At 34.7% G+C, this 144179-nt stretch overlaps 2 protein-coding genes across 2 annotated transcripts; one reads left to right on the forward strand and one right to left on the reverse strand.

Moving 5' to 3' along the window:
• Nucleotides 1–32510: 32510 nt before the first annotated feature.
• On the reverse strand, nt 32511–35454 carry LOC120627122. The gene is made up of 5 exons (XM_039894979.1): nt 35320–35454; nt 34630–34749; nt 33836–34021; nt 33402–33558; nt 32511–32694 (listed from the first exon to the last, which is right to left on the reverse strand). Exons 1-5 carry the CDS (start codon nt 35416–35418, stop codon nt 32636–32638), a joined length of 621 nt encoding a protein of 206 aa, XP_039750913.1. The 5' UTR covers nt 35419–35454; the 3' UTR covers nt 32511–32635.
• Nucleotides 35455–45033: 9579 nt separating this feature from the next.
• On the forward strand, nt 45034–121248 carry LOC120627098 (homeobox protein abdominal-B). The gene is made up of 6 exons (XM_039894946.1): nt 45034–45060; nt 75746–75809; nt 102390–102481; nt 109221–109267; nt 114535–115134; nt 119804–121248. The coding sequence occupies exons 3-6, from the start codon at nt 102471–102473 to the stop codon at nt 120193–120195; spliced, it is 1050 nt and encodes a 349-aa protein (XP_039750880.1). The 5' UTR covers nt 45034–45060; nt 75746–75809; nt 102390–102470; the 3' UTR covers nt 120196–121248.
• The last annotated feature ends 22931 nt before the right edge of the window (nt 121249–144179 follow it).

The raw sequence follows: 144179 nt of genomic DNA on the forward strand, positions 1-144179 counted from the left end.
GCAAAGAACAGTCAAACATATGCCATATCACCCTATCTAACGGGTACATAGGTATAGGATATAAGTGTATTTAACCCTAGAAATAGCAAGAACAAGCCCATTTAATAAAAAAAACAATAATATAAAGGTCATTAAAATTCATATAAAACTTAAACTCACATTATTCGGTCAGTCAAAAGTAAATGTGGATTGCCTCGCTTTAGCACCCTCAACTTATCAAGTTAAAGATAAATTGTGGTACCTGTTCAGATGATAATATAATACCTTACCTAGTGCTAAAAGCATTCCTAAAGTAAAGGTCAGTTACTGTTCTTTTGTTTTTAAAAAAGGTTAAGGCTACTTATCAACGTACGTATTTATTATACTAGACAATGAACAACCATTTTACTCCTAGACATTTTGGTTCCTTTCAATGATAATATGTAACTTACTTCTACTGTGAAAATCGTTGATTAGGTATCAAGACGACTGAAAATCTATATTATTTATGAAATACATTGCTACAACACAGATAGTTTTAATTAACAGCCAAAAAGCTGAGAACTTATTCTTAAGAGTTCGATATTAGTTTATAATTACGGATCTTCTTTATTTTTCTTAGTCGTTCAAACTGAGCCAAATGGCCCTGGCTACTACTTGGTTGGTGTAAGTAGAACTTATATAGATTAAAGGTTTCCGTCTACATAGATTCTATATCTTACTGTCTTCTGTGCGACTGTCTAAGTATCTAATTACATATACTTACTGGTAGTCACAATTAATGCGCGAAAATAAGTAATTAAAACTTTTCGACCTTATTGCAGTCAAAATATTTAGACTATCGGACTTCTAGGTCAGATTATCCTCAACTACTTATTCTGAGTAATTTCGGAACGAATTGGATTGTTTTTCTCAGTTCCCCGATTGGATGTATTTCAACTTTTATTGTGTCTCGAATCCCGGTCGTAAACTTTAATACCGAACCCGACTACTGCGACCTTCTCTATAGCTGATGTATATTTGTTTGTGCTTATTAAAAACTTCCTTGTATGTATTCAAATACTTTTAAATCTTCCCGGAAGGCACAATTATTAACCCTTTTGTTTCAAAGTTCAAATTGTTCAACTTCGTAGCGTAGGTACACTGTAGCGCTCTTGGCGGAATGTTTGTTAATGAAAAATCTGAAGTGCAGAATTTTCTTTTGCGAAGCGACTTCTGCACACTTCACTGATTTTGGAGAAATTTGAAGAGACTTTGACGTTTAGTGTTTCGATGCTTACTTAGGATAACGAATTGAGGAATTTCAAAATGCATTACGCGCTGGCCACGAATTATCGCGAGGAGCGAGTGGCGAAGCGTCCAAAGACAAAAAAGGAATGGAATATTTTATTTATTTATTTATTTATTCGATATTATACCAAGTAGGTAAATTTATTCTCATTTGGCTGTGGCTTTCGCCCAACTTGTCATCAAGGGCTAACAAATAGTAGAAAAAAATACAAAAAAGCAGCAGTTGGTCCCAGCCCTGAGTCTCCATAGCAGGTCAGTTTGCGAAAACGGGGGTTAGTCCCACTTGATTCATTGAAAGTTATGAGTATATATTATGTTCGTCATTCGTTTCGCTTCCATTACGGAATTAGTAATCAAAGCCGTTAGAGTGTAAGCAAACAGACGTTCTGCTCAAACATGCGAGAATTGCGGGTTCTTCGCGCCACATTCCTGACTTCCTGAGTGTATTGACTCGAATTCCCCATGTACCCATTACAAAGCTACGAGTATCTGCCATTACTAAGTACAGATAGAAAATAACATATAAATGTCCTATTTTTATAGGTGTTCAATGTTCATAAATTTTTAATGACACCTATTAAAACTAGTTGACGGCCGATTGGCGCAGTGGGTAGTGACCCTGTTTTCTGAATCCAAGGCCGTGGGTTCGATTCCCACAACTAGAACATGTTTGTGTGATGAACATGAATGTTATTCAGTGTCTGGGTGTTTATCTGTGTATTATAAGTATTTATGTATATTATTCTTAAAATTAATCATCAGTTATCTTAGTACCCATAACACAGGCTATGCTGTGGCGCTAGATGGCGATGTGACACTACACATTTCGTAATATATTTATTTTGTATTTATTTATCCTAGTGTTATTTAATACCTAGTAGGTTTTATCGCTGTTTTATATCTTAGAAGAGTGTAGGTCCTAGACCACCACGTAGACTAAATGCGGATTGATGATCATGTTTTCTTTTTTTATCATTATGGAGAGCAGTGAGGTTCAGGAATATTATTTATTTATAATGACCACCAAAAAATATATTTTTCTAGGTTCAGGATGATTTTGTTCACCCTGAAAGCAAAGTTTCTACGTGTAATAAAATTGCTTTAAAATATCGGTACCCCGGACAGGCCGACAGAAGTCCTACCTATTAGGCTATCACTGCTTTTAAGCTTTCGATCTTTTACTTACCTAATTGATGTCAAACGTTGTTAATACGAAATTAAATGTAAGTATCAGGTAAGGATTGTTGCCTATAGATACTGAAGTATTCTTAGGTACCTACTAAGTTCAATAGTTCGAAAATAGTAGTAGGAGGATGTCTCATCATCACATTAACCCATTACTGGCACGGGTCACTACGCTTAATAAGAAGGAGTTAAGGGGGTAGTCCACCACGCTGGCCCAGTGCGGATTGGTGGACTCCACACGCCTTTGAGAACATTATGAAGAACGAGGCATGCAGGTTTCCTAACGATGTTTTCCTTCACCGTTGAAGCAAGTGATTTAATTAATTAAAACGCACATAACTTTGAAAAGTTAGAGGTGCTTGGATTCGAACTCGGCCCCCGAAAGTGAAGTCGATCTCCTACCTAACGCGCTATCTTCGCTTTGTAGGCTGTCTATCACAAAGTTTTCTATTCCAAATAGAGTCTGTCTTTAATGTTGTTTGCTAACGCTACTTAACATCTGTGCACTGACTTGTATGGGTTAAAACAGACTTGTGTTTGCAATTCTTGCTAATTGCCGCAGAGTCTTTCAGCTGATCTTACACCTCTCAGCGTGGCTTACTACGTCGACTATTTGCATACCTAATATACATGCAATACTCGCCTGTGGATCGTTGGGCGAATCGAAAGCTTCAATTTAATACTAAGTTACCTGCTTTGTGTAAATAATTTGCAAAAAGCAGATAACTTAAGATTGTTATTCCGACAATGCGCACTGAGCCAGCGTGCTGGACTACGGTCTTAATCCCTTCTCATTGTGGGAGGAGACCCGTGCCCTGTAGTGGGCCGTTAATCGGTTGATATGATGATGATGAGATAACTAAGGATAAAGTTGTGTAAATAAATTAATATTAATATTATTTTGTAATATTCCGTAAAATATATCAAACATTCCTAAGCTAAATTTGCGAAGATCATTCCAACCTATACGTTGCAATTTATAATTACTTCAATGTTTAAACACAACCACCTTTAGATCATAGGCAGACGCAGCGTAGGTCGGTAAACGCAGCGTAGGTCGGCCAACGCAGATAAGGTCGGCCAACGCAGTGTAGGTCGCCCCCAACGCGGTGGACAGATGACATCAGGCGAGTCGCTGGGAGCCGCTGGAGGCAAGCGGCCCAGGACCGTGGATTGTGGAACTCTCTACAAAAGACCTATGTCCAGCAGTGGACGTCCATTGGTTGGAATGATGATAAATAATGACTTTTAGATCTTCCCAATGCACGCTTTACGGATTATACGGTATCTTAAAGTTGGTCCGTGGACCATACTTTTAGATGTTGATTTTACAATTCACTTTATCATAAATTACAGTCTATAACAGTCCATTACTTGAGTAAAGGCCTCTTCCAAAGGAAGAATTTGCCTAGGCAGAGGATTTTTGAATTTGCCTTGGATTTGTCAGTAGAAGATAGAAGTAGCACAGAAGCTGCTGCCTATTCCACACTATATTCCCTTTGTACGGCACCCACGGGAAGGGGTATACCGTATTCTGATATGCCATGGCACCCTTTCTTTAGCTATAAAAATTATAGAAATAATTAGTTACCCCGTGTAGATTTGCTTGGTCTTCGCGGAGCATAGCAAATTAAGCTTAGAAGTGTTCATTGTTCATCATGGAATTCCGCAAAATAACACCTACTAACATTTAAAAAGTTATAATATATTTCAAATAAGAAAAAAAAAACAGAAAACACTAGAAATGGTATCTTGAATAAATTTTATATAATTGAAATATTCCACCACATGGCACTCTTTCTTTAGCTATTAACATTATAGAAATAATTAGTTACCCCGTGCAGATTTATCGGGTTTTCGCGGATTATAGCAAATTAGGCTTAGAAAGGTTCATTGTATATCATGAAATTCCGCAAAGTAACACCTGCTTACATTTAAAAAGTTATAATATGTTGTAAATAAGAAAAAATATCAGAAAAATTAGATATTGTTATTATAAATAAATGCCAGTACAATCTACATAAACATGGTACCCATTTAAATCTTTTTTTTTCCGGTGGAGTCAACAACCAAATATTATGATTAATGCTCAACTTAGCTTCTATTTTCACATTAACCTATGTTTTTGTTGGAATAAAAAAATATCCCAAGGTACCAAGTACCTACCAAAGAGTGGGAAAAGTATTTGATTATGTAAATTTTATTCTATTTAAAAACCATAGATACCGAGCAATTAGAATAATTGAGTGAACTCGTCGATCATAAAAGCTATATAACAAAAGCGCACAATTAAAACGTTATAAACAACACCTCAAAATGTTCTCAGACGGCGCTTGATAAGTAACAATGGCTACCACCAGTGATTCTTAAAACCTTCTTTTATAAATAAAGCATCAAAGTTACATTTTGGTAGGTATATTAAGAAGATTTATTACCGAAGGATTTACATTTGGGAACTAATTTAATTAAATGTTCATTTATATTTAAGGGGTAATTATTCGAGAAATAACCAAAATTCAATGTTTACTATCTTTATTACTACCTACTACTATATCTAAATATACTTAGTTTGTTTATTTACCTATTTCATATGTAACACAAATTATGATAGTATGAATGTTAAATTGTTGATTTGGTAGTTCATGTTGGAAAGGTAGAATCGGCCTTTAGATCCGATGGCCACTACAAACACAGGGTTGATTTTTAAATGTTCTTATAGAGCCTTAGTATAAATAAATTAAATTAAAATTTTAAAACTTTTAGTTCCCTTTAACGTAAGTTGGTAAGAAGTATTCAGATAACCTTGCAAAAAGCATTAAGATGAATAATAAATAGGGAATTGTATATGACTCTTTTAGTACCGCGTGATTTTGCGGTGAGGTGCTAACCTACTTTGAAAAACTCTGATTAAATTATTTTTATACCATCTTAATGTGTTTAAATCGCATTGCAATTCTAATAAATGTTATCTCTTAGTCAGTTTTTATGTCGTCTGATTGCAGTTTAATCTTTAATTCGGTTTGATAGTGAACCGCTACTTAACAGTACTTTTAAAGCCATAAAATGTAGAGATATCTATTGTTAGATATTCATTAGAATATTATTAAAGTAAGCCATTCTTAATTGTACTTACCTATCTAAGTCAAACAGTAGGTATGAATGTACCTATTAAACTCTATCTTGGTCCAACCTTAAACCAAAAGTCATCTATTATCCTTATTTGACCTTGATTAAGAGCCAAAGAATTTCACCTACCTAAGCAGGTATAACTACTCAGTTCTAACGTATGTACTGAGAATAAAGTTTGTACCAAATTGGCACCTACCTCAAACAACTATCTATGACTATATTGTTTGCCAGTGCGCAAGAATTTGGGAAAATGTGAAATTATCATAGGAGCCATTAATTAAAATACTTATATAATGTGTATCTAAACCATCCAGGGTGCCACCCAAACGCATACCAAAAAAATAATTCAAATCGGTCCAGCCTTTTAGGAGGAGTTCAGTGACATACACACGCACACAAGAAATATATATATAAAGGTAACATTTTACATCAGTAGGTCTAATTGGTTATAGATTCAGGAAAAAATATTGCAGAAATATATTTCTAAATACATGATTCCTCATTTAAAACCTTTTTTCAATTAAAATACTCAATAATATAGTCACCCAATCGGAAAAAGAAAAAAAATGTTACAACTAGCCCCTCTCTCCCGTATACCTAGAATAAACATTTTTAATATTGGCATATTATTCAACATTATCAAGATCAGAGAGCTGGGCAAATGCTTCTTCTCTCATAGGACTGAGGGTTTTTCTCATAGGATAAGGGTGGTTCCCTTATTAAAGGTACGAAATTGTATTACCTACCTATCAAGTTATTTTCTATCTTGTAATACTTTGAAGGAAGAGGGCAATGGGTATGGATACGGTCTACAGGTACTACCTCTAATTACTCTCACATATTTTAGTACATTATGAACTTGGTGTTTACGGGCCACGCATGGATTCCTATCTACAAATGGAACCCTGACGCTAATTAGTGTATTAGTAGTAATAAAGCGCGATTTAGTTGCTGATATTGTGTGTTGCAAGACTACTTCTGGATATCTACGGTATCTTCTCAGGTGGTCCGAAATAAGTATTTTAATATGACTAGGAAAAATGTAGAACAATTATACATTTTAAGACATATTGTAGTCTAATTGATTAAAGGTCGATTAGCACATATTTCACGTAGAGAAAGAGGTGTCGCGGAGGATTGTCGAAGTTTTCCCATCATCAGTGAAGATATATGTATGCTTCGCGTTAACAGTGTAGCTTTAGCTGCTCTACATCCGGTGGGGTTGCGTGAACGCATTTTCCAGAGTAAAAAAAAAAATCAAACAGGTGGTTCAGACATTTTTACACATTTACGGCAGATTTACGTATTTCATCAACTGTGGCTCTAAAGGATTTACATGAAGACATGCGTCTTTAGACAGGTGTATTAGATTCAGTAATTTCTAGCTCCGGGTCACCCAAACCGTAAAATCTGACACAGAAGTTTAAGAACTTACTGTAACGACAAAAATTAGGGCAATCTTTTTTTTTAGTTTTCGATCAGATTTTCTTTCAAAGTTACTAACAGTAAACACCGATTAAGCGTGCGTACATTGCTTCGATGCGTGTTCCAGTTCCAGTTTTATTCGACTGGACTAATGGGTAGACATTTTTCGAATGGATAAAAAAATAACGAAAAAAACAACGTACCTTTTTCTTACCAGAAAAATCCTATAGTTACCTACCTACTATACTTTGGCTTGCCCTGTGAATGGAATCTAGGATCCCGTGATCTATAAACATGATAATAATTGCTAAAACAACAAGGCAGTTGAAGCTACAATGAGTACAACAAATTTATAAAATTAGGTAATCCTGCAATGTCCTCGTAAAAAGTAAGGCGTAAAAAATCTCGCAGCGGCATATTATTTACTCAGCACACAAACACTCGTCGCGACTCCCTGTATGCCCACTTGAAAAATCTCACAGCGAGGCAAATTGAAGAAATGAGATACGAGGGATGGGTACCAGCGGCGCACGCTTCGAACGAATCCACGAACGCTCCGCCCGCCCAGCGAACGCATACCGTCGAACGCCGCTGCCGCGACTGGCCGCGCCAAACCGTGCTCCGCGATACAGTGAACAAAAAACAATTTACAACATACTAAAAGTGATGATACTAGTTTATCGACTATAAATCTGTGCAGTGTACAATCTTGTGTTCGTCATCAAGTCACAGGTAAGTGATAACTGCTCAGTCGCATGCCGCGCTGTTTGAGGAGCAAACACGCGTGAAACAAAACAATGCGTCGGGAACCCTTTGGGTGTCGTGTTTATGTTGGTCTGTGACAATTCGACACTTTTCGTTGAATTTTAGCTACGACCGTAACGTTTTTCTAGTTTAAGTGTGCGCTTTTGACTTCTTTATATAGGTACCTTTATTTTAGAGAGTTACGTTTACTTTCTATATATAAAGATGAAGTATTATCATGTATATGTTTTGATAAGTACAAACATTTATTCTAGATATGCAGACAATGCGGCAAAGTTGCATTGCTGCTGCTGTAGATAGTTAGCGATCTAGAATTACCATTTTTTAACAATCTCAAGTTATCCTTTTTATGGTATGGTCCTGTCTAGATATCCAACGCCAACCATATTATATGTAGGATAGTTTAACAAAAGCGCTGAGACCTTTTCTGAATCTAATTCGATTCCAGTGCAATATATATTAGTTTTTTTTATAATAAGTTAGTCGTTTTCTTTTATCAAGGCAGTGCAGTATCGCAGTTATTCGTTAGTTTGTCTACATTCTTAATAAATGAATACCTACTTATAGTTTATTTTTCTTTCAACAAATCGTAAAATACTTAGCTTATAAACCGAATGTTAACAATGTTTGTTAGTCAGTTTCAGTTCCATTATTCAAAATTATTAAAATAATTGTCAAAAAATACATACAGTTAATCTTCTATATGTTCGATATTTTTATTTAAGTTATTTTAACATTTGTTTCCAGTTTTTAACTATGTGGGTTATTTATTTTACCTACGCAAAAAAAAATGAAAATATTCTATGTACATTGAGACAGGGAGAGGTTTAGATTAAAAAAAGAGACTCGATAATTGAATGCAATGCAATGTTGTGACGAAGTAAATCTTCTGTAGCTGAAATAAATAAATACATTTTCAAACACAATAAAACATTGATTTAATATCTGAGTAACCACTCTCGTATATATAAGCTCACTGCATTGATTTATTATGCAAATATAAGCAAACTGCAATAAAAGCTCTATATATGTACAGCAGTTTCAATTAACTAATACGAAATCTCAGGGATAGGTTATCCATCACCAAATTCCCTATTCCCTTAAATATATTGTGAGACCTAATGTTTACACAAGGTAGATGTTTTTTCAAAACCTTTATTAAAATTATAAATAAAGTCTAGAGTGACACTTGCTTTATTACGTAGAAACGTAAGTAGAGACTTCTTAATACTTTGCATTATTTTCTTTTCTACAATTATTTAGCAAGTAAAACAGTTGGTATATACTTTATAGGTAGATAAGATTATGTATTGCTTCCTACACTTAGCTACCGGAATGACCAAGGTTGCATATTTAACTTCTACAAAAACAATTAATTCTCTTAATTTTCATTTACTCTGAATCAAGGTGACTCCACAGATTGTAGAGTTTGTAATTGTTATTGCAAAAAGTCTAAATCAATAATCATTAAAATAATTTATTATCTTTAGCATGATCAATCATCATCATATTTATGAATGGACGTCCAAGGTTTTGTGTCCCTTATGATAAACGACTCGCCGGGACTCTTTTGATTTGGTCTGACTATATAGTTCTACCAACGCTTTGTTTTGTGATGCGCCAATCCAGCAACTTGGGATCCGCGACCTCAAAGCACCTTTTGACTCGCGTCCTCCAAGCTGTGTACCTATCCAGCATATAATCAATAGGTACAGCATATAACCTGTAACAAAAACGGAGAATTAAATAATATATAATATAGGATAATTAAATAGGTCTGTGGTCTTATTAAGTGTTCTGTATAATACTGCGTTTCATTTCATTGATATAAGTAGGTACCTATAGGTAAGGTGAAAAAGCGAAGTGTTCTATGTGTAGGCATATACTACTTCTTTGTCTAATATAAATCAACACAAACACTATGTAAATCAATTCAATCCATCACAGTTCGCTAAATGAATGACATAAACCGTAAACTTATAATGGCCTACGATTCACCCACGTGCACGAGCCTATTCCACCAGCCCATTCTGTGTCCTTATTATGCGTGGCATAAAGTTCAAATTAGAAGTTTGTTGAGAAGGCTGTATGGGACACGTTATTACACTTTATGTAGTTCCACATAAAACCAGACAGACACCCAAGCAGTGGATTTAAAAGCAATCCGGCTCTTGTGCAACTATGGAGCAGTAAAGCAATTTGAAGCGGGCATAGGTCAATTTTTAAGGTACCTCTCCATTTACGATTTGTTGTTATTATCTAGCAGTCCTATATTATATTTGAACACCACACTACGGTTGTAAACGATTTGATTGCACCTATTAATTTAGCGTAAGACTTTTTGTGTTTGTTCGCTTTTAAACTGATGGTACTTAGTCAATGTTTTATTACGTTTTTCACGCTTATTTTTATTAGGTAGGCTGTACCTTCTTATTTAGAAGCCTGGTTTTACTATGCTACTCATATATTTTATTTTATTTGTTTTTATCACTGCTAGTGGGTGATTTGTCTCTAGTAGCTGTACATTAATAAGTTACTGAGGTCCTGAGGATGATGACGACGATGATCTATTTGATACCTAAATTTGTCACCATTAAGACATTATACTACCCATAGTTCAATATTACGATGGAATAGACATACGTTCGTAATAACTTGTTTTGGAAATACTTTTCGTACGTTAGCTTTATCTAAATTTACCAAAAAGAAATAGTTGTTTAACCTAGCAAGGTTGACGCATGCCGTTTTATAGGATGGGTGACCGGCATTATAGGTCTAAATCCGGGCTTTGGAGAGCACGTTTAGCTATCGGTCCCAGACACATGATCGTTATCTTTAAGTCAGAGTTGGATCCCTAATCACTTGATTAGGGATCCAAATACAACTCTCACCCAAATTCTAGTAGCATGGTATGGTATTCTCTCCTTATCTCCTATTCGAGGTCTGTGCTTAGTAGAGACTTGGTGAAAATACATGATTATCGATAAGTTGAGCGCTGTGGTCTACTCAGTAGAAGGTTAGCGGGGGTAATTTGGTCATTTATAATTTCTCGTTTTTTTGTAGTTTGTTCTGTTGGAAGACTTTGGCTGTGGCTAGTTACAACTGAGATAACGTTGTCGCCAAGTGGTTTAACGTTCCGGTTCCGGCCGCTAAACCGATTAGGGGTAGGAATATTTAGGAATATGAGTGTTATATTTAGGTTTATGTGGTAATCTACGTTTCTTACAAATTTTACCTTAAATTTCTTTGAAAGCTGCCAGTGATATGGTAGACTTAATTGCTAAATAGAGTTTTATCACTAATTGAAAACGAGAGACGAAGGTACCTACCTACTTACCAATGCAAGAACTTCAGTTTTAAAAGTAATTGACTTAAAAGCTGTTCACTAGGTACAATCCGATTTTATGAGAGCATTGAACGTTGATGAATCAAGTTTCTAATTTATTACCCAATGTACGTACCTACCTACCTACCTTACTAGGTATTGCAGAGTATTTTTTTAAGCTGCACTTAGGTAGGACCGATGTTCTTAATAATTTCAATCATTTTAAGTTATTGCGTAAACATAAGTTCCTCTCTTCAGGAACTTTCGGTGACCTCTCAAACAAGTAAAGTAGGAAGAACTTTCATAAAGGCGCAGTGCCTTTGACGAGCAGTGGCGGTACTACCATACAAGCCGAAAAGCCGGGCTTGCGTTACAATAAATATCTCTTTTAAATATTTCTCGACTATTACGAAATTAAATTAACAAAATAATTTAAACTTGATAGCAATGAGGATATAAATACAATGTTTTAACTTTTGTTTGCGTTACAACTAGTTGACACTTGACAGATTCATTATTATTGATTAGTAACTAGATAGGAGTTTATTATTGTTTTTTTGAGTTGAATAGTGCTTTTTACTGGTTTGTTTTTTTCACAAATTATAGTAAATATTGTTAAATATGAGCTCAATTTGTGTGCAAATTGTTTCTGTGGCGAAAAAAAAAAATAATTGGCGAACAATAGGTAAATTTTTGCATATTTTGTTTCTAATGAAAAGAATGGTTGGAACGCGGCTGGTTACGACATAAATTACCAGGCATCATAAGAATTAAAGAGAGCAGAACTCAAAGAAACACTTGGGATTACTATGATTACTTTTCAATTTTGGCAAACATTGCATAGAAACTTCTTTATCATAGTTCGCGTGCTGACCCTAACCGTAGCGTTTTTCAAAGATTTGTTGATATTTAGCACACAAGAATGGTGACTTAGAGATCATGATGAGTTAAATTTTTCCTTTAGGTAACTGGGCTTGCTCAAATTCAAAACCCTAGGAACGCCACTGTAGACGAGTCACCTAAAATACCATAATACTAAACGTTTCATTAACGCTTTGTTACTATCCTCTTTACCATCTGCCACTTCCTCATTGGTATGGTTAGAAAAGGTTCAGATGGCCTATCTTTGGAATATCATAATATCAACCCATTACCGGCCAACTACAGGGCACGGGTCTTCTCCTACAATGAGAAGGGGTTAAGGCCGTAGTCCACCACGCTGGAACAGTGCGGATTGGTGGACTCCACATAGCTTTGAGAACATTATGTAGAACTGTCAGGCATGCCGGTTTCCTCACGATGTTTTCCTTCACCGTTTAAGCAAGTTATATTTAATTAATTAAAACGCAAATACATTAGAAAAGGTAGAGGTGCGTGCGTGCTGGGATTCGAACTCGGCCCCCCGAAAGTGAAGTCACCGCTTTACTTCGAAATATAATAATAAAATACCGAAATTTTATAAAATTTTAAAATTTGTAAAACTTAAATATATTCCTCATTAAATGTCCGATTGGAATGAATTAAAAAGTATTTTACTACTATGTTACATAGCAGTAAAATACCATAGCATATGTAAATACCCTTGTAATAGATATAATTCCTATATCATGAAATAATTACTTAGATGGGTTTAGATGACTATTTTGAATGCAGCCGTTGAAGAAAACGTCGCTTGGATATAGACTAGGATAAGAATGGAAAGATATTCACAAACATCTATTTTTAATAGGTATCTTTGTGTATCGATTTATTAATAGGTAGGTAGGTACGTAAGGATAAAACTTTGTACCAAGATACCTCCTTGTAAGACCACTTTGATTGCATTTAAGAGTGTAAGATGTTCCATCGTTGACGATTTTATGGGTGAGGAGTGCAAAAAACTAAAACTTTTATAGTACCGGTCGACTCCATATCCCATACTAGTTTACATTTATAGAGCTAAGTAGTATCCAATAGTAAGTAGGTAAATATTTTCATCTTAGGTAGGTAAAACCGATTTAACGCAATGTTTTATGTAATCAAGAGCGATCATAAACCGCACGTCGGTAATTACAATCGTGTAGTGAGTGTAAATTTGAGTTGTACGATGTTATTTCTCAAAAGAATCGCCATTTAAAGTAGTGAAACGGTGAAATCTAATCAATATCCAATCAGCGGCCGGCAGTAAAGTTAACTAAGCGGGAAATTAACTGAGTCGGCGCTGTCTACTGTAGCAGGTACCTCCAACAGTAGTTGGAGGAATTAAAGCGTCGAGCGTTTTGTCGTAGGTATCTACCCACTTATTTAAATACATTCTAACTAATAAATAAGCAGAGATTAAAGGTAAATGAACACATCATTTTTACAATAATTTCATGTTATGTTTAAAACTAATGGTGATGATGTTGAAAAAGCCGGTTTCTTATCGGCAGAATTGTTCTTCCAAACTGGTAGGACATAAATGACGTTTCAAGAGAGCTTATAGAGGGTTAAATGAGAAATACCAGATAACTCTCGGCCTTGCAGTTCCTATCATTCAAAGCAACCACTTTTGTTATAGGACTTTTCAAAATTCAGTATTAATTTAATTCATACAAAGAAGTCATCTCTTCAAAAGATTGGATTTCAATTGGAATTAGGGTCATAATTAGGCTTCAATGCTAAATTACTATTATATGTACTACACGTACCCACTACTTATCATGTCTTTCCAAGTATGTGATTAAACGCAATGATTTTTAAAATGAATAAAAATTCTTATATGAATGGTTTTTTATATTGAGGATAGGTTTAAGATGAATGTTGGTAGGGTTAGAAATAATTGGTTCCTAAGGTAGGTACTTATTCGTAGAGCTACAAATGCTACGAAGTCACTTGAGCGACTCAGTTACCGAACGTCTGACTATTATTTTGACGTTTGACGTTTTGCCTATTATTTGCACGTAACTGTATGCTAGATTTTGTAGGAAAAACCAATATAAGGGTAGTTCTACAAATTGGGGAATTTTACGGGACTCACTTTACAGCTCCTTTATTTATTTACCAACGAGTAGTTTTCGGTTTAAAGTATTAATAAAGATCAAGTCTTATTTTGCTTGGTCACTGAAATTCAACACGCTTAAATGAAAAAAATAACCTCTATTTACGTATAAGTAAATAGAGGTTTTTTTTATTAGATGGTATCGAGCTAACCTGCTAGAGTATGGTAGTCATATTAAACCCATAAGTGGGTAGGTACCTACTCCTAATCAGTTTCTACGCGACATAGTGTCAGAACGCTAAAACGATTAGTTCTTCGTTCCGCGTATTTGTTGGGAACTAGCCACGGCCGTAGCCTCCAACCAGATCAGAAATTATAAATTTCCAAATTTTACCCACCGAGGATCGAAACCGCGACCTCCCTCTTATACGACTACAGCGCTCACCACTGCGTCAGCAGTAGGCGAAACGCACATAACTTAGAAAAGTTAGAGATGCTTGCTGGGATTCAAACTAGCCTACCCGAAAGTGAAGTCGAAGTCCTAACCACTGCTTAGGTATCACAGTTTAGGTAATACTTAATTATTATTTAAACGCTTTTACCAAATATTTGTGTGAGTTGTGAGATTGCCTATCGTATTAATATTCCGTGAAAGCTAAATGCAGCATTACACCGTGTAAACTGTAAACAATAAAGCGCTATTTAACACGAAACCGGCCAATTCAGCGCTAATAATTTGAAATGTTATGAACTTTTGAGTCAATAAATCGTGCAAACGACTCTAAAGGTTGTTATTTGTCGTAAACGCTTACAAATGGACACTAAAACTGTTGGAGTTACAGTGACGTAGGTATCTATACGTGTTACATGCTTTCCTATCACAAATTATATTTGATAGTGCAGTTAAGGATAGGTTAGGTCATAAAAGTCTTTTAGTAGGTACCTACATACCACAGCAGTAATTCATCTAAACAACTGCCTCATTCGTGTAGCGGTAATCATGTCCGACTGCAGATCACTAGTTCCTTCCCAGGTCTGGACAGTGAATAAGTTCTTACATTTTGGCTTACTCTGTCAAGAAATTCTTGGTGCCAGCAATATAGTTTCCTAGTTTGGCAATTGGCGGTGATTTACCAGCGTGCCTCAGAAACACGTTAAGCTTTCGGCCCTCCGTCCGGTGTCCGATCTTTTTACGGTCGTATTGGATCAACCGTCGCATATGACTATGAGAGAGGTAATTGAGAATGCACCTGTGTGTGCAAACATACTACGTGCATTATAATCTTTCCCGCTTAGTTGGAAAACCCTTCTGAAAATTGCCGTGGCCGGAACCGGTCAGAGAAAGTGGTTACCTAAATGTCTGTGTTTATCTTAACTTAACCTTTGCCCTGCACGTCCATGGTAACATAGAGCAATGTGTTTAGGAAAAGGTAAGTAAATCCCTACAAAACAGCTGCGTCCATATGCAGTAGTGGACGTCCTGTGGTTAAGGTGATCAGGTATAAGTAGGTTAGTACAGTTTTCTTGAGTGATTCGTAAAACCAGATTCTCATGAGCCTTAGGTAGGTACGTGTCGTGTCGTGACGAGTGGGTAGGTTGTAAACCAACGGAGTCCGCCTTAGAGCGCTACGTATGTAATTCCTTAGGTATAGTTTGCGCATGCCAATAAAAAGTGTACAAGCTCGGAAGGCTTTTTATGTAGTTACTTATCTACTCTACCAGCCCCAAGTCTCGATCGTTAGTGAAATTAAGAATCCAGCTTTACAGGTGAGTATAAAGGAATTTTGCGATTGATTAATTTCTAAGTAAATAGAAATTAATTAAAGTCTTGACGATCAAAAAAAAACCGCATGAATTTTTTTCATTATTGTTAGGCCCCAGTAAAAATACAGACTGCTTACAACGACGCAACATTGTAGCAGAATAGTGGGTTTCAACTCTAACTGTTTCTTCCCAATGTGTTTTTTTTTTAATTTTTGTAATTAAAATTGTAAGTACCTACCAGGTTTTATGTGAATATTCTCAGAATGTGCCAGAATACATGGATACCTAGGTTACTAACGTAGGATACAAACCTTACTTAACTTAACCTAATGTACCTAAGCACCTTCCCGTCTATTGATTTTCGTTTGAACAATCCTGGTCTACCTGTGTCTACATCCACTAAAAGCCTAACACATTAAATTTAAGTTTCAATAGTTTAATAATAGCCGGTAAATCTAATAATTTACACAAAAAAAGCAATATTTAAAATAATCCTTTAAACGCAGTTCTGTACACAGACAACAACACACTCCATAGCTCTAAATTGATACCTTTCAAAAAAGTTAAAACCATTACAGACTACCAACACACTGCCCTTTTCAACATTCAATAACTTATCCTTTGTATAATAAGCTTCCAGCTTTATCTCGTGGCGAACTTAATGGCATTAGGTACCTACCCAAGTTCGCTTCCCTTTCCATTATAAAAACAACATTCTAAAGATGGCAGAGTACGGAGGCGCGGTCTTTATTCTTGGTTTCGGTGGTAGGTACGTAGGCGTGGCTTGATCGAGCCCTGCCCTTTGCAAATGGCGCCGAAATCGACCAATACTAACACAGACAAAGCTTCCTTTTTTGAATGAACGGATGTCACTGGTGAATTTGCAAATGAAAGTTGAAAGCTAATATTTAGGTAGCTAGGTACATGTATGGGCGCTTACGTAGGTTTTATTATATGAACCTATAGATCTGTATATGTATATTTTATCTTAAAAAACTTGAAAATGGCATAAATTTATTTACATTGTAATTACTTACTCATTATATATTTTCTAGCTCATTTAACTATATTTATTAGGAACTTACAAAAATATAATTAATTTATTTCTGTAAATAGATTTCACTATCAAAATTATACCTGCTGCGACATATAGTACTATTTTTTTATGTAGATAGGACGTAAGAAACAATTTCCAAATAAAACTTTGTTTTTAAAAATACTAACTATAAACACGCTTACTCCTATTAGCTGACGTCTATCCATTAACAGCGAAACTAAAGTGTAACCAAATAACATTTAACATTATGCTACGTAGTAGTTGGAACCGAAGTAGTTACCAAGCGGTTTACAGGTATTTTAAGAGATGTCGCTTTCCTAAATTAAGAAAGCTTTCGGTAACTGGTTCCAAAGCTCTTCCACAGATGGCGCTGTAAAGCAGTTGAATTTTTGCCTTCTACCCTCACTAGATGGCAGTGTTACGTTGTATTTAACATAAAGGTATTTTACTAATTTGAAAGTATTTCGTATTAGTACAACGTATTTCTTATACTTAAAAAATAATATTGCTTTTACATCTATTTTTATTGCCTGAAATAAACAACGGAATGGAGATTATGGACTTTAAATGCACATCTTACACTTAGAACATTTATTTACACATACAGATAAAATACCTGACGCATACCACTCCGTATCCCTAACGGAGAGGTTATGGTATGCGTCTGGCATTATCACTTAGTACCCTGCTTCTTAGTGATTCTGCTGCTGCTACATGGCTGGTGATTCCATATGAAACTACACATACCTAATGTATTTGAAATTCTTATTAGTAAACTTAACCTGCCAGCCTTAGGACTGCGGTGGTTTAAATGAGTCCTACTTAAGTCTTACTTAATTTCTTTTTTACGGTTTTTCGGTCTTGCGAATTAGCTTGTGTCTTCCTACCGATTTTAGGTGTCAGTTACTTGATAAAGTTTAATACTAAGATACTCCTGATATTTTTATTTTGCCCCGTCGTAAATAATTGAATTGTATTAAATTACTTTGAGGCTGGTCTCACAATATGTTCCTATCCGGAATGTCTCCCTGAATTCATAATTTAAATCAAAAAACTTAGAATTCCATACAATGTCAGTATGCTCAGCACACATTCAGACTTTTACACATTATAAATTTCTCAGATCAGCTTAAAAGATACTGACAAGCCTTCTGAATTTGGATTCAGAATATTTAATATTATGATTTCATAGCGCGTGTATTCCAAAATATTTGAATAGAGTGGCACTCATACTGGAATCGGATTATGAATTATTTATTATGTAGAGCCAAGAGCTTTGCGATTAGTATTAATTTCTCTTCCATAAAGACGTTTGCATGTCTCGGGATTCACGAGACTACGGATCAATCTTATTTTCTAAGATATAATATGTGAGGCAAGATGCCAAAATTTGTGATTATGAATTCAGAGAGACAATCCGGCTGTGAGGCCAGCCTACTGCCGATTTAATTTTTTTTATCTATGTTCCTACTGTACCTACTATTTGTATTTGTATATAGGCTTCACTGATTCGCGAGTCTCTTTTTTATATCGGTTAGGTCAAAATCCTGACATTCGAATAGGTATGTAAGTGTAAAAGTTTTGTAGCCTGATATTAAAAATCTTGTTTTTATAGTTATAATTGACATGGTCCGTCAATTTTAACTTTAGAATAAACAATATCCACCAAGCTATATATTTCATATTTATGTCCCAAGGTAGAACCATTAAATACCATACCAAGAAGAAACATACTGGAACATTTGGTATATAAATAAATTTAAAAGGCCTATCTAGAAATGAAAAGTAAAATATAAATCTTGCTTCAGTAACACTGCTAAATATGGGGAGTCACTGTTGTAGCTACGTAGGTATATACCTATATCGTTCCGTAAGTTAGGTTGGGAAATATACAGAAGACGATTGACTGAGTCGAAGATTTCAAACACATAAGTAGGTAAAATTTTGAATCTTATCTCAACAATGTTAAATACGATTTTCCTTTGCATAGCCTGAAGCTTATTTAAGTTTCCATGAAAGGGGGGAATAGGGAGGCATTGGTATTGATCGGAAGCCATTTTTGAATCGCGCATGCGCTCTTCTTACTCTTTTTTATTTTAACTCTATGATGGCATAGATGGCGTTACTATTTTTTTTAAATAACGGCGTATATATTATACAAAAATAGCATGATTATCAACGTACTTAGTTAAAGACTCTTACTGTTTTACGAACGGATCCCTCATAGGAAAGAAGAGTAATTGTAGAGATTAGACCATCCACCTATGTAGGCACTTGAAGGCAATTGATGAATAAATCATCGGGTCTCCTCCCGGAATGAGAACGGATTAGACCGTAGTCCACCTAGCCGCCGGCGAAGTGTAGATTGGTAGACTTCTCCTGCTCTAAGAACTCAGGCATTCAGGTTTCCCCACGAACTTTTCCTTTTAAAAATAATTTAAGCAATTAAATAGGTATCACTTTCATCAATGGTGATTAATTATTACGAGTTATTTTATTCAATACTAAAAAGAAATTCAGAGATAGTCAGTACCTATTTGAAAATATAATTGATGTCCGTAAAAATAAAAAAAAAATTTAAAAAGAAAATGGACTGTAACAATATAAATATTAGAAGCAAAAAAAACTCGTTGTGCAGTTTATATAAAATATATAAAATTTGCTAATTCATTCAAGGGCAATTGTATATTTTTTTTAGAATTTATTATGAATATTATAATGTTAAGGATTACTTAAACGACAAAAACGGTTGGGTGTGAATTGCTTTAACTGCATAGTTTATAATTATTTTCTGTGAGATGGTGATAACAATAAAATTACCCGGCTAAGTTTGTTGTGGGTTCTTAGACCAGGGCGCGTTTGGAACCCTCGTAGCTTTAGATTTAAGTTGGCAACGAAGTTATCACCACCCTCTTACAATTATCTAAACATATATGCATGGAAGCTTCATAAGTACCTACCTGTGATAGGCCTACATGAATAAAGAATGTTTTATTTGAATTTGAAATAGGTACGTACTTTGTGTTTGAGTTTCTATTCATACTTAAATACCACAACTAGTCAAGATTATAAAATCTTGTAAGAAGTAAATGTTAGCCGCCCGTCGGTAAACTACCGTCGGCAGTCATTTAATAAACCCTCTGTTTGTATTATCTTTCACGTGTGTGATAAATTGTTATATGGAATAATAAAATATAATAATGTTTATTATCAGAAAAAATATCAATTAAAAAACCATCTCGCACAAAAGCCTACAAAACTTATTAACCATTCTTAAATAAAAAATAAATGGAATAATGAGCTATCATTAAATTAAACTCAATGCAGGTTCCCGTTTTATTTTAATTTTTTTTAAGTTTACTGATTCGAAATATGAAATATCAGCAAAATTCGTTCCGCTGTAATTCTATGAAGAAGCAAATAGATACCTTATAGATCAGAGACACCTGTCTCATGTAGCGCTTCAAATGGAATAGTATCAAAATTAAGCTCCGTGAAAAGCAAGAGAATCTGTGTGGTGTAATTTATAATTCCTTCAATCCTTATACTCCACACCAAACAGACCTTCGGCAATGTGCTCGTTTCGCTCCAAAACAGTAGCATACTCAGGAGATGTTGACTTTACAATGAATAATTGTTAAGTAAATTATTATAAATTACACCACGCAGATTCTCTTGCTTTTCGCGAAGTATGGCAAATTATGCCTAATTTTCATAATATATCATAGAATTCTGCCACGCCTGATTCTATCCAGTGCTTCAAATAAAGTCGAAACTTAAGCTGTCATATGTTTAACGGCAGCCAGTCCATTAGCTTAAATTGGCTTAGTATAAGATCTCTGTGATTAGACAGGTAGTACTAGCTATGGACTTATACCCCACGTGACGCCGCGAAGATGGCAACTTGTTGTGGCACAAGCTGCCTCATAACGACGCACCAGTTTTGGGGGCCCATTTCCCCTGGGATAAGCCTAATAGGCATCACACAGGGGGTCACCGGTAGGCTTGTTGGGAGCTCCCAAAGCTTCCCAGGTATAATAGGCATCGAGGGGAGGGGATTTAAGTAGAATGAACGAGTTATATGAAAAGAAACAATCCCAAATAATCAAATATATCCCCCCGCAGGGCTAGCATAGGCAGGAACAAAAATTATATCCCCGATTATATCCCCTGACAAGGGATATAGTTAGCGTGTCCACCTGCTAAAGCGCGGGAACATGCAATAGGAGTTTACTCTCGTTCATTATTACAAATATATTATTTGGATATTATTTGTGCGCCAGTGCTCTGAGAGTTGATAAAGCTGTGGAATAAATTTTACCCTTGCCCCGAGGAGACCATTATCTCGTTGCCCCAAGGAGACGATTATCTCCTGCCCATGCTAGCTGTGCAAGAATTTGGGCATGTCATCATGATCCGCCTTTAACCAAAAACATAAAAAATATATCCCATAAACCGTGCATTTAATTCAGGGATTAAAAGTAGCTCATTTGACTCATAATCCCATAAACAGTATTTTTTTTTGGAGATGCACGATGTTGCCTTTTTTACTGGTTGCAATGGTGGTATTTCTTATGACAACAGGACTTATTGAAAAACAATAGGTATGGATAGATGCCAATGTTCTAGAAAGAGCCTTCTAATTTTAGTATTATTTTTTGACGACCTCCCTGGCCCAACGGTGAGCGCTGTGAATTTAAGTAGAAGGTCCCGAGTTCGGAAGGCCAAGGGCCAGTTTGGGTATTTGTAATTTCTGAATTTTCTCTGGTCTGGTATTGTGGGAGGCTTTGGCCGTGGCTAGTTACCACCCTCCGACAAAGACGTGCCGCCATATCACATGCTATGCTTACTTTCGGGCTAGATGGCGATGTATGTATTGTCTAAAAATATTTAAAAAATCTTAAACTATACCTTCCTATGGTTAGCAACTATAATGTTTTATTTATCATCACGACTTGACTTAAAAAATACAGACCAAGCAGAAATTAAGTTTTTGCGGGACAATTCTTTTCAGGATTTATGTGAACAGGCCTATCATGAAAACGCTAGTTAAAGTCGGTGTTATAAGGCGATAGATGATAATACTTTAACAACACGCATACAATTCTGAAAAAAACTGAATTTCAGTTTTAGCGTGCAAAAACTATATACAGCTAAACGCAAAAGCAACCTATCAAAACAAATCTCATGATAAAATAACTTCGCTGTAAAGAATATTACTTTCAGTCGCGAAGGTCCCCCTTTATGTGTTATGAATAATGCCCGAGGGACGGAAACATTTTCTTGCATAGTAATTTTGTGTTATTTCTACAGATAGTTCCTACCCGCGACTTTCCATGTGTGAATTTCCTCTTTAATAAACAGAAACTACAATATGTCTAACAAAGATTAATTGACAATGAGACAGTTAATTTTTGTTTCCTTTTCCCGCAATATAATGAGGACTTGTGCTCGACCTCCGGTTAGGCTAAAAGGGGATAGCGGCATTCTGTTTTCAAGAGATTCACAGTATTTAGGTACCACCACAGAGTAATGAATTTGCGTAGTTCAACCCCCTGCCTATAGGAGAGCGCTTTTAAGCAACCAGTTCTGCTTACCTTGGATGAGATCAGATTGTGGGGCCATATTTATCTTTCCTTTGCCTATGTTCAGCATTCAAGAGTACGTCTCTAATAAACTGAGAATGATTACGATATAAACGTCAAGCAGTCGTGTAGGTGCGTTAAAATAAGTTATCACCCTCGAATCGGTAATCTATTTTCGTTAGTTTTTAACGGAGAAACCGTGGCGATAATCGCTTTTTTGTATAGTGTAACTAGCTATGGTCGAAGCCTTCGAAGACCGAAGAGAAGAGAGAAATTAGATATTATAAATTCCTAAATCTTCACAGTCGGGGAACGAATACAACAGCGGGGTGTTCATTCTTCCACTGGTTGTGTCCGATAAAGAAATAAAACTGACGGGATCTCATTTCAAGAACATACATTCTTGTAAGATATATTATTACTTTAAATTAATCCTTTACAGACAGCTTTTTGTTTTAAGTTTAAACCGAAACCGGAATCAATTTTCTTTCCAGTTATACTTCTTTTGGCGCATTAGGAAAAAATTGAGAGAGTAATCTTTACAAAATACTAACACCATGAAGTTAACTATAGCCAACATTTTGGTTTTTCCAAAAAAAGGTTTGACAGTTGACTTTCAATGATTCAAACACTACCTTTTTCCTATTGTTAGGGTCGTTTTTTCTTAATATTTTTATCTTGTTACGCTAAAAAAGTATAACTTCTAACGCGTGTACATAAGTACATACACGTTTGTTTGTTTGAGTCTGCATATACAGTATTCTATTGACCAAAGTTATATCATCTTTAGGTAGATAGCTATTTTTTGATACTTATGAGAGTTGCAAGCTAGTATATCTTGGTACACGTCACGTGCCCGCCGTAATAAAAGACAGCGGTGCCGGCAGAAACGCGCTGAGGGAAGTGACTTTCTTTATACTTTTATACTTTCTTTTTGCTTTTATACACTTTTCTTTTTTACGTCCCCGCTGAGGCCGGCGACGTGACGGAGATATTTCTAAGAGAATTCGGGACATTCTCTTGTGTATACCGTTATTAGCTACATATCTACTATCTACCTATTTTCTTTTCATGTTTTGTTGCCTTGTGTAGATTTATGACTGGCGTGAGCGGAAAATACAATGTACTTAAGATAAAAAAGGTTAGATAGAATCGAGCTTTCCCATGTTGTAGACCATAATAAGGTGTGTACACACTCCTACCCTTTCATTTTCATCTACCTTCTTCAATAAACTAGTTAAAAGCAAACACATATACTTAACCTAAATTTTTTTTTTCTCGTGGTGGAAAAACTTTATGGCGACCTCTGTCCTTTTGGGCAAACAGAGGTTATGTGGGACTCGTTTACCCAAACTAAAAACCAACACGGCATGTCCCTCTCGTTGGCTTTTGTAGACGTCCGGGGGACCTCAGGTTGGCCTAACTTATATGCGCTTCACAATCTACCATCGATTAGGAATGCGGATTTAACCGAGTAGCAGCTATGAAGAAATTATGAAAATTCCGGGCAGGTAGGAAGGGAAAGGCCGAGCAAAGTAAATACAAATTTCTTAACATATTGAAGACTCGTGCAGAAAAGGTAAAAAATACATATACATGACTGTAACACGCCTTATCAGTCATTTATTTATTGACATTTCGTATGGGATCGAGGCGGCTAAGAAAACATAATAGAGAACGCACAGTAGAGTTCTGTCTGCTTCTACTATCATCTACCTTTATAGCAGTAGATTGTAGCAGTGGATGCAGTAGTTATCTGCCCAGCGTGGTTGTTATGGGGCAAACCCCTCCTTTACTCTAGAAAGCTGCAAGTGAGGTCAAGTGATGCTGAGGTCAAGTGGGCGTTAACCTTATACTTTCTGCAAATTTCAATTTATCAGGCGGGTCGGCATTCTTGCGTTGCAATAAGTTTGTGATGCGCCCTGCAACCGTGTGCGCTAGCCTTTACTGTACGTCGATACTTCATATAGGTACCCACATCTTTTGTTGTAGCGTCTCCAACTAATCTCCTAATTTCTGAAATAAATTATGCAGCAAAGGGGAAGTCGGAAGATTAGGGGGCTCAAAATTTTGTTTTATTCAAATGATGTAACCCTTTTACGATGAAATCGAGTCGGCGGTGGGTCGGTCCTGAATGCGATAATTAAAACCTTTACAACAGTGACATTTATGCTGATGCGAGGATCCAGCCTTAATGAAGGGCGGGCTCTTTGACTACATCTACGGAATCCCTTAATTAACATTTCCCGTGTAAAGGTTTCAAGTTTAGTATGAACACTAAATTTCAAGCAGACATTTTGGTTGACGTATGTACTACTTATACCTACGCATCTAAATTGTACCTTTGTTAGTTTGTTTTGTTTACGAAACCCATTCACCATAGATTATTGTATGGCGCTCACTTCATCATTCCCTCCTATAAATTTTACCTCTCTTGTATTATAAAGCTTAGGCAGCAATGATATTGCCGTAAAATAGCTATTCTTAACAGATACAGACTCTTATTAAATCTTTATGTTAGGAAGGTACTTCATTCAAAATGCCTTAGATAAATAAGGGGATTTAAAAATAAGTGATTAAATTAGTAAATTTTAGGCTTTTCTTTAGTCACAAGTCACAATTTAACTGAGGTTTGTAGATACTCTGGTAACAACAATTTGGCTGGCGAATATGGGTGCCAATTTATAAAAGGAATAGTATAATTAATGTAAGAACGTAATCAAAGGTTTTTAAATCGAAAATGAGACATACTCGTATTCATGACATCCTTTTCTAAATATTCCCTGTCGATACGATATGTGATTGTAAGTTATGAATTTTTTCTTATTTCTTAGGAAAAATAAAATAAAACCTCAATTCATTATTTTTGTGATATTTGATTTATTTGCATTAGGTAGGTACATATTTTCTTTATAAGAGTTAACAATCATCACGAAGTGGCACACTGAAAAATAAAAATAAAAGCGTCGCTTCAACTAGTAGGTACCTAGGTACATAATGTAGTCCTACAGACATAACTTAAATTTCAATAATTTTTTTTGTGATCATTTTGTGAATCAGAGAAAAGCTATTCTTGAGGTTATTTAAAAATTCTATGGAGCAAGTACTGATATTTATTTTCGTATCTCCCTATTTACCAATTCAATTAGATTTTATAAGTTTTATGTTTTTAAGTGTTCTTTTCTACCTTTTAGGGTCCTAACATTAGGTTAACTAACTTTCAATAGGTAGTTTTTCTTATTAGTCGAAAAACACCTTATAATCTACCTTTAACATTGTTTCCATTTTAATGGTATTATATTGTTATACTTACTTATTAAATATAGGATCAAATTAAATATCTGCGGGTGATACCATCAGCAATTCGTGTACTGCTCTTGCAAGATCATTAATATACCATAGTTAATGGAAATAAAACAAGTAAGCATTGCACAGCCTATAAAAATGTCAGCGGTAATTGGAAGCGACTGTAAGAAATATAAAACATAAGTTTTAAATAAGATAGGTTCTAGATAGGTCTAAAACTAGGAGTAACTGTCCTTCTAACTAGTTGGTAACTGGATGGATAACCCAGTAGGTATTAGGCTTTACCTTCTCTCCTCCTCCTCCTGTGATATTGATTGATTATTATCAAAACCTGATAATAATAAATCAATATCACATAGTCCCTATATATAGGGGTTTTCTGTTAGGAAATTCGCGTTAGTCCACTAATTATGTAAATTAATAATAATCAATACTAGTATAATTAGTTTTCAAAGGACAATGTGAGATGATGATAACAAAAAAAAATAACCGGCTAAGTTTGTTGTGGGCTTCTTCTTAGACCAGGTGCGTTTGGAACCCTCGTAGCTTTAGTTTTAAGTTGACGAATTTATTTATCGCCAACAACTCACTCCTATGTCATATTTTACATGTAATGTACGCATCAAAAGTGCCACCTATGTGCCTATTTGAATAAAGAAATATTTGACTTTGACTTTGACTTTAGTAATAAAGCTAGTGTTTATCTCTTTAACATACAGTTGGATATTTAAAATCATTTTTGCATATTTTTATTTTTTGAGGATCATTGAAGCCTATTTTTATTTTTTGAGGAATCTTTTCTTAGCCAAATAAAAAAAACCAATTCTCCATTAACCATCACGTTACGACCTTAAGTAGCTGAGCAACAGACGGGCGATGCAACGTGGTGGGCTTAAATATGAAGAAATTATGATGATCTCCCTGGCGCAATGGTGAACGCTGTGAATTAAAAATTCGATTTCGGTTTCGATTCCCGACAGGGGCAATTTGGGATTTTTTGAGTTTTCTCTGGTCTGGTCTTGTGGGAGACTTTGGCCGTGGCTTACCATCCTCCCGACAAAGTCGCACCGCTTAGCGATTTAGTGTTCCGGTGCGATGTCGCGTAGAAACCGATTAGGGATATGACTACCATACTCCTTAATCAGTTATATAACAGGTTATCCCGCTACCATCTTAGACTGCATCATCGCGTACCACCAGGTGAGATTATAGTCACGGGGTTTCTTAAAGTGGAATAAAAAAAAATAGAAAATATGAAAGTTTGTATGATATAAATTTACTTATCAGACGGACGTGGACGAAGTTACGGGGTCAGAAATAAACAAACGGTACTTACCCAAAATATTCCCAACATAAAAGCAAAGCAGCTAGACATTAAAATCAATTCCAATATAAAGAAGTTCCATCTGAGTAGGTACTTCAGCAGCAAGCCTCACGGGACTTAACACTTCGAAAAGTTCCTTGCAAGCTGGTTTGGCCAAGAGACCAGTCTTATGAATACTCGTCAACAAGAAATTATGGTTGCTTAATAATTTATATTCTATGGGTACGTTATATTATTCATACATTTTTTAATTAATATTATATGTTGCAAAAAACTCACACCATTCCCAAGTATATTATAATGTAACAAGCACATTTCAAATCTTTCGTGAACCAACAAAATCTATCCGCTTTCGGTAACCAATCAAATAAATCCATTTAATTGACTGTAAAGTTACTCAATGACTTTACATTATTAAATGTAAAGTCATTAAGTAACTTTACATTTAATACTGTAGAGACTTTTTTACATCAAACTACTGATGTCTGATACAATACTAACCAGAAACTAATGGGATAAACGTTGGTCGTGATATATGACAACTGCGCAGGAATTTTAGATTTTGATATATATATATATATATATATATGAAGCCAAATTTTTCTTCACAAAGAAAGCCTATGATTGTTTTTGATAATCCTCCCAATACCTTGATTTAGCATGTTACTATCGTAACCAAATTTAATAGAGTAGGTATAGCAATGATTTCATATGTTACTATCGGGGTATTAGCTCGGTTTTACGTATCAAGCTAAGAGGATAAAAACACTAAGTTTCTATTGTTTGTTTCCTCTTTTCAATTTTATACTTAATTTTTTTTAAACCATTGTAATATATATATACTTATAAAAGAGAAAGTGTGTGGGTATGTTCCGTATAGGCTCCGAAACGGCTGGACCGATTTCAACTGAATTCAGGACCGATTTCAGGGAATCTCCGGATTGACCTGGCGAGTAATCCTGTAAAGTTTGGTGACGATCGGAGTACTCCTATTTTTGAACTGTCAAATACAGCTTTTATTTATTATGATGATATTCTATTGTTGGGTGTACATGGGTGTAGATAATGATCTGCAACCGCTCGAGAATAGTATAGAAGAGTTTGAATACGGAGAGAAATAAATGATTTAATATATTATGAGACTTAAATAAAAAATATAATGATGTTAGTTCATTCTTTAACTAAAATAAAGCAAAATCTAGCCCGGCGAAGCAGGCTGGGTACGCTAGTATATGATAAATAAACTACAGCTTTGGTTGAAATTATTGCTTAACATTCTAATCTTGAATTACAGTCATACATTTTATTCAAACGAAATTATTGTAAGTAATTATCTACACTTAAAACAGTAACACAGCACTACTTATTTCACCACAGTTAGTAACTAACTTCAAAAAAAGGGTTCTATATGAACCCAAGTTACAACGCTCTTATTATACCATTTTAATTAAAGGTTTTAAATACATAATTATTAAATTATCAGAAACGCGGGAAGGTTTCAGAATGTAAAGAATTTAACTTTAAGGAGGTATTGCTTTATGGATTGCTTATTTAACTATAGGTACCTATACGGTAACCAAAAATACGCATTAAATTGAGAATGTTCTTATGTATTGGAAATCGGTTGAAACTACACCATATCATCTGCGTACGTGTTTACTACCAGGACGAAGTGAAGGCATACTGAAAAAAAAAACATAAGTACATTAGGGACTAACGTAACGAGGTGTAGGTACCTATCCACCAAGGCTTGAAACAATTATTCGAAATATTTATTTAGGTTTCATATTTAGGGTTTTGTTTAAATAAATAGATTTGGCATATATCAAACTGCTCTTTATCTAATCGTTTTTTTATACACGCACAAAAAAGAATTATATAAAGACCCGTACGGGGTCATAGAATCTTTGGGACTACATACGCGCTTTTCGCCTGGTCCCCGTTAGCGCTAGATCGATCACGAACGGTCAATCAACTCTCTTAACTCTCAAACAAAGAAGCGGTTACGTTCCCTGTTCCCGCTCTCATTTATCTTATATGGTTACAGGGAACCTTTATATTATCGAAACCGCTGTAGTTAGTTTTGTTTGATATCCTCACCGAAAATTTAACCGATTTTAGGTTCCGGTATTCACACTTGTGCGCTTTTACCTTTTTCACATCAACCCATTATTGGCCCACTACAGAGCACTCCCACATTGAGACGGGGTTAAGGCCGTAGTCCACCACGCTGGCCCAGTGCGGATTGGTAGACTCCACGCACCTTTGAGAACATTATGTAGAACTATCCGGTATGCAGGTTTCCTCACGATTTTTTCCTTCGCCATTGAAGCAAGTGATATTTGAATAACTTAAAACGCACATAACTTAGAAAATTTAGAGGTGCGTGCTGGGATTCAAAATTGGCCCCCTGAGAGTGAGGTCGAGCTCCTAGCCAATGCGCTATCACCGCTATAGAATTTCACGGTATAGAAAGTATCAAATGTCTACCGATCTTAAACTTTTATACTTACCAAAAAAATCTATGAACAGATGGAATAAGAACTTTACTTTCTCCAATGTAATTTTTGTAAACTGTAGCTGTATAAGATATATAGTAAAGAACAGTAATATAATCAAAGATTTCAGTAGTAAGCTGCTTATGAAAATATCAGCCAATAATGGACGAGCCTGTAAAATTAAATAATTTGCTTGGATTTAAATCATTTTTGGAAGTTACATGAAAAGTAGAGAAGCAAGAGTCCATCTCTTACTTCTAATCATTCTACTTTTCATGTGACTTGTAAAATGTAAAATGTTAAAATAAGTCTTTTTTTCTTATGATTTTACTAACGATAGGCCAGAGCTTGACGACAATCATGCCCGTTAAAAAGCAATGATGAGGTCTAGGTCGAAGCACGTTTGCCTTGAGAAAGCTTATTTAAGCTACTCTTGCCTAGAAGGTACTCAAATTATACGTGGCAGGAAACACCGTTGCCGGGAGGCCGTTCCACATCCTAGCGGTACGTATCAGAAACGTTGATTAAGAACGTTTAGTGAGTTGATGGAATATCAAGCACATAACGATGCCACCGATCACGGTGTCACGCTATTCTATGGTGGAACGGGGAAGGAGGAACAAGATTGTGAAGTTCTTGAGCACCCTCACCGAGGACAGTAGTTAATATATGATCTTATTTAATATATGAACTTGTTTTATTTTCACCATAAACTATAAATTCATTCTTATAAGTTTATTTAGACGGTCCTTGTGATTTTCTGCCTTGGGTAATGAGACACGAGACGCAAAGTTCCATTATATTAAGGACCTTCTCAGTTTTATATAACTGCCTGTACAATTTTCAACACACGAAGGATAGGTAGGACCCGATCCTTTATGCGTTTGAAAGAGTTCCTAGAAATATTATCTAAAATAAATACTTTAAGTGGGTCATACTATACATATTCCTATCAAGTAAATGAAGCAGCCGGCTATGACGATAGTCGCTATTATAACAAATATCCAGCTCATGATGACAAACAGTGCTGTTACTGGACTTGAAGCATTGTAGAGATCGATACATTCAGAGCCATGTAGTAATGTGGATATGTCAGCGAGCGATGAAAGCTGGAAAAATTTAATTTAAAATTAAGAATATATACAATCGATATAGAGAGAGAATGCATCTCTGGTTCCCTACTAGTGTTATACGCAGTGGCACAGAGGGTATGCACAGGGTATGTAGATGATATAAAATGAAGAAAATCTCCAGTACGAGTTATAATTACTTTAATAACTCTTACAATGCCTATACTTTAGTTTTTTATAACTCGTACTGGAGATTTTCTTCATTTTATATCATCTTCATACCCTGTGCATACCCTCTATGCACGCCACTGGTTATACGGGAGAAGTAGATCGACTATCAACGCAATAACTCACTCTCATTTGCCCACAAAATATAATTAAGTTTAGTTTTAGATTTTTGATAAAAACGTCTCGTCGGCTTCTTATCTTTTCCGGGACTGTGCCTTATAACTAACTCATGAGTACGAGTGTCTACCTATCATTCATAGAGCTGACAATGCACAGATACCATTATGGACAGTTTATAACGGTTACAAAACTAACTAAAGTTTGAAGAAATTTTATTTAAGTTACATTATTATTAACATAGTAAGTTTTAAGATGACTTATTTGAGTATAAAGATGCTTTAAAATTGCTCACAATTGAATAAAGTATAATAAGATAAGAGGCCGTTTTCAAATTTGATAACGACCAACAACATTCGTTTACTTTTGGTAACCAATCAAAAACACTCATTGCAAACTGCTAAATGGTTATTTTACTAAAATATTCGCAACACGTTTCACGAAGATATTAAAATTAGTTTATTGTTGTAGAATATTGCAAATATTATTTATTGTTATTAAGAAGAGATAATATTTGATATAGTTTTTACCACAGATCAATAATGTTGAGAACTGCCAAGTGTATATGTACACACTTTGACAGATGCTCTCATTCTATGCAATGAAGAGAGGACGAACATACACTGAGGATACGAACACCACATAGAGTTTCTCTTAGTCCCTGGTTTTCTTCACCAACACCGACCTTCTGTACGGACAGGAGACATTTCCCTCCCGGGGAAAGTACGAAGTATTATCTCTTCCCACAGCTTTACTAACTCTCCGAGCATTGGTGGAAATAATATCCAAATAATATAAAAGGTTAACCTTCTGCTATTTTCTGTTGCCATCTTTGGCAGGTGGACGCGTTAATTATATCCCTTGACAAGGTTTATAATCAGGGGATATATTTTTTGTCTCCTGCCAATGCTACCCGTGCAGACCGGGATACAGTAATAATTAATGAATAAATATACTACGACAATACACACATCGCTATCTAGCCCCAAAGTAAGCCTAGCTTGTGTTATGGGTATCTACTAACAGGACTTATAAATATTTTTATGAATAATTAACACAAATAATTATAATATACCTACAGATAAACACCCCCACACTGAACAACATTCAGTTTGATCACACAATAATTTTAAAGTTGTGGGAATCGAACCTTGGACTCAGAAGGCAGCGTCGCTGCCCACTGCATTAATCGGCCGTCTACAAGCTTTTAACTGTTAAGGCAAACTTTATTTTTCATGCACGTATTTTCTCTAAAGTATTATCTATTTATTTAAAAAACCACTATTTGATTGATAGTTCACCTTCATTTATTGAGGTTAGTGTCTCGGTACCAGTGCGTTTAGGCCTAATACACTGTCTTCCTATGCAGACGAAGAAAGTTATTTTAGTAAAATAAAGGTTTTGCCTCTTTATTTTACTAATATTAGTTTAATGTAAACTATATTAACAAATGATACAAAACTAAATGACACAACTTGAAGATAACAAATACATTTTATGCCGGTTTAGTTAACAATAGATTTCAATGACAGACACATTCTTGTTAAGTAGCTGTATAGCAGTTAGGTAAAAGTCATTCCCCGTTTATTTTCTTAGGGATCTAACAGTCTTGCAGGTGTAGGAAGTCTTCTACCGCATCTGCGTTTTTTGTCTGAAGGAATACACCACCATTAAATAGTAGATCCATACTGAAATTAAACAAATTATAGTAATTAAATGAAAAAATACCTCCAAAAGCTACATGAAATATTGGCTATAAATGTATGTATCGTTTGATACGCGGAAAAGATAAAATTTGAAAATATATTCTCTGTTGGTGCAATACGAGGTGAATAGTGATGGTATGCATTCATCACTACGATTAAATAAAGCCAAGTAACCCATGCTGAAAATTAAATTCAAGAAATTAAGTATTAAAGATTTATTGCCGAAGTAAGAGGCCTAAATTGGCAAGTATGCAACGAAGTCGGGACACAAATACAGTATATTGTAACTTTATCTGCGTATATTATTTATTAGTTATATCCCACAGCTGGGTACAGGCCTCGTCTGTCATAGAAGACATAGTTTTAGAGCACCACCCTACTTCAATGCTGGGTTGTGGGCTTTAACGACTATTATCACAAGTGATAATAACAGGGACCGACGGCTAAACATGCTCTACGAGGCACTAATTTTCTAACGCCGTGCTGAATATTCTTTAACAGTAAATACCTAATACCTAAAAATTGTTGGCCTCTCAAAACTGAATACGATTCGCATCACCAATGTGAACGATCGCTTTAGCATAAAATATCATTTATGTTAATAAATCGAATTAGATAGTACTTATACTAAATGAAGTAGTAACTAGACTTGGGTATGTTAAATTAAAAATAATTGTATGGGCACTAACTTATTAAGTCAAAACATGCAAAAAAGAACTCGAAAATTGGAAATAATCCTCCCAAATACACGCATGCCGCTACATACAACATTCCGTATGTAAACGAGAAAAAAATTGATATGAAACCCGCGATTATGAATATTAATGATGATCGCTTATCCACGCCCTGAAAAATAAAGAAAAATCATTAATTATCTTGTTATTATTTAAATATGTGCCAATATTATATATATTAAGTTAAATAAATAACTTGTTGTTTGTAGAAATAGTATCATTAATACCTACTCTAAGTAAAACCAAAGTAGTACCTAAGTAGTATAACGTTAATGCTACCCCTACTAAATAAACATACCTAAAGGGTCACTTTACATAATTAGGAACTCTTTTTCACACCAGACAAGGAGTGCACGTGTAAGGTTAAAGTTGAAAGTTAAAAAAAATACCTTAAACATTTTTATTAGAAAGTGGATACTAGATATCACAAAAACTCCATCTGATATTAGCACTATCCAGCCGGTGCCTCTCACAACTTGTTTAAATGAGGATTTGCTTTTCTCTTCAGAGCCCGTCGCATTGCTCGATAAGCAAGATGAGCCAAGACCAGAGCTTACACCGAAACCAAAACTAAGCTGTAACCAATTAATCAATCAAATTTTATTTGGAAAAATATGATACAGATACATTTCTTAATAATATATTGAGTTTTATATATTTCTTGTGTGCGTGTGTATGTCAACTCCTCCTAGACGGCTGGACCGATTTGAATGAATTTTTTGGTAAACGTTTAGGTTGCACCCTGGATTAGCCCGACAGATGGCGCTGGGGTTCGCTAGTTGAGTTATATATTTTGTCGTTACCGAGGTCCAAATATTTAAAAACGCTGGATGGTGGTGGATTTAACCCTTTCTCATTGTGGGAGGAAACCCGTGCCTTACATTGGGCCAGTAATGGGTTGATATGATGAGCAAAAACAATAATGGTGCAACAGGTTTTAACACAGGTATTTTTTAAATTGTGAGAAATTGCGTTCCTTAACATGATTTAGTTTACCGAACAAAAATACTTACATTCCATGCAAACAAACTTGTAAAAATGAGTTACTTTTTGTGTATCTTTTAGAATGTATAAAAAATGCTCGTGTCTACTCAATAAGCTCCTTTATCGAAATGTCTTACATATCGTATTCCTATATAATTTACTATTAATAATACCTGTTCAATTGAATGTCAATACTCACAGCATTAGTCATAAGGATATCCACAACATCTGGGCGTGATGAGTTTGTGTTCAACACGCATGATACTTTGATCACGTACATATGCCTCACCACCACCCATGATACCATTGGACTTGTTACCTGCAATCATTGAGTATTAGAGTAGGTACACAATAAATTAAATACTGACTAGTAACGTTGCAGAATTTCACGGTATACAAATAATCCTTTACTAATATTGTATAAAAAAATAAATGATGGTTTTTGTATGTTTGGATATAATGGAAAATCTCCAATACTACTAAACTAATTTCAATTATTCCAACACCAATAGAAAGCTACTTTTTCAGCAAATAATATAGGCATATTTTTTTTTTTTTTAATAATAATAAGATTTGAATGCTGCTTTATCCGCGTGTGCTGCCTAAATGGACTGCCAAATGTAAATTGCACTTTTGTAGTAATATTACCGTTGTTAATTAGTTTAGTATACATACTTAAGAAGATAATGTAATTTTTTTATTTTTATTTTTAACGCGCTGTTGTATTTTATATGGCAGTTGTATCGCGTTGTAGCAAATGCGATTTAATGTTGATCTGTAGTTGTTCTTGAGCGGTCTAAAAAAAGCTTCAGTGGGGGATTTTAGCAATTAAAATCAATAATTGTATCGCCAAAAAATGTACTCTTAATAAATTGAGGTATCTACTAACGATGCCTAAAACTGCAATAATAGCAGCAGCTACTTTGAGATCCGTTATACATATACAGCATTTTTCCACCTTCGGCAACTTCTCTAAGCACTTCTGCATATAGATATTTTTAAAATAAGTGTATAAAGGGTAATAACCAAGAAAAATTAAAGACATCCAAAACTCTACTTTAATTTCAATGTCAAAGTCAACGCATTATAAGTACTCTATATTCATTGTTTTTAGATTATACTCTTTGCAGCGACTCTTTGGTTGCTGAAAAAACAATGTCTATGTTTGTATCGTCTTTATTCATTATTCTTGGCATATTTTTAAGACGATGGAAATGGCAGATGTTGGAAACTGTCATATTTTATCCATTTAGGTCCTCACTGACCTGAATTATACTAAGTACCTAGAGTTACTAGAGGTCAGTGTATTTGCAAAAAAAATAAGAAAAAACCAAGAGATAGATAGAAACTCAAGCATGCCTTGAGTTAACGTTATGAACGTTTAAAAATATTAATGTTTTCACAACTAAGCGATTTGCGTCTTGTATTTCTTTTGAAAAATAAATATCTTTTAAATTACCGACTCCGTTTAAAATAAGTTACATAATAATAAATTAGTTACAAATAAAACCTATTTAATAATATAAAAAGATATAATTGTAAATAATAAGTCGACCCAGTCACTTATTACGTAACGCGTGGCTTAGTATAAGCTACGAAAACCGGGGATTTCAGCATTATTGCTTCAACGGAGGGCTGCGGGTGAAGGGGCGGGAGGCTAGGGGCCTCTTAACAAGATTACATTGGAGATAAAATGGCTGAGATAATAGCGCCCGAGTAAGCCCACGGAGCCAGGCTCTAAAACAAAATTAAAATGAATGAAATTCCCGAAATTCGAGGTATTTGTATATAGGTAGGTACGAGAGAGTAAGATGCGGCTTGCTAGCTCGTACCTATGTATAAATAATACAGATTAACCGATCTATCTAATGATTCGGTGAATTTAGAATGTTTCTTATTTTATTTTCGTGCTAAGAATGATCGCTTCCGATTTATACAATAAAAATATAACATTGTCTATGATCTGATTTCCTCGGTTTACACTTATTTGTTCGACTTTTAGAATTAAAGACTAAGTATACCAAGACATGTACCTACTACTTTCCACTGGCCATATTTTGTCGCCCTGTCGACAAAGTAGTGAGCGATGTGGTCTTAATTAAATTTATTTAAATGAATTGAATTTATAATTTGGTATTAGCTACTTGGAGGCTTCGGTCGTACCTAGCCACTACCACCGTACAGACAAGCGAGTTTGTCTATTTTTTATTCAACTACAAGGGTAGGGTAGGGTGGTTACTAGCCACGGCTGAAGCCTCCCACCAGACCAAGAAATTATGAATTGCCCCCGGCGGGAATCGAACCCGGGCCTTGAACTTAAAACCACAGTGCACACGGCTGCGCCAGGGAGGACGTCTAAAAAGCTTCCATTCTATGTTGTTTCGTGTCGTTCCGAAACGATGGTACTTAACCAATCAGGGGTATAAGGTTCATAACTGTAACAACTTGACAGTTTAGCCCACGATAAGAATTTATATGTAGAAGTACCCGCTATTAAAAATATAAAAAAAATAAAAATAGTTTATTTCGGTAAGAAACAAAGTGGTATCAATATATCGCTGAAGCCTTATTTTAAGAGTAGTATTACTACCCCTGTGTCAGAAGACTCCGCTCTTCCATTACAATTAAAATAAACTTAACAAAATACATTAAAATGAAGGTAGGTAAACAAACAAAACAAGAGATACAATGATATACAAAAGGACCGACATGTTATAAAGAAATTTAGATGATAATAAAAAAAATTATTATCATCTAAATCTATTAAGCGTGAGTTATTAGGATAATAGATATAGGACAGTGCCTCTTGTCACAGTTTTAACTACCGCACGAGACAGGACTTCATACTACTGAAATGTATACGTTTTTAACAAGTACCTAATAGATATCTTCTATACGTATATTAATAAGTGAAGCAAACACTTTTTTGCCAACGCCTTTTTACGAAAATGAAAGGTGTAGGTATGAAATTTCTCACACTTAAGGTTTAAAATTAATGCTATTTTTGTTTTTTTAAACAATGCATAAAACATACATAAAAAACAACACACACACGCATGTAGACCTACTCTTTTTAAATCATTTCCTGTGTTATAATTTGTTTCAAAAAACGGCATTGTGGTCTTGCATAATCTCTGATTGTCTTTGACAATAGAACCTCAATATTCAAATTTATAATTTAAATATTTATGGTCGAATTTCGAGCAGTAGGCGACCACTAGTTATTATTATTACCCCATAATCGACAAACTTAAAAAATAATGTGGTGTATTTAAAATTATTCACGTTATTTCATGATAAAACTCACGTTAAATTTGAATGATAGATATTTCTTATGGTAACAAACTACTTATATTGCATATGTATAAGCTCTATTGAATCATAGAGACGTAGATGGGCACCGTAAATAGGGGTTTGCTTTAGACTGGTATTGATCGTAGCTACACGGCTGTTTCAAATTCAATTCGCAGAGTGGATATAACAATAAAAAGCGAAGCGCCCTGTATCAGCACTTGGCATCACCTGTGTTTGAACGTGAATCGAATGTTTTAGCTTGATTATTATTCAACGCTTTTTAGCTACGAAACCCAGTTTATGGCTTTAAAGTTGAACATACATCCATCAAGCCCATTATATTCGTCATCACCATTATCATCGTCCGCCAATAATATCTCGCTGTAAAAGTAAAAGCATTTTCATAAGTAAAAACAGAAATCCTTCGCGGGGTTGGTTATAGACTTTATAACACGGCACCTTATGTCAAATAACATTAACTTTGCCCAAGTTTAAACAATGTTTGAATTTACTTTAATTAATTTATTAATTACATGATTGCTTGGAAACAGACCGCACCTTTTTCGTCTCTCACAAGATTTGAGAAGAGAATTTATTGATTGTTAAACAAAAGGATGTTTGAATAGAGCAACTGCTGAGTTTCTTGCTCTCGGTATAATATTCCTTCCGGACCAATTCTAAATCAATACAAATAGACAGACTTGAAGTTTCAAAAGTGTAGACTTTTAAAGCATAGACCCACCACACTACTCCAATGCGTGCTAGCGGGCTTTAACGATTAGATATGGGATTAAGCAACGCCAATTTCCTTATTCTAGCTAGAATAAGAACCACGATTAGAATTTTGGCCCGACCCGGTAATAGAACACAGGACTCCTTTTTTTATCGTTATAATTAATTATAACTATAAGGACTCCTTTTTTTTAGTGAATACCGTCGCCTACTTTAAGAGTAAGCCACACTGCGTCGATCAACCTGAGGCGTAGTTGTTAAGTCTCAAGTGCCTGTATTTACAACGGCACCCACGCCCTTAAGACCAAAACACAGGATAGCAACAATGCTTAACAGCAGAAATAAGCATGGTGGTATTGCTTCCTCGGATGAGATCTGTCACAAAAAGCCCTACTTATACTCAGTGGCGTGCATAGAGGGTATGCACAGGGTATGCAGATGATATAAAATGAAGAAAATCTCCAGTATGAGTTATAAATACTTAATGGTAGGCTTTTTATAAATCTTACAATGCCTATCCTTAAGTTTTTTATAACTCGTACTGGATATTTTCTTCATACTTTGTGCATACTCTCTATGCACGCCACTGTTTATACTAGATAATGTAGCTTTAATAACGAATTTTACTCCTGATTATACTCGAAGAAGCTAACCAGTAGACCAGCATACGTATATCGACCTTCATATATAATGAAGATCTCTACTCCTTACTGCGAATAACGATTGATTGGTATCGTCGACATGTTTATTGCTACAAGTAACCATCTTTATTGGTAAGTAATTTCCAGGAACACCAGCACATGAAAAACTTGTATCGTAAGTTGTGGTGCGTTTCCTACCAAGAAACGTCAAAATATTTCATACGAGTCTTATTACAAAAAAGTAGAGGCGTTTCTTTTCTATGATATATATCTATTTTATGGCCACGACCTCATCCTTGATGTGTGCGGTAAACACGCCTCGGCCTTAGGCTTAGTTCGCGATACGCAATACGGGTCGCGTGATAAATCTTCACGAATTCCAACTTTATTTATTAAGTTGTACGCCATTTTTACGAGGTTTCTCTGTTGGGACATTCATTACGGCTTCCACTGGGTGATGAAAAAAACTTTGCCCGATATCTCCGCAACATTAATTGCAAAAGTTTCTCGCTCCCTCTTAAATTTCTTGAGGCAGCTTTAATAACGTATTTTACGATTTTGGGCCGGGGAAAAGAAATAAGAAAAACGTGATTCGCTTTGAACTGATAAAATCACTTGTATATCTGTGATAGCTAGGTATATACAGTGTTAAGACCGAAGACGTCACGTAATAGAAGAGCACTGCGAGTTTTATGTCTGCAATTCGGGGCGTGCACAAAAGAATCGCCAAGTCTGCGTACGTGCCAACGTTCCAAGTGATTCCACTAATTATAAGTAAGAAACATTTAATAGTCTTCAAAATATTAAATATTAGGACAGTATAATGTAATAGTGTTAGGGAAGATATTTACTTAATATACAGACGACTAAATTACTCACTGAATTCTTTTTTCAATCTATAAATAGGTAGGTATGTAGTTACCTTTATGGGGTAGCAAAACCTATCCGTAAAGTTTAGCACCTATATATAAAGTTTAGTATTTATATAATAAGATACTTGTTACTCTTACAAAGCAGTCGTTGATAGTTAGGTAGAGTTAATAAAATTTTAACAAAGAAACCTCCTGAACCTAAAAATAAGATTATAAAAAATATTTTAAAGCTAGCATAGTTGCCAAGGACATTACTGTTCTTAGTCCGGTTTAGGCACACAATAATTAAAACATAAAAAATAAAAATTTTCTTAGTTTTACTCATATAAGTAAGCCTTTTACCTAGTGTAAGACTTCAAAATCCTTATCTACTGAACCCTATATCTTGCGTTTTTTAACACGCATATAACCATTTTATTAAGGTTTAATATTTTAAACGATAACCCCCGCAAGAGCAAGATTTCTTGTTATTATATTCGCTGCAAATATGTCCAAAAACTTTATGATGCTATAAAATAATGTATATGTTTTATACATTGACACTTATGGAACCTTCGACCATATTATGAACAGGTTTACAGTTAGTCTTTTTACGAACTCATAAGATAAAATCAACTGTTTCTACATGGGTCATATCGGTATGATCTGTTTTGGTATCGCATGTTACAGAGATGCCGGCGTAATCAAATTTAGCAAGGTAATAACTTCTTGTAAAATTAAATGGAAGTTTCGACAGGGGAGGGCGAAGCGGGGTGCCATAGGTGAGTGCCGGAGGGCGGATCTTATACTGTTAATTTATGCCACTATAACTCAGCCGGACAGCCGCTCAATAGGTAATTTAGATGTTCCAAGCAACATTGTCGTAATGAGAATGAACCATTTCTGACTGAAGTTTATTGGTGCGCTGAACGGACGATTCACAATGGGTGGTGTGGATAAACGCCTAGTGTTTATAATATTAACTAACGTAGGTATACTATTAGTTACCTATAAGTTCTGTGGTTGCATGATGCTTTGAATAGGTAGGATAGTATTTTTTCCTGAATAGGTACCTACGTATGGATAGAAAAAACTAAACCCTTTCAAAAATAATTGTTATAAAAAAAAAGCTAGGTCCGTACCTATTTATCTAGTTCAGAATGTATTGGGTAGATACTAGGCATACAAATATTACCGTGCCCAATTTCCTGCTAAGCCCAGGCTCTCATAACTTTCGAAGTTACATAGTAAGGTTGATACCCACCTGATTTTCAATAAGTTTTAGTTATTTGAGTAAATATCTTAGATAGACATACAATTAAAAACAGCTTTTAAAACTAGGACCTACTCCAATTACAGTTCATGAAATAACTTAACTTTTTAATTATTATTTATTTATTATTTTACCTCGGCACTTTTCTAAATCATTCCTCTGTGCTTGCATTGTCTATTCTAAAGACTTCGAATCTACATAATCTCTGTCACGTTGAAACGGAATTCCTAAACATAAAATGTTTATTTAATCAAATAAGTCCAGGTTTTATATCTGTAGCTACCTACGTAATAATAAGACTTTAAGTAAAACATCCAAAGGGCGGTTCACGCCTCTGCTTTTTATTTTCTACTGCAAAATGCTGTCAAATTAATATAGTCCCTGCTGTTTTGATTATAGAGCGTTTATTTGAATGCATCTAGTTGTATGATATGCCTTTTCAGTGGTGTAATAAAACTTCTGGCTTAAACGAAAAAGCTCATAATATACACAAGATATGGGCTCATGTGGCAGTTTGTTATGAAGTTTATAGTGGAGTCCGTTCTAGTTACAAGAAAAAATATAAGCTGAGAATCTCGGGTATTAAGTGTTACAATCCAAATGAGATCGGATAAAAAAATAATCCTAAATTATGAACAAAAACGGATACCTACCTAAGAGGAGTAATTGGATAGTTACATATTTCATGTTTATTATTTCGTAGGTGGAATACCGTTATGATAAACGTCCGGAGATGAGAGAAACATGATGTCGGAATGTTATTAGAGATTTTTATTATAAAACATAGTCGTAAACTAGATCGTACGCGGTGCGCTTTGACGCTAATTACTATTATTATATCTCGGAGTGTACGTAGACATATTCTAAAGTCGTAAAAATAAACTAATAATATTTTAATGCCTACAGAAATTAGATTTATATAAAAAATATATACAAGCTTTTCTACCAAGAGAACATAGGTCTAGATAACAAAATTTGGTATTTTTTTCTACAGTAGCCGTTAACTAACAGTCTCATAGGGAGGATTTGCCTATAACCACCATAAACTAAATGAATTTCCCATTGGCCATATTTGCCCGTAATAAATATCATATTTGCGTTTATATAAATGAGCTGTAGGTAGCACGTCTAAGAAGTAAATAGGTACCTTCCCTAAAGCTTTCATAAAGATCTAAAATATATATTAAACTAGCTGTTGCCCGCGACTTCGTCTGCGTTTTATTTTGTTTTTAAAGTATTCAGTATCGCTAAGCCTTAAATGAGTATAGTTGTATATACATATAACATGTGACTATCAATTAATTATAGACAAATAATTTGCAATAAAATAAAATTGTGACTTTACTTAAAGATCTAAGCTATCCTATCTCTTAAGTTGGACCAGACTGCTCACGGTGTGCCAATTTAATTTAAAATCGGTTCAGTAGTTTAGGAGTCCATCGCGGACAAACATCGTGACAGGAGATTTATATATATTAAGATTATTTAGTTCTGAACCGAGATATATTACAAAATGTGGGAAATATGACTTCAGTTTATGTATTGCTGCAGAAGCCGTAAATCATGTTGCACAATACCTATCTTTAATATTCATACCGGTTCATACATAAATAGAATGATAACAAGTTATGCGAGACAATCAAATTTGATAGCTATGCACAAATAAATATAAAGCCGCGTATTCATTGGTATACAATTTGTATGTAAATACTTTATTCAACGAGAAGTTAACTCTTGCCTGCAATCTCACTTGGCGATAAAAGACAGTAGGTATATGTTGTTAGTAAGGAGTATTTTAATTTTTTTTTTTTATTTATTTAGTTCGCAAAACTGACAATCAACTGCTTACTCTAACATAAACTGTAGGACTATTTGGCATGTGTATACAATTGTGCCTTCTCGATGCACTTAGCATGCACATCCGTTGGGTACATAAGGCTGCTGCAAACAGCTAAAAAAACAAATTTAAAATAATATAAAAAAAATTATAAATTACTAAGAAAAGAAAAATAAGAAAACAAAATATTGTGGAAATAAAATTACTTAAGCGATAACCTTTTTCTTAACTTAAGCTTAATACTACTATAATATATATATATGTTTAATATATGCTTAATAATACTAGGTATGTTATCGCTGAAGATATCTATATTATCACGAAAGCAATTTTCAAGTCATATAAACCCATTACCGGCCCACTACAGGGCACGGGTCTCCCCCCATAATGAGAAGAGCTAAGGCAGTGGTCCACCACGCTGGCCCAGTCCCACAACGCGGACTTTTGATAACATTATGGAGAACACTCAGGCATGCAAGTTTCCTCACGATGTTTTGCTTTTATGGTTGAAGCAAGTGATATTTCAATTGTTTACTACGCACATGTCTTAGAAAAGTTACAGGTGCGTGTTGCGATCCGAACTCGGCTCCCCGAAAGTGAAGTTGAAGTCCTAACCACTGGGCTACCACCCCTTCATATAAATCATATTAAGGTCGAATTGGTTTGCTACGCGGCTACCTACCTATCCGAATTCTTTATTCCTTGGAGGCACGTTGCCGGTAGGCCATTTAGCCATATCCACCAGTCTAGACCAGGATAAAATTGAGCAATTATGAATTCCAAAATTAAGTAACATGTCGGGGATCCAACGTGGGACCACCGCGCTCGCACACACGCTCTCATCGAATGTCGATGTCCTATTACCTACAGATATCATACCTATATAATACATAGGTATACATGAAATAGATAAAAGGTTTCAGGTAAAATTTCTACGTGTCATATTAAAAATGTTTGCTTCTTAAATAAGTAGGTATATAACATAGGTACAACCAAATCTCATAGTATCATAAATATTAACATAGGTAGATGTACCTGTTACTGACATTATCACTACGACATGATATGATGAGGACTGAAAGAAAATGGATACATTTGGTTTTCAAATATTTATTTATGCCCTTCATGTTTACAACACAACCAGTTAGGGGTGTAATTAAAGTTATAGAAAAATACTAAAATATAAAAAAGTGGTAATAGAACCAAAAGTAAAACATGAGGGAAACAAAACTTTTATTTATAATTTTTGTTTGTGAAATAATGAACAAAATCTTAGTGTTTCAGAAACATTTTCTACAAACGACTTTAATGGTAAGGACGGAAAGTCCCTTTGTGTTTACCTTACTATTTGAAACATTTATTAGGGTAAATCTAATATGTAATGTCCAAAACATTCGTTTATAACAGTTAGGAAGATATCCTAATAATATTATTGTTTTTGAAACATTCTAAAATATAGTTAATAACAAATATAGTTTCGGAAATTGAAATATTTGTTTTCTAGTCAAAACGTGGCTTTTGATATAACTCCAAATTCTCGATTGCAAATCCGATCGATATTCAATACTAATAAAACAGCGTCGATTCGCAGATACATAAAAGTCGGATTCAAGTCTTGTGCTCTGTATGGAGTTAGAAGGGTTCCCCCTTTTATTGCAGGGAATTTGCATATAAAGTAACCATTGAAGAAAAGCGATCTTGATTCGATTCCGTGCTTTTTTCGTATTCATTGTTGAAGGCCGCGGGTTAGCTCACATCCCGTTTTATGGTCCATGATGCTTTTGTAGCGAATAAATAAATAATGGTATCAAAACTTTTTTTGTTGATGATTTATTTGGGAAAACGTCGGCTGTGTGTTGTATGTTTTGACATTTTAATCTCTACTGTAATTTAAGACTTAGATATTACGTATAAATCAAAAGATAAATGTTTCATTGTTATTTTATTTTGTTTCAGTTTAAAGTAGATGATAAATGGCTATGGACCGATAGAAGAAGCACAGGTAAATATCAAGCTAATAAAGTATCATCTACCATACCAAAAAATATAGTGAGGGACGTCTTACGCAGGTTCGGACTTACGACGTGAAGCTGATTGGGGTAATTCTGCTTTTAAAAATATATATCTTTTTATTTTATAGGAATCCTCTGATCTTCCAGGAGCAATCCTAGTATTTTATATCCATCTTCAAGATGAAGTAGCATTGGGTTAACTTGCTACCTCTATGCTACATCAAGATTGATTAAGCCGTCGAGTATTGGGAACAAAGAAATTAACCTAAAAAACATATGTTCACTATCACAATTAATGATATGGATAGGTAAAGTGTACCTGAAATATAAGACATTCTTAAGATTTTGAATGTTTGTAAAGTAAAGTAGTTGGTGTTGCAAGGTAGGCTCTGTTATTAGGCCACTAGGTATGTGCATAACAAACTTATAAAACGTAAAAAAAAACTTAATGTGATATTAAATGAGATAAAATATTGACCACGGGGCGTTTCCAACGTTTCCCAATAAAAATGATATTTAATTGAAGTCGATAACGCGTCATGTCGAGACGCCTAATAAACTGTCTTTATTATTATTGTGTAAGGTCGACGTGCGAGATAAACATAATAAAACGGGCATAGGTGCCTATACCGGCAAATGCTTTGAACAAGCTTTGAAAGCACAGGGAAACCTTTTGGCGCCACAGGCAAAGCATATAAGGTAAAGGTACTAGATATGTACCTGCTAATGTTTCTAGGATAATTACTTTACATCCGGTTAAACTGCAAAAGTGTGCGTAACTTGGTAATTAATTGAAATATTTTTGAATCATACCTGCTAGTATCTACACTAAAAAATTTTAATAATATTGTCAGCATTATGAGACTAGAATTGAAGATGAAGATGAAGAAAAATTTTTAAGTGAACTTGAGCACTTCACTGATAACGAAAACTTTAAATACAGTAGGTATATTTATATTAGTCACGCTGTTTTAGATCTAGTTATGCTAACCTATGTTCCTCGCGCTATATTGTAAGTTTATTAAGTCTTTAATAGCTAATAGTGGGTAAAATATTGGTACTTTGATAGTTGGGACATTATATCGCCAGGTAAAGCCGCATATAAATTGGTAGTGAATAATTTATTGAAATTGCAAAATCCTCGCTCGGTTCACGCCTGACCGGTGTCAACCGGTCCATAAATTGTTTGAGCTATAATACCTTCGCTGGCATCTTGCGGATCTGATTTGCATAGCAATTTTTCATAGCATACTCTAAAGGATACGTACCTACACAATGTTTCCACTGCGCTTAGCCAGCAGTGGGAGATAAAAGACGGGAAAGCACAATAGCGTTTAAGTGATAGTTATGGCAGATTTTATAGGCAGTTAGATTTATTTTTATTGCACTGTTTGTTTTAATGCGTTTTTCGCAAGTTTAGAGGTCGTGACAATTGCCTTCTCATTCATTTATCGCTGCTGTGTTTCACGCGAAGTTTACGCTGAGGCACAAATTGTTTAGTAGGTTGTTTCTACGTACTTAATATGTCTTAATGAAGCCCCCACGCAGCGTTTATGTTAAGTTGTACTATTTTACAACAACAATTTCGTTGAACTCAGTAATTGTTTTACGTAAGAACTGGCACTTGCTTTTCTATTGTCCTTTCCACTACTTATTGTATGGGAGTATCCTAGGACAGATTTATCAAAGTTGAAATTATAATTTTTATATTACTTACTTAGTTATAGTACCTCAACTTATTCGTAGATTTGTAAGGTGCAGTAACACGAGCTTGGCATACATAAAAAAGGAAGGGTGGTACTAGGACACCAGCTATTAAATTATCACAAATCGATACGTATATATCAGTTGTCATACAAAAAAAAACTATCTTTTTGCATTGTCTTCATATCACATTTAAACGGGAATGTACTCGTATTTGCGTGCAAATGTTAGCATTCATTGTTTTAATATTATTATTAATAGTAGTAGAGCTCTTTGTGATAGAGCTAGTCCGGCGAAGTACAACCACCTTGCTTATTTCTGCCGCTGAGCAGCATTGTCACAATGTTGTATTCCGGTCTGAAGGGCTCCACATCTACGCCACAGGTTGATGAACACAGGGTAACACTTTGAAAGAAAGAAAGAAAGAATGAAAGAAAAATCGTATTTAATGTGTGTTCCTCGCATGGCCTGCGAAGTGTTGCTCTGTTTATAGGCGATAGTTTTCCACGTACCGTCTGGATCTGCTTGGTCCATTAATTATGTATACATCTATTTCTATAATAACTAAATAACCAGTAATAATCAGTGACCCCTTTTTACTGTGAGTGTAATCGTAGCTGGTCACCGCGTATTCTTACTGGCAACTTTGTATAAATAAGTAAATATATAAAAGACTAACTAAAGTTATGATGGACTGCAATATTCGCAATAAATAATTAGTAAAGACTAGCGCTTGATTGCAATCACGCCCTTAGGAGCTACATAGAATATCATAATAGAAAATAAGAAGAACCTTTGATATAATATAGTATGGTCCAGTCCAACCCAATCCCCATTTATTAGAGGCATGACAACGTTGTTCGAGCGAGCCTAATCAGAAAATATAGGCCAATAAAACGAGGCGATGGTGTGCCTTAATCAAATTGTCCAAATGACTATTGGAGGTAACCTGTTTGTGATAGGACATTAGGGCGGCCGGATAAACCCGCTAACTCTGTTTTTAGCGAAATGTTTGAAAAAAATATTTACTTATTAGCTTTTATCAATGTAAAGGATATAACTGCTATACCCATTTGCACTATGAACTAAGCCCATAGTTTCATGTCGATATAGAGTAATCCTCTAATATAATCGACGTCAATAATTAAGAAACTGCAGTATTACCTACCTATCTGACTACAAATAATTTACAAACAGTTTTCTAACTCCTATTTTATTTGATGCGCCGTATATTTAAAATAAATAGTACCTAGATCACTTTTGGATATACGTATTTTTGACAAAGTAGTACGAATGTTTATGAAAATAACTATGTTGGGAATCTGATATAGGTATGTTTGTACCTATCTACATATTACTGAAAATAAAATTGAGTCGAAATATAAATATAGGTGAGCTACTTACAGTCGCAACTGTAGGTTTTCCCTTATATCTAAAACAAAGATCTCTTCAAAAATTCAGCATGTGACTCCCGGGATGTGCCCAATAAATCAGTTTTACAGCATTCCCGTGTCATTTCAGTCGTCGAACGGCATAAAATGATAATTTTATTGCGCTCCCCTTCCGTCTTCAGGAGTTTACGACAATTGTGAAATGTATCGACAGTTCGGATGTCACCTTCAAGGTGGACCACGACAAACACGGTGAAGCTTTCAAGTTTATTTTCCACTTCTAAATTATCTACGCTCTAAGGCTCAAAATTGACTATACGCTACAGCATCTGAAGCAGAAGTATAATGGTTTCAAGAGCAGCATATGGTGCTAGATATATCCCTGTCTCCCCTAAAATTATATTTTGGGAAGGTGTTGAACAACTCATCAATCTTCTAGGTGACTTTACAATTTAATTTGATGGCAAGTTAGATGGATGGGTACTCAAATATATTTGAAACTTTTATTGTGTAAGTTAAGATAAAATTATCGAAGTATTCTTCCTAAGGTTACTTTTTTAATTCTATAATATCATGTCCTTCATTTTAGAAAAGACTGCGCTATAGAGTAAGTTTCAGGTCAACACATACAATTGGAGCGTAAAAGTTAATCTTCCGATGTCATATAAAAAAATTAAAAGAAACATCACAGATTTCTTAGCTTGAATCACAACACGTCACGACGGTTCAATACTTATATAACAGTATGTACGTCTGTTAACCTGAAACTCAGTAATCCTCAAGTTGGACAGAAGCGCGTTAATAACCTTAAAAGGTGAAAAATTTAAAGGTTTTATAATATTCATATTTATTTTATTTCGTTTATTTGATAGAAGCAGGCGTTATTTTGCTTTTGTAGCCAACAATAACCAGAACTCTTTACGAATTTATTAAACAATACTATTAAAAAGTAAGGAAAAGTTTAGTTACCTAAATTATAGGAAAAGATTATTCTCAGATTCGGATTAATTACCTACTATTTTTTGGCACAAAAAATATATAGAAAAGTAAGAAAATAGACAAAGTAATTTGCAACTTAATGTGCAAATTTAATTCCCATGTCTATCTTATTAATCCATACATTTCGAAGTATACGTGCACTTTTAAAACCTTTTTTTCAGGTTTGTTCGCAGTGACTCGACACGTTCGTTGCTACGAGTAGGTATAGCCTATTCTTTAGAAAGGAGTTAATTGTGGTGACTGACACCCTCAAACTAATTAGCATCTTAGTGGTTCCTTTTGTAACAAATTATAGTTGTCACAACTCACAACAAATAATAACTGTTGTTAGCAATACGCTCTTGACATTGTTATGCTAAACCGCGTGTTATTGTTTGCTTACAATAATAATGCAACAAAATTAGTACCCGTACTATGGTTATAATAGTTAGGTGAAGCTTTGAAATATTGTTTGTACCTAGCAGGTAGGTAAGCAAATATCTTTGATGGTACAGCGAACAATTTGTTTATATCTCGTTAGAGCTCCTTTAAACTTATTGTTTAGTAAAGTTTTATCGTAGACCTTCATTATTTTTACGTTTAATTCAAGATAGCCTAATTAATTACATAATTATTTCTGCTTTAGATGAAGGTAGTTTTACACGACTATCTTTTAGAAGTGAATGGTAAGTTAGAGTTTTTTTATCAAAATCCAAGCTTTTTTCAAAAAATATTGCTGTGATTGGTAATTAGTAATTTGATGAAAATTATTGACGAGATTGATAGGTAATATAATAATAATAAAATAAAATAATAATTATTATAATAATAAAAATACACATTAAAATTTAGTATAGCAAGCAGACTACGAAGTTGGTAATTGTTTGAAAAATACCCTATCATAAAATACCTTGTATCTTACAAGGTATTATTCAGACTAGGTGTCTGAATAATACCTTGTACCTTTTCTGGTTTATGAACTTTTATCATGCTTTTTGGCCATGTAGAATTACAATAGGATATGGAACATAGTATTATGAAGATAGGCACTTGTCAAAGTTTAAAAAACATTCACTTGATTATTTCATGATTTCAAAAAAAAAACCTTAATTGTTTATGATGATAATATATAAATATTGGATAAGTAGAAGCAAGCGTTACTTTGCGGAATTCCATGATATATTATGAACATTAAGCTTAAATTGCTATACTTCGCGAAAAGCCGAAGACTTACAATGAATAATTATTAAGACTTTGACAATTATTCATTGTTAAGTCAACATCTCCTGAGGATGCTCCGGTTTCGGAGCGAAACGTGCCGAAGATTTGTTTGGTGTGGAGTAGAAGGATTGAAGATATTATAAATTACACCATACAGATTCTCCTGCTTTTGGGGGAGTTTAGCAAATTAAGCTTAATTTTTATAATATGAAAATATATTTTCCTTTTCAGCATTTTTCTACCTTTTCTAAGCAATATGTATTTCCTTATCCTACCAGATTGTTTTGGTTTTATCTTTTAGCTAATGATTCTTCAGTTGGTTAACTACTGATACACATTAAAAAGGAACTTCGGACATAAATTCAAGGGTTAAGTGTCGCGACAATCGGCGGTTTACAGCCTTTTCACTTTTCCACATAAACTCATACTATAAACTTGACCGTACTATACTACTGCATCATTAGAATGCTTTAACCTTCACGACATAGTTTATTGTTTCCTATAGAGTTTATTTCTATTTTATTTGATAGCACATACCAACGCCAGTCATAATACCTATCTAATTTGTACTTCCCTTATTATTATATCCCTTTTATTTATTTATTGTTCCAGGCAACAAGGCCCATTACAAAACACAGAGAATACTATACAAAATCAAATACAATACAAGAGCTATATATAAGAGAGAATCTTATAAATGGTATAGGTACATGAATATGAAAATTAAAAATATAACTATGACGAGATTAATTATTGTCTCACTCCCAATGACCTTCCATTTATTACAGCGAGGTTAGTACTATAGAATTGCTGAATTTCTTACTGACAAGGTTGCTTCGAAGCACCCGGCTCCGCTTTCATCTTTCACGAGATAGAAAAAGTAAATAGCTGATTTTGATAAAGATCAACTGTTGGTAGTTTCACTACAAACAGACAGACTTGAAGTTTCAAAAGTGAATATAGGTATTAGCCTACTTGAAATAAATAAATTTTGAATTTTATGAATTTTGACCTGCTTTCCCCAATAGACAGGTCCTTCAGTCAGTCTACCGTCAGTGATTCAGACTCCAAGAGAAAACGGGTCAAGGGAAAATCTACGTGTCTCAGTTAAAGATAGTTGCTAAACCCGGTTCCTTACTTATTTTCGGAGGTAGCTTAGTATACCGTAGATACAATCTTCGAGTTAGGAAAACAAGTTTCACGCAAGAATAATTTATAGGTAGCGTAATAATTTATAGGTCAGTTATCACGCTCCTAGGTATCATATCTTTGAGTGTTATGCTTCGGTACGTACGTAATAATAAGCAATAAGTTTCTCTTCTTTCATCTTTGGCTCGTAGCAAGCCACGTATTCGGCAGTAAGCCACGGGCGTCCTGGCATTCTATTCACATACTCCATATGCTGCCTGCACCAGTATTTATCCCTGCAGTAGGCATTTGTTAAATTGGTTGTTAGCTGGTTAAGAAAGTTAATAAACAATCTTCTATTAAATATACCTACGTTGGTTTGATAAATAAGTTGTTACCTATATATCATTTCATATAAGTGATGTGTGACTATCTAATTACAAAAGTTCGGAAGACAATAAGAGAACTAGAAAATACCCATTTCCATAATGAGTTGCGTCGAAGGTCTAATGAGGGGGGATTGAGACGTAAAGATAGACCGGTGCGCCCATTACACAGACCCTCATGAATCTATGAATACCCGGATACCCGGTTGTTAGGTCGACTCATAATGTCTACTAATGGTAGTCCCTCAACTTACCTTTAGGGACTTACTGATCTATATATATATTTAAAGTATTTTTTCTAACTTGTCATATTTATTAGGAAGTATACCAATGAACATTCTTTTCATTCTGCTATAAAAAGTGTTTTCAAATAAATAAAATACTAAGAGATTTTCTAAAAGTTTTAATTATTTTTATTCTACCATTTATTGATTTGCCTTTTTTTAAATTCTTAACAATGCTTGAAAAAAAAAACGCTATTAGAAATGTATAAGAAAAAACATCAACCCTCCGCTGGCAGGGCTTTTGAATGCCCAAGCAACCGGCGGTCAGGGCTCCAGAGTGAGGAACCTCATCACAATACGCGCCGTTTAAAGGACTACTGCCTTCTGTATCCGACCCTTGATCCAACAACCAAGCTAAAGCTTCTTAAGATGTTGGTCGAAGCTTTATTATTGTTTATTGTTACAAAAATATTATAAGTATACATATATATATATATATATATAATATTTGATATAAAAATATTGTTGTTGTTGTAAAACCTGTTAATTACTTCAGATATAAAAATACTGTAAAGAAAATAAGAAATTGTCAACTCTACCTTTCTCTTTTTACCGTCCATAACGAGGTAACGTAGGTAAATCGAAAATAAATATAAAATTTTGAATAAATGTGTTCAATTTTGTTCCGGAACTTACGTATGGGAAGATATTGTGGAAAAACTCACATACTTACCCAATATTTAAAAGGGTAAACCATTATGCTTAACGTTTATTAGTTTGTGCGTTTACGCACCAACGGACGCGTATTAACTCTACATTTGATTTCTTAAAATAAAACTTTGATAAATATTTTAGATTGTTACGTGTCTACCTAAACGACGTAGATTTATTCTAAGTATAATATAAAGATTCCTACCTACCATCTACCTACTTAAAATTTTAAATTTTAAACTCAAGATTCGACTTATTTTAGCTACTCTACAATTTTATTGTAAGTCAGCGTTCGAGAATTTGTCGTTGTAAATAACAAGAAAAGCAAATCAACCGAAACACAACGGTTTCCAAGGTTGACTAAACAAAGAACTCAAACATTTCAGTTCCGAGAAGTATTCTCACGCAATGCTGTAACCTTATGATAGGTGCCGCGTTAAAAACTTAGGGCTGTGTCACGCAGCTAAAGTTCGTCTGCCACTAGACGATATTAGCAAATAGAATACGTTTAAACGGTGCGTTAGACTGATACAGTAATATAGCTCTATCTCCCTCTCTCACGTTTGGCGGTCGCAACGTGCAGTGTAGTGGAGAGACGCCCTAACGCGCCGTACCGGTTCGGACGAGGCGAACGTCACAAAATGGCGGCCGTAAAAACAAGTGAACAGTGAGTTACGGTCGAGCGTGTGGGTCGGGGACTCGGGGACGGGGGACGCAGGGAGGCAGAGGGGGCAGGGAGGCGACCAATGGCGTCGCACTGAGCAAGCCGCGTTCCCGCCAACTCTGCTATTTCTTTTATAGACGTTGTTTTTCTCTGGCGCTTTTTCCTGATTCTTTTTTGCAAGTTTTGTTTGCTTTGTAAGCCACGGGCTACAATGTGTTTTTAAGTGTTTTCCCTTGGTCTGCAATACAGAGCTTTCTCTTTAATGTTCGGTTGACAGATAACTGCTGTTTGTGAAGTCAACCGCTATCATTTGCTACATTGTAATGACATGGAAACGTTGCTATTTAACCTAATTTCATGGCTCTTGGTCACTAATATATAAATACCAGCCTATCTATGAGTAGGTACCTAATCTTAGTAGGAAGATAGGTAGGCCTATCTTTGCCATATTAATTAACGCCAAGCAATTAATACCCCAATCTAATCAAAAATATTCGAATCGAAGATTAAATTAAGTAAGTACTACCTACTTAGTGCTGCTGATTCCTACTCTTTAATTTCGATAAGGATGGCTCCACCAACTTCATTATTAATTTACCTGAATATTTTAGATAAGACTGAGTATTAATTTTAAGCGTTAGAAGGTAGGTATCAGGAAGGTATTTCTGTAGGTCTATTTAAGTCCTAATTTAGTTAATTATAGGTTTTTGTCTTATAAAAGAAAATGATTTAAGAGATGAACTCCTTCACGCTGATCAAATGCGGGTTAATCAATGTGGGACTGTAACAATAAATATAATATATCAGAAAATGCTAAAAGCCGAGTCTTTAAGTTCTATCCGGGGTGCCACACTCTCTGAGCTTAGTTTTCCTGTGACAGAATATTTTTTGACGATACCTAATAATTTTTGAATTGAACGGATATTGAACCTCGAATCTCATAACCCGTAGGCAAATAGGTATGCAACAATTTAGCAACTAAAAAGAGTTGCTAAAGTTTTATATACCCACCTAAGTGAGATATAGGTACGTTTGAATCGATTTAGGTATCCCAATGTCTTTAATATGTAAACAAGAATTCAAATTGTAGAACCTACAAAATTCATAATAGCGGCATGACGCGTGGGTAGGGTAGACATCAGATGCTTATTCAACACATATATTTTAAATCACGTAAGTCTATTATGAAACCTTCATTAGGTTACTGCCGGTAACTTTACAGAAAAATGTGTATTTTAATTTTGAACTGATGGTAGTTAAAGCACCAGAAGATAATTTTTGAGAAGATTTTTGAAAGAGCTTTAAATATTGTAGGTCTAGGCCTAATGATAAAACAGGAATAGAGAACATAGTGTTTTGTAAATTTTGTACGTTGGAAATAATAAGAGCGAGTTCTAGTTATAAATAAACACGAGCGAACTGCTCTTAATCCTACACAGCCATAAAAAGCTAAAAGTTATTTAGTACAAAACAGAACTCATCGGGAAAGTTGCAGTGTAATAATTTACGGAAGACGAAGCCGTCTTAGCGTCTTGTAATATCTTCCAGTGACATATTTATTGTTTTCGAGGGGCGGGGGATGGCTTTCTTGAAGGGGAACCAGCGAACACAGATACCTACATGAACGTAGATATTTTATGAAACAAGGGATGCTTACGAATAGAGTTAGCAAGTTTATCTTGAAAATAAGGACATATATATTATAGTAAGACTGTTTATTGTTTCCTATGTTTGTTTCTATATTTCCTATATGTTAATAGTATTTTTTCTGGTGGGACCTGCTGCGAAGCGATTTAGCGTTCCAGTACCATGCCACGTAGAAGCCGATTAGGAGTATGGATTTAATATAACTGTACCTATATACCTGTAGCAGGTTAGTCGTTTACCATCTTAGATTGTACAATTACCATCCTAACTCGTAGTGTAATAAATAATTACCAGTACGCAAAAGTAGCTACCGTAATGAATGCGTTAAATCGTGGTCTTATCTAAGTACCTAAAAAATTACATAGGAGCACGTCACAAGGTGCTTTGTGCGTGATTAAAAGTGTGCGAGCCCACAAAATTGTTGATAATATTAATTTATATTATTTCTACACTCTAATACATCATTAAACATTTATCACAACTCTATGCCTATAACCTAAACCGTTTTGCTATTAAAAAGATCTACAATTTCTCTATGATCCTCGGGGGTCCTATGATACCTAGAACTGCATTATGTAACTTTTGGCAAACTTAAAAGAATACTTAGTTAAGATTCCGTGTTGAAAGTGATTTCTATTGCTGTTTAATATTCAGTCAAATTAAAACCAGGACAATCCATTAAAAGTGAAACCAGCTGGCTACACTATTTATACAGTGTTCATGACAAGAAACGAAAATTTGAGTTTTTCGAAAAATGTTTTTGCTATTAGGTACACATTTTTGAAAATAAAATAAATGTAGCTGTCAGTTTGATATCGTCTTTTTAATCTGTTTAATAATGTCCTACCTGTTGGTTACCTGTTGCAATGAAGATATAATTTTTTATTGAGTCATCCAAATATTTCTGATAAGTCTGTAATGAATTTGTTATTTAAGAAAGAATTTATATTATCGATACAATCGTTGGTGGAAGAACATTAACTTTGTTTATGTAATTTTTTTACCCTAGTTGATGGCTGCGACTTCATCTGCGTAGAATGTCTTGTTTCTCTTGTGATTCACAAGCTTCCCTGCGATACTTGTGCCCGTTTTCAAAACGAAAGCTATAGGTAGGCAAATACCTATTTCATTAAGATATTAGCACAATACGTTCATTTGATGGCTCAAAACAGAGAGAAAAACACACTTTCAAACACACACACACAGACACACTTTTAATTTAGTTTCTAATTAATTTATTTTTGACATGTATTTATTTTAATTGCATTTAATTTAATTTTGTAAACTGATGTACTATGTTAAATTTTTATGGGTAAAGCCTGAAATAAATGATAATTATTATTATCATTATTATTATAGACTCCCATTAGAAATCCCTTCATACTATTTTATAGAAGTATTATTTCCCAAAAAAGTCACCTTGTTGCACCTTTATTTCCTGAGTGCATAAAAAAAATGTTAGATCCAAAATTTGAAGTGTACTAACTCTGTATACAGTTATTGAATCATTAGACTGTATTGTTTATATCATTGTGTTTGCCAGTTAGTAAGGGCGAAGACTTTTAAAAGTTACAGAAGATTTTATACCATTTTTACGAATCGACGATACGATACGAAACGAAGCTACGATCTTTAGTAAGTTTTATTGAAACTTGTTTCTTCTTGATAAGTACTACAGTTATTAGAATTCAATAGTAAAATGATTTGATATTTATACCTACGCTTACTATGGACCTGTACACGCAAATATTTCGCTATAGTAGAGCTGATTTCAGCTTGGTCAAGTAAGATTGTGCGAATATAAAGATAGATATTTGGAGCAATAAAATTCAGCCCATATCTCACGTGTTAAGTACCAAACTAACTGGAGAGTTAATTAAAAAATTCCAACCTAAATTTCATGTCAACAAATATTTTTATGCGGCAATAATATTCATGATTAAGACGTTTGTATAATTATGTGTACAAAAATGTCCAATCAGATTTTTGGTATCCACCAACCTTTATATTTTTGTTACCTACCTACCTACCTACTGTGTGGTTAAGGGTATGTTTATACAGGCGTCTGTCAGCTGCGATGTAAAATTAAAAAGCGGACGCAACGTGTTATGTTCTTAGGGTTGGCGGCAAGTACCTAAATTATTTTCTTTTATCATTAGGTTGATATGTCGATGTCGATTTCTTAACCTACTGCAATAACGACTCGTCACCGGTTAGCATTGGTACGTCCCAAATTAAGTAGACAGAATAAATCTATTGTGTAGGCACTAACCACGCGCGGACCATCAGTAGACTTCAATGAAATGATATGATTATTAAGCTTAACGATTCATTTTGCCTTAGTCACCGAACTAAAAAAAAAACATCTAAAGCCTACCTATAAAATAACTAGTCGGTCTCGAACAATAAAATTTAATTAAATTATTTATAAATATGAATTACCTATGAGATACCTCAATGTCTTAGGTCTATGTCCTAGAAGGTACTTGTGACGCGTAGGTACATATTTTTTATGCATCGCTAGGTACATAATTAGATATATATCTACCTGTCGTAACCACCTGTTTTTAATCAGTAAACTATTTTTAATGTTTAATTTTCATGAAAATGTAAAGACAGCCCTGAAAGTCAAGGCGTGGGGCGGCGGGTCGACGACCGGTCGCTTGCGCTCTAATATCGCCTGCAATATCTGGCTTAGCTTAATTCCCTGCCTGTCTACTCCAAGCTTTACTTTAATTTACTCGATATATTTTATCCACTTTATGATAATTTTTATTAAGGTTGGAGAACTGCTGATGTAATTTTGTATACCGACCCACTATTATACCTACCTTCCTATTTTAATAAAGCTAATTCGAAGGTAAAAATGACAATCTTTCTCAAGGAAAGCTCTAAAAAGATTTTCTGAGGTTGATTATCGAATTATCTTACAATAGAAATTAATAAAGTATATCGGATTTACACTTAATAATCTCTACTTTTACAATATGAACCATACCATTGATCTCAGAATGACTACCAGATATCTTACAAAAATACTCGTTATAAAAGCCAAATCAAGAGCATTAGGACACGGCTCTTGGTAGGTATATTAATAATGTTTTTTCACCCAAACTTACACCAAGACACTAGCTAACCAAGTAAATAAATATTTGTGATTCATATTTCTTGAAGTCAATGTCAGAATAACTCGATAGAATTAAGACATTTTGCAAACCACAAGAAACAGAGTTCCGGAGCTGACTGTTCGTTACATTTACATAGCTACTAGCCTATAAATAAATACCGACTCACACACACGTGCACAATATGACGTTGTTTTAAGTTTATTTTATTTTTATACACGACGTCGGTGGTGCTCACGCTGCCTGTAATTTCGCGCTGTTCGCGCGGCGCAGGCGCGTACGCAAGCCGGACAAAGATGGCCGCGGATTGAACATAAAAACTTCTCAGTGTTTTTTCTATCAAAAGACAATTGTTTTTTTTTTATTAAATCATTATCTATATTAATTGAACTGGTTTTGTTATTGATGAGTTAATTGAGTGCTACGGAATATGTTTATATCTCTAAATCGTTGCGACCTTTTAAATCAGATGTTACGCTGCTTCAGTTTTCAGAAGATTTATACTGTCAAAGTAAGTATGATTTACAAATTATTTCTTTCCAGTAGGTATGTTTAAATTATACATATGATTTTAATGTACCTACCCAACTTATTATAAATGATTAAATAAACTGTTCAGATATATAATTAATGTACAACAATAACTCCGTAGATATAAACTAAACCTAGTTGAAAAGACGAATATGACGGATTTTTTTATTAATAAATAAATAAAAAGCAATAAGCACCTATAGGTTAGCATCTAATATTATAATAATCAAATTACCAATCTATATCTATTTTACATAAATTAAACGAAAATCATATTACGATCGCCTAACATAAATAGGTAGGTTAGGCAGGTACCAAAGTATATTTTTTATCGTGACTGGAGGAACAAGCAAGTACGTAATTAATTGTTCGATTTTCACGACTGAAACTCGTGAGGGCGATAGGTATAGCGAAGAACTTCGTGAACACGTTTGCATTAAAGTTATATTCTTCTAGATTTCTAGGTATCCACTATGTACTTATAGTAGGTACGTACTTCATGGAATGGCAAAATTTTTATCGCAAGCCCGTTATCGTGGCCGATCATAAATCTGTTTTCAAATCGTGAGTCGCCATTGCTGGCGTAGCGTCGATGCAAGCTCATGTGGAATCTTTGCTATGACCGAAATTGGACCATTTTGTGAAAGTCGTAAAGCTTAATTTACGATAGCCACTAACCTTCGTTTGCTACGTTGGGGAATTTGAAGGGTTTATTGTCGCATTGTACGTAAGTATTTGCCAATGCACGTAAAATACTAGGCGAGGTTCTTAAAATGCCAGACTTATTTACAGTTCAAGAACATATTTCCTTACGGAATTGTATAAAGCCTTAGGAGAAATATAAAGCATCTTCATTATGTTTTTTTCACAAGAAGACTAGGTAGATAGCCTATCTAGGTTTTTTTATGTGCCTTTAATTATGAAAGATACATAAAATTCTTAGATTTTAAGTAATAACAATTCAATTGGAATACTCTATCATTGCTATACTCCGGTTTGATTTCATACTTTGCACTCTACCATAGTCTTTGAAATATTTTTTATAATTCAAAACTCTACTCTACGTACAATTGTAGAGTTTCGAATCGAGAATATTTAACCACGAACCTTTGCGCAACGATGACGGCTTGAAAAAATGTCAAGGTAGCACCAAATTTTTCACTTTCATGTTCGTTATAAGTACAGCAGTTCAAATATCTATCATAATCTACCGATTCAAAATTTGTGAGTTACGTTGGTTGTTTTTATTCAATGATTCACAGCAAAATTTTGCATGTTTAAAATACTCACTCACACAGATGACATAAATAAAAACTTTTAATAAAGAAAACTCATCTATTGTGTAAGCGCTGCAAAAAAAGTTTGTCTATTTATTGTCACTCTTCCACCGATTTAGAAGGACAATTTGACGGAGACGATGAATCCGGCATAAAAATCGGCAGTTGCTCTTTTCCAATAATTTTGGACACATTCATTGAGCGCGCCACCCGTCCTTTACATAATATGTCAATGTAAATATATTTATTTACGTAGCTTCGTATTTAAAAATAGTGTAGGTATTCATCCACATGATCATTTAAATAATTTTATCATTACTAATCCAAGTTTCAACTTGACCTCAGAGGTTTGTAAATAAATATTTCATTATATTTATCTATTCAACGTGGTAGCCGCTGAATTTATTAATACAAAAACAGCTTTAAGTCAACCTAACGCAAAAGGTTCTATGGTCATTAAAATCGAAACTGCTGATTTATGAGCGGTTAGTATTAAGATACCTACGCAACTGTAGAAGACAGTACCTAAGGCGAATAATATTTTACTTCATCGTTGCCAACCTAATCTTCATAGGTAGGTACATCTTTTCCCTTTTATAGAGGTGGGTGATAAGATTTTTTATTTAAATTTAATATTAAACTATCTAAAGGTTGAGTCACACTTTTCCGAATTTTCTTTGACGTGGTCTGGTGGGAGGTTTCGGTCATGGCTGGTCACCACCCTACCGACAAAGCTGTGTCACTAAGCGATTTAGCGTTTCGGTACGATGTCCCGTAGGAACCGATTAGGGCTATTACGGCTTTAATATAACTGCCATACCCCTTACGGCAGTTTTTTATAGCCCTTGGGCTAAATTGTTGATGAATAAAAAAAGAATATAAAAACGGAAAAAATATTACTCAGTAGCTATGTTATAATTATAATGCTCAAGCTTATTTTCCTACTTCCTACTCTAAATTACAACGCCCCATTAATCCCTAAAGTTTCAGACTTTTACGATAAAGCCGTTATATAAAATGAAAACTTGTACCCGCAGAATTATATGATTTATCGTCTCGCGATCTAGCACAATTAAGTAGATGTAGTGCGGGCAACTGCGGGATTGATTTATGATGATTCACAGTAATCATACCTAGTTGGACAAGCCGTGATCCGGTCAGTGAGAGTGTTCCCCTTTATTTCTCTTTTATGACAGTCCCTCTGATAAATGCTATAAATGCGACGGATGACGTTGTGCGGTTTCGACGCCATTTTGTGTTGGAGCTGCAAATTGCGGTCACATTTGGATTATCACCTATAGAACTTGGCGAACGTTTCAATTTGACATTTCGCTCATGTAAAAAAGGTAGGAAAAATAGAATTCCCAACAGCTAAAGGTGACTGAAAGGTAGATAGCTATTCATTGTTGTAAGGAACAAACAGTGCAATGTTTAAGAAAATGCGTGCATTATTATGATCAACTTATTGCTGCCCCACGCCCCGCACGGGGTTTTTTTTTGGAATGAGGGTTAAGGCCGCAGTCCACCATGCTGGCCAAGTACAGATTGGTGCACGTTTCACGAGAAACCTTAGGCTTAACCTTAAAATAAATTATAGGTATTTTAATTGTTTAAATTAACCCAGTCTAATTAAGTACGTAGGTAGGTACTTAATATGTAACTGCAAATGATCCAAAATATAACTTGTTCATTCCGAATCCCATTTTGGTACCGTGAATAAGCGCGAATCTGGTGAATTGTTTCACATTTATAATGGAACGTTTACTATGTTTGTGCTTTGTTTTAGCATGTCCAACTACGGATCAAGATTCCAAGGGTTTGATTTCGGTAGGTCATGGGTTTTTCCTTTTAAACAGCCTCGTGTTAGGAAATTGGCAGATTCCACCCCCCATTATCACTAATATAGGATTGTTATAATATTCGTTACTCCGCCAACCCGCATTGCATCAGCGTTGTAGGTCTGTGATGGTGTTGGGTCTCTGGTGATGATTCGAAAACCCCTTTTCCTATGGGAGAGGAGTGCCCAGCAGTGGGAAATTATTGATGAAGATGATGATTAAAATATTTTAAAATTATATAAAAATAAAACAAAAAGGATTATCTACCCGACGTCGACGGTTTAAATAAATTCAATTGGACCGTGTTCCTTACCTAGATACTAGCATTACCTCAAAGTAATAAACAGGGCACTAAAGGTGACACACATAAAAAGATCTACTTTACACGAAGCTGATACCGCGTCATCGCTGTCGTCGCCTCGCAATAACCGATAAACAAATCGTCGACTCCACTCAACCCCCACTATCGTGACCGTAAAAACTTAACTATCCGGTAACACGAACACACCTGAATATAAATCACAACACTGGTAACGCACTTATCAAAATGTGTATGACACGATCGCGATTTATTCTTTTCGTGCTCACGTTCTTCGATAACATGAACGTTTGAAGAACATGCAAAAACCACACGATGTCTACCCCGCATCAACGTCGACCCCCAACTATTTACATGCAAATACTTAGAGGCTTTCAAAAACGAAATTACTTTCGTTTCCCACAAAATCCAAAATATTTGACCGAGCCAACCAATATTATGCAAATCACCCCTATCCTTTCATTACGTATAAAGGATGCGACAGATAATGCCTATGATTTCGGTGCATTGTTTCACGTTTTACGGGCCTATAGGGTATCACAAAGGACGGCAATTTGCCTAATGCGTATCGATAATTTATGAAAAGGTTGCGTAAGTTCCACAATTGTCAAGGGCCAGACTTTCGGTTTCAGCGTACTGATTTGCATAACCGAGTCAACTGACAATGGTTGGACACCCTTTGAATAATCCTTTTAGTTTCACTTTTAAAATGGTTTCATTGTTGACATTTTGTAAGAGCAATAAATAAATCAGGCGCCCTTATACGATACAACGTATGTGGTAGGTACTAAGGCTCAACAATGTTGCCTTATTTACCTACCTACTTATCAGGTTTGGCGAGCATGGTATGATATATTACATTTTACTGTGCACGTTGACTTATGTTCGAACTGAAATTGTATTTTGTGGAACGTTAAAACTATTACTATTAAAACTATTATTATTAAAAATATTAAGGAATATTTTTAATAATAATATATATTATTAAAGATATTAAGGAATATTTTTAATAATAATAGTTTTAACGTTCCACAAAATACAATTTCAGTTCGAACATAAGTCAACGTGCACAGTAAAACGACAAGGTGTTGAAATAAATAAATCAGGTAAGTACCTAGATACTTGACTGGTGAAAGATATGGAATTAGGTATTTTATGATTTTAAAATTAAGTTTATTCACTCTCTTAGTAGTCAGAGAACTTTGCATATCTCTGCAAGGGTAGTAAATTTGTAACCCTGGAAAGTACTGTGTTTTCAGTCTACTTAATACTTCGAAAACAGGAAAACTTGAATTTTGCAGTTAGTAAGCAAGTAAATATTACATAATACCTACTATGTAAGCCTCATAACAATAGGCCGATTCTGGATCTACTCGTAAGTTGGAACCAAATTCAGCTAGTCGCAGTAGTAAGTTGCCGTAAAATAATTCGTCAAATCTTCTATATTTTGCATTCCAAACCTAAATTTCTATCAGAGTTCCTTTTATCTCGGTGGGCCGGTTTCATTACGCTACGCATGGCGCTATTTGATGGAAACTTTATACAGTGGCTAGCTGAATTTGCTGTCAACTGAGTTGTATACACGTGTAATATCACGGAAATTAGTGTAGTCTTGATGACTACTTAATTCTTACCTTATCACCGTTTCATCTTTATTAGCTCCTACCTAGAGTATACAGAACTATATGAGGCTTCACTAAATTCAGGCAATTAATGCCCCGCTGTGGCGCTTGCGTCCTCTCTCATTGGAGGGATTAAGAGAAACTTAGACCATTCACGTTGTTCTAATATGGGTTGATGTTTTTATCTACTATTACTATCATGCTTGATGGAAAGCAATATTATGGCCTGAAATGGGTGCGATTTGAAGCTAAGGAAAACTCAAGGCTCATGTGGCAGGAAACACAGGCACGTAAAAAAAATTGATTGCTTTAAAAAGCAACGGAGGGCACGAGGCAGAAGTTCTCGAACATCTATTCAGTGTTATCTACTGATAACATAATTCTTCTATCTGTGAAGTTGAATATACATTTAGATATCTACCCCAAAATTTTACTTTGGGGGCAGAGTAGATAAACGTTTGTAATTAGTTCCTAATAATCTAAGTATGCCCGATTATACTAACGACGAACGAGGCAATGCATAAATAAGTAACGCTTAACCGGAGGATATACCTAGTCATGCATCTACATTTGACCAATAGGAATCACCTAAGATTTGGTGAAACATTTGTTTCTATAGACATCGCCTAAATCATTAGGCATTCGATTTAGGCGAATATAAGGTTTAGTGTTAATATACTTTTTTTTTTTTTTTTGCACTTTAAATTAAGGATTAATATGACATTACGTAAATGTATGAAGAGAAGAAATAAAAGGCTTTTTTTTTTTTTTAAATTATTTATATAAGGTTTAGTGAGAACAGGTATTACTTTTATATGATGTGCGATGTGACACATGGTGGCTAAATTTCCGCGCTGAACAGCAAGGCTCTTTTTACGTAACGAAATAAACTAAAATATACCTATCATAAACGATTAAGTGGTCAATGATGGTAAAATAGGTAAAATAAATACCAATAACACACACATTATGGTGTGTAATATCGTTTTACAACTTTAAGGCAATAAATAAATTGACTGCCGTTTGTACATTTTATTACGATTCAAAAGTCGATGACTGTTTAAAACGAATAATTGATTTATGCTGGTTATTAATGTTAATTTGATGCCATGTTAAGTATAATTAATTTCTCGATTTTATTGTTGTTGATCCAATTTTACTGGTAGTAGAGCTTATTGTGACAGAGCCCGACCGGGGAAATAGTGTCGCCATGCTTATATTTGTATGCTGGGTTTCCGGTGTGAAGGGCGTGGTTGGTGGCGTTATTACAGGCAAATGAGGCTTCACCTACGCCTCAAATTGATGGACACAGGGCGGCATGTTGCAGGACGTGCTCCTTGCATGCGTTGTGAAGTGTTACTCTGTTTATAGGCTTTGGTTTTTCACTTTCCATCTGCTTGGTCCGTCAATCATGACTATAAAAAATATATATATTTTACAAAACTGCTATTTTAAATCATAATAGTAAGCGACCTAACTTTAGCTCGATTTACTTAGAAAGTTCCAAGTTATGGACACGTATCTTGATAGGTTTTTACGATACAGCTTTTATGTACCTTATGTGAACTTCGTTTGGTGACAGCAGATCAGAATACAGTTGTCACAACCTCCTCAATGCTTCTGCTACCATCTAGTGCAATCACCAAACCAGTGGTGATAAAGTCCATAAGTGGTTTGGTATAGTCTATTGATGAAGTTAAATCACTAAGTATTAAGTAAGTAACAGGTGAATGCGACACTGCTACACAGAATATTGCGAGAGGCCAAAAGCTCAAGCAAATAAATCGGAAACTTATACTATTTACCTACGAATTAAATAAATTTACTTGTTTCTAGGAAAATTCATCTATTAAAGATAATTATCTAAGAAGTTCCTCATAATTAAGTGTTTTGTTTCCAGAAGATAAATTATTGTACACAAAAGTACGAACTAAATTATTACAAGTATTAAAGTAAAATATAGCCATAATTACCAGGTGAACCGTAATATAAACCGAAATATCCGAATGGTAATTCATCACACTCGTATGTTAATGATCGGACTTTTCTACAAATGTTTTAGTCTTTTAGTCGTTCAACACGTGTTAATAACCAATAAAACAGTTTAGTGGTACATAAAAAGTTGGGATTTATAACGAATAACTTATGATCGCGCGTGCCCGCTTTACAGTGTGATTATATCTAGGCGTTTCTATGGTTTGAGTTTCATTGACTTTCACTGCTCATTCGCGATTATTACTTCCGAATTCTACTTGTGTTTATAACCGTTTAAAACTCACTACATTTTTATATTACCTGTATATTTAATTTAACAGAATACTACTCCTTTTTAAACGCCATAAACATTTACGAGTATTAGTCTAGTAGGTAATTTATACTGAGGTAGTCCAGTGGTTATAAACTGTTGAACGTTGCGGTCAGTTTTAATTACGATTCGATAATACGACATGAGAATGTTTAAACTTTGTTACAAAATAAACTTAAAATACGAGTTGGATAAAGAAGACGATATATGTTTATGTGGTACAAGATTATGCACTCACACACTTCTTATGAGTGCTCTCCGATCCAATCAGAATGCTTCTAAAGGTTCGTTATGAGAGCAATATCGATAAATTTTGTTCAATGTTGTTTCGATAATACTCCCAACATATTCCGTGTAGGAGGTAAATGGAAATGAGTTAAGGGCCTTTCACACACTAAAATGCGACCATTATTTGTGTTGTTGTATCTACATATTTTGAAAGCTTGTCGTCTGTAAATCAAACGTCCCAAGTTTTGATTAACAGACAAACATATCCATTCTCCATCCATATTTTCTAGGTCCTCTGTATCTCCTTTACAATACCCCTGACAACGTGTATGTAATAAAATCATGGTGAGCAGTTGCGAAGTTAAGGCTTGAAAGCACAACAAACAAAAAATTTACATATGCAGTAATATTATAGGTATATTAGTTAGGATTATACAATTATCTAGAGTCTATTTTGAACACCACCGATTAGGTTTTTACTTATGTTTCTTAATGATTCTCTACCTGTTAGTGCCTAACATGTATAAATACCGTATTATTATAGGTGCACTCAACTCATTTTCGAAAAACTAATCAGCTGAATTACTAACGAGCTTTTTTTTTGTCCTTTAACAATAAATTTATTAATCTGTACGTATTTTACTTGCAACTAGATACTTAAATCCTTAATCATTAAAACAAGAATCATCGAAAATATACGCGCGGAATAAAAATAAAACCGTTTTATTCGCGTAAGAGCTTAAGAAGCTATATTTCAGAAAAGTTGAAAGCTTTATCCGATTTTAGTGAGTGAGTAAGTTTCGATGCACGTAAGGTTCGTTGCACCGTCCGCTTACCCGTGTGAAGGGACATAGGCGGCGTGGGAGCAGTATCTGGAACGGGCTGATCTGGCGGGCGAGTCGTAAACAGAATTAGTGCTCCGAACTAACCGGTAACAAAAAACGCCGTTTAAATTTAGACGCTGGGTAATCTGAATCCACTGCATACCTACCTCTTTGAATTTTAAATCTGTACTTTTAAGGTGATTGGACGATATATAATATATTATTATCTACACCAATATAATATTATGTGTCTTGTCTGAGAGACAATTTAAGGCCCGGTTTATACGAAAGTTGCGGGTGGTAGACACATGACGTGGCCACATAATATACTTCGAAGGCCTCACGCGACTTCCCTTTAACTACATACTTAGCCTAATAAGGAGCCATGCCTGGTCGCTTCTTCTTACATCGCTTGTTTTTCAAATTTAGGTACTTACGTGCCTTTCTATGCGGAATCATTTATTTTTGTGTACATAAAATAAGATGAAACCTAACTGGTTGGTTTTGTTAGTATTAAACCAGGAAATCACTGTTTGTCTAGGTAAGATCACGTACGCAATCAGGTAGTTCAGAAAAATATCGAATATAGTTTCTATTAACAATCCATGATGAATTAGTTCCTCATTGCAACAATTACTGGTGCCGTATTAAAATATTATAACTTCGCTGTAAATTATAAATTAATAATTGATATAGATAATTGTGTTTCTTATTGCGTGTATACAAGTAGGTTTGTATTTATTTTTTTCTCTTTGTTTTTAAAATATTTGGACCGATGACTTTAAGCGAAAGAAACTTGAAGCGGCACATATAATCAAGCACCTTCCTTTAGTTTACAGTACTTTTTTCAAAAAGGTTATTCATAAAAAAAATACAAAAGTGACGTTTAAAAGCAAAGATTGAAAGATAAATGCCTGTCGCAAGCCTGTGGTGAGAACCGCAATCACCCTGCGGAGCGTTTCAAACGCGCCCTTTGGATCATCTTAGAGTGCCAATCTATTTCATTTCCTAAAAACTAAATTCATATCCTCAATATAATTTACACAATACCTACCTAGTAAAAGTTAAGTTGAAAGAAATACTCATTTAGGTATATTTATGTAATGTTCCATTATATAATGTTTAAGTAAGAAGCTTCCCCACAATTTTCCACCCCTAACTATCTCTTGTGACCAATTAGTTGTTAACAAGGGCTCTATACTATTAAAACTTTTCCCATCAAACCATCACTAAATTAAAACATAGAATACCCCTATTTTTTGGTCCGGTTAGAACTTGATTTTATTTTTATAGACGCCGGTTACTACAAAAAGCTTAGTGAAAGGGTGGGAGTGTGTGAAAAATACGTACGTGCGGGCTATCATTAAAAGGGTATATATAATAACTTGAAATTGATTACTGACACGAAGATTAAATGGGAAAACCACTTTATTATAAGAAGTTTTTTATAAAAACGAAAGAAAATAGTATAATTAAATTTTGCACTTTTTGTAAAGTTTTTTCTCTTAACACGAAAATTCTCAAACTTATTGTTGTTAAGTTCTTAACAAATTAATGAGGCCAATTTCAAGAAATGGCTTAATATCTTGTGAATTTCACTAAATCAATTCACACCTATATCCTGCTACGTTACAACGCTATGGAACATGATTAATGTATGTTAAGTGAAATGCTTTAGTCAAACCTTTACTACCAAGACTAAAATCTGAAGCTACATTGAAACCAATTGCAGCGTTGGTGATCAAAATATTAATTACGTTTAGTGATACACACGTAGAGTTTACGTAAATGTCCGCGAAAAAAACTTCTTAAGAACCTTTTTTTTTAATTTCTGATAATAAAACGCTACGCAATTTATAAGAACGCTACAGCTACAGTAGTTACCTAAAGCTATGAACACTGGTTATGATAGTAATGAATAATGCATGTCATGTAAATCCGAAAAGCATCACAGGCCATTTCACCGGAACTTTGAGCCGGCCAAAATAACCTAACACAAAGATAGCTAGTGACGAGGGATAGGATAACGCCGGGGGAGATAGACTTTTTTATTATTTATGTAATATTTTGTAATTTTTTAAATCAGAAGGGTGGATCCCCTATAAAGGGTGGGCCATAGCTGAATGAATTTTTTGTCCTTTGTAGATAAACATATCAATTTGTTGGCGTTTTGTTAGCGACGTAAATATGTGTTACAATTGTGGACGAATTGTATCCTCAGTATCGCTGGTGGCGTTTTACTGAGCACTTGGCTGTGAATTAAGAGGGACTTTATTTCCTTTTATAGTGCTTCACAACTGTGGTTTCAAATGGAACTAGCGAAGGCCTCTACAATGATTGGAGATGTTCTATTTACATAAAAGTGTAAGTTATTCTGTTTGCATTTCCACATTAGTATTTAGATGTATACAAAAACAATGAATTGATACGTATTACACATTTATTGTGCATCTAACTATAATATTCTGTATATTATAGTTAGATGATTATATGCATGATTTATATATTTACATTTATAACATTCCTTTTAATATAAAAATTATAAAGGTTACCTAATAGGAATATGTATTTTACACTATTAAATCAATTTTTTATTAATAAATATAAGACTTACCCACACGCGTTTTTATAAATACTATTTCGGAAATAGTTGCTAAGATATAATAAATACCGTTCTAGAAATTTAATTACAAATAATTAAATTCCTAAGATTTTATTTCATAAATTTTACTATGAATGTTTATATGTTTTAATAATTTAAACTTTATATGACTGATATTAAACCTTTTTTGTAACAGTATCTTAATTTAAATTAATTTGAAAACGTTGAACACCATCAGAATTCTGAATTTAGGCTTTCCCATTTTCTTGTTCCAGAATAGATTATGAGGAAGAGCTAAACAAACCAGCTTCACCATACTTTGTTTATCCAACTCTGCACCTAACCATACGTATCCGCCAACCACTTCCTCGTGTAGGAAAAAATGGAATATACAGCGCAAGCGTAATCCACGAGCGATTTTATCCGTGAATCGATTAGAAAGCGAGCGAATAAAATCGATTTTCCCCCAAATTGAATAGTCGTTAAACGTAGGTAGCAGTTTTACCGTCCAGATTGTTTACGCAGCGGCGTCACGAGTGTAAACGCTTGTCGATAATTGATGATTTGATTTACAACATCACTAAACAACCGGTGTTTGGGTGATCGATACGGTTGCCTTTGAATGAACGGATGCCATACTATATTCTATTTATTCTGGTCTATATTTCTAAAGTTCTGAATCCCAACTTGCATAAGTCGAGGTTCATTCGCTAATAAAAATGTCTGATTTCTAGCACCAGCACGTAAAATGCTGAATGCTTCGCGATGGAATGAGGTAAAAAAAACTATTTAACTTTGAATAAATACTCATATGTACTACTTAGTTCTTCATGGCGATATAGAAATATTTTTTATTTAAGACTATAAAAACTAACTTTTGTTCGATTTAGTACACGTTTGGAACGCCGTAGCAAAGTGGCGTGCATTTGTCGCAAAGTGTGTTCAGGAACTATTCAATTTGGATTCATCTTCGCCTTTATATCATCGAACAGCAAGACATTGTAAGGGTCTGCACCGTTACGTAGTTAGTAGCCCACGGATTCGAACAAAACACTTTGTTTCCTTGTTCCTATTTCGCGTTGCAAAGAGCTGGAATGCCCTTCCAGCTTTCAACAAGTAATATAGATTCCTTCAAATCAAGATTGAATAGGCATCTCCTTGACAAGCGTAATCTATCTTAGGCCCGGTCATTACTTATCATCGGGTGTGATTGCGGTCAAGGGCTAGACTAAAGATTTAAAAAAATCATGTAAATAAATACGATTACAGATGAAAAATTACAAAGCGACCTAACCAGCACACAAGATCGGCTTGCGCTTTTGTAACTTGGCCACACTTTCCTTTAGACCATCATAATACAGCGTTACAATAATATAGGTAAGGTACACATGAAATAAAATATAAATAAATATATTACCACACATCGCCATCTAGCCCCAAAGTACATACTGCTGCATTAACATAAGTTTAATCATATTACGATCATGTAATTCGATTTCTATACCAACGGTGTACCTATGTCAAACATTATTACCTATGTACCTATAAAGAAAATTGTAAACTTATGTCCAATTACTCGCAATATTACCTAAACAATAATAATCGGTGCGGAGCCTTATCGAACGTACAATAAAATATTTATAAAATCCCGCTCAGCCATTAAAAATGCGTAATCAGGCAATTTAAAGGTCAACGACATTACAAACTGCACTGGTAACCTTAGGTAGGTACTATAAATTTTATTCGATAAACAATGAAACAATCGACGTAATGTCTCACTTTTGTGGTAGGTTATGGGCTATTTGGACTTAACATCATCCGTATATAGTGAGGCAGAGTTAGTTTTACTGAGATAGAAAAACTGATATTGCTACTTAGAAGAATTTGCGTGAGTCCAGTTGTTTGTTAATACAATAATGATGTTGTTTTAATCGTCGGTTTTTGAGCAATTTTTATATGTCAAGTTAAAAACTTACAGAAGATCTCTTCCAAGAAACAGGACAGTGACCTCTAGTGAGACATAATTAGGCTGAGAAAGATGATAATGATAATGATGACAAATAATTCCTACTTTATGGTAACATTCTTTAAAATAGGCGTATTTTAAGCAGGTACCTAACTCTTTTAAACTTTTCATAATTTAGGTTTTTACGATGGTACGAATAATTACAACGTAATTAATACTTACCATTATAAATTTCGGTCGCAATCAAAGATTTCAATTATAATGGATGGTCGTATTTCGTTTGGCACTATTTGTTGTATTTTGATACATGGGACACACGGCGAGGTTGGACTGGGGGCGGATCGGGGACGACTTAAGCAATGGCATAGTCCGGGATAATTCCGCAGCGATAATATGACATGTTTCTTAGAAACTCCAAATCCATACTTAAATATTATAAATGCTAAAGGGTGTTTGTTTGTTTTTATTCTATGCCTTATTAATGAATAACAATGATTTTTGGCATAGGTTCCAGAGGGATTTGTAATAAACCGTTTTAAACGCGAACGAAAAACGCGAGCAACAGCTAGTACAAAATAAAACTTAGACCGCATTGACTTCCGTGTGTTCAGTGCTTTAATGGACTTTTATGCCGACTGGGGTAAATAATTAAGGCATGTGCGGTACGGTAGGAACGGCTCAAGCTCGCGCAATAAACTTTTATCGCTTGTTCTTTCAAGTATTATTTGACAGTGTTGATGCGTTAAATTGCGATTAATAGATGATTAGCCATTCAGGGCTTCGTTTATGGCGGTCGCGTAATAAATTCGGTTTATTGCGTATCAATCATGGGTATGCGGAGGACGGACTTGCCCTCGCTGCAGCGTTGTGACCTCCGAGACGCTGCCTAGTAAATTACTTTTTATTGTGAGCAATATAATTTGTAGCCACGCTGTAGGCCTACCGCGGCGTGGTCATGCCTATTATTAAGGTAGGCCCTACTTCGTTGATCTAGTTTGCATGCACGACTCCGAATCAAGTAGTTAATTTACGATGTGATAGTTCGGCTAAACCTTAACCCCTTTTATTCTGAGAGGTGACTCCCTGCCCTGTAGTGGGCCGAAAATGGGTTGATAATAATTAATAAGAATACACGTGACAATAAAATAATATAATGTATAATTTTAGTACCTACTGGTAATAAGTTTAAGTTATGGTATATAGTCAGAAATGGATCAAATACAAGATTTTTCTTCTTAAAAGATGTGAAAGTACTTTTTAAGTTTTCTCTTGTTGTGTCCATTGTTTTATTTTTCTTTTTGTGGTGTACAGATAAATAAATAAATAAAGTGGAAATTGCGAAATACAGACATTGCACAATTATATTTCCTAACAAGATGTGCCCTGCGGGTTCACCGGCTTAAATTAAGGGATGCAGCGTAGCTACTGCTACACAGTCTACACCTACCTCAATGAGTCAGATGCCAAACGTAAAGTTTTTTCAATCGTACTGGAAGTTCCAAATATACAAACCTATTATATTAAGTACAGATAGTATTTCAACGTATTTAAAAAAAAAATGGGGTGTATTATATATGTGTTCTTGCTTTTAGAGCTTTAGTCACCCACTGTTGGAAATTTTCAATCGCGTAAACAATGCCAATCGCGAATGCCCGTCCCGACGAATTACTCCCGTTTTGCCTTATTTAAAACACTTTGAATTCCGTATAACAAATGTTCGTATAACAAATGTCATTAATAATAATTGGACGTTGCTGCTATCGACTAATATGTAGTGCTGTTGACATATTAGTCGATAGCAGTGGGTAAGCAACGTTGACCCAAGTCAGTAAATGGATGGGTGCCCGTCTATGCAAATTTATCTATCACTTACAAATAATAGTGATCGTTAAAGAAAGCATAGAAATCGCACTGTTATTTAATTCGTATGTTAAAGGTCATAGTTAAAGGTTAACCATGAAAATCTCTGATTTTTTTTTATTTATTTTAGTATTAAAGTCCTATATAAATGTGGCAATACTTTATGTATGTTAGTTAAGCCTTAATGTTCTCACCTTTTTCTCCAATTATATACATCAGATCTATACGAAATTTGGGCAAAACTAAACTAAAGATCCTAGAGAGCCTGTCTATCTTCAATACAAAAAAAAATTAAATCGATTTTCTCCAAAAGGACCTTGGCTGAATTTCGGGATAAAAAGTATCCTATGTGTAGGATATAGGATACTTTTTATGTAGTAGTAGGTAATTTAAATAGTGCAAAGTTTCATTTGAATTCAGTGAGTACTTCCAGCGTAGTGGACGGCTCAAACCGCTCGGATACAGACTGGCAGACGGACACGAATGAAAAATATGAATGTTATGGGCGCAATATCGGGTCATATCAAAAAAAAAAAATATATCTTTAATGTACAGAATTCGCCCTGTTATAGTTTTGTTATAAGTATACATTTCTACATAAATAAGAATACATTTGTTGTTGTAATAACACACAGATTAAAAACATTTCGGACAAATGCTCGCAAAAAAAAAACAGATTTCGGGTTTACGAAATCGACGTAGATCCAATATGATTTTAATTAGCTCTAAGATGTTTTCTTTGACGTAGCAATGAAAATTACGGAACGTCAATATTACCGTCGTTAAATTAATCCTTAAAGTACAAAAAAATGCATCAGCCTGGTGATTCTGTGGTCTAAAAAGCTCGCTCGTAGTAGAGATAAGTCTTCTCCCCAGCAATGGGATATTATAAGGCTGAATGCTGAAGAATATAAATTACACCGTATAGATTTGTCTGCCTACACTCTCACTGGTAAAAGGTAGTTTCACAAAGGAGGTAACATCTCGAATTTCCCAACTCTAAACTTAATACTTACAGAGGAATTGCTTGACAGAAAACCAAATGTTTTAAAAAACACTCCGTAGGCAAGTAGGTAAGGACTGATGCACTGCTTGCTTTGGAGGCCAAGTTTAATAAATCCACGTGTTGCTATAAATTCAAATGTCCGAATTGCACCCGTGAACCTATATTTATCGCGTAAACGTAGGTATCATCGGTGATCGCTAAAAACTATACCTACAATAAAAGGGGTACCTATAAAGCTATCTGTAGGTATACCTACTTCATTTACATGCGTAGTTGCCTTATTGTAGTCATCTTAAAAGCGCAGCTGTGTCCTGTAGCAAGCAGGTCGATAAATAAAACCTGTTTTGTGCACTAACGTACATTATTTACCGCCATATAGCAAGATAATCTTTGCTAAGTGCACGTTTGCCCGGAGCTGGGAGCTTGCCCGCCTGGTTTATGGTAAGTTAAGCAAATATTAATGGCGGTAGATTTATAGCCGCTCTGAAATTACGATGGGCTTTCTTTTAGTTAGTAAACGTATGTTTAGTTGAAACAAACATAAGTGGCTGTAAAAAATGACGATAATGGATAGGTTAGCCTTCTTGCACGAAATTATTTATTCATAGGTAGGTACAGTTTTTTGTTGTAGATATGACACCTTAACCAACAAAACAAACAGTATTTATATAAAACTTCAATCATGATAATCTTAGGAAATATATGGATTTGAAAAAAGGATTTTTGGTTTACTTACCTAGACTATACCGAGGATGGGTATATTGTCCATAATATTACACAACAACACATATAGTATCAAATTAACGCGGGCGACAACGTGGGGCACGGCTACTTTAACTACTAATACACAAAACACATAACATTTTTAAGTGTAGACTACTTAAAAGACTACTATCTGTCTTTGAGTGAATAAAAGTAATATGGGCACATATATAGTTACTATCCTAGGTGCCTATCCTATATTACAGATGACAGATTGAATTTAGTAGAGCTATTCTTCTCTTACCCTTTCCTGTAGATATATTGGAGAGCAAGTCGATCCTAGTTTTTGTCTTATACTTGTTTATTTTTTTTGTAATTAGTATTAGTGGGTTTAACGTGTATATTTTTTGTTACAGATCTCGTCGAGATGGACTAAATAGGAAGACTCAACTAAAACTTCTGCGATACGTTGCCTTAAAGGTATTTATGAAATTAAACTAACTATAGATTGAAATTTAGTACCTACTTTGTTATAGTACTTATTGATATAGGTTAAGTGGAAATTCATCGCCTATTACCAGAGAAACACTTTGCAGGGCTTGCAAGAAACGCGTCCTAATAAGTGCCGCCCTACTTCCATCAATTTCAGGCGGAGGTGCTTAGCCTCATGTTCCTGTAATTACACAGGTAACCACACCCTTCAATATGGAAGCAGCAATGCTGCTTCGCTGCAGAACGTTACCATCGTTAACTAAGCTAACAAAGTCTAATAACGACAGCGTTTTTTTTCGAGCAGAGCCTAATTCTGAGGACTTTAAAGTTCTGGGGCTCGAAAAAGCGAAAGCGAAAGGATCGTCGGCCTGGGGTTGCGGGTGATCGTCAGGTGCGGTCTCATGTGAGGCCGAATCTCTACTCAGGCGAGGATTGGAGTGACGATGCCGTGGTGAGCGCCCACCTCTAGATGGCGACAAAAATAGTGAACCTCGTCCTCGGCGAGGATGTGTCCTGACTGACAACGCTCCTTGCGTTGTCAGTACTAAACTAATCGTCAGGGTCGTGAAGGATATATTAAGGCCTCCTCTTAAGAGGCCTCCTGTTAAGAGTGGCAATAAAGTCGGGTAAATAAAAGTAGACGTAACTATGAGAGGGTTGAGGTTTCGGATGAAGGAGACGGAGAGGATCTTATTAAAGGCCTAAGAACATTAACAGGATAACGAGGATGATGACTAAAATATTGGTCTAATCTTTTTAAAACCAAAGGAACTTACTTAAAATATATTTTCGAAAGAAACACCAAAACAAAAGATTCTAAAGCATTTAAACTAAAGTTATTTTGATCAGATTACCATTATCAAATTTATTCGGCGCCATAATCAAAAATGCTCCAGCAGGAATGCATTGTAAGCTCCACCATGCGGCACTTTTAAATTTTTCATTCCCCTCTCGAATCAAAAGTGAACCCAATCTACTATCAATACACAAAGGAGATGGCACTACATGCTTTGCTTCACGTGACACGTATAGTTTGCTTTGAGATAGAATGAGATAGTAGATTAACAAACATGGCGTCGAGTAGAACGGGTATGGCACCTGAAATTCTCGACCACACATACAAAGTGTCTACGTGTGTGTTCAATCTTACTTGAATAAGGGAGGGTCTGAGACTCAGAGATTCTAAACCTTCGGCTCTAGACTTAATAAATGAATAAAGATTTATTTTGTCTATTTCCAAAAAGAACTCAACTTATTATTTATTAATTTAACTCCTTCAGATTTATTTGGTAGTGCTAATATCCTTAAGAAAAGTTAATTTCCCTATAAAATATTGTAAGGGAATACCATTTATAAGCGTATTATGATAAATGTTTGTTGGTAATTCTGTTTTACAAGAAATCTATAGAGCAAACTTAATTGGTAGGTCTAAAATTTGTGCTATCATTTAGGTACATAATGTTCTCCTAAGAAAATCATCGCTCCATTTTCAGACTTAGTTTAGTTTAAAGTCTGGTCATCAACATAATTAGCTCTGCTACAAGTATGAATAAAACTTACGTCAGTATTCTTTCTCAAATTTTAAATCAATCATAGTTGTTTTCTTATTTTGTATAAGTACTTTTACTTTTATAAGCGTTTAAAAAAGTGGTATAATAAAAAAACGTCTTTTAACAGTAAATTAAATAGAACCTGTTCTAAGTGCCAAAGGTTTACGGCATCTGCTGTTGACACGTAGTTCAAAGACTATCTCACAGATGGCGCTGTTACGAATTTTTCGAAAATGTAGAGCCTATGCTTTAATCTTTGGGAGTTATGCTTAGTAAACATTTTTATTAAACATTTATTCCAATTATTAAGTTTGATCCTACGCTGGGACAGACGGTTTCTGCAATACTCCTGTTATTAATCTTTTTCAGTAAGTACTTAGGTTCGTCGTTCAGGTCTTAAAAGCTTTGTTAGGAACTTATATATGCCTACCTACTTAAAGTTATAAAGTTAATTGTAGTAGGCAAAGTCATACGAAGGAATTTAAACTATTTTATATAAAAAAAACAAGTTAAATAACCTACCTATCAACGTAGATACCTACCTACCACATACTAAACTTTTCTATCTAGTAGAATAGCTATATTACTGGCTTGAATCGACAATGGTTTTCTGGAATTCTTTCTTATTATCAAACTAGAGCGAATGAGGAAAAAATCAAAGGGCTTTGCATACCTCTGCGAATGAAAAGCTCTGGATTAAAAAAGTTCTAGCATGTAACGTTAGATGGCGTTGATTAGAAGCAAAATACGAAAGCAGAGTGTCAGAAGTTATTTTAATGGTATGTACAGAAATGTTTGTTTCAAAACGCAATGTTTTATATTGTGAGGGGATTATATAATAAAGGAAATGCCGAGTATTTTAATTAATAAAAATTTAACTTAATTTAATTTAAGTTTTCAAACCCAGTATAATAACAGCGGGTCCAAGTTAATTTATTAAAGAGTAAATACCGAGTTGTCAGAAGCGTTCGGTTTCGAAAAGGTGCACCTGAAAGAATATAACATCACATAAACACTATAGGTAAGCTTTAGGATATTGTACGTTAAAAAATCTGATTGCAATGAAACAAACATATGCAGTTCGTTAGTTAGGCTGCTTCTTCTTCTATTTTTGTTAGACATTAATTTTAATTCGAAGTAAAATACAGAGAGAGCTAGGAGATACATATAAATACTCGACTGATCTCTTGTCCAGCCCATGAACAACGCAGCTTACAGCAATTCATTGCTGGACTAAGGGCCTCTCCATGCAGAAGAGTTTGGCCATCATCAACACGCTTGATATACAGAGGAAACTGCTGCTCATTCTTGGTGATATTTCTTTAATTGTCTCGTACGACATCCGCGCTATGATGAGGGGTGGTGACAACTGGTTTTTTTTTCACTTATTATTATAAAATAGAAAAGACGTAGTAAAAACTAGTGAACCTACGTATTTGTCTGTGTCTTATCTGCATTGAAAAATACTAAGAAACCGTTTTTCAAATAGCACTGGTAGACTTAGAAATTACTTATGTGAATATATATAATCGCAGGAGGTACACCGAAGTACTTTTAGGTCACAATTTATCTCGTAGGTGTTCCTATGGATTCATTTTCTATCAAAAAATATGGAAATGAGTTGATAGAAAAAAACAAACAACATAAAGTGTAGAGCAATAAAGTTTAACTTCCTAGAATGGCGTGCTGACCCAATTTTGTATGAAAATTCAAATTAGTTTTTTTGCTAGTTGGTAAAGAGAAAGCGTAGACGCATTCAGTGCAGTTTTGGATTTTAAACGTGAAAGTAGTGTGGTGTGTTATAATATTTAGATTTCGGTATGTTTATATTATTTTCGCATTTATTTGACGTAAAAGTAAATATGACAACATGCGCATACGACGATTGGCGCGACGCCAGCTCTGTGACAAGATCGCAAAACAGATGGCGGTGGAAGATCGAGGTGATTTATAAAGGTATTTAAAAAGAATTTCCTTTCCGTAGTTAGTTTGAAATACCTACTTGGGTAAACACTTTTAGCTTTCCTCGGAAAATCTTCAAGGCTTCCTTCTCGATAAAGGGTGAAAAACATAAATAAAAAACTCCTGACGATCTGGGTCTCTATCTGAACATCAAGTTGCAAAAAAAAGCTGACTTTTCCATACTTTGATAACCTCATCAGCCCATTAATGTCCTGCTGCTGAGCACAAGCCTCCACTGTAATAATAGAGAAGAAAACTAGAGCTTTGACGCACCACGCTATTCCAATTAGGAGTGGCGGCCTTAAACAATGTTTATCACATGTTAGTAGTAATAATACACGACACTGACTTATTACGCTCTCCGAGGCACCAGAATTGTCACCATCAATGCCCTAGCTCCAGATTGGTACCTACTTACAATTACAAGCCAGATAAACTCAATATATATCCCAATAATAGGCCCTCGTGATCCGTAGTCAAACATGCCAGCAAACGAAGCATTTAGGTTAAATACATTTTAAAGCTAGCGCTTAAATACTAAACTTCTTAAAAATACTTAGTTTATCATTCAAGCTCAGAGTCACTAAGCGGACGGTGGAGGGAGCTACGTTCGAAGTATCCCTACCTGATCAATTAAAAAATGATTAGATTCATAGTAGATATCAAAGTTACCGATACAGCTAAAAGAATCACGACCTAAAGTGAAAATAGGTGGGGCACATTGCTCAAAGAGTAAGGACTCTGCTCTCAAGATGCTACTGCTTTACCTTACTTTAAACTATTGAAACATAAATAAAATAGAACCCTATCTTGCGTTAAAACTTCATAAAGTCTAGACTTTCGGAAGCAATAATTAACTGAGTAGTTAGAAATTTATGTGCCTTTTTATTTGAGCTTATGATACGTAATTAATTACTTTAAAGAAGTGCTTAAAGCGTACTTAAACAATTAACTGATACGCATCTCTACACATATCCTATTGGTATCTAACGATCTAAGTTTAAAATTAAGTAGGTAGGTAGGTGCAATTGTACCTCGAAATGGCTAGTTTGTTCAGTTGTGTGATTTTAATTAGCTTCATGCCTAGATAGAGATCTTTTTGCGCCCATAAGACTATAAATTTTAATTTTTGAAATATCTCTTAATTACTTAGAAGATCTTATAGATAATAGCAACTGCGGCTTCAAGTAAAAAGATTGATATAGGTATTTAATTCGGTAACTAATTTAAATTTTTTACGTTTGGTAGCCAGGTTGTGTTTGTTCTGAGTAACTCACATACTTTAATTCGAATTTAATTATTGTTTATTCTAGCATCAGTATAGTTCAAATGTACAGGATATTTGAACAGTATTAATGCTGCTTATTTTTACAGTAATATAGGTATATAAACATTATTGTAAAACATAATTCATATGCACACAACGTGCTGCATTTTTTGCTCTTTGTATTTGACTGAGTGACCTACGTATTTTTTATAGAAAAACCATGCCTTTGAACTTTTAAATGAGTTAATTCACAATGGATAATGACGATAATAGGTGGCCTTATAAATTTGCATTAACATAAATATTATAATATAATATAATGTCCTAATTTATGTAGAGATAAAGTTATATCTATACTCAATCGTATTTCCCGGTGTGTGGTCTTTTACATAGTTTTATTTCAAAAAGCTTAATACGAGCCGGCCTTAATTAACTTTACGACGACTTAATTTATCGTAAAGTGAATTCGCATGTGAACAAGTTATTAATTATTCGGTGATTACTTAAGCCTTTGTTTTAACAGAGTTAACGACGGCGAAATGTATGTGTCGTGTTTGATTGTGAAACAATGCTTATTTATTTACGTGCTAATGGTAATAAATCTATGGAGGGCCGGATAGGTGCGGTTGTATCTTAAATAAAGATGAAGAAGATGTAACTTTTTTGAGTGAATTTAAACCAACGTGTAATAGAAAGTACGTTAAGCTCTTAGTGCCCAATAAGAATTATTCGATACCTCGATAGTCCAAGCTATACCAATGCAAAGCTTGGAACCCTCCAGGCGAATGCTTTACTCTAAATCCTGGCCTGTGTATAAATGGTCACAACATCTGGCCATCACAATTCATAACCAAAATAGAACAGCCTCTATTACCTACAAAGACCTACCTTCCTTACGACAAAGATGTGCCGCTATGTAGCCTAACAGGTTAACCAGCTAGACTACATCATCACTTGCTACCAGGTGATAAAGCAGTCAAGGGATACCTCGTATAAAAAAGGCTACGAAGGAAAAAGAAAAGAATTGAAGTGAAGAGACCGAATCACTTATAAGGTCAGCGTAGGTTTTACGCAAAGTGGTTGCTATTGGACCTGAAAGAATATCGGGAGGTAATTTAAGTGCGTGCAAGTTGGATACACGCTCCAGGAGTGAAAAGGTCAATCGCAAAGGTAGAGAAATAGTCTCGATGTATTACCACTCATATTACAAACGCGACAGTTTGCTTCTTTGTTTGTCACATCCTTCACGCCCTAAGCAACCAATCAACTCAATTTTTATTCCATAGTTAGCTGAGAAACCGCAGAGTACAAATGCTAATTTTTATCCGAGGAATAAAAATCTACAAAAATCCAAATTCAAAATTCATTTATTTCAAGTAGGCTTACGTTATAAGCACTTTTGAAACGTCAAGTACGTATGTTTGTAGTGACTCTACCACCGGTTCGGAAAGCAGGTTCTACCGAGAAGAGCCGGCAAGAAACTCAGTAGTTGCTCTTTTCCAACATCAACATTTACAATAATTTTTCTATCTTGTGGGTGATGAGATGTCGCTGGCTGCTTCCAATCTTCCTTGTCATAAAGGAATTCATCAAATGTATAGTAACCTCGCTGTCGAAGATGTGTTTTTACACATTTTTTAAATATATGTATTGGTAGGTTAAGAATTACCTTCGGAATCATGGTGTAAAAGCGTATAGTCAACCCCAAAAAACCTGCACCATTCGCAGACGATATGCAGATATCACTAATTTATTTAACTGACGTTGTTCGAGGAATTTAAAAAAAACGTAATAAACGCGTACGAATAACGCGGGCAACAACTAGTAAGTTCAAAGATGTAAAATTTAACCTAGTAGGTACTAGGTATCTAATTAAACAAGTATAGCAATGGGGCCATCAAATGCCGGTAGCGATCAACGCGGGTGTTCCAAATGCCGCTGAGGTATAGCACCTACCGTATACCTCTGTCCGCCGTCGAACGTCTTTACGATACAAGATAATAAGCTGCCAGACTACTTTCCTTACTTATAAGTGCAACCGGTATAATTACGAAGAAAGCGGTTTTCTAGATAATGCATTGCAAGTCACCGCATAGAAGCGTGGGTGCAACCGCAATACTTACAAACCTACAAACATAATTTCGCTTTCGTATATTTTTAATTTTTTAAATGAACTTTCGACACATTAAACGTTTTAGTAATACCTCAACTACTGGAGTATTATCATTAGCTATTATTTTTCTACTAGGCTTGTAAAATAATAATTATGAAACAAAGTTTACGTCTTATTTTTGTGTAGGTATAAAGTTTAATATTTTAATCGTTGCTATTTAACTTTTGAAGTAGCTCCAAGGCAGTAGGTAGGTAGGTAGGCATAGGTATGTACAATCCGTATGTCTCCCAATATCTAACGTTCATGATACTTCAATCGTATAGAATAAGATGTCCCTATTTAAGTAATAAATGATTTCATGGAATATACGATTGTTTTAAATCTAAACTAAGGGAAAAGGTAAAAGGAGTACGGACAAGAACGTCCTCCGTGCTTCTGGGTACTAACATCTTCAGGCTGATTTGAAACAAGCGAATGCTCATTCTACTCCCACTCTATTAAATTAGTGTAAACAGACGTAGAGCATTATGTCGTTGTTCTGTCTGCGTTCATCAGATTCTATGGAATATTCTAAGAATGCTCGCTTGCTTGCAAACGGCACTAGAGCATGCGAACAGTTGCCTAGAGCTTTCTGGCATTTAATCAGTGGCGTGCATAGAGGGTATGCACAGGGTATTCAGATGATATAAAATGAAGAAAATCTTCAGTACGAGTTACAAATACATAAGGGTAGGCTTTTTATTATTATTACAATGCCTATCCCTAAGTTGTTTATAACTCGTACTGGAGATTTTCTTAATTTTATATCATCTGTATACCTTTTGCATACCCTCTATGCACGCCACTGGGCTTTTTCTTGCGTGCTCGCTCCCTGGAGCGGTCTCTACAAAGCGTTCTTATTTATGAAATGAGCATTTTTCCGGCTAATCTAAAATTCATCTAAGAATTCTAGCTCTTGGTTCTTATTCTTGCTCGTTGTTATTTTGGTGTAAACGCGGGAGACAAGCTTTCGTTTATACTGAGAGATCAAGAAAGAATGCTCTTATTCTAGCTCTAGCTATTTGTTCGTTTGGTCTAAACCCACCTTACTGTGACCATCAACCCCTCTGCCCAGCGATGTTTTTATGGGAAAACCCTTTTCGTTTACTCCCAGAATTGATAGGCAGGTAACCTGTATCTCCCGGTTCTATAACAGGGAGAATCCGATGTCGTATATAGCTCCAGATTTTACCCATTTATTCCAAATTAGGATTTAGAGTTGCAAAGAGTTCTGTAAATAGGCAAGAAAATTGACGGGTGGATTGGAACTAATTACCTTTCAGCTTGCAGTCCGTCCCATAAATAAATGAGCTATTGTGGAACTAAAGCGATCACTAAGTGTATTGGAAAGGGAATTTATAACAATAATTAGGTTTACGTAAAGCCATGTTTAAAAACTTATATTATTAACCGCAATCAACTTAAGTCGTCTGTTTTAAAACACGAGCAATTTAATAGAATATTTCGTTTAGAATTTTATGGCTTTCCGTACAAGAGGGGTGTAAGTGAAAACATATCGGAAGCGGGGAAATCCGTGCAATAACAATAACTCATACCTACAGTTTCACGCGCCCCCCGCTAGATGGCGCGCCGCGGACATAAGTAATCCATTTATTCTCGGGGTGCGCTTTATGTGGCGCACTCTTAAGCAAGGCTCATATTGTTTTATATTATTACTCTTAGTTAAATGTCGTAGGTTCGTGTTCAGACTGACGCTTTTAGGATTAAGAGAGGTTAGGTTTGTTTTACCTTCTTACTTACCTACCTATTAATAATGTGACTTTTATGTGACTATAGGTACTAAAGTACAATGGTAAATTAGACTAACCAGGCTTTTTGTTCAGGAATGTAGAGAAAACTGATACTGAGGGCTTGAGTTCCATTCCCGGTTCGGGCAAGAAGTCTTCCGGTGTGGAGTTTTTCTGTTGGGAAATAGTCAATACCGATTTAAAATTGGGATCCTGGGATCCTGGTTATCATGAATTATATTCGATAATAATTATTAATCGGAACTTGTTCAGGTATGACGATTATTCTGATTCTGGTGTCTGGTACCTTTATTTTAAAGCGGTACCCAATTGATTGTAGTTAATAATATACTTAAGAAATACGAATTAAACCCTACCGACCCAGTAAGTCTTGTACTTCAAACTAGAAATTAAAAGCGGAAATAAAGTGTATATATACACTGCGGTTTGCGAGCGAGAGGAACTCAAAGAATTTGCAAAGTCATTACAGCTGACAGAGGGGAATTTAGAAAGTTCCCGAGGCTTGGAATTTTGCGGATAAACGCTTTAATTGGATCGCTCGGGAATATTTTGTAATTGCAGCCCGCGGCTAAGGATTCCGGGCACCTTATAATTATAACGTCTACGGATACCTTTATTATTAAAATATTGTGAAGGCGGTTTCGCAGAATGTTAATTAAATTTTTGTTTTACTTTTAGCACTGCGTTTCACTATTAATATTCATGTAGGTACCTACTTGATTAAAATGAAAAACTAGCGAAAGAAGTCCTGTAGTATGTAAAAATTAAACGTTATTTTTACATTAAATCTTTTTATATACCTATAGCAGTCGGTACAAAAAAATGTTCTATCTTCCAATATATTAACTTAAGGATATCATTTAAATTTGATTGATTTAAAATCTCATAAATTAAAATAGGATATTTTATTTCAGATTTATCTAGCTGTTTTGGGTAGCTTTTCAAATAACATATTTGGGTTTTGATGCGTGATTTTTGCATGGTCCTTGACTTTGCGCGGCATATGTAGGTATATGCCTTCTAATTGTTACAACCTGGTAGGTAAAGGTAAAATAGGTAAGACTATTTTGCAGCATTAAAATTATTCATTTTACTTAATTAGGTAGGTAGGCAGAAAGGTACATAGTTCTACGGAGGTGTGTTCAAACTTCAAAAGTCATTTAACCCGAGAAATTTGCAATTTTCCCTCGAAATCGAAGTATTTGGATCAAATGAAAGAGTTCCGGCCCGATAGTATCGGATAACAAAGAAAGTTTTTACGAGCCAACTTCTAGTTCTTAGATTCGACCCGAGTCTGCGTTTCCAATTTAAGGAAAGGTGGTAATAAAATCTTTTACTTATCCGTGTATTTGCTGATTGTATGGACTTTAGTTACGATAAGTTACGTTAAAGTCTACGTATAAACTCTCTTTAGTCTACATAGGTACGAGTAGGGACGTACCTTAGTAGAGATCTTTCTTATCTAACCTTAGTTTATCAGAAGGATATCTTACTTTCGGATATCAAAATTTTAAATTACATAGAATATAAGATATAAATTGAGTTTTAAAAATATGAAGAAAATTTATTTTTGCGTTAGTTAGCCGGCTTATTGAATTGGAGAATGAAAAACTGAAGCTTGGCTATAGGTTAAGCTATATTTAGGACTTATCTAAATTTTGGCTATAGAGGCATAATCAAAAGAGTGAATTCTCAGTGCAATATAACTTCGATAACAGATATCTAACTTTTTTTTTTTTTTTTAACACCTACGCATTAGAAATAATAATGGTAAATACTAGATACTTATATCTTAACACGCGAAGCAACACGCGTTGCTAATAGGTATGTATGTTCACTCGTATTAAGTAAAACGAACAATAGCCTCTTATTTGAATAGCCCAACATCGTGTTAGTACATTTTTCCGAACACCTGAACCCATTTATTTTCATAGTAGTAAGGATATATCCAATCAAATTCGTTTCGGCTATTACAATATAATCCAACTGAATGCGGTAGGCGGACTTTATATATGAATTTAAATTGGTACAGTCTATAATAATGTCTTTGAGAGATGCCGCACCCTAGCCCCTCATTTCTTTTCTTTTTATAATGTAATTTTCTTAAATCACCTCCGGTAGGTACTCTTCAACCCTCCAACCTGTCTATTAACGTTGATGTTATACGCTGCGGGCGACAGAAAGGTGATATTTTTGCTTTTATCATACTCTTTTACAGTGATAATTGATCGCTAAGCAAATGGCTTATTGATGATAACCCTATACAAGCTTAGCAATACTTCGCAGGGCATGCAAGGAATACGTTCTACCTGCATAGTGTCGATCTGTGGACATCAACCTGAGACGTATTTACATGTGATGTAGCCTGTAACACCGGCAATCATGCCCTTCAAACTGCAACACAGTAATGCTGCTTGGCTTCAGTTGAGAACTGAATACTGGAATAAAGCTTTTTTAAGTAGGTACTCGTATGTAAATAAGACTAACAACTTTATAAAGTACAGAAGTTTCTTTGTATAACCTTCAGGTAGGGTACCTAAGTGAATCCAATAACGTTTTTCGTACAGTCGTTAGTGAAATGTTACGCTTAATTTGTCATACTTACAAAACGAAATAAATCACGCAATTAAACGAACAAGACTATAAATGTAATAAGTGCTTGTCACAATGTCAATAGCATTTTATTCATACCTAATTAAGGATTTCATTCCCTTTGATTTCATTGCGCGGGCGCAACTAAGAACGGGCAACCGAGTCGGGTCGTTCAACCCAAACATCTGTTCCTATATTTTAGTCGGCAAGCCTATCGGACGGTTTGAATAAATATCAACTTGCACTGCACTTGGCCTGTTATCTCGCTATTAGAATTCATTAGCCAGTAATAAAAATAAGTTTATCATACATTTATTGACTATGTTAACACCTAATTTTCACCTGGTACCCATATGAAACTGAAATATAAACCTCGGATAAATAGTTATGTAACTTACACGTATAATGTGAAATCTACGTGATCTAATTGCGTAATCATAGGTAGTAATACATGGAGATTGGGAGGGATCTTAAGAAGCTTTTGTTGCAAATTAGGTATATCATTATTATTATTATTGTTTTATAATTGCATGGCACGATATGGATAAAACTTTATACTAGCAATATCCGTCCAAGTTGAATGTCACATTATATTCAATTGAACTAACACCTATTATATGAAGTATATAACATAGGTATCTTGATAGCTAGATATCTTTATTGGTATATAATAGGTATTATGGATAAATAAATTATACCTACCTATGTTTTTTATTGGAAATAAAGTGAACTTTTTGTTTAGTTGATGTGTATGTTGCTTTGACAGCCGATTAGCGCAGTGGACAGCATTCCTGCTTTCTGAGTCCAAGGCCGATTCGATTCCCGCAACTGGAAAATGTTTGTATGATTAATATGAATGTTTTACAGTGTGTGGCTGTTTATATGTATATTATAATTATTTGTATACTATTCATAAAAATATTCACCTACCCATAACACAAACTAAGCTTCCTTGGGGCTACATGTGCGATGTTTATAATGTGTATTGTTATAGTATAGTTATTTACTATATAAATAGATACATTATATCTATTTATATAAGTAAGAAGGTGTTTTTGCCAACTAAATTAGGTGTATTTAGTTAGGATTATAGTTAGGAAGTAAAGTCAATATAACACGCCTAATCCTTGAACTCTTTAAATGCTTAAATATCTGAGCTTTTTCTCAGTCTGCATTGCAATTAAATTTAAATTTTTTTTGACACGCTTCCAAATGCCAGTAAGTACGAAAGCGGTCGGTCATTCTTTAATCTGATATAATAATAGGGAGTGATAATGCCCATAGCTGTCCGCCATATTAACCTCTGAGTGGAATGCTCTGATTGGCGCTCAAAGCAACATGGTTGCCGTGTATTTATAAAAGGTGCCCGCTTCGTACGGACCCGTTTCTTTTGAAATACCCGATTACGTTCCTCGTACCGGTAATCGAAATTAAACCTTATCACTATATGTTTAAGGCCACGTTTGGAATTCTTGAGTGTAAGATGCCTCGTTATTATAAAAGTATTTTCATTTCTGAAAGTTAATAATATACATTGATTTTTATTTATATATGTTTTGTTCAGCTTGTTTATACCTATTATCTTATTTGGTTTTTCTTTTTACAAGATTCATAGAAAGCCTGATTAAAATTTTATGTTTTTTTAATTTTTATAGAAATTCAATTATTAATAACACTTTTATTGTTTCTACAGCAAGCTAGGTGACGTAGCGACCCGTCCAAGTAAAACTATAAACCTTAACATTTTTACATTTCAATTTTTAAAATTTAACATTTTAATTAAAAGGGAGAGAACCAAAACTATACGAGGTTTAATATATAATATGTATATGTAAGCTATATAAAAGCAAAAGTGTGTTTGTTTGTTATCTATTATTTAACGCTGCACCGATCTTGATAAAATTTAAAACATATTATAGCTTGCATTCTGGAGATAGAAAAAGGGTTCTATTAAATTTTTATCGCCGAAATGGACACGATAAACGGTTCCGTAGGATTTAAAAAGAAGTGGATTAAATATTGTATCAGGTTTATTAAAAAATTTGCTCTTATAGGTTACGACCTATGTAAAGCCTACCTATTTTACCCTAGTAGGTACCTAAAGTGGTCCTGTCTACCATGATAGGTTTTTTTTTTCAAATAAAGTTAAACATTTTGTTAACATCTATAGATAGTTGTGAGCGGTCGCGTCATGTCGCTTATTTTCATCCAGCGGGGAGTAAGATTTACGAGCACTTAGGCGTTCACCGATTCGGCACATTCAGTCTCCGCAAACATTACTGACAATCTTCTGTCTCGTTATTTTGCTGAATTAAATCGATTGTTTCTTGGAGGCGAATATCCCGTGGAAAATTCTACGTTTTATTGTTTTTGCCTGGAAAACAATAGGAAAACAGCAGGCGGCGTAAGATAATTATAATTATACTTACTTATCTTCAACCACAAATAACTATTAATAAATAAAAAACAGAGTATGAAAGCCATCAGAACTCGAAGTAAAATCTAATGTGTGTATAATCAATAATAATCTTATTTTGAAGATTATTTTCCGTTACCAAAATAACTATTTTCTTCTAGCTATACCTATAGGTATACCTACTTGGTGTTTACAACCCACCAACCTGTGTTAAAACAATGCGGTGGATTTGTGCTTTACATCTCAGTGTAACAGTGGGACAACTAACTGACTATAATAATTTACCTACAAGAAAAGCCTTAATTGCGTAGGTACTATATGTATAGACAGTAAATAATCATGTCCCTATATTGTAGAGGTATTCCAGTTCCTTCTGAGGACGTAAAACACTATGAGCTAAGAATTATTACGGTTAGGTAGTAACTTTAAAACGGTTGGTATGCAAACAGTGCGCGGGCGAGAGGAACTATATATTTTAACAGTTTCACAATTGGTAGCTTGTTGTCCGTCCTCATATATCTTTTAAAGTTTAAACAATGACGTCTGTTTGTGTTAATAGAAAGAGTCCCTTCTGTTTAGTGAAATTGTTAGCTATTTACAACCATTACGTTATTCAAATAATTAAAAATACTTAAATTGTTATTTAATTTAACCATCTAATAAGTATGCAACAAAAAAATTAAATAAAAAGGCTCTTAGAGGTCGGCACGAGTTTTTTCAAAAATCTCCTTTTATCAAATTATTAGTTATCCCTTTTGTCAAATTTTAATAAATAAATAAATATAGGTACTATGACAATGCACATATAGCCATTTAGCCAGAAAGTAAGCGAAGCTTGTGGTACCTACTGGTACGTACTGAGATAGCTGGTGAATACTTTTATGAATAGGTATAATACACATCAATACTTATAATTCTTAAATAGATAAACATTCAGACACTGAAAAACTTCCATGTTCATCACACAAAAATTTCCAGTTGTGGGAATCGAACCCACGGCCTTGGACTCAGAAAGTCGCTGCCCACTGCGCCAACCGGCTGTCTTCTGTCATCATCTGTATTTCATAGTGAATTGTATCGAAGAGGCTGTTAGGTATGTAACCTATACTTATATAATAAAAGAAGGATAGGGCCTATATAGTACTTGCGTTTATCATTCTGTGTTTAAACCAAGTTTTGTTATTTAGTCCAGTACCTACACGCTTTATAGGCACAATCTAATATAATCCGGCTTCATTTAGTGAAGGTGCGGCCGGGCTTAGCCTGTCCTCGAGTTATCCAGGCCGGCAATTTAATAAATACCCGCCCAAAACAGTTCAGCAACTCATTGGGATCTCGACGAAATTACATGCTTAGAAACGTAGCCCGAGCATAAAACGTGTGGGGAAATAATTTTGTTTATAGGTACATTTTAATTTGTAGCTTTTACATTCAATCCCAATATAAGTCACAGTATAATATATTATAAAGGTAAAGGCAGTAAAAGTGAGCGCAATAGTTTCGATTTTTAAAATTCAGTCAGTTTTCCCGGGGTGAAAAGTATCCTATGTCCAATTCTAGAATGCAGGTACAAAATTTTTGTAAAGATCGTGCATAGATAAGAAATCATAATTTTGAAAACGAACAGAGACCGTCCCCAGGTATATTTTTATTATATTTTATATTTTTTACAAGTTTATGTCCTTCTACGAGGTGTCCTGTGCAAAATTTCATCAAAATCGGTGCAGCGACCAAGCTGAACAATGTTAACATACGAGAAAACTAACTTCTGATTAATACTTTTCTACCTGAAGCCTTTATTAGTACTTTTGAATGAAAAATATATTTTAAAAATATAAAAAAAGTTCACATTAATACCGTCGCTGGTTTACCCGCGATTCACACCATACATTTACACAATTATTTTATAGGACTGAATAGAATCTGTGTATTGCACAATGGTGTAACAAAGTCTACAGTTTACTTAATAACAAGCGTCACATTTTGAGTCATACCTACAAATATTTAAATATGCATATCATCCAAGCAAACTTTAGCACAAAAAAGCTTTTCTAGAAAATCCAAATTGACAAATATCTCTCTCAGCGTGGCCCAATTTCGCCAAGTAATTCATTCATATTCATACCCCTTTCACCCTTTGTTCCATGTTATGCAACCACGCTCTATTGTCCCCTTTGTAGCCCTTTTCTTTTGTTAATTTTTATTTCGCTATCTTAGCTTATTGTTATTCAAATAATTTAGAAATTTGAGTGTCAAGACAAATTGTTTGAACAATTGACCGACGCCCGTGTCTTTTAATCTATATATTTGCTAGGTTTTTGTAACTACTGCGTCTACGTAGTTACTCACATAAAATTCTATTGTGTTAATAAGGGAAGTACCACACTGGTCTAATGGTTAGCAAGTTCAACTACGGATCACGACGTTTTCGGTTTGAGCCCGAGTTGGACCAAAATTAGTAGGTATTGAGTAATTCCACTAAAAAGTTTTCAGTTGCAGTCTGAAATTACTATATGTGTAACCCTGCGCCTTAGATAGCCGTCGTTCCCAGTTTTTATTAACATAAAAATCAACAAAGCCCGCCAACCCTTATTAGAGCAGAGCTGTGGGTCAATACTTAAACCTCTCTCCTATGAGAGAAAATATTTTTCATTCTGGTTCAGTGTTAAAAACAGTTCTTCTTACGCAACAATATATTTATTTCGGTAATACAAGTCAGAATGGGTTGGTGAAAATCTGAGACTTGGAACCTATCAAAAGGTATCCCCCGAAACTTCACTTAACAAAATATTATATATATCTTAGTGTAAATAGATACCTTATACCTATATCGGTACACTGCGGTAGTCTTTCTATCAATGTAAATATTATGTTAATCTAAAACACTCCGCGCAGAAAATAGAATATTTGCCAGTAAAGGAGACGGTTTATCATCAAGGTTCTTATAAAGGCAAGATATCAGCGCTGAGTGAGTCCTGCAGAAAATGGCTTATTAGCATTTGAATGATAACAACTTGGACCCGACAGAACTGGTTTTTACACTTGCTGTATCAGATTAGGGCACTTTGAGTTTAATTGGAGTTTCAAGTGTCGGCGTTAAATGAAACCTTACGTGCACATTTTTATCAAATTGTTTTAAGTGCCGCTGGTTTCTCACGGGCAGTTTTATTAATAAAGTATTATTATTAAAAATACTTATTATTAATAAACTGTTATTATTTTCGTTATAGTAGGTAACCTACCTATTTCAGGCTAAATAGTGCATTGAAATAGGCTTATACATGCCTACAATTTTGCCCTTTTGCACCAACACATTTCCTACTTAGCTTAGCTTAGTCAGTTCTTATATTTCAACTCTACCTAGTTGAAATATACATAGATAGATATCATATAAGTACATATTATCTGCAAAATTTCATTTCACGGTTCAACTTTTTATGTACGTACTCATAGGATAATAGGATACTTACGGGTAGGCAACGGAACAATAGGTAGGTGGATACCAACCTACTGTTATGTTTGGAATACATCATCATGTTTGCTTCGACTGTTGTAACATGGTGTATATGGTAATTTTGACTAATTAGACTAGATATTTTCATAAATATAATTTTATATTTTTTTTCAGTTCTTGAAAGAAACTAGATTATTTTGTAAGAAGTTACAGCCTAAAACTAGAAACCTTTTTAAAGTATGGAGGTTATTTAAAATAAACTTTTAACTTTTGTTAGAAGATTGAATGATGTGACGTTATATCCGTTGAATAGGTACGCAGAAATGTCAAGTTCAGTAAACAATAAGTATTATGCCATGCCATGGATTTTGCCAGATTAAAATATGTAAACAGTGTAATTTGCTTTCATTTTTCGGTATTTATTTTCAATAAATTTTACATTACAGATTATAAAGACATTATAATAACGTGATAATAAGAGGGGTCATGAACTCAATGGAAGCTTTTAAAAACATCCTTACCTACCGAGGAGGGGTAAAATTCAGCAGGAAGCAATAATGAGATACACTGCTAAATCCTAATGGAATTGTAATGTTACTAATTATTATACGATATTAGTTATGTCACTGCAAAAAAAATAGGGCAAGCAGAAACTATCTATATAGCATATCTGAGTACCGACCTACTCAGATATTCTACATAGGTTGCTTTCTGTCGTCGATCTCAAAGTCAGAGGAAAGAAGGCAGGAATACATAAACAGAAAATCTAATTCCCTAACGATATAGATACAATCAATATTTCTTAATTATCAACTCATATGGCTAACTAAAAAAGGGGTTGATCATACGAAATTCTTGAAAAACCAGTTAATTCTTAATTCAGCAATTGTTATTTGTTACTACAATTATATTTTGAGAAACTAAGCTTTGAAACAATTTACATACATTTACATTCCTAAAGTTACATAATACTAAAAGAAATAAGTTTAACTAAATTAATATTATACCTCGGTATATTTGTGTAGGTACACATCTATTTTCCATATAGGTAGGACTTAACTACATACCGAACTGAGATTTGAAGAATCATGGCGTCAAGCCTCACAAACTTCATGAATCCCAATGTCCCGGAAAATATAACAAGCCGATTTATATTCGGGGGTGGTTCGGGCCGCGCTCGTTTTTCTATCAGCAATCTGGCCCGAGATGTGTGCACCATAAAATATATAAAGGTAACCTTTATTAGGTACTTGAAAGTATTCTTACAGTTCAAATCTTTAGATATTGCAATAACTACTTTAAATTAATATATGTCATTCACTATAGGTACCTGAATATAAGACCCGTTCTGCTCGGGAATTCTAAATCCTGTGGGATTACTAATATTTTTTATACAAAATATGTGTGCTAAGGAGTAATTTATATAAAAAACAATATTTTGTTGTTCTCCAAGGTAAATGGAGAATGGAGAGATTTCGATAGGCGGTGTTAAAGTAAAAAACCAACATAGGTATGTCGGCTTGGCACCAAAAGTTTGGTTGCTTATTTTTATTAAAAAACCTTGATTTACCAAATCTAGTCACGAAAAACAGTTGCATCCTGCCAAAAGCAAGCCGCGAATCACAAACAAAGGGGTGGCGTCGAAATAATTTCTAATAAGAAAGCACCGCCCTGAGACAAAAGGTTTCTGTTAAGGGACGCATTATTTTTATATGGGACGGCCACTGAATAACAATATAGGGATTTCTTCGTATAAATATCTTAATAAAAAGTCCGGGGAATACACAATCATATTCTGATCATGTGCCTACTTACTTCCTTTTTCGCCGAGCGTCAACTAAATGATTTTGGGGTTTTTGATTTATGTTCATTTTGTATTGAAAGATTTATATTTATTTAAAAGGATGTTCTTTGTTACTGCTTGTCTAATTTGCCTTTAAATGTATCCAGACGGGATCCGTTTTGTTGAGTGTAATGAGCAAGGTGCGCTCGCCGCGTAGTTAATTCTCCCCTGACGGCTCTTTTTATATTTCCTTACATTTGTGCATTCACTTCAAAGTTAATTAGACTTTATAGAGCGTTCCTTCCCAATTCCGTTTTACTCTCGCGTCTGACGCACGCCAAGACTTATTCATTGGAGGGAGGAATGAAGGAGCGCGGGTATGGGAGGGGAGGTCTGGCCCGAAATAGCAAATAAATGAGACGAAAATGTAAATGTTGCGCTTCAAAGATGAAAAGCGCGCCGCTCGCTCGTTCTTGTTAAGCTCATCGCAAATGTACCAGAATTAGGAGTGGAGCTGAAATAATTTTCAGCCCTGACGTAACCGAAACGACGAGGTTCTTATTTGCGGAATATTAGGCAAGATTAGTTAAAAATACGTAAAACATAAAATTCTATTATATGTTCATTCAACTCATATTTATATATATAACCGATTCTTAGAAGCTCAGTCCAGTCTTTTGACCAAGAAATCTGTATATATATGTTTCTTTTTTGATATAAACAAGACAAAGATCTGATTTTTCGCAATTCCCAAAGGACAGATTTTTTTTTAACTAATTAATTAAAGAGTGTGCATAAGAAACTTAGATAATTCTGATGCTAGACTATATTAGGTACAGTCTTAAGACTGCTATATTTTCCTGTCACGTTTCTTACCAATATGTATCATTAGTAGGTATAATAATAAACTGGGAAAGATCTCAATGCTAATACATGAAGCATATTCTATAAGAATATCCGGTTCTGTTACGGCAGCCGTCACCTTTCCAGGAAGTTTAGTTTGTTATGGGGAACACGTCTCTAGCCAAAACAATGGAATCCATAACCCGAGTAAGTGAGCTCACGGCATCAAGTTGCTGCAAGTTCTGACTAATTTATATCTTAGAACATGAAAAGTAAAATAGGTACACGTTCGTTATGTTCATATGAAGCGCCTAATACGTAGTGCGTTATGTATAATGTTCCCTGAAATAATCATATTGAATTAACCTTAAGGTTCCCCTTCCCCTAATATTGCAGCTGAAGGATATTAGCAAGGCTGATAATGATGCTTAGAAAGATTACATTAATAAATTATCGATATACCTTGAAGAAATTTCGAAGGTTTATCAACCCTTCACTTAAAGTAATTTTATAATAAGATTATATTGTATCTATGATATGCTATATAACCATTTCGTATAGGTACATATTAGCAAAGAATCACTGCAAGTTTAATCTTGGTAGGTATGTAGTTAAGAATATTTAGTAGTTTCATCACGACGGTCGCAAAAGTTAATAAAGTCACTGCACAATATCTGCCAGTCAGCCGACGTATATTTTCCCGAATAAGTCCGCTTAATAAAAGTCGTGACATATGTCCGTGTGTTGCCATTGCGGCTCCCCAGCTTATCTCATATTGCATTTGCAATAACCGATTCGGATAAACTTGTTTCATAACGCAATTCAATTGTATTGAGGAAATTGTTTTAGCAAATCTGAAATTCTGAAATAGAATTGTGATTTAAAAACAGTTTATTTTTTAAAATGAAATCAATAAACCATTCTCGGTTATTGTTTTTAAATAGATACTTTTTTTCCATTATATTATTGAGGTAAAATGATAATTTGTATGTGGGTAGAGTAACTATAAACAGACATATATATCCCTATAAAGTTTTATTTTTCAACTTTAAAACTTTTTTAACTATTATAATAAAATATGCCTTTTGGTTAATACTTATTTTAAAAAGATCAAGTTACCTATTGATCGATATTCAAATAATGTCGATAGTACAGTCTGACAGTGGTGCACAGTTTTTGACCAGGGTAGCATAAAGAAGGAAGATGCCATAAAATAGAAAAATCCTTCGCATTTAAGAGTTATACAAAATTTTAGGGTAGACAGTGTTTTTGTGCATGTATGAGTGCACGCAACTGCCCTGAATATAGGCCTCCTTTCTCATAGGAGGGAGGGTTTTAACATTTGTGTCGGCTTATCCAACGTGGGCTGGTAAACTGTCTCGCGTTGGTAGGTAGAAGAAACTATCGATTGTACATAAATCATTTTTCGTAGCATGAACGACTTTGACTGAAAATGTAGTTGTTACGTATATTATATTATAATTTTATATTAAACTTATATTAACTTATATTAAATGTATATTATGAAAGCAAGGTAGGTACGTGAACTACCTACAAAGTTACGTCGCGACCTCGCTATAAAGCGGGCATAAAGTCGCGAAACAAAGACGTGCATTTATCTCCGCCCTTCTAAATATGATCTCCGGTAGGTATAATAAACATTGTCATGATGCACTTTTGCACTGAAAAACCTACAGGTCATTACCTACACATACATTTAGATATACATACATTTAAAACACATACATTACATATAGATACATTTTGAAACGATGTACCTTACTTATGACACTTTTCATCAAAATTAATTTTATTTTTTAACCCAGGCGTATTGGTAAGTGTTGTGATGTTTTAACGGGAGCGACTGACCCGAGTCGGGTCCGATCCCGGAAGGTAATGTTCTGATTTTTCGATCTTCGGCCGTGGCTAGTTATCACACTACCGATAAAGACGTGCCGCTAAGCGCTTAGGCGTTCCGCTACGATGTCGCTAAAAACCAATAAGGGATAAGGGTTTAATATAACGGCCCCTAACTTATTACTTAACTTATTCTGCCTCTTTACTTACTTCAAATGAGATTATACTCAAGGGCTAACTTGTAGTGAAATAAAAAAAGATAATTAATTTAATATCTTACCCATGTACCAAACGGAGGTTCCCTATTTATATTTAAAAAAAAAAATCATTTCATTTGTTACGCATTGGACGTGAAAACAAAAAATTTGTAAGGGTAAACCTACAAGTTTAAACGTAAATTATTGTACCACGAAGGAACTTCATACTAATTTTGTTTAGTTTAATACCAGCCGTGTATAGCCGCGATAGGTACAAACTCAAAAAATGTGTGAAGGTTTATCTTAATCAAACGACTTCATTTAACTCGTGGCATGTAGAACCTTATCAAAAAGCACATCGCTGCATCGTAAACGACCCCCACGAGATCATTGATACTGCAGTTCTCAGAAAAGTGCACTACCTTTTTTGCATATTGTTTGCTTCCTTATATACATTGTCATTATATAGTGTAATTACTGAACTAATGAGTCCTTAATTTTTCCTTCTTTAGTTCTTAAGCAAGCATTTAACTACCTAACTTATTAAGGACTGCATACAAATGCTGATGTAATCCGTGGAGGCTGAGTTCCACTGATTGAATTGAATGATTGATCCATTGCTGGACGTAGGTCTTTTGTAAGGATTTCTAAAATCCAGCGACTCCCAGCGAATCGTTTGATGTTGGTCATTTACCTCGTCGGAGGCTGACCAACGCAGCAACGCTGCGTTTACCGCTGCGGAGTCGCCGTTCCAGCATGTAAAACTGACTTCAAAAAAGGAGGGCATTCCGACCGCATATATGCTTTTTTATTTGCGGATAACTTTATCGTTTGGATAATTATTTTTTGTTGGAAAGAAGATACTTCAAAGGTGGTCCCATGATAATTGGATCTCAACTTGCATCGGTTTGACGAGCTAACATAGGCATTACAATGTCATCTAGGTTACTAAAGTAATCTTTAACCTATTCAGCTACTTTTAACTACAATATCCTATAAAACATGCTACTTATAACTAGTGGGTAAGTATTTTACCAAAGATTCGTATAATTTCCAAAAATATTTAATAAAACTTACCTACAAAACCTGATAGGGGTAACAATAGGGTATCCACTCGATTTGATTATATACTTAAAGCTATCATAAAATCGTATTATGTAATGAATAATCAGGTACACATCCTGTTTGCGGAAGCGAAATGAATTCGGCAAATACGGAGGCTCTTCTCCTGCATTTCGAACCCCGTAAATATTTTATGGCCCAGGAAAAAATACACGAACAAATTACGGAAAAATATTGGGAACATTTTTCAATCCTATTCCTTAAGTGGAACAAACGATAAAAATAAATTTAGCGCTTGTGGGCATTTATAGCTGAGATTTCTAGAGCTTTCTTGGAGGGGGGGCATGCCATTTCCCTTCTTGCTAATGGATGCTTCAAGGATGGGAAGGGAAAACCGTTTTATTACTTTTATTGTAAAGAATATTGAAAAAGCTTTTACAATTTGTGAAAAGGTAACAGTGATTACATAATTTTGTTACTATTTTTATTAGATAATACAGTAATAATTAGGGTAAGAGTGGTGTAGCTAATCTTATCCCAAAATTATTTTTTTTTAGAATAAAAGGCTACTAAGCCATATTGCTATATTTTTTCATATATTAAATATTAAAAAGCCTTCTAGAGCCCTAAAAGTCGATATTGATTGGTCATCTCTTGTGTACTTTATGATGAGTGAATTATATTTTGATGAGTGAATCTATAGGTACGTAAGTTTTCAAGAGTTGAAACAAAATTAAACTGTTTTACTGTTCTAAATAACTGAGGTGTCGACAAAATTATCAGATGAACCACCGCCGCTTGACAGTTCGTTAAATTTATAACACCTACCGAATTAAATGGGTGCAGACGAAGATTACTCTCACGTTTGTTGGAAGGACGCTGCTCTTTTTCCAGTTTTTTTTTAAATAAGTATTTTTAGGTATTAAGTAGAAATAACTTTATTTTAAGTATTTTTTTTTTAATTTAAGTTTTATTATTCAATCGTTAGATTTAAACCTTAGTGAGAAATGACATGCTTACAAACTTTGTTTCAAAGTTAAATGTACCTACTAAATTGGAACCTACTACTTAAATGGTACCTACCTACTTATGTATGTGCACTACCTATGCATTGATAACCAGGCCTTAGTATGGATTCGATTAAATTTGCTTTATTTTATTTGATATAGGTAATATAAAATAGAGGACTTTCAAGGGGACAGAGGTCGATCCAGCGCTACCATTTTAGAGATATGCGTACGTTATTTCAAGCAATTAGATATGACTTGCTTTAACTGTGAAGGAGAACCTCGTGGTGAAACCTGTACCTATGAGTTTTCCATAATATTCTCAAAACCGTGGGTCCACCACCCTTACGGCTTAAAACCTTCTCATTCTGAAAGGAGTCCTTTTCCTGTAGGACGCCAGTAATGGGTTGATAAATAAATAAATAAATATACTACGTCATTACACACATCACCATCTAGCCCCAAAGTAAGCGTAGCTTGTGTTATGGGTACGAAGATAGCTGTTGAATATTTTTATGAATATAATACTTATAAATACTTATAATATACAGATAATGATGATGGTGACGATAAGATACTTATGTAATAAATTAGCCAACATAAAAGTATGATGCCCTAGTACTCGAACAAGGTGCGACAATTTATGTAGTTGTAACCTACACAAATTTTTAGCTTTTCATTGCTCAACACAAATGCGCATTTGTCCCTACACATACCGATACAATTTAAAATTGAGTCAGCTGAATGAACCTCTTATGTTATGAAACATGAAAAAGTCAATGGTAATTGGTAGCCTCCGCGTTTTTGTTCCATTTTAAGAACCATCCTACAAAGTTATGTAAACAACGAAAATATTGTCATGTGTAACGATTTGTTTAAAATAACGACCGTGTAAAATGATTTACTCCTACATCGTTTTCCCTGAATAATTTAACAACCAATGGTAAAGAGGGCTACAGAATCATATATTCAAAGGAATTATTATACTCAATGGTAGTAAAATTGTACTTGTTATGCGCATTTGTCTATTTAATTTACTATGGATAAATACGGACTTAACTTACAAAGTAAGGCTACGCGCGAGGTGTAGGCGTGAAAATGATTTTATACGTAAAATAAATTACGTAGGTACCTATATTAGCACGGACAAAGCACAGTATTGAAGGTAATTTACGTAGGTGGTATGTAGGTACTTGATGATACCGCAAAATAAATATGTAGCGCAATAAACATGTGTACTTGTACCTATAGGGAGATATTAATAAATCTGAACATTTTATAGATAGGTAGGTATAACTTATTATGAATGGATATATAGACAGTTAACCTTTGGTGTGCTATAAAACATCTAACTTATAAAAGAGACGTGGCATGTTCTTTAAATAATACTAATAATTTGACGAACATTCAATATAAACAGTTTAATTTAAAAACTAATACAATATTTTGATTGACACCTATTTTTCCTAACCCCTAATGATTTAATATACTGATTATTGAAAATTAAATTTATTGGAATACTAAGCATTTTCTGGTCTTTAGTCGCTAGCTACCATCCTACCAAATAGATAGGTGAATTTTACACGTATCTATTTGGTAACATGGTAGCGATTTTGGGCGTTCCAGTACGATGCCGCCTATAAACTGATACAAACTAGTTACCAGAGTAAAAAAAAACTAAAATCTGCCAAATTTCACAAAATCGAGTAAATCTACTGAACTCGATTATAACTAAAATATAAAAACGTGACGTTACTTTAATCGTGATTTGTGCTATTATAGTTGGTAAAACCAAAAGGCCGCTATCATATCTCTTTATGCCAATGAACACCTAATAACCATCTTAGGATTTTAATTAAAATGTTTTAATCAGTACCTACCTACTAAAGAATTTTAATTCTTTTCTCCATGGTTTATTAACAAGTAAACTGTATATTATATATTACAATGCTTAGAATTTTCAAGTCCCACTTCTTGGCACAGGCGTCATGTCTCAAAGTTACGGGAAAAAAAAGCTTTGACGCACCATGCTGCTCCAATGCCCGTATGGCAAGCTGTAGCGATAATTATTATCGCCACACTAGTGATAAAAAACTGACGAACTAACTTGTTATTTTTTTTCTTCAAGACACACAGTCAGACAACGCTAAATATCTACTTAAATACGGGCTTTGTACCTAAGTAACAACTGCTAATTTCCTAATAGAAAGTAATTTTAAATAGTAGGTAGTAAGTAGAGCTTTTTGTGACAGATCTCGCCCGGAAAATACTACTACACGCGTATTGCTGCAGCCAACGAGCATTGCTGTGTTTCGGTTTGAAGGGCTTGGTTGCCGGTGTTCCTAAGTTATTACAGACACATGAGGCCTAAAACCTACGCCTTAGGTTTATGGACAAAGGGCGGCGCTTATTACGACGAGTGCCTTGCATGCCCGTCGAAGGGTTTGTGTGTTTACAGACAATAGTTTTCTACTTATTTTAAATTGAGCTATCGACTTGGTCCATCAATCATTTCTTTTAAAAACTCCTCTATACTTTAACAAGCGATTTTAGTTCCGACCCACCCCCGAGGAACCCAGGACCACTCAATCTGTAGAGAAATATGCTAACCACTATGCAAACGAGCCAACAGCTAAATATAAACTTTATTTTTCCAGGCGTGTTGCGGGTAAGGCTCGGGCGCGGCGTCCCTCGCGGTCGACCTTACTAACAGGTGAGGCGTCGACGCCACACAGAACATGATACTAAGGTTTGAATATGAACTTTATTTTTACTAGAATAGAGTACATTTTGAGATAGGCTGCATGCCCAGCTTATTTATTGCAATTAGCGCTTGACCTTTTGCACCTCTGCTGCAAATTAGAGAAAACTTAAGCGATTTACTTGAACGCTGAAGGTAGGTAATTTATTTTTATTAATATTTTATTACTATATCTAAATAATAAGAAGTGTTAGATAATACTACTATGTTTCCAGTATTCCTGGGTTCCAGTCTAAACGGCGTAGCTGTGTAATTACAGGCATACGGGGGCATGGATGCATTAATCATAACACAATACCTCAATTCGGTTCTTATGTCAACATTATTAGGTACTCTATATTTAAATAGGTTAATAATATAAATGTAAAACTTTGCCAAAAAGTTTAGAAATATTTTTGTCCATTACAAATATAAGGCTACAGAAATTTTCATAAAATATTGCCCAGAAATATATTGTTTAAGTCTAACATATGTTTCTAATAGAAAGGGAAATCCACTTCTATAAATCTAAGGGAAGAAACTTTTTGCGTTATTTGTATATGATTCAGATTCAAAATTTGGCATCCATCTGATTAAATTACTTGGCAAAATCAGAAGTGACTTACTTTATATTAATTTAATTATTTAGTAAACTATCGTTGCATAGAGCTCTCGGCTGAAAATATAGTGGAAGGTGGTTTTTTTATGTTGTGGAATAAAATTGATAAATCCTGCGAATTTTTCACGATCTAGCATGTGGAAACGATAGACTATCGACACGTAAAAATCTATTAGGTATGTGCGTTTGTGCGTGACTAAGCAGGAGTACAGTGCTGCCAAAATTATACGCGGTTTTTATAGCGAAACTTTTTTGTTCATTTTAATACGTACATCATTTGTTTCGTTCTCACGTTCAGTTTACGTGGATATAAGAATTCAAAGTGAGCTGGTTTTTGTAGTTAGATATAAGGATTTATGCATTCAGACGTGTCTCAGTCCGAATTCACGCAAGCGCATTTGCATTTTTATTGCTTGTAACCTCAGGCTTTGCAAGTTTCACGACAGATTGAAAATGCATATATACCTATATAACATTTTATGCATTCTACATATAACTTATTACACCTGCCTACATTGATCTTAAACTGTATAATCATAGTAATAAAATACTCGTTATGTCAGCAAAAATCTTTCAGTATGTTCGATATTAAATTTATTAATTACGACCTAATAATAGGTTCTCAAGTATTGGTTAATCAGTGCTTAGAACCGAACTTGCTTAACTAGATATCAGTTAATTATTTATTTATTTTAATAAGTTTACTGCATATAAAGGAATTAATTACAGGACCAAATACATACAATTGTCAAGCAAAAGTCGACAGTGATTTCTTCACACTAATATAACTACATGCTAGATAATATATAATTTATGAATACCTTAGATACCTACCTACCTACCTACCTGATGATGATGATGATTAGATACCTAATACAATACAATTTTTCCCTCAATATTTTAGGGTGTTTACGATATTTATAATCCGTTGAGAATATCACAAAGAGATTTTAACATGCATGTTAATAAGTTCTTTAATATGAAAATATTGCAGTATAAAATGTAGTCTTTTGACTTCGCCGCCACGGCAAACTAATTCAATTTCTTAATTTATCGCTCTCCAAATTACATGCGTACGAATAAAACCTCAACAATGTTGCGATTAGTTTATTCATGGTGATATTTTAATTTCTTTATTACATTAGCATATTCAGCACATAAGTAGGTATCTACCAAGGATATTACATTAATTAATATGTAAATTTTACTTTACAATGAAGACATTTGTTAGATGTTTAATGATAGAAAATACCTTCTTTATTTTTAGGATTTATGAGGGACAATCTTTACTGAGCTCTGTGTATCGATAAATACTATTTTCTTGAATAATACAAGATTAAGGCTATTTTTAAAATGCACATCTTATTTAAGGCAACATTGTTTAAATCATAATCAGACAAGAATATTATAAAATGTTGGTACAGATATCTTACTAAAAACATTGATTTATGCACCGAGAATCAAAAAATATCTATATTAATATTATAAAGAGTAAAGATTTTTTTGTTTGTTTATTTGTACTCAATATGCTCTGAATGTACTAGACTTATTCGAACCAGTTCTTCGCCAAAAGAAAGCTACATTATCTCCAAGTAACATTATGCTATATTTCCAAAAAAATTGAAGATTCTTAAGAATATCGGAATAATGTAACTCAAAGTAGCCAAATTTTGTCAATAAAACATGGCGTGCGCTGAGAAAACTATTGATGATAAATAAAAAGTACGTAAATATTAAATTACTCATTATTACGTATAAAAAAGTTCGTTAGGTATAATACGACAAACTATTATAGTTACGTCGCGATAAGTTATAAAAAGATAAGTTAAACAACACCTTTATTGTTGGCTATGATGCTAAACTTGTAACAATAGGTGAGTAGGTGTGAAACTTTATTTAGACTTTACCATCGATCAAAACAATGCGTGCTAAATCAAGATTTAGTCAAAGCAGAACGTTTTAGCTATTGTAATTCTCTGATCAAACATCATATCAGATGATCTATTCCGGGCGATCCGGCGAATCACAATATGTGCCCTTGAAGATAAAATCAGGCGTACATCGACGAATCGAATACTGAATAACAGAGACCACCGGCCGATGGGTAGTTAGTATGTACACCGTGCTTGTATATCCTAAGTGGTACGAGTAAGTGTCAATGTACTGATGGGAAAACATACGCATGTTTCTTACATTGGCATTACAGAGATACCAATTTATCTTGTACGTGTTTATTATAATTATAACAAAACGTAGACAATCGAGTTTGACTTTTTGTTAGTTAAATTATTACAGCAAGGACACATTTACATTAAATAACTGACTTTTGTTTATTGCTGGTTTAACTTTGATACACAATATACTTTTTCAAAACTTAACCAGCAATAAAGTCTACTTTTTCTTTATAGATTATATCGCACAATAGTTATATTTGTTACCATTTTAATTGCTTGATTGATATAGGTGTGCTGATAACTAATTCAAACTAACTATCCAACTAACTTATATTTTGAATTAGTTTTTGGGTAAACATATTTCCATATATTATTGGTATGGATTCAAAAAAAAATGCTTAGGTTCATTTTTGACAGCCATAACTGTAGATTGTGCTTCAGGAACAAAGTAATATATTGATATTTTCGCGAGTTTGAATGTCTCTTGTTTTGACAGAGACGTTGAAGCGTTGTTAAATCGCAGTTGGAATTGCAAATGAATCGGCCGTTTACATCGTGTCGTAAACGCGGTGATATGATCCAGTCAGTTTCGCACCATTAAACTCTTGGACGTCCTCCCCCGATTTTATTGTAAATATGTCTTATGTGACGTAAACACATTCATTCATCTATCTATTATTATTATACATTGTATTCAATATCATCAGCATCTCTTTCAGACAACCTATTAGGTAATGCTTGGACAGTCATCTTCTCGTACCTACTTAGGTACGTTATTTATTTATCAGATCATATTTATGGATATAGTATATATATATTAATCACATAATGACGTCCTGTTAGTTATAATACCCGGGACTGACTTAAGGTGCTCTTCGAGGCACAATGACAATGCCAATTCCTAACTCCGGTTTTGGTACTGGGAATTTATTGGGATTCTTTTACCCCAATAAATTCCCTTACGAACTTTCACTGCATCCGGGAATAGCCGAAGCTTCGCGATCGTGAAATATGCCAACCTGAGCAACGAAGTAGTTTCAAAATACTGATTAAAAATCTAAATTGAAAAATGTAGCTAACATGTTTCAGAATTTCCATAATAGGCCTTTAAAGTTACCTATATTTTGAATTTGCTTTTCAAAATTATTTTTGTGTGGTAGAATTTTTAAAAGAACCGTGGGAGCAGCATTCTTAAGGGTTCATGTGACAAAGATAATGCAGCCCGACAACCGTAATATGCAGCCAAACTTGTCCTGTCACCAGACCTATTGAGTCTTGTATTCTACCATTATAAATTGAACCCCTGTATATTTTTATATGCCGTTTTCGTCTCGTTATAATGATACCAATGCATACACGGAAGGTCCTATTAAAATGGTTTAAATACACTCGTTCAACTGGCTCGCGGCTTGCTTTGGAATTGAGTCGTAAATGTCGACTCGAGTGCACTACGCCATCGTTCTGCTGTCATTTACTCTTGAAAAAATAGTTAACAAAATGTCCGTCTATATTACGATTCACGATAGGGTCTCGAATGAATGAGAATTAGGGAGTAGGGACATACTAAAATATACATGTTTAAGAACTTTAATTGACTATATATAATCTTAATCCACTATTTTGGGACACTTCGGTTAATAAAGTACCTAATTTTTTTTTTTAATAAAGTAATTATATATAAAATCTTTTCACGATTTAAATCTATAGTAAATAATCCAGGATACGCAATTTATGAAATGACGCCACAAAGTAAAAACAATAATTGAATTAAACAAACTGTATTCTACGGCCAAAGAGTTCCATTTCTAGAAGAATCACTAAAAATGGACAAGTCCACAGTTTTTAAGGTAAACTAAGCTCGGCTGCCTACGCAGTCAGAAAAATTAGACAAATTACTGACGTAGAAATAGCTAGGCTGTTTATTTAGCGTACTTTCATAGTGTTATTTCATACGGGATCTTGATATGGCTAAGCTGCTGATACCGAAACTATAGTTATACTTATTGCAGAAAACAGCTGCACGATTAATATATATAAACTTTCATCACGCGAATCCCTTCGTGTGAAGTTTAAAGAAATAGTTATACTTACTGTAGCTTCACAATATATATAATACTACAGTATTTGTAAGACAACATAATAGTCTATATAAACAAAAAGTGGATATAGATGGTCATAAATTAGTGTCATCTGCATATCGTCTGCGAAAGGTACAGAAGCCATTTTTTGGGATTGAGTAGACGCTTTTATTATAATATGATCCCTAAGGTAATATTGGACCTACCAATGTATAAGTTTGAAGAATATGTTAAAACACATTTATTACAGGGAGGTTACAATTGATGAATTTCTTAACGATGAGGTTGCTTGGAAACGTCCGGCTCCGCTGTCACCTCTAGATAGAAAAATGAATGTTGAAATGAAAAATGTAAAGAGTTGATGTTGGAAAAGAGCAACTGTTGAGTTTCTTGCCGGCTTCTTCTCGGTAGAATCTGCCTTCCGAACCGGTGGTAGAGTCACTACAAACAGACAGACTTGACGTTTCAAGTTACAGTTTTGGCCAGTTTCAGAAACTTATACCTTATATAGCATTCTTGTGCTGAGCGCATTGCTTGGAAATATTGATAGACATAAAACGTAAATGGTACCTACATGCAATGCAAAATATTTTTATCTTCTATTTTTACATTCACATGTAGTCCAGTCTGCTTGTTAGTATAATACTGCTTCAAAGGAGACGGTAATACAAACAGGCAGAGGTAAGATGGGAAAATCACAGGCATGTTGGTAAAGAGATTATTAAATCGCTAAGATTTTCCTACAGTTTTAGCGTACGTGAGGTTTCATCTTGTGCGATGATCTGTTTTAAATCAATCATTACGGAAACGCGGGTAATTGTTACAAAGTACAAAACGAAATTTACGACCGCTAACACGTCTAGTAAAGCCAGAGATCGTTAAAGAAAAAAGCCTGTAAACATGTTTTTTTGCGTTCTAACATAAGTAGGTTGCGTTCCACACCCCTTGGAACTTGGAAAAAACCGTGGCAATCGCAAATCACCTATTTTATGTAAACTTCGTGACTTTGCGCCGTATCGAATGACTTAGAAAGGATTTATTTATATTCGTATCGACCGGCTAGAAACTAAAATGGTGGAGCTTTGTCAATGAGCTTGCGGGTGGGGCGTGGTATAGCTCAAAAATAAACTTGTTTGTACCTATAAAAACTATATATGTAGGTATCTAATGTTTAGATACGTTTAAACTAAACTGATATGATTAAATGTATTAGAAACGTTTGAGAAGATAGTGTCATACATTAACATAATTCTGTTATTTAAATGATAACGCTTTAATTAGTTCATTTTAACATGGATTCGTTATAGTACCTAATATGACATTTATTTGACGGCGTAACATAAAATATTTCCATAATTATTTACGTCTGGTTTTTTGTTGATTGGTAGAGCCATGATACAGGTACAGGTAGAGGTGGCATTTTAATTTTTGATTTATTAAAAAAAAAAAAACAAGTTGCTAGTTTCTATTTTGCTGCACGTAAAAGTACCTTTTAGGAGACACTGTTAGCGATATTATTTTTACATATTTAGACTTTACCTACCTAGCAAGCAAGCTTTAATCTTTTGCTTCTTAAGTAGATATACAAGACCGAAAGAATGCTTAACCGTTAATGATTCTAATATTATCTGATAATGATGACTGGGCATTTTAAGAGAGTTTTATTTAGAACTATATTAGAACTTTGGGTAGGTACATATGTTAGACCGCTCTTGCATTATGTTTTTGCTCATAATTAGGTACTTCCTTGACGCCCTAACCTATTTTGACTTGAAGTATGTTATAGCGTTGCTTGTAGAATTGAATATGGTATTTAGCTACGAAGATTATTTTGGTTCCTGTATATTTTTTTAAAATTAAACATACTTTGTTTTCAGATTGCCTTGCCCGTTTACACAAACGTCGCTAGCGAGTTTAAGACAAGGTGAATATTTAATCTTAATATTTCAAAAATCTTATTACACAAGTAGGTCCTACTTTACAGATTTATAAGACCAAGAACCTGTTAAATATAATATCTCTACTAAGCATTGATTCAATCTAAATCCTTCTGAGAAGAATCCAACAAGAAACTCAAAAAAGGTTCTTGGAGAAAAAGTTTTTGGGCTATTTTATTCAGAAATAGAATTAGGTATTTATTTTATGGTTAGACTGTAACGTGCCTAAACAAGATAAGTAAATAAAAATAAATATACAACGACAATACACACATCGCCATCTAGCCCCAAAGTAAGCGTAGCTCGTGTTATGGGTACTAAGATGACTGATGAATATTTTTATGAATAACATACATAAATACTTAGAAGATACATATAAACACTCAGACACTGAAAAACATTCATGCTCACACAAACATTTTCCAGTAGTGGGAATCGAACCCACGGCCTTGGGCTTAGAAAGCAGGGTCGCTGGAAACTGCGCCAATCGGCCATCAAACAAGTTACAATATACTTTTATTTATTTTTTTATAGTAATAATGGACGGACAAAGAAGATGGCTCACCTGATGGGAAGTTGCAAACCATTGGCTATATACAGAGCAACACTTCGCAGGGCAAGCAATTTCTTGTAATTTCTGCAACTTGCTGCCCTGTCTATCGACCTGGGGCGTAATTATTAAGCTTCTTAAGCCTGTGGTTTAACACAGGAAATCACGCCCTTCAGTCCACAACACAGCATTACAACAATTCTGCTTAGCGGCAGAAATAAGCATGGTAGTACTCCCCGGACAAGCTCTGTCACAAAGAGCTCTCCTAATCACTATACATTACACTCAGAATGATATTCTACGAAGGAAATTGGTGTGAAATTGATCAATAAAAATGAAATCGCCGTTGATTTAAATGCAGCTGTTCGAACCCAATGATAAAATCTCCGGTGGAGGCGGTGTTTTCTAAAATGTAAATAATAAAAATCAAGTCCAAGTATCACGAAGTAACCTCGATTCAATCTCCGTGCGTCGATAATACATTTCATGAACCGGTAACTAACAGATTCAGGGTACATAAACTGATAAAAATTTATGATACGTCCGACAAGAGAAAGGTGTATTAAGTTGCAATTAATGCTGACATATTTTTATTTGCATAATGAACTGGAAATAGGTATATAATAACTTTATTTTATAGTTTATATTACATAAATTATATTTTCCGATGATATTTATGTTTTAAGATGATTTCGGTCAGTAGTAGGTATATAATGTTAAATTAAACATCTTTCGTTTTTTAACCCTGGTTTATTGATATAATTGAATGTCTTCATCATCAACCCATCGCCAACTCACTGCAGGGCACGGGTTTTCTCTCAAAATGGGAAAAGGGTTCAGGCCGTAGTCCACCACACTTGGTCTAGTGTGGATTGGTAGACTTCACAAGCTCTTGTGAATTGAACTCTTAAGCACGCGGGTTTTCTCACGATGTTTTCTTGCACCGTTCAAGCAAGTGATGTTTAAGTGATTAAATTAAAAACACACATAACTCCGAAAAATTAGAGGTGCGTGCCGTGGATCGAACTCGTTAACCCCGAAAGAAAAACAAAGCTTTGCCCACTACACTAGCACTGCTCCTAACCTCTGTTCACTTAAATGTGCAATTAACAACGGTGGTATATAGTCTATCCGCTAAAATAATGCGGTCCTTGTGTCTGTCAGTTGGTCATATAAACCATTTAACAGTGGAAATAAGCACAGTGGATATTACTTTAAAAAAATGTTTTCTCATTTATACCTATAACACTAGTTGCTCATAGTACTTATGGACTTTAACTTACCACTCGATCTTAGCTATGCATCCAAATAACATGCTGTACTGAGCATGGTTTATTTGATGAAAGAATATTTTTTTCGTATATAACATTTCTTTGCCTAATAATGACGTTTGGAATAACATGTTCAATTAGTTTCGACACAAAATGCGTTATTGTGGATAGTACATGGCTCCAATACCTATATATATAATATAGTAGTAGGTACAATTAACATAGTATTTACTTATTATGTAGCAGGTCGGTAGAGTTGCTTCTTCTGGCTTGCAATACAAATAATCTAATATAATATTGCTACTGAAATGAAGAAAGCCTTTGTTTGATAGCCTTTTCGTTATATATTATACTGAGAGCTTAATTGCTCAGTTGATTAAATTTATTGAATACTATTCTATTTCGGTACCAACTGGCAGTGGGTAGGTTGACTGACGTAAACCTACTCAGTTACAAAAAAGTAAAAAAATCACGTAAATATTTTTTTTTATTCGTGTTTTTACCTACACTTGGAGGAATAATCAATTTTATAAATTTAAAATGCATATAAAAATTTTCGGAACCGACAGGATTTGAACCTGCGACTCTCGGGCAATTTATAACGTAAATATTTACTTTTCGTTAATACAGAAATATAAAATGCTTTATATTTCTGTATTAACGAAAGGAAGCGTTTGCTGGTTTGTAGGGTAGATTATGTGATACAGGCATTTAAAGGCCTGGATTATTAAATATGTATATATAATCCTCCGCGAAGTATATATCTAAATCGACAGCTCTACCGCTGCTAACGTTTGCTCAAGAAACAGGCGCGAGATAAGAAAGCGCACTTTTATTTACGCATACAGTATGGCCGATCATTGGCCTGGCGTGTTTCCTAACGTAAATATTTATAGACGGGCCGGGCAACGCGCACACTTGTTCCTATGTTTGTTTCTGTCATTCAACACGACTCAAAAGCGTCTTGTTCGCTCTCGATTTCATCTAGATAACTTACGTTTTTTAATCTCACAGTGCTTTCTGTTCGAGTAGCTCTATGTATCCACAAAGAAAATTCCGTTAGGTACAGCTATGTAAACGGTGGACAACGTTTTTTGTTTTTATTTACGACTATTATATGCCTCGATATTGTAATTTAATTTCTTCTCCTTTGTACTTCTAATAAAGTAAAGTGAAAAAAGTAACATTTCGAATTACGGAACTGGGCTCAAAAACCATCCCAGAGCCGTTTCATTAAAAAAAAATATACTGGAAAGTAAGTAAGTTGTAAACTTACCAGTATATTTTTGTAATAAAACGCGGGTGAAAAAGTCTAGTTGAGAAATAAGCATCAGGTGGTGCTGTTTATTTTACGTTGGTTTGTTTGTATGTCCTTTTCTAAAAGATAACTCTAATGCCTCTTTCGTAAAGAAATATTAGTAGATAATAAGTAAGCCTTTTTTGAAGAAATAGGACCAACACATTCTGAACGCAACTGAAATTGTAGAGATGGCAAAGTTAACGTTCTGAAATCTAATCCGGTCATGTCAGTCAGCTCTATTATATACTCCTGGGAGTATAAACTTGTGCTTTTTAAAACACTTTGTTGGGTACCTACCTGCAATGTAACTATTTTGTGGCAGCGAATAAATTCAACCTGTAATCCCCTATTTTAAAACCATAAACACGTAGATACGTAATTTGAAAAATCGGCTTAGCCATGCTGACAGCTCCCTTTGTACAAAATTCGTAATTGCTTGTACACTATACTTAAGTGTGGGAAATTAGTGATCGCATATTTTATTTAGGCAAGTCCTTTTTCAATTATCATGATAATAAGAAATTGTTAACGAAAGTGATAACGTTACTCAGCATGTTATATGTATGTTTTTACTATTGTCCGTCTGACAGATTTTATAGCCGTGTCTTGTGTAAACAGAACATGTACTTACAATAGGTGTGAAATATTGTGAGATTTATCGGGTGTACTTCATTGTTCCCTTTGACTCTATACGTGTAAAGGAAGGGTGTGCCGCGCCGCCTTTGTAAGGTTATGTGTCTTGGATTACTTCAAGGTCTTTGATATCCCCAATTTATACACGCAAGTAGCGTGTAATTAATCTGAAATACAAGTTCGGTAGCCAGAGAAGATCTTATAAAATTGGACTAGATAGAAGGAAGGCATATCTGAAGAAAATTTAAGACGTGCTTGAAAGAGAATAAAATTTGGGGCGAAAAATATAAGGCAGTGTACCACGACCTTGCCATTGACATAAAACAATATATTATAAACTGTCTAGTACTATGATTATTTGTGGTAAAATTAACAGACGATAAAATTAAGTTTATACTCACAATAAAACGTGAGTGAGTTGCCGTCATAAAGTCTCGACTTTTTTATCGGTGGCAACTTGGCGATGGTCGGTGACGCTTGCAGTTTGGTTAAACGGCAGTTTATGGCTATTTTGCCTCCATTAATCGCTTTACTACGCACCCGCGCCGCACCCGCGCTGTGGAGACCTGCCAACCCTTGCCCTTGTTCACTTTGATTGTTTTGTTATCAACACAATTATTTAGGTAACCTAATTATTTTTTTCTTATCTATAAAATCAGTTAACTATTAAATAGAAAAAGGATTTTTTACATTTGAAATAATTTAATTATGTGCCCTTTTTTGAAATAAAAAAGACATAGTAAGGTAGATATAATTTTTTTACTAAACTATTTCTGCCAAAAACAAATGAATAAAAAAAAGAGAAACCTTTTGCGCTTGATAAGGGAAAATAATGAAGAAATAAGTGGATGTAGGGACGACAGTTGCGGGCGGGCGGCCGCCTTCGGGCGCCGCAGCGTTCGTCCGCCCGCCGCTAGATGGAGGCTCGCCGCGCGCCTGTGTGCTGGGTGCCGTGCGCCGCACACCGCCGCGCGCCGCCACTCCGCGCTCGACCGCGCTGCCGATCGCGCGCTTCGTGTTTTTTTACTCCTCATCTTTGCGATCACATTACGATACACTCGCGACTTCTTCTCGCCGAAAGAAAACTACAATCAGTGTTTTGCAGAACTTTCCAGTTGAGAATTATTTCAAGGAAAAAAACTATTCCCGTTAAAAAAAATTATATTTTAATATAAACAACTTTTTCGTGTTACTTGGACTTAATTTTTATGAGATTAACTAGGCTCGTTGAACCGTTGACGTGCAGTTTTCCGAAATTTTTCCAATAGTGTCGGGTCGCTGCGGCCGTCTCTCGTCCGGCCGGCAAGCTAAATTGGGAACCGCGTTTTGACTTTCATGTGCCGCTGCGTGGTCGCGTGTGCGTGTGGTGCGATGTGCCCGCTACGCGCGTAAACTGCCGGCCCGGTTCCTGCTCACCCGTGGCTTGCCCGGCCGCCACCCTGTACCCTGACAACCATGTCGGGGGCCTCGGCGCCTGCGACGGGGCCGCCGTGTCGCCAGCGCCCGCCTCCGGGCACTCCACCGGCCAGGCCTGGTGGAGCATGATGAACGGCGTCGGCGGCGCGCTGTACGAGGAGGCGCACGCGTCGCCCCCGGGTGGCTCGCCGCCGGCTGCACCTGCTGCCGCTCCGCCCTCCGCATCCAGCGCCTCGCCGGCGTCCGTGGGCTCCAACCCGCCCCAGCCGCTGCACATCCCGGCCAAGCGCTACGAGCCCGAGCCGGGCGTCATCCGACACGCGCAGCAGTCCTGGGGCTACCCGCCTGACGCGCCCGCTCCTTTCGAGCACCAGTACCCCACCGGCCCGACGTATTACAACCTGCCGGTCGAGAGGGAGCGCAAATCAGGGCTACCTTTCTGGCCGAGTGGGGGCGAATATAAGCCTTACGCAGATGGCTGCCACCAAGGTTTCACCCAGCCCTGTTGGAATTATCCCTACGGAGCCCCGCGCGGAGACCAGCCGCTGCCCTACGTCAGTGGGGAGGAGCGACGAACCGCTGTCTCCGAGGCATCCGGTTTCTCGCACGATGCCTACGGCCTGCGGAACTACGCACCGGAATCAGTTTCTAGTGCTCCTTATCCGCCTCCGAGCGCTCTACCCGGTTAGTATCTGAACATAAATTTAAGCTGACCTAGAGTTATAAACATTTTCAAACTGAAACCCAACGCCCGGTTATGGCAATCTAATGTTTGTAATCTTTGTAATCAAACTTACCGAAGGCACATGTGCTGCGAAAACATTTCCTAAATTTGTAAACAAATAATAGCCTGAATCTTAAAGTTCGAACGTGTCCATAACATATTCAGTTAATAAATATTATGTTAATGTCTTTATTAAATATCTGTATGTTTAGAGACAAATGAATAGATTAGTAAATAAATATGAGTATAATTTATTATGAGTTAATAAACCTTGACCGTTGTATTTGTGGGTGGTACTGCTGGCCGCTAGATGGCAGTGGCACATCGCGCACACAGCTTCAAGCCGCTTCAATGTGTGCCTGCGTCAGTGTGTGTGACGCACACCGCGGCACGTCTTATGCGTGTGGGTTGTAAGTTTATCATTACCAGCTCCACGCAATGCTGCTGCAAGGGACTGCAGTTTTATGGTCTCTATTTTCGATTGGAATTATGCTAGAATATATTTGAATATCAAAATAAGTTGGCAAATTATTATCCGTATAATTTCAATTGTAACTTATCGTAACGTTTTCTCACAGCGCCATAAATCTGATGAATGAAAGAAACACGTGCTACAAATGTATAAAAACGGGCCGTAAGAATCGTTTTATAGGCAATGTTAAACGGCGCTATACAACCGACGATAAATTAAAGTTTACGTAAAATAAAGCGCCAATAAAAATGTATAACTAATAAATAAACACGATACCTGGGTGTTAAGACAATAAACTGACGATCTTTGAGTAGTAGCAATAAACCAAATATTGCCACAATAAACACTGTTTCAGCTGATGAGGCGATAAAAAACAAACTAGGGTCCGGGGTACTAACACCGCACAGTGCATACGAGTACATTGCCTTACGTAGATTAACATCAATTTTATGATATCGTAAATTCACATCAACGTCATAGACGTAGTAATAATACTGGTTTCTTCCCCAAATCGCTGGTGAGTAGTAATTAGACAGCCTCAAGCTACTACTTGTCAATATGAGAGCAATAAAAAGGCTTCATTCATAAATGGTCGACGCTAGTTCGCTTTCGATTGCCGCCGAACCATAAAGATGGGTTTATCGCGCCTCTGTTACGGCAGAGGTGTAACTTGACATAATTTTGCGTAAAACGTGCATATAATGGGCCATTAAAAGGAAACAATTGTTGAAAAAGTTATACGAGTGTTCACGTCACTTTATGATTGTGTGTTTACGGCCCACCTGAGGTTGACATTGACTTTGATTTGTGCATTTATGGCTTACGAACTGTTTGAAGAACAGTTATGGTCTCTTCGGGAAACAGCCTTCGCGCAAGCCGGTTTAGTTATTAGCCGCCTTTGTAGTGAGGAACATGTTTTATAGAAACATTTACATATCTTACGAATTCATGAAATCCAAAACTGCTTTAATCAATCATATTTTGTAGTAGGTACCTACGTTACGAAATATTTACGGCAGTCAGACAAATCTGTTCTTTATTTAAACTATGTAAGGTGCTATCCAAAGCTTGGAGTCATACCCTTTTTATATTCCTATGGTACACTATGAATTTAAAAAACAAAGTTTTCTAGTTTGGATGGGTTGCGTATGTAATTTAAAGCACGTTGAAAATGTCAAGTTTGTCTGTTTTTAGTGATTTTACCACTGGATTGGAAGTAAGATTTTATCGGAAAGAATACCTAACCCGGTATCAAGAGACTCTTACGCTCTTTTCAATATTAAAATTTACAATACTTGTGAGAAATGAAACCGAAGCCGACAACTTCGAACCAACCTTAACAAAACCATCTACTTTTCCAGATATGACTTACAGCAACATAAATTAATCGATATTATTTTTTAAAATTATCTAGATAAAGAAATTTCAAAAATAAGTAGTTTTATAACAACTTTTTCCAGATTTTCTCATATTTGTTAAAAAAAACTCAACGTGTATTGCAAAATAACCCTCACATTTTAAAGCTAAAACAAAATAAAATGGCAGTCTGCATCGTAGAAGATTTTGAACCTTAAGTCATTGCGATAAGGAAGTTAATTTTATCAAAGGAGTTAGACCGCGGTCTGGTAGGTAACTTTTATGGGCGAAAGGAACCCGCACTTTTATTGCCTCTGATCGCTACCTATCCCACATAATTGACAACTCCACTCGTCATTATGTCCTCTTTAAACAATTGTTGCTTTCCATAGGCATATTCATGTTGATAGCTAAGAAACCAAACCTCTTAATATCTTTCCATGCCCTCCATGGACATAGATACTCATTGTCATCTGAGTAAAAAGAGATAAAATTAATTTCTAGTAAAGCTAAATGTTTAGAATCAGTAACTTGATAAAAGAGTCACAGCGAGAATTTTAAGAAGAGGAACTATTTAACATTTAGTTTTAATACATTGTGATATTTTGCAACACACGACTCAGAGATTTAAATAGCTATCAAAAAATCCTATTATGAAAATTAAGCTTCATTTGCTATACACCGCGAAAAGCAGGAAAATCTGTGTGGTGTAATTTATAATTTGTTCAATCCTTATCCTCCACACCAAACAGATCTTCGGCAATGTACTCTCTACGCACGTATCGCACCGAGACCGGAGCATCCTCAGGAGACGTTGACTTTACAATGTAATTGTTAAGTTCTATTCAATAAAAACATCCTAGTCAATTCAACTGCCACCTGAAACTAATATTGATTAGTTTCAGATGAACAAAGTTATTTTGGACATGTGTTTAAAACTAACGACCAAAATAGAAAATTCATCTTCATCATTAGTCTACTTTACTTAGTCTTATCACATCGGAGTATTTAGGGGATTATTTATTTATTGTTAATGCTATTGACTGAAAGCTGTAAAATATTGTCTTATGCAAAGACACTAGGTAAAAGATAAATTAATACCTTCGAAGTCCAGATACACCTGCACAACCAACAGATTTGCTATTTTATTTGCAGCTATGCCATAACACAAAACTTAATTCAAGTTGAATTATGCCATACTACATCTTCAAATTAAAGTTCACAATAATACTCTGAGATACGTACAAACAACATTTCGGGAAAGTAGGCGACGTTATTGCGGTAGGGCAGTTTTATGAACCGCACGCTTAGGTATCACTCTAATGGCCTCAAAAACGCGGAGAAAGAATTTGGCATCATCGATATTATATCGTATATCCAAGTTTTGCTTCAATATAGAAAGATTAATAAGGAGAAAACTGACTGAGTTGTGGAGAATATAGAATAGTTTTTGTTTTAAAGATTTTAATCTTAAATCTTTGTACGATTTGCAAATGCATTACCTAATTCACCAAAACCACGATACTTCAATGAGACGCTAATTTTTATATGCTTACAAAACTTTAAAAGAAAAATAATTTGCTTGTACTCAGTTTAAAAGTAATAAAGTAAGCTTTATTAGAATTGTTGGGAGACATGTTTTCAGCACAAAGTGTACCTAGGATAAACTTATAACGATGAAGTTACATCTCTGTTTTAACCTACCATTTAGTATAGCTAAAAGTTGGTTAAAGGATTGCAACATACATTACTTGTAATGTAGGATACACTCTTTAAACTATGATGATAAATCTCGAATTTATTTGAAAACTCACATGCAAAGTTGCTAGATTAAGCTACTATAAAACATTGAATTGGTATATTTATTGATTTATGAGAAAGTTAATGTATTTTCCGATGGCCAAGAAAGTCTTATTTTCTTTACTGTGATTTATTACAACACATAAATCTGTTCTCGTGGCAAATGATGTATTTCTATGCGTCTTTACAATGACTATCCATTCTATGTTTGAATTCCACTCACTTTCTTCAATTTCCTTTCTGATCTACGAGTCAAACAGTACTCAATCAATAAGATCTAGAAGAATTTAAAAAAAGTTTTTATAATACTCATTAACTTAAACATTTGTTAAAAGTTTTCGAGGATCTAGATTGCAAATGTAACTTCAAGCAAAGAATAGAGATAGAATTAACGTAGCCATCTATTATGAAAACGATCTTCCGCAATAGGCTTAGACAATGAGGCACTTTTCAACACGAGGTACCGTTCGGAATAATAGGAAATAATGCAGTTCAAGCATCGAATATTGAGAAGGTTGTGGGTCGCATACAAAGTTTATGGGCGATGATCTCATCAAAAGAGCCGCTCACATAAATCGCGCTATATGCATCTTCCTAACGCACCGTGAGCCAGCCTGCAATTGTTTCTTTGAACGTTGCATAGAAATAGCTGGTTATAAGCGAAACGTTCAGTCACGCAGTGCTACGTGTGCATTCGCGGTAATTAAAACCTACAACAATGTAGATATTTTAAAGTAATTTTTCCGAATGACGAATAAATCTTAGTAACCTGCGGCACACATATAGAAAACTGATTAAGTTAAAATGTTTTTAAGTGGGCTTAATTAACATGCGAGCCAATATAACCAAAGCCACTATGTTATTTAATTTTTATTAGGTAGGTACTCGGTAATACTCGAAACGTAGATAAAAACTTATTAACATAGGTATAAATTCGATATTATGACGCTCGTTAAAGTATGTTTGTTGTATTTTAATAACAATTTGTTTTGTACCTTTAGGATCCCTGTCGATGTCAGTTGGAGTTGGCGTCGGTTGCGGATCGAACCCTCTTGATTGGACAGGACAAGTAACTGTGCGTAAAAAACGCAAACCCTATTCAAAGTTCCAGACCCTTGAGTTAGAAAAAGAGTTCCTCTTCAACGCGTACGTCTCGAAGCAAAAGAGATGGGAGCTGGCGCGGAACCTAAATCTTACAGAGAGACAAGTGAAAATATGGTTTCAGAACAGACGGATGAAGAATAAGAAGAACTCGCAGCGGCAAGCGGCGCAGGCGGCTCAAAACAACAACAACAACTCCAACGCTAACAATCACAATCATCATGCGAGCCACCACCATGCGCCGCACCACGTGGCACTTCACCACGCCCCGCCAGCCAAGCATCATCAGTGACCCGCGCCTTTCTCTGGGACCTATCCCCTTCACCACGGTATAGCTAGCTAAATCTGACGGAAGGAAAGTTCCAATAAGGACTCAATTGTGTTGTGCTCGATGGTCGTACTTAAAGATTCGAAAGGTTCGTCCGATGTTCCGATGTTCGCTAGCGAATAGACTTTAAAGGAAGGTTTGCTGTACCGTTCTGTACGTAATGTGGACGCTTCCCGGACTAGTGCCGGTGCGCCGCGTGTCCCAGAGAATCTCACCGTAAGATATAATTATTGTGTTGTCGATTTGTGTATAGTATTAATTACGAAATTATTTTCTGTAATTTTAACGAGACTAAGTACATGAGTAGACGATTCCTGATATTGATAATATTATCTAGTATAGCGCAAACAATGTATTTGAAAATAATTTAAGTATCGAAGCTCGAATGAAATAACAGCATCACCTATGAATTATTGTATTTAGATAGTTTATGGAAATGGAATTTTGTAAAATATTTTGTGAGACTGCTTTATTGTTGTATTCGTATCGCTGTTCAGAGGGTGGTTAAGTCTTGAATAGTTAACTTTTATTTTCGTTACCAAATTGTTGAATTACTCGGGTTGCTTTGGTGGCAGTTGTAGAAATATGTTCGTATGGAGTGCGATGGATATTAGATCGTAGTTTTGTTAATCGGCAGATTGCAGCTGGTTAAGCCTTATACTTAATAACGTAGAGCATCGACGTCGCTTATTCTGATATAAGAAATTAATTAAATCGCAGAATGATCAAATATTTATTACTGTTTATTTTCTCGTCTTATTATTCGTAAATTTTGTTATTTAAAATATCGGTTTCTGACAAAGCTTTAACTCGGTTCCAGTAGAATTATGCATTAAGTTACTGTTATGACTTTTTTGAAATATTGAAGTTGATGTTATAATCAATATAATATTAATTAGGTTATGGGCAAGTGCATTAATACTGTCCTCTATTGACTCATCCTGTTCGCTTAAGCCTGTCTATTGCTTTTTATATTATTTTTTTGTTTTAGTTGGATATTTTATTATTTATTTATACGAAAATAGCAACAATATATGTAATAAATATATTATTATAAGTTGTATTTTGGTCTAGTACATCGAAGTTAAACGTGAATATTAGATGTACGTTGTACAGCTGTTTAAAATTAATGGTGTAATAGATACCTTTATATACAAAATATCTAGTTGCATAAATCATCCCATTGTTAGAATTTAACTATTAAACTTACTACTAGCTACATCTTCCCTATTTTATCTTATATCTATGTAATAAATGTTCTATCGTAAATTAGTAATTTACTCAGATCTATTTCAATATAATATCCGTAACATTTTAATAGTGAGTAGTAGTTTTTGTACAAAAATGGCGACCTCGTCTAGGTAACCGAATTTCTACATAAGCGCAAGGCTATCTATTAGATATCTTATGTTTGTAGCAATTCGATTATGAGGATATGGACACCTTTATTGATTACGTGTTTAATGTATCTATCAGTTTTTACGACTCTAATTTTATTTATTACTCGATAGCACAATATGATTATTAAATCCTAATGACTTCATAACCTTTTTGGTTCACTGTAGATCAAAGTGCTAGGCCACAGTTTATACATTCATGTTTCGATGTTATTTTTAAATGAATATGGCCATCCATGTCCTCATTTGTTTAAATATTTTGTGTCTCTAATATTCCTCTGTACACTTGATATATAATCGAAAATCTTCTCATACCATCCTTTTTAGATATTCGGAATTAGGATATGAGGATTGACGAAATGGAAGACTTGACGTAAAACGACCTATTCTATTAGGTATACCCACTTTTCTAATTTAGAAATAAATTAAAAAAATATCTGTTTTCGGTTGGTGTCTAATTTTCAGTAATAGGTACATTTAAGGTCCAATTTCAGAAGATTTTTCCTTCTTATTAGCATGTCGGATGATAGAAAAAGTTTATGCTTTCTTTTTTTTCGTCACGCCTCATATTATCGAAATGAAATCAAGCGATAGCTGAAGAAACTGTCTGGGCATCTTAACAAAACAACGTAGTAGTACCGATGGAATCCATAATTTACAAACTGTTAGTAAAATTTTTGATAAGTACCTATTTATCTAACCTTTTCGTTGCAAGCACCTCAGATTTTGAATAATTTACAATAATGATAAGAATTTCATATTATTTAGGTTTCGGTAACGTAACTTTTAAACCTGGTTCGTGGCGTTGGCTAAGTACTTACAACATTTGTTTAGGTAAGTACAACGAGGTGGCGAACACTTACACTTTTAAGATTTTCTTGTTATTAAGTACATGAAAATTGTATTTTGTATACTAGACAGTTTCATTAGAACCAGCTTTCATTGTTAGTGTACCTTTGTATAATTTCCGTAGATATCGAATCTAGAAATTCTTCTAAACTATGTAATAATTAAAGGTCTCGTAATTATCACTGTACAGATAAATTAATGTAGTAAAAGTCACACCTGCGTGTGAGGTCTTATTAAGTAATAATGTATAATTAAATGAATGTGCTCCGACAGTTTTATGACGAATTTAGAAAAGAATGTATGAAAGGGAAAAGAATTAAATATTTCGTCGTGTCTCGGCTTATTTTCTTTAGCCACCCTATTCCTTGTATGTTTAAGATAGGTGTATATCTAACTAGTGGGAAACCTGACGTTATAGATTTAATCAACTGCTTTAGGAGTGAGGGTTTATAGAGTTAAGCCATCACATTTCCTTGTTGACGTTACATAATATAATAAAGGTAGGTTTACCATCCTATCCCTGAATTTCCTTCCTTAACCGAATACCGAATATCTAGACGTTATAAGTTTGTATTCAAGTTACACATATGATTATAAATTAGTAATTTAAATATTATAACTTTCTTAATTTAGTATTAAAGGAATTTAATATTAATACTTAATTGCGATCCCAATCATCGCTCAAAGTTCGACCGTCTACCCCTTACAGACGGCGCAAAATCGGTACTTACGTCGATTGCGATATGAGCTATAATGACATTGCGATTTTAGCAATACGTGTAATTCCCTGAATGTTGATTTTAGTTAAAACTGGCATAGTGTCATCCAATTAGAGAGCATTTGATGGTGGCGCTGTAGTTTCTGAAAAAGTTAAAAATACAGCGAAGCTGCTGCAGCCTTTTTCCGAGGAAATTCTAATACCTACATATTCCGCAACGTCTATACAAAGTGAGGTATTTTTGGGCTTATATACTTTAGTAACTACCAAAAGGGGACAGTCTTTGAATATCGTACGCTGTATTGTAAGAGAAGGTAATACTGATGAAGAAAATAAACTTAATTTGCAAATTAAATCTACCCAGCTTCAAAGCCTCAATCCCACAGCATAGAAGTAGTAGAGCTATTTGTAACGCAGCTCGTCCGGGAAACTAATACCACCGTGCTTATTTCTGCCGCAAAGCAGTATTTCTGCAATGCTGTGTTCCGGTCTAACGGGTGCGGTGGACTTTGTAGGAAATTACAGCAACACGAGACCCTGTTTTCATAAATACCCAGGTTAATGAACACTGGACGGCATGTTGCAGGACGTGTTCCTTGCATGCCCTGCAATACATTGCTCTGTTTATAGGGCTTTCCACTTACCATCAGGTGGCCCAGTGGCGTGCATAGAGGGTATTCATTTTATATCATCTGCATACCCTGTGCATACCCTTTATGCACGCCACTGAGGTGGCCTTTCTGCTTGCCCATTAATTATAACCATATAAAAAGAAAGCTAGTAAGGTAGAGATTTTATAAACAACCATTGTAAGTACCGACCAAGAACAGTCTTCGACCGTCATGTCGGAGGAAAATAGGAAGGAACACATAAAAAAAACATCGGTTTTTATAAGCTTAAGCAGGTTGCTTTATCCCAAGCAATTGTAGCGTTGTATTGGTAAAGAAAGCCTTGTACTACAAGGTACGTATGTAAAGCATTTGACTTGTAAACAAAGGAATTATTTAGATATTGCATCATCAACAACGTATTAGAGTGGCAGAGCTGGACACGGGCCTCCTCAAGAGTGAGGGGCTTAGAGCGTAGACCTTCTACTTTGCTTTCATGCATGTTGACGGGGCTTAAAGAATTTATTCTCATATTGGTGAGTGACATCGAGGTTAACAATAACAATATTCCCTTTTAATACTAAGGTAAAATTTACGATTAATTACTTTAACCTTACGATTGTTAGTGACTTTCCTGCTTGAGAAAAAATCTACGATTGCGCGTCTTCGTGGTATCTACCTACATCTATTTATTTGCTAAAGTTGATCGACATTAAAGGTAAATACCTTATACCTAGTTCTTTCATAGTTCACATAACTTGTGGAGTATCTAAAGTAAAGGTGAATAAAGACTGGAGACAGAGTAGAGCCGTTCTTTGTAAATTTCTACATAATTTTATTGTTTATCAAAAACCAATTTTTTAATACAGTTACAGCGCCCTCTTTAGAGGGAATTTTGCCCACATCTTTCACTTTACTGACGCAGAAAGTTAGCTACCCATCTTACTTATATAGCGCCATCTCTTGACGAATTCTAAATATGATAAAGTTAAACTCCAGGACATTCATTTATCCGAATCTATTTGACACTGGTGTTTTTTATATATCTAACGACGTACCGTTTTAATTGTTAGATACATTGCATACCTAGGTACTATAATTTCTTATTGTTGAAAAATAAAGAGATCGGTAGGTACCTAGGTAATAAAAAAGGGTAAATGTTGAACATATATGGTACAAATTTGCATCTCACGTAAAATACCTAGATAGACCACTACGCTCTTTGTAGACATCTTAAGCGACACCTGCAATAAGAACAACATATAGATTAGTAGATGGATATGATACTTATCCCTACTTATCTATCCCTGTATCCTCACTACATTGTACCTATCTACCTACCTGCGTGGATTCTGTACCGGTTATTCTGGAGCAGACAGCCTTCTCGCCAATTAGCATATAAATGAACGGACCGAGACGACTTTATATCACCGGTCATCAATAAAACAATCTATTCGTATTCCAATTGTTAAATGGGCGGATTACAAGATGGGACAGTATATTCTAACACAACTCTGAAATCAAAACGAAATAACGAATTCTACGACTTAGGTACTTAGATAGGTACCTGTATAATTTATAAACTAAAGGCTAAAACTTTTTCATATCGGTACCCAGAGCCTAAAATGTGTGCGTGTGCGTGAATGGTAATGGAATCAGAAGAAGGTATGACTGACTAGTTTTAGCAGTTTGACGTCGCGTGATACAAAGTTAATAGTTAATACAAAAAATATGAAAATAAAATGAGTTAGTAGAACTCTTACTCAAACATAAGTGCAGCTGTTTTGTATGCATATCAAAAAACGATTTCATTATTATTAGATATTCATAGCTGCTTCATTAGCTAAGCTTTATTTTAAATTATACTTACGTGCACCTCCGTAAGAACGAAATTAGTTAATTTGCCTAAATTAGTAAATCTGCCTGTTTGTAGTGACTCTACCACCGGTTCGGAAAGCAGATTCTACCGAGAAGAAGCCGGCAAGAAACTCAGCAGTTGCTCTTTTCCAAAACTTTCGCGTACCCATTTTTAATAATACCTGGTGAATGCAAGCTTTTTCTCTCACGGAACTTAATCGCTTGCTTTTGGTGGCGGATTTCAAAGCTAAGTAGGTATCACATATTATGTTAGTGTACAGTATATAGTAACTGGAATGAACGACTCAGTGTGCTCTCTGAGGCATAACGTTGGACACTACTTATTTCTACCTCAGAGCTGCAGCTGTCTCGACAGAAAAACCATATAATTGACGGACCACGCAGATGGCCTACTTCGTAGGACATGCAAGGAACACTTCTACGAAATTCCAACTCGTGACCTGAGGCGTAGTTGCTAAGCCTCATCATCATCATATAAACCTATAACCGGCCCACTTCAAGGCACGGGTCTCCTACCACAATGAAAAAGGTTAAGGCCGTAGTCCACCACGCTGGCCCATCGCGGATTGGTGGACTCCACGCACCTCGCTATGTTTTCCTTAAGTGTGAAAAAAGTGCTGGGATTCGATCTTGGCCCCGAAATAAAGTCGAAGTAGTACCTAATAAATAAATAAAATAAATAAATATACTACGACAATTCACACACCGCCATCTTGTCCCAAAGTAAGCGTAGCTTGTGTTATGGGTACTGAGATAACTGATGAATATTTTTATGAATAATATACATAATTACTTATAATATACATATAAACACCCAGACACTGAAAAACATTCATGTTCTTCACACAAACATTTTCCAGTTGCGGGAATCGAACCCACGGCCTTGGACTCAGCGACCCTGCCCACTGCGCCAATCGGCCGTCAAACCTACTGGGATATTACCGCTTAAACCTCATGTGTTAGTTATTAGTACACTGGCAACCATGCCCTTCAGACCAGAATACGGCAACGCGACTTGGCGGCAGAAATAAGCATGGCAATAGTACTTTGGGTGAGCTCTGTCACTAAAAACTTAGCTACTTTTTAAAGCACTGGTAACTAAAGTAGAAAGGTACATTGTACGTTTTGCCCTGTTCTTAAGGATTATAGAAAGAACTATACGCCGTAAGTGGAATAATTAAATGTACCTATACCAAGTTGTGGACACGGCATACCAGTTGGTATGTACGAGTAAAACAAACTAATGTACGACCAGTACAGTTCACCAACTCCAACAATATTAATATAAAATATCAACAATATACCTATGTACCTTATTATGAGTAAAAAGGTCTACGATATTTTATGCAACATTGTAAGCACTTGCGAGCGTATTACAGAATAAATAAGAGACTATAGTAATGAAATCAGTGGTTTACTGTTATTGGATCGCTTTGATCTAAAAATCACATTTTATACTTATTCGATACTCTAAGTAGTTATATCCACAATTATAAGGCTGTATCGTGAATGTAATTTTTATTTCTATTTAAATTTGTCTTTGCTTACTTGCTTAAATATTTCTTAAATATAGTTCAACGAGTACATACCACGATAATATTATCGGATTTGTCGACAAGATTTAAGATTTTGTGCTTCCTTTAGGACGGTTTTAAATTAAGCAATTGTGTGGAATTCAGTGGGAGAATTATGCACACCAAAAAAGCATCATACAGCTTCTCAATTTAGAAGACACACTAACAAAGACAATCAGTGTAGTATGTCAAACAGTTCTTAAAATACCAAAAAAAGAACATGAAAGCGGGTAGTCAGATTCTACCCGTGACATCCAACTTGATATGCAAGTACTGAGTTTCTTGCCGGCTCTTCTCGGTAGAATATGATTTCTGAACCGGTGGTAGAGTCACTATAAACATACATACTTTACGTTTCAAAAGTGCTTATAAAGTAGGCCTACTTGAAATGAATGAATTTTGAATTTGAATTTGACATCTCGTACCTCCGCATATCGGCAAATCCCATAATATTATCGTGGTGTTTACCCGTTGAACTATATTTAAGAAATGTTGATTAACCACGAAAATCCTAATTTAAAATCTTAAGTTGCTTAAATAGGGTAATATTATGAATATATACCTAACGCGTGCAGAATTTCAAGTATCAGTTCGAGAAATCGATGTAGGTACGTTGAGGTACACCATCAGATAAGCGTGTCTCAAACGTTATGGAATCATAGAGAATTATCTACTAGAGACTCGAGTCCTGTGCTAGAGGATTTTGCATTTTTAAGCGAAGAAAAAATTGTAGATCTAAGCGTTAGTTCTAAGTGCTAGTCTACGCCTATATCGTATTTTTTTCGGATCGAAAGCATTGTAGCACAATTAAGAGAGTACTTCAAATAAATACCTAAGAGTGGAAATAGTTCTTGGAAAAGTTAAGAGTTATTAGAGGAAATCAAAAGGCGGAAGTGTGGATAGAAGAAGGCTTCACTTTGCGACAAACCATGATGAACGATGCATAACTTAAGTGTCAACCGGACAAATCTGTATGTATTTTATTAAAAAGAATAAAATAAGTACACCACACAGATCCTTTAAAATGACTACTAAAGTTTCAGTTAGAAATTCCTAAAACAATAAATTGATAAAATACATTAGTTTTCTTTTGTAGCGATGTAATTAAGTTTAGATAATGTTTGTTCATTGCAGAATGTAAGTATGTAACGTACCACGGTTAACATATTTTTTTTTTATCAAAGCTTAATATTAATAATAAACGCAATATTTTTATAGTGGCAAATATTAGAAAATGTTAGATATACCTGCAGATGATAGACTGTAGCCAAGTACCTACTTTACCAAATCCAAACTTCCAGATAAGCGAGTACCTTCTGTGAAACATATCCTGTGGAGGCTCCAATTTCTATTGTATATATATATAGTATAAAATTTGAAAAAATTATAAATTACACCATACAGATTCTCCTGCTTTTCGCGAAGTAGGTACCTATTGCAAATTAAGCTCAATTTTCATAACACTTCGTATTGTAGACACTTTTTCGCCCACTGTATTGTTTTAATGATAATTTTTTATTTTAGTATTTTTAAGTCGTCTATTTAACTCAATGTAAATGTCAATAAAAATGTAATACACGTAGAAACCACACGATGAAACACCTCCTTGAAATTGCCTACGCCGCTGCTACGTAGTAATTGAGTGCTCCGCGACTTATTTACGCTATCAGGCAAATTGAATCTCGAGTCTCGACATACTCTGTAATTTTTTATGTCTATAGGTTGGGCGACAAAGATTTTATGTATGAAGATAAATAAAATTCCCCGTCAAACCCTTAAAATCTTTTAAGTAATAGCATTTACTCGTACCTATTTCCAAACATTTGACGCATTGGGACGGAATGCGGTAACCGGGAACATATATTTAAAAATATTATTTATTTATTTATTTGGGTTCACAAACAACAACACAGTATCACATTACACAATGGTATAAATAGTACAAATAATCACTCACTGCGGCGTCAACTGCGTAAACCACATATTACAAGAAATATTTGTTAATGGGGCTTATTCAAAAGCTAATAAAACATTATTGTTGCAACAATTTCTACAAAAATACAAACAATAAAAAATTTAAGAAGGAAATCTGTATGTATCTGTATAATATCTGTATAATGTTAAAAGTTTGAATACTCTGTGGTTTTACTACCATCGCTTAGCAGCTATTTATGCAACTATTAAGGAATGTGGGTGATTTAACCTGGAGAACTATTTTTAGAATGGAGGCTTGCCGAGGGCCTATAGAGTTAACATTACTAATAAGATTTTATCTACGAGCAGGAAAATAAATTAATATAAAAAAATCGGATAGGTAAAAAGATAATTTATATTGATTAAGCTATATTATTGTTTTTATGGCTGTATAGGTTTTTACCCTTAGTTTAAGAACATTCGCGTTTCATTAATTACCTGTACCAAAACTACCCCCCGTTTCTAAGCGGCTTCTTCTTCAAAAATATAGCTTTAAGCGATGGTGGTAAGTCACTTGTACATCCGTCCGTCCGTCCGTTAGTATAGGTAATGAACAAAATATACACGATCTTGACATAATAATAATATATAAATTAATCTAGAGAATTTTCAAATTAATACATCTAATAATATATCCAATGAGTAACATATTCCATAGAAAAACATCCTAAATCCTGGAGAAAGGATGTATGATAATGCAACGTTCCTGAGGGATTTAATAATACACAGCTAAATAAATCTTGACGAAATTTTTCACATACACTCCTTTTTTTCAAATGTATCTTATAGCAGTTAAAAAAAAAAAAAAAAGTTAAAAAACACTAAAATAGAGATTTTCTTTATGAACATATCTCTTATTATTTTGATAACAATTAAAAAAAACACTTTAACCAAAAAAGTTAAATCAATATCTTGTGATCGCAAAACTTTGTCTGTAACAGCAATTGATTATCACCCGGAATACTAGTATATAAATTAAATTTTAAGACTATTTTAAATTATGATTTTATAATTAACCTAAAATAATATTAATTACATATAAACTAACAAACCCTTGCTATAAAAGGAATAGTTCCGTCTCTCCCGATACCTATATTATGGGTTCCTTCAAATCAAGAGTGAATAGGAATCTTCAAGGCAAGCGTGCTCAATCTTAGGTCGTATGATTACTTATTTTCGGGTGTGATTGCGGCCAAGCGCTAGTCTATACATTGAAATAAAAACAAAAAGTAAATAGTGTTAATTCTTAACGTGGTAGATAATTATTTTTATATTTTACTAGTCATTATAATACCACAACGAGACATAACAAACTCCATGAGTTCCGCTTTCCGCTTCAGAGGTAAATTTAAAATTAAATATTAACATCCGAACTAGCAACGTAAAACTATACAACAGAACGGCAAGTGTTTATCAGATAATGTAATTATGTAGTGAGTGTTACGGGACACCTCGGCTCACTCAGCGTAATTGAGTGCCCCCCGACTCCAACTCACTCCCGCTATTAGGCAAATCGAATCTCGTCCGACCCGCCCTCCCTGTAGGTACTCGTATGTTGGCTGAGAACCAAAGATTCAATTTGCGCGAATGTAAATAAAGTGCCTCGTCAGACCGTATTACTCAATTTATCACGGCTTGGAAAAATTTATATGTAGATACCTATAAATAGAATATTAAGACATTTTTACACTGTAGGACATTCTTTGAATTTATGAAATTGCTTACCTTATTTTGAATATCAATACACAAATACTAGCCTTCAAAGTAGGTTCTAGGTCTAAAAGCCTTGCCTAGTTAGTGCGTTCTCTTCGCTTTTATAAAGCAAATAGGTATTAATAAACAGGTTTTCCTATATAATGATTTATTGTGAGCAACTTTTTTATTTATTTATTTATTAACATTGAACACTTTGATATTGAAAATGATTGACGGGGCCTGTAATTAAAAAGGAAAATAATCTTCTGAATATAAATTGATATTCAACAAAACTGCGGGATTCAGTATGATCAATTGAAAGAGAGCAAAACTAAAACACGTTCTTAACATTTACGTGATCCGCGGTAATCTTTGGAACAGCGGAACTAAGTTTAATTAATTTTACATGTAGGTAGAATACTTATTATAAGAGAGTGAATCAGATTATTTCTCATTTTAAGAATCCACCCATAATACTTAGTACCCTTTTTCAGTATTCGTATCCGTAAGTATTCGTTTTAATAAGATCCTTTCTTACTTTACATTGAATTGATAATTTATAAAATACTGGGTTGGTACCTTATATGTTGTGGCGTAGAGGATGAAATTGGGGATATAAGAATATTTTACATGACAGAAGTTGTCGTTATTATCAGGACCTGACTATTCAAAAGTGCTGATAAAGTTTACTTTAAATAAATGTTTTTTTTTTATTATTTTAATGAGTAAATTTGGATTTTGCCATTTAAGAGAATAAGACTTTTTTTTAATTCAAATTGTTACCTACAGATAACTTCGTATAATATAACTAAGTATTCATATAAAATTGTGTTATCATCTATGGAGAGTTTTATATTTAAATAACAAATATTGATGGCATAAATGGCTAGGTACGTATATTATGAGACTCAACAAAAAAAAATCAACTCCTATTTGATGCCAACAAACTTGTGTAACTTATTGTGATATGAATATTCGATCCGAATTTTGTTTGCGTAGTGAACAGTAAAGTTCGTGCAAAAATACCACTCCCTTTTTTTCGTATAACTCCGTCCCCCTCTGGCGACGACGGCCGGCACGTCCGGGGACCATAACGCCGTTTGATGTTCTGCTCTCCAATACTGGTAGGCGATATAAAGCGAGATGTACGGCTGCGCTCTGGGCGACGCCTATATTTCCTAAACATCTTTCGGTGTTATAATATCGTTCGCTATGCTCTTGTAAGTACGTACTTTTTCAATTCTTTTTTCTGCTCTTAGATATTTTGTTTGGTTCGTAAGCATTTGTTATTCATTTCAACTGGTTTTGGTTTAAGGAAAAGTATTTACCTAGCTTAGTTAGTGCTTTTTCAATTATTTTTTCCGCTCTTAGACAATAGCTAGACATTGTGTTAAAGCCGTAGCATTTGTTGATCATAAAGTCGTTTTTGTATGAAATTGAAAGTTAAATACTTTTGTATTTAACTTTCAATAAGTTAAGACATTTAAATTTGTTTATAATGTTGGTTTATTAACTGTGAGCATTTTAATTTTATTTATATTCCGTTGAATATGTGAACTAAACTAAATTTACAGGATCCAAAATGGTGCCATTCTTTTTTCATTATGCACTATTTGACAGACCTGTCAATTCGGTTTTGTTAAAAGATTTGCGTACAATGAGAACCTTTGTCTACTAATAGATATTTTCGTTACAAATCTTCACAAACTAAAGGATATTTTTGATTTTATTTTTCAGAAAGTCATCTTTCTAAAGAAGTACCTAGATACGTCATTACAAATACACACCGTGCACGGATATGCAACACGGAGCGGTACGTTACAGAGCGGATACCAAATCTATCAACAACCTATAAACCGCAACCTTTCTTTGTCTCGCATTTTAATATTATCGCGGAGGTGAGCGAGACGGAAATCTACGAGTTTAATGGGCCGTTACGCGAGAAAAAAATCAGTTCGCATTCGCGAGCGTAGATACGCGAGTGATAGTGGCAAGACAGGATACTCGTGGTTGGTGCACTGAGTGACATTGACAGTGCTGTGATACTGAACTACTACTTGTTGCTGTGTCTACTAACTTCACGTGAGTAACTTGTCATTATGAGTAATGGTATCTATATTTATATTGCGCAGATTGTTGTGACACGCGGTTGCGCGTCGTTTCACCTGGCGTAGTTAAATTATACTGAAGCGTTCTTCAGGCTTATAACGCCAACGCCAAACATAAACCGGTTACTGCATGATATCAATAATGGACACATATTTCTGTCAATGAACTTTTAAATAACTTGAGAAACTTGACTTAGATATAGAAAGGTTTAAGTGTAGGACTGGTTAAGTTTTCCGTCTTCTATCACTTTCGATATTAAGCAGTTTAGTCATTATGTTTTAGGTAAAAGCTATCCTAACTACCTGGTTTATTTAAGTAATGATCTATATAGTGATTACACGAAGAAAAATAGATTTCAATTTGATATTGAAAGATTACCTTTCTACCTAGCCTCGTAAGAAATATATACGTATAACTAGCTCCGCTCCGCGGTGTTACATACGGTGAATGAGTGGTTTGGTTTGTTAGGACGTTAAAGAAGTATGATATTCAATGCAATAATACTTTAATTCAATGTTACTGTTAGCAACCCTTGTGAATTTGACCTTTTTCCAGGACCAAAATTTATAGTGTTACTATCCGTCCTATCAATTAAATCTTTACCAAAAAACGATTCGATTGTTTGCTTGTTTAGGCCATGAGGGAGGGGCAACAAACAACCAAACATCCCATGACATTCATTAATTCATTCATTCATTAATCAAATAGTAAGGATTTCCCTGCCAGCCCGCATTAGAATGATGCTCTTAAACCCTCTTTCTTATACAAAAGCAAAGGATCATTCATGGCCAGAATGATGATGAGATACCTACCTACTCAGGTAGGAACTAGAAGAAACGTCAAAAGTAATATGATGTACCCGCTTTCACCTAATAAGCATAAAGTTTGAATAAAAGGAGCATTTACGAATACTTTCATTGATAATTTTGTTAGGACACCGAGCTTTCTTTCCTTATTGCCTTATTTGCATTTGACAATGTAAATGAATTTCCATAAGGCACACTTTATTAGGGTAAGTTGATAAACGACTTCTTTGGTTTCTCTTGGCTTATGTAATCCACTAGGGAGATAAGGTTTCAGCATTAACTTGACTTGACACTAAAAGCTTTGACATGGTATGATAATGTTGGTTCTTTTTTTAAATATTTCTATGCACACTTTGAATTTTCCCATAGATGATTTTTATTTTGACTTTAAACTCCTGTAAATTATTGTATAGAAGCAGAAGCGTTACTTTGCGGATATCCATAATATATTATGAAAATTAAGCTTAATTTGCAATACTCCGCGAATAGCAGGAGCATCTGTATGGTGTAATTTATAACTTCTTCAATCCTTATACTGCACACCAAACAGATCTTCGGCAATGTACCCTCTACGAACGTTTCGCTCCGAAACCGGAGCATCTTCAGATGTTGATTTTACAATGAATAATTGTTAAGAGATTGTTAATGATAGTTATCTCTTCCAGTCACCCGAAGATTTATTTTATTTTATTTATTAGGTTTACGTACCAACGTATTCAAACTAATATATTTAAGTGAAATATTTTCTTAAAAGTGTAGCATACGGAAATATATATGGTTACAGTTTATTATAGGTATTAGGTACAGTGAGGTTGTTCACTTAGGTGGGCCATCCGCTTGGTTTATTTTTATTATATATATACCTACATTTTTAACTTCCCGCTAAGAAATTTTTTTTTTTTTTTTTTTAAATAAACCTACTTCCTACTTCCCAACAGATTTTATCTTTTTACTAAATCTTCGAAAATGCAATCAATAAATTTACTAATATATTTACATATTATATACCTACATTAAAATGACATTCGTTAAAAATCTCAGCAACTTAACAGAAATTAAATATTTGGTAAAAGATTATAATTAAAAAAAAAATTGTAACTTTCACATTTGTTTTATAAATATAATCTAAAATAAACTATGTAAAACTAAATAAAATCAAAAACGTTTTCGAAACCACCGCAGCGATGCACAATTCCTAAGATGCTGGCAGCATTGCCCCTTTGGTTGGCCAAACTAATTCGTTGGCCAAGGTAACTGCCTGCTCTAGGATCACCGGTAGACTCGGTAACCCTTTTCGATAATTCTTTAAATAGAGCGCGTGCTTCCGTAAATTAAAATTGTATTTGACTATACACTTTGAAAACTTTTTTGTACGGTCGACTTATCTGAGAATGTAGAGTTTCTCTTAATTTGCATAACAAAGACGAGTTCCTGGTTGGAGCTCACAAAGTTCCACACTTTGTAAGCTCAGGCCAGCAATGTCAATGTTTAATTTTTTTTCAAGTGACTATTGCTACATATTATCAAATAAAAAATAATATAATAATAATGTCCATCGAATAAAAAATAATTAAATATTTATTTTTTCCCAAATAAACGCATTCTTGAGAGAGGTCGAGAAGCAAAAGACAGACGACATAAGTTACTATCGCCCAACTAATTAGACAGTTAGAAAACACCTATTTGCTAATGGGAGACAGTGGTGTACAGTCAAGACCCACAGTGCTATAACAATGCGGTGTTTTAGGTAAATGGGCATCAGCCCAAATATAGCTAAACTGAAAATATCATAAGTTGAAATTTACATTTAAAATACCTCCTTTTTAAGGTTTGGTAGGTACTTACTTACTTATCGACCAAATATAAATAATCCAATACGATCTCTTATTAGACGAACTCACGTAAAAGCTACATCAAAATCGCAACGCCATGTACCTGGTACATGGGACTTATTTACATCGCATGCCTCCAGCATATTTTGGTACAAATTCTCTACAGATATGTTAATTAAATAGCCAACAAAGAGTCTTTCGAAAGTCGGTCCCAAGTTGTTTTTGTTTGTCGAGGGAGGGCTATCATTTTTATGCAAATTAGTTTGCAAGAATGCCTTACTTCTGGACTGTGAATTGAGTTTGTTGTTTGTCGTAACACCGGTAGTTTGTGCTGGGAGTATCGTTGCCGTACAATTTTTTGAACTTTAGAAATTAATTGTGTTATTGTGGATGGTTTAAGTATACTAAAACTTAGCTTTATCTAAATATCTATGTGAAGTTAACTCTGTTATTAACTGAATTGCGTGGAGCCTTATTTTAATAGAATTTATCGGTAAAAGGTAATGTAGCTACTATCTTCCTATTTTGTCATCTACTTAATTTAATGTCCATAACTTAATTAAAGTATGTAGTATGATTAAGTGTGTGTATGTGAAATTATGCTCTTATACCACCAACACCAACGTTGCTATTACTGGCCAACCTTGTGACAACTTTGTTATTTATTACTGGTAATTTCATAAATCGTTTATGTCCAACTAGGAAGGATGTATGATAGTTTTATTATAGTAGGTACATATTATGTTATTGTATCATAGCAGATAAGTTGCAGATTGTTTATGTTGCAGGTTTCTATATTCTGCCGTTCTATTAATTAAGTATAATATTTTTAAAGTTAATTATGGTTTCCAAGTTACAGGACTTTCGAGTAATCATTTACGAATATTTGTAGGTAGGTTACCTACTATTAATTCAATAGAAATTAAAAAGTTAAGACATTAGTTTTAGAAGTGGCATTATGTTATATTTGTACCTTCCTATATACTAATACAAATTCATAATCATTGCGACTTTAATTTTAGCAATGAAGCTCAATATTTAAGCAATAATAAATGTATACAGTTGGATAAACACCATCCAGATATAACTGATAAAATATTATAAGCTTTAATTGGCACACAAACATTTTCTTATACCCAAATGGGCATACAGTGGGCCGTCTCTCTAACCGGTTATCCGAAATATCAAATTGAATACGACCTACAAACGGGATCAAAAGTATCGACACATTCCTTTAACTTGAAATCACATACAGATCTAAATGTACCTATAAAACGTAAATCGGCTTAAACCTTTAAAGCCATTTCTCGTAAACAAAGTACTGCTTGACTTTTAGTAATATAATCAAGAGCGGAATTACCTATACCTAACTAAATAAAAGAGAATGCAACAAACTTGCATACTAGTAATTGTGAGCCTTGTCCCTTAAAATGCCAGCTAAATGTAATATTAAATCGCCTTCGATTTCATTTATCTATACAAAACTACGACAAGTCTATATAGGTAAAGTTAGCAGCCAAAGTAGATTTTCATTTAAATTTATTTTCATGTCGTTCTGTATAGGTAGTTATATTATATTAGAATGTTTTTTAATTCATTGAGCCTACAAAGCTAACTCTATTTACTTTGTTAAATTCGATACATAGGTACTATCGTAGGCACGCACTTTCGAGTGCTACGGATGTCAAGACCACCTTTAATCGAGGCGATTAAAAAATTAACAGTTTAATTTGTATTTATCACATGCTCTATAAAAAAGAACCATTTAAGTAGATATCGTTTTTTAAGACCACCCACAGTTTTTAGATGCACCTACATCTACTAGAGGTCATTTTTATTTAATGCCATCGTAGCATAGATAATATTTAAAATTATGTGTACGTGTGACGGTTTTTAGAGGTTTTCTATCGCGTTCTTTACTAGCAACTTCTTACTCACTAAGCATCACCGTTACTTGTATGTGATAAGCCGTAGAGGGAACATATTGGCGCAAGCTTATGTCCGACAGAATATGGTCAAGTGAGTTACTTAAATTAGAAGTGTGGTGTTAAGTGCTGAACTTCTTTTTGGTTTTTGTATTTCTTATGAATAATATATCTTAAATATTTCTTACACAGTACATTTAGTAAAGTACCTAAGTAGAAAATGTTAGGGGTTTCCGGTCCTATCGGAGTTAGGTAAACTATGCATAGGTTGGCGACTATGTATAGGTATGGCTAGCTAAAGTGATTTACGCAGCAGTCTGAGATTGGTAAGTTGGATACGTAAGCAAGAGTCAGTTTCGTAACAAGTGTGATAAGATTACTATCGTAAGAGTGTTTTGTATCATTAAAATTCAAATGTGTAAGAACGATAAGGACATTAAAAATTGTAGAAGTATAATTTACGTTTAAATTTATATTTTTTTGCTTATCATACATATTCAATGATATAACAACTACCTACCTGTTGTTTTGCTTAAGAACAGTCTAGGGAAGGTAATCAAGTACTGTAGTAGATAGGAACCGACGCTTTTCTGGACTCATTCTGATAAAATACAGTCGTTTACTGGGCAAACTATAATGTATGTGTAGGTATTGTAAAAAGAGTTAATCTAGCTATAAAGTTGGATTTTTACCGCTGCCTACAGATAGGTATTATGACTTTGTAGTTGATAATGAAAAAATAAAAAGACGTAAAGAGCAATGATTAACACCTACTCATTATTAACATAAAGGTGTATACCAATACAATTATTTTTTTATTTCCTTAAGGTCGAAAGGTAGGCTATCCTACTTACTGGCTCTTTTTAAAATCAATTCTGTCTGTTTGTTTTGACTCTACCACCGGTTCGGATTCACCGGCTAATTTTACCTACATCTTTCCAGCTATTAGTACGGAATTATTTTATTTATTATTTACATAATTATGCCATTCAAATAAAATCGAATAAATAAGTAGGTAGCTACCTATCTGACTGGTAGTTTTAATTAAGCTTATTTATTCATGAGACCTTTTTATTTTATTCCATGCGTCCTCTCAATTGACTCCTACTCGGAGTAATTGAACACACCCAGTCTTGTGTCGCAGTACAATTGTCTTAACTATGAAATATTGTAAGGATTAATCAAATTTAACTATAATGCTTGAAGCTATTATATATGAATAAATCAAATCATCTTTAAAAGGCATTAATGACATGGCACTCAGTTAAAAATAAATTGGATTAAAATTTTTATATATTTATCTCTATGATATATATAAATAAGCTCTTTTAAATAGAGATAAACCTCATAAACCTCATTTGTTTCAGAAATTTTTTTAGCAAGCCTTTTTACATGAAGTGTAAATTAAAAGGAAAAGTCTCATCTCGGCTAAACTCTCAAGGGAAACTCTCCGGGGTGTCCTCATCTAAGAAATGTTCTTTACATAATCCATAGATAGGTAGAAAAAGACCTATTTCCTAACTCCCGAGACAATGGTTGGTACCTATAACATACCTACAGATTTTGTTCGAATCAAATCATACAATTCTTTTATCTAGCGTAACCTTACTTTACAATATATACCTATTATTTAAGAAGTTTTATGATATACCCACCTACGAAGTTTTTCAGTTAAAAGTTAAAATCAACGAAGTGGGTAATATAAATATTTTTATCATCAAGTCGCACTGATCTCTTGTAGACTGGGACTGAACGTAGCTACATAAACGTAGTATGTTGAACAACTCAGTCTGGGCAGTACGAATTGCGGACCTGTCGATAATCTGATGCAAATTCTGGACGAGACCTGCAACGCGCATGAGCAGCGAATATCCGATCGTAAAACTGTTAGAGCTCTACCCCCTTCCCCCATCGTAACCCCTCGCCCGGTCTCTTTGTTTTTGGCACCGAGGGAACCTTAAGACCCCTTAATGCTTCTCTGCGGTGAAGCTTGCTTTGTCTTCGCAAGGGTTGAGATCAGAATTCCGCCTTAATGCGGTACTTAGTCTGCGCTATTAGATGAGTTGTGTAATTGGAAATAACGACTTTTATTATTAGTTGCAATGAAAGTTAAAGACATTGGATACAAATAGGTAGGTACCTAAGAAATAATATTTCACTTATGATTTGAAAAGTGAAATATTCCAAACATTGGGATATTAGAGTTAGGTACCTATCTATCTGAACCGAACTATATAAAACCGAGGTATAATAAAGGGAATAACTTTATAGCTTTTTTCATTTAAAAAAAAAAATATTTCCAATGTAATGGACTTCAATATTTAAATAGTAACTTCACATGAATCTAATATTAGGATACATTATAGAACTTGTTCACACAAATACCCTTAACCCATTAACCTACCTGTTTATATTATATATGGTGGTATCTAAAAATACCTACCCGCCTAATAATATGTGTATTTTAGAGAAACGTGACGGTATTCATAATCGCAGGTAGGGTGAGCAGGTAAAGAATAAACATGTATGCCGCTCGTGTGTTAGGCGAACGCAGACTTAGGTAGATTGATATAGATAGGTACCTATGTATAGTTTGTTAGACAACCAATGACTTTCAAAATTTGTTTTACTAAATAAAAAGTTAAGAAGCTGAAGTCTTAGTTAGAGCATTCTAAAGCTTTAGAGGATACGCATAGAATCTCATACAAGCTGCGGTATGAATTGGGTTACAAAAGCTATCTAGGTAGTTACCTAATTTAGATGTCTATGCCACATTCTAACCTATCAGAAACTTTAACGTTATACGCTTTTTTTCGCAACTCATATTTACGCAACAGGAGTCCTATTCGACTTACTCTTCCCTCCCTCTTTAATCTGAGCTAAGGCATGCTGAACCAATGCATAAGTTTAAAGAATGTGTTAAAACACATTTATTACAGCGACGTTATTATACAATTGATGAATTTCTTAATGACAAGGTTGCTTGGAAGCATCCGGCTCCGCTTACATCTCTCACAAGATAGACAAATGAATTTTAAAATGTAAATTGTTGATATTGGAAAAGAGCAACTGCAGAGTTTCTTGTCGGCTTCTTCTCTGTAGAATCTGCCTTCCGAACCGGTGGTAGAGTCACTACACACAGACAGACTTGACGTTTCAAAAGTGCTTATATTCGGCCTACTTGAAATAAATGAATTTTGAATTATGAGCTCATCCTTGAATGCTTAGTGGTTCTTCTATGCAACATCAAACTTCTTATCAATTTGACGCTGGTAATATCGGTCTCGAAATATAATATAAATATGGATGAGTGAGACACCTTTATACGTCTCTTTTGCCTACAATACTTTGTGTATTACTGTCTCATGTAAGTATGTGACTCACCAATATTGGTGGGTTATAAATTTAAAAATATACCCAAGGTTGTGTTCCTAACACTTGGCTGCGCAAGGCGTAATTGTAATTTAATCCCATATAGGTACCAGTTAACTATGGGTAAAAGAAAATAATTCTTGTAAGCGCAAGCGGGCCTTAGGTAGGTATGAGTTACATGTCATTAAAATGTTAGTTAGGATGCTTAAAACTGTATTGGTAGGTATGTGTACAAAATGTCATACATCTACTTACCAAACATGTTTAGGCAACTTTTTTACTCGTATCTCAATAAATATTAACACTTATCTATTTTATTGAGTGTTAAGTAAGTTCTAAGTTTATGTTGCTATAGTAATTAGGTGTAAATTCACATAAATGTACTGCAGCAATTAGATATAAGCAATTTCTTTACTTTATCTACATCTCACTAGTAAGTACATATATACAGGTGCTTGTAAAATTAATTATATTAATTTAATTTAACTGAGGCATTAAATGCAGTTTTTACGATAAGCAGACATATCCTATTGCAATTAATAAATAGGTGCAATTGCTTTCTCGTGATTAAGCTTAGAGTTTTGTATCGTTTTCTATGATACAGATAGGCAAATGTTAAATTTTCCCAAGATCGGTTAGTGCTTTTACCTACTTCCTCGTTTATAATACGAAATAAGTTTTAATAAGCAATGTCTTCGACAAAAAATCTTCATAAAGAAGATTCTATACATATTATGTATATAATGCCAGTATAAATTGTAATATTTATTTACCTTTCTATTAATTAAAATTTTAAGAAATTAAGGTAGGTAGGTATTTATAAATGTTTTGAAAAGCTTTATAACTATTGAATTTCATTTATAGTTCAAATTTTTTGCGAGACTTACCTATAAGGTATAGGTAAGTCTTGGTTAGTAGGTAGGTACTTACTTACCTGTAGAAACAGTTAATCTAGCTATCGACTAAAATATTATATACAGGTACCCTACTATTATTTTTAATAGTTGTTCATCATAAAATGCCAAAAAGTAACAAAAAAAAAAAATATATATAGACTATCTGCTGATTTAAATGTCTTAACACAGACTTAGGTTCATACAACATTTCAACATACGTGATCCAAATACCTTTTCACGCTTTCATAGGGACAGATTTTGATGAATCCTTTAAAGGATTTACCAAGAAGTTATACTTAACTTAATATTACTCAAGAAATTATTTTCAAAATTAAAAGTTTGTGAGCCTAAAAGTTTCTGAGCCTAGTCAGTCAGTGATATTTGTCTTTCTTTTATAAATATTTATAGGGTCTTCAATTAATGATTGTGCTTGTAAAACAAAGTTATATGTCGTTAATATGAATATCGTATTATCTACAGTTATTTGCTAGTTGGGAGGTCTATGTTGGAGCCTAACTATAAAATGCCGACCTGTAATAATTGAAAGGTTATGCGTAAACGCATGTATTGGCTTTAAATAGGAAAAAAAAAGCAACAGGTTAATAAATTATCTTTTACTATTTTAATTTTTAGTTTATAAATTATATTTAACAGACTAATCTTTAGGATAGGTATTATTTTTTTTTCGCTTCAAGAGGAGACAGGTTATGTGATTAAATAATCTAAAAAATAAAATAACTGTAAATGATACACATAAATCCCTCCCACATGCAATCTTATTATACATTCAACCTACGCATCGGCATTTCACTGATACTTCCATATCAGATATATACAATCGAAAAGATTTTAATCTGAAATGTATCGAGTTACACAAAACACCTAACTAAAGTTCCTCTTTAGAGCGCAGTGACTTAATTAAGTGACTTGTTACCTACTTCATGGTTACCGCCATAAACTCGTACGCATAAGGTTGATAAAAATCAGGGAAATTATTTTTACCTAAGTCGCGTGGTGGGTCCGATCCCCTTCCGCGTCAATTAAGTCAGCGACACCCAATTGTTGATGATTAGTGACTAATCCGTCTCATATTCAATCAATACCCAAAACTTTACCCACACACCTCCGCCCGCCTCACCCCTCGTCGCGCGACATTTAATGACACCCGTGCAGTGCAGCCTGTGCGCCAAAACACTCCTTAACCTTACCACATAAGGGCTACTGTCCCCCGAACACGCCCACCGCGTTATATAGCACCGAGGATCTATAAAAGTTACGTCTGTAATCTAACATAAAACTCGGGCCGTTTAGATGCGAACGCGGCCACGGACGACACATCTCGGCTCGCTCCGCACTTTTACCGAAATTTGACGGTGTTTTTTGTGTGAAACTATGTGTATTTTCATGGGAAAACGCGCGATTGTCTGTTGTCGCGTGGACGCCGCCGCACGCCGACTACGCGGCCTCACGCGATGTGTTTTCCAACAAGTTTGACGTCTCCACGCTCCGAACCACCAAAACAGTGAGTAGCAAATTTGAATATCTTATCAGCGATAAGCCTTGTTTGTTGATCTATGTACAGTTTAGTTACCCTACCCATTAATATTACCAGTTTACTAATAATAATGTTAACTCCCGCGTAAGTTATCTACCCGTTATCCAGTAAAAGTTAAGAAAAGCATACTCATTGAAGATTTCTGCAAATGATTAGTTGTCCAAATGGTTAGTTTAACTGCAACCTGTATTGATCTAAGTATATTATAATTTTGGGTCATATCAACTTGCATACCTACTTATACATTTCTTGCTATAGCTTTAAACTATGTGAAAGAGTTCAACGTGCTTCATAAACAACCTAGACTGGTAGAAACACCGCTCACTTATTTTAAACAATGTTAAATTATATATACCTATAAAGATTAAGTAAATGCTTATCTAGCATAACGATTACATAAATAATAAGTGTTCATATGTACCTAACGTAGGCCAATATTTACTTATTTCACCTACCTAATGAATAAGTTATTTAGGTAGGTAGATAGTAAGAATGCTGCCTAGATACTTAACAATAGACTTAATAATACGTACAAGTTAGAATGTGAATGAGGTAATACATATTTTATAGGTAGATTGCTACTAAGTTTATTTGTCTGGAAGCCATATCCTAAGCTATATACTTTTATTTTACAAATCTTTGTATTTGTTCTACTCCATAATACCTGCCAACATATTAATTTGTATTATGAACCTAGGCTTATTTTAAAGGATATTGTAGTGGATGCCTCAAGCCGATCACTTTTTGTGCACGTGAACTG

The sequence above is a fragment of the Pararge aegeria genome, chromosome 10 (genome assembly GCF_905163445.1).
Source record: "Pararge aegeria chromosome 10, ilParAegt1.1, whole genome shotgun sequence".
In the NCBI taxonomy this organism is placed as follows: domain Eukaryota; kingdom Metazoa; phylum Arthropoda; class Insecta; order Lepidoptera; family Nymphalidae; genus Pararge; species Pararge aegeria.

What these genes read in the sequence shown, in the direction of transcription:
- LOC120627122 (XM_039894979.1), bottom strand. Translation starts at nt 35,418, where the DNA reads ATGCAGAAGTGCTTAGAGAAGTTGCCGAAGGTGGAAAAATGCTGTATA. An exon ending in ATATCCTTATGACTAATGCT is followed by an intron (nt 34,022 to 34,629) that starts GTGAGTATTGAC and finishes AATTGGTTACAG; the next exon opens with CTTAGTTTTGGTTTCGGTGT. An exon ending in TTCTAATAAAAATGTTTAAG is followed by an intron (nt 33,559 to 33,835) that starts GTATTTTTTTTA and finishes TTTATTTTTCAG; the next exon opens with GGCGTGGATAAGCGATCATC.
- LOC120627098 (XM_039894946.1), top strand. An exon ending in GCTAGCGAGTTTAAGACAAG is followed by an intron (nt 109,268 to 114,534) that starts GTGAATATTTAA and finishes CCGTGTCGCCAG; the next exon opens with CGCCCGCCTCCGGGCACTCC. An exon ending in GCCTCCGAGCGCTCTACCCG is followed by an intron (nt 115,135 to 119,803) that starts GTTAGTATCTGA and finishes TTGTACCTTTAG; the next exon opens with GATCCCTGTCGATGTCAGTT.